Source organism: Heterocephalus glaber, unplaced genomic scaffold (genome assembly GCF_053883595.1).
Source record: "Heterocephalus glaber isolate CG9 unplaced genomic scaffold, H.glaber_assembly_v1.0 deba00001613, whole genome shotgun sequence".
Taxonomy (NCBI): domain Eukaryota; kingdom Metazoa; phylum Chordata; class Mammalia; order Rodentia; family Bathyergidae; genus Heterocephalus; species Heterocephalus glaber.
Genome location: NW_028258384.1, coordinates 24,761,092 through 24,905,270, shown reverse-complemented (window position 1 = coordinate 24,905,270; position 144,179 = coordinate 24,761,092).

The following is a 144,179-nucleotide window of genomic DNA, read 5'->3' as shown; positions in this document are numbered from 1 at the left end:
GTTGAAAGAGCTAGTATGTGTTTATAATGCTGTGGATAATTTCTCCCATATCCCTTGGAACACATCATTCCATTCTGCAATGATGGGAGAAATAAGATTAATAGATTTTTTATGATATCTTTTCATTGTTTAAGACTTTCACCTCAGGCACACAAAAATTGTTTTAAATATTGTCATTTCAAGAAAATGAACCAATATTAGCCCCTAAGTTATCAAATTGGCACTTGAGGGGAAAATTTGGTATGACAAAGCATCCAAAAATATTTTTTAATTTAATTGGATACAAGGATGAGTTTAGTTTTTATCTGGAAATTGAGTGTTAAACACGAAGAAGTATGTTTCTTTGAATTTTCACAGCATTTAGTGTATAACTCCTGCTAACATATAAGTGGTGAAACTGTATTCTGGTATTCTGAAATCTTTGAGCTTTTACAGTCTTAAATCAATTGGTTTCCCATGTGAATAGAATTTCTTTTCTTTTAAGAATTGCATTCTAGAAGATTGGATGCTTTACTCCTCTGTTTTGTTTCTTAGAAGAGCAGGAAAATATTAAATATTTTTCAATCTATTACTATATAGATACATAAGTAGACAAGGCAGACTGATTAAAAACATGTTTTAATGTAATGTTTTGAATAACACTAGAATAATATCTTCTCACTATTTTACCAAGGTTAGTTTAAATATAGGTATTTTCAATAACCAGAAATCATGACCTGAAACAAATTTTTTCTGTAAATTCTAATATATTGGAAAGATTTTCCTCAGCAAACGTTTTAGATTTTACTCTCTGCCCCTGTATTTTATGTTGTAGAAGATAGTTTTTGACTTAAAATACCTAAAAATAGAAATATTGTCTGAATTTAATAACCCAAAATTTAAAAAATTATATACATGCCTATTTCCTAGTTTCATAAACTGCAATCATAGGCACAAACTGGGCATAGGATCTATAGGTACTATCTTTTCAACTTTATGTGAACTTACTTAATGATACTATTAATAGAAATATTACAGAACTAATATGACTTGTGAGAAAAATATCCATCAAGAATATTGTAGGTTTTCAAGATCTTTCATTCTATGGAAAAATATAAAAAATATTTGTCATAAGTGCTTAAGAATGATGTTTATGCTATCTAAAGTTTTTCTCTCTCTCACTTATCTACTTGTCTTACACTTAAATAAAAAAAAAAAACAGAGATACAAATATTGAAATACTGTTGGGTGTATCATTAAAATACATGCAAAGCTCACTAAAATATCAAAATTTAATAATATTAACAATATCAAGTATGTGGACCACCTAGAATACTCATATCTCTCTCGGGTGAAAACAAAATATTTAAATTAATTTGGAAAACATTTCAGGAATTTTGTAGATTCTTTTTTATACAAATGTGGTTTTAATACAAAGTCACAGAATACAATAGAATACATTGTTTCTATAATCTAGTAAGGCTCATATTTAAAATATAACTATGCATCAACTGACTGTATTTACTTGAGTATATTTATGATCTGTGCTCTTTCATTGATCTTTCAATAATAAGATACTTTCTTGATTAATATAGCTTTGTAATGTGAGTTTAACAGTGTCAATCTTAAAGCTCTATTCTTCTTCAATATTGTGATAGTTTTTCTAGGTCTTTTGCCTCTCCACATAAACTTCAGAATTAGTTGCTGTTATAAATAAAAATTATTTATTGTGCTTGTGAATATTAGTGCTTTAAATCTATAGACCAAATTGTCATAAGAACTGAAATCTTGACAATTTTTATCTCACTAGTCATGATCCTGGAATATCTTTCCATTTATTTTTTCTTTATTTTATTAGTTTTATAGCTTTTCTCATATAAAACTTTTAAATATATTTAAATTCATACCTAAGTATTTCCTTTTGGGTGCACTACTATAATTGTATTGTGTCCAAAAATGCTTACAATTTCCAATTTTACTAGAGTCATCTGATCTTTGACAGTTAGTCAAAGAGAAAAGTTTATCTTTCTTTATTTTCCATTTTTTTATTCTCGGCATTGAATCCACACTCTTTGTGTTAAGAAAGTGCTGTGCCACTAAGAACCATACTCAATTCAAAGATTATCTTTTCATTAAATGATACAGTAATAACTAAACTTCCAAGTTTAGGAAGATTAAACTAGACAAAGATCATATAGTCTTCACAGAAGTTAAGTCAAAAAGGATCATCTTGATGTAAAATAAAAATTATGAAAGTTTTTTAAGTAATATAGGAGAAATTGAAGATAGCTTGGATGTTGCAAAGATGTTTTTAGACCTTACAAGAAAGACATAATCCATGAAAGAAGGCATTGATATATTGGACTACTTTAAAATTAAAAATTGCTGTTCTGCAGAAGACATTGTCAAAGTTATGAAAGTAATTGCCATAAATTAGGATAAAATACTTATAAAAGACTAATGCTGCACTGCTACTTGAAATATAGAAAGAATGCTTCAAAAACTGGATAATAAGAAAAAAATTGTATTCAAAATGAACCTAATATCTAAAGAAAAACTTAACCAAAGTAGATTTACTGTTTAGTGATAAGTATATGCAAATTCTCTTCACATGTCCACAGAGCAATATAAATTAAAATAATGATGCTATACCAGTACATACTTATTAGAATGTTCTAGACCCAGAACATCAAAAGCTGGAGAAAGGACCTGAGTTTGATGGGATTGCAGTTTGGAATGTTTGAACACAATTATCATACTCTTACCATATAATCACAAATTAGTATAACCCAAAAGAATTGAAGAATTACATGGACACACAAAAAAAATTGCATACAGATCTTTATAGAGGCTTTATTTACAATCATCCAAACTTGGGAGGAATCAAGGTGTCCTTCAGTATATAAATGATTAAATAAACCACAGTACTATAAAAATTAATTGAAAAATTGCTTTTTAAGTGGTAGCATACAGCAGAAATATTAATCTCCTCTGCAGAAAGGCATGTTAAATAAAGTCTGTAATTATTTAACTGGCAAAATTGCAAAAAGCATGAATTTAACATTAAAAGTCACTAAACATATAACCAATGCATGCTATTGCATATATATGCATGGATAAAGTAACCATTAAACTACTAGGTTGACCACCAAATCTCAAGAAAACAAATTATGAGAAGTTCATTCATATAAGTATTATACTACACTTATATATTATATTATATTATACTATAAGGCTATACTCTGAATAGCCTTGAGCAAATTCTACTTGTGTAGTTTTTCTCTAGTACTATAAAATGCTCACACTCTTAATAGTCTATAAACATTCTCCTTTCAACTTCATACCTGTATAGGCAGATTTTCTTCATATATTTCAATCATCATAATACAATGCAATAAATTTAACATAGATGCAGGCCTTAACCTCCATATATCTTCAATAAGCCAGGCATTAAAGAGATGTTAAAAAGAAAATAATGATGCTTTGTTTTTCCGTTGTTCTTTAAAACAGAATTATAAAATTTTATTTAATTTGCAATATAATGGATTTGTTATTAGTATATTTAAGTAAGGATGGGTTTTATCAAAACCATAATAGAAGCTAGCTATGGTGACACACACCTGTAATCCCAGGACTCAGGAGAGTGAGGCATTAAGATTGCATCCAGTTCAAAACTAGCCTGGGCTACAAAGTGAGTTCAAGACCAGTTTGAACTCCACAGTGAGACCCTGTCCACAAACACACACACACACAAACACACACACGATTAATAAGTGTTGAGATTGTAGAGAAAAATAGTGCCCTTACACAGAGCAAGTAGAAATTTAAGTCAGCACAATCATTATGTAAAAAAGTATGGAAACTCCTCCAAAACTAAAAATAGAACTGAAATAGGATCCAACGATACCACTCTTGGGATATACCTAAAGAAACTAAAAGCCTTATGTTGCAAAGATATCTTCATTAGCATATTTGTTGAAACATTGTTCATAATATCCAAGATACAGAATCAAAGTAACTATCCACTAACAGATGGAAAGATAAGGAAAGTGTAGTGTATATCCACAATGGAATATTGTCCAATATAAAAATAATAATCCTCTCATTTGTGAAAACATGGAATGAGCCAGATGACATTATATTAAAATAAGACAGAAAAGAAAGACAACTACTGTATGATATTCCTCACATGTGATTTCTAAAAAATATAATCTCAGAATTTAAACATAGAATGATTGCCACTGGCTGAGATTATGAGAAAGAGAAGGATGAGGAAAAATTAGTCAATGAGTAATAAGTTAGATTTTAAAATTGAGTCCTATTGTGGAATTACATAGTAGAGTGACTATAGCCAAATATAAAATGTTGTCTACTTCAGGAAAAAAATTGTATACTTCAGGAAAGTTAGAAAAGAATATTTTAAATACTATCACCACCAAAAATACATACTTGAAGTCATGAGTATTCAATTACCCTGAGTTGACTATTAAACAATGTACACATGTATCAAAACATCACTTGTATTCCATATTTTGAACAATTATTATGTCATTGATAGAAATAAACTAAAAATAAAAACCAAAAAGTAAAAAGTAACATGACTAACCTTAATAACGTATTTCTAATACTCTAATAACAAAAGTTACTGCATTATCCACAGTATTTCAGAGTTGTTTGTCAAAAAACTTTTAACTTTATGCCTTATATTATCCTCACTCAAAACATCTATGTCCACTCTATACTTCTATCTCTTTTTCATTCATATCCCCCAATTTACAACTAAATTAATACTTTTTACCCTTGTCCCCACCTCTTTATGCTTAATATTTTCTTAGTGTATCAAATATCTCTTACTCTTTTACCTACAATTTCTCCTTTATTTAAATAAGAACATGTCAGAATATCTACCTCTTAACACTTTTAAGGTTTATAATACAATATTTTTAAACATAGGGAACATATTATACAGCAGATCTCTAGAACTAGTTCACCTTATACAATGAAAGGTTTATTTTTGTTTTATTCTCAAAGATTATTTTCATGTTCAATTCATAGTACTTAACACCACAATCCAAAAAGATTATCTTTATCTGTTGCATCATTAGAATGTTACTTTTTTTGGCAAGAATGGGAGAGATTATTCACATTTTAAGTCTAGTGTGAAGGATATCATGGAAATGTATATTACAAGAAAAATATCTGATGTAATAACAGCACGAAGGAAAAAACAAAGACAAAATCATAAACATGCAACATTTCTGTTTCCAACTTACTTCTGCCTGGTCTTACTCAGGCGATCCAACTTTCTAGAATATACTATTTATATCATATTATTCTTTATATAAAACATCAAGAAAAAAAAGTATTTAAATTTTCTTAAGTTTAAATTCTGCTAGAGCAAATATCAATCATATAACCCAGAAAAACATAAATCCTTTAGGGTCCCCAATAATCTTAAGACTATAAAGATTCTAAAACCCTTGAAATTTACCAAATGAAGCAATAACTACAAGGAAAACTAATTGGATGATAACTAATTAGGAACATATTTCAATACTACTTTTTATTTATTTTAAAAAATTACATATATTAATGATTACATTTAATGAAACCAGAAAATAGACATAAGTAAACATATGTAATCACCATTGCAATCATGATACTTATGTTTTCTTCATCAAAAAAATATTTCTAATGAAATACTGGAACTTCCATTTGCTGAACTTATTTCTTGTTATTTTATACATTATTGCAGGAAGCTATCTTGTTAAGGCTTGATTGATTAAGAAAACATATCATATAATGATTTATTATTATTAGTTTTATATATATATAGGATATGCAATATGTGTTCTAAGTTTTAATAAAGTGATACTGCATTGAGTTTGGCCTCAGATATATCATGGATCAACATTTTTGAATGAAGTAATAGGTTGGAAATATTATTTTATCTTGGTTCTTAAATGACAGGGAAATGTCAAATCCAAATAGAAATTCACTATATGAATTTATTGGTGTCCAAATCTACATGTTGCAATTTTGATTCGGTGTCTGAAACTGCATACATCATACTAAATAAAGCCGGAATGTAACTGTCTTTCCTCCCTTTCCATGTGTTACATAAAATCTTTCATAGATGCAAATGTCCTCTATCAGCCTCCAATAAATTATGTTCAGTGTCAGGAATCTCACATTTTCAAAAAGCCCATTTGATTTAATAAATTCTTCTTGCTGCTCTTTCTTGTATTGATCTAAAAAATCTGTTTCCATAGTTTTCTCACTTTTGGCATCTAGTAAAATTAGAGTAGGTTTATCCCTCAAATATTTAAGTTTTAAATGGTATCTCTTTTAAACATCTCTTATATATGCTAATATGTCCCTATATTAACTATACTCACATAAACTAGTTGTCAGACCCATAGCCCTGTTTTGAGTTTTCTTTGGAAGTGTGCCAGGTTTTAATAAAAATATAAACATCAGGAAGCGCAATAAAGTATAATTTTCTAGGTTTCATCTAACTTATGCAGAATATATCAAATACGGTATCTATTGTGGCATCACCAAGATTTGAAGAAGCACTTGGGAGGTTGAGACAGGAGAATTGCCCTGAGTTCAAGGCCAGCCTTGACTACATAGTGATTTCAAGGACAGCCTAGAATATACAGCAAGACCCTGTCATAAAAAAGACTTGAAGTGTCATGAAAATTAAATAGAAACATACATATATGTATATATATATATATATATGTATATCCTTCAAATTTTAGGTGACATCACAAGAGGAGCGAAATTCTTGGTAGCACAGAAAGAAAGAAATATAACCAAGGAAATTTCTCTTTACAAGAAAAGAGGATAAACAGGAGCAATGATGGCAAACCTTTTAGAGCTTTCATTGTTAACAAACAGCTGAATGTGGCACACCTGCCATAGGTTCACCACAACTGCTCTAGAGTTACACAACCTATTTATTTGATTTCCATTTCCTTGTAGCTCATGTGAATTCATGGTGTGGCAATGAAAAAACAGTTTTGTTGATCTGTCTTAGAAAAAATGGTGAAAGGTTTTGCAGGATATACAAATCTCACAGAATAAGTTGCTATCCCCCAGAACGTCACAGCAAAACTCAAAACTTCAACCTTTAACCAACATGTCCAATGACCCAGATATAAATTGAAACTGTTTATTTATGAAAAATATTATTCTTTGTCCTGAAATTCTACAGTTAGAAGAAATCTGGAAGGGTCAGCTAGATCATAGCCATAAAATAGATGATCTGCTAACTTTGCCAGAACAGAATAATATCGTTTTATTATCTCTTCACACCCCTAAGTACTTTCATCTTCAATTAGGGAAATTGGATGCAGCCTTTTGTAAAACAAATAAACACTCTTTACAAACTGACAAATTCTTGAAAAATGATAATTGTGATAGTGTAGTCTTTGGATGTTCAGGGATTCCATAGACAAACTCCCAAATTATCAGTATGAGAAAACTTACAAAATATTCTTTCAGGAATCTGTCTTAGAAGGTATATGACAGAACAAATTTCAGGCAAACAAAATCACCAGAGTGACAGTAACATATAGACTAACACTGAGAGCAAATATATACCTATATGAAAAAATATGCTAAATAAAGATTGAAAATAAATAATTGTAGTATAACATGGCTATTATCTGACAATAAATACAGTACAAAATTAAATGTAGTACAAAATTAAAATATTATGAGGGGGAGGGCAGTTGAAGGGAGGGGAGGAGACTTGGAGAAAAAGAGGAATCAAGATATATAAAATTCCCTTTGATGAATGTGATTGTTCCGTATATTTCAACTGTACCAATAAAATTAAGTATATAAATAAATGTCATCTGCAAATAAGAATAGTTTAAGATTTTTCTTTACTATATGTACTCCTTTTATTTGTTTCTTTTCCTTGATTCCTTTGACTAAATTTTCATGTACTATATTGAACAAGAGTGGTGAGAGTGGATGCAAGTTAAAGATCAGTTAGGGTAGAAAGATTCTGTCAATACTGTGGAGACCTCTTTAGGGTTTGTGTCCCAGTGTTGTGTCCTTGTGTTTGGTTATGCTTGCGTGTTTGCAACCCTTTTCAACCTACTGAGCCTAACATTTAACGGTTTTCTTAGTGTTCAACCCTCTTCTGGGGACTTGACCCCCAGTACAACTCAGAAAAAAGAAAGGAACTGCACTAATGTTGATGATGCAAAGACAAACCAGATATTGAGCTAAAATAATAATCAGTTATAAGAAATGACTATGCCACCATAGACTTTAGAAAAGTTATGGATTTTTATTGTTGATTTAGTATCATGTTCATTTGCTAAATTTGTTTGAAACACCTAAAAATCTTGTAATGGAGTTGTTGGGGTCTTCTACGTATAAAAGTATATGATCTGCACATGAAGATAACTTGAATTCTTGCTTTCTCATTTGTATCTCTCTCTTCTTTTTTTTCTCTAATTTACTGGCTAAAATTTCAAGTACTATATTAGATATGAATGGTAAAAGTGGAGGTCTTTTTCTCATTCTTATTTTTAGAAGAAAGTATTAGTTTTTCCAGACTTAGTACGACATTGGATATGGATTCTTTTTATATAGTCTTTATTGTGTTCAGTAATCTTTCTATACACAGTGTTTTCAGAGTTTTATAATCAAGGAATTTTGGACTTTGATTGTCTTTTTCAACATCAATTAAAATGATTATGTATTTTTTTATTTATAATTGTATTTATGGGGTGTATTACATTCACTAATTTGTGTATATTGGATCATCTATTTATTCCTGGTAGGAAAACAAATTGGCCATAGTGCATGGTATTTTTATGTGTTTTTGAATTAATTTTTAAAAGTGTTTCTTAAGGATTTTTCAACTATATTCTTCAATACTACTGTCTAATAGTGTTTTTTTTCTGTTGTTGTCATGTTCTTATTTGATTTTGATATCATAGATATATTCACCTTGTGAAATAAAGTTTGGAAGTATTCTTTTTCTTCCCATTTTATGGAATAGTTTGAAGTGCATTTTTGCTATTTTTATAAAGATGTAAAATTTAACAGTAAATCTATTTGGTCATGGGCTCTTATTTTTGGAGAATATGTATTGTTTCTTCAATCTCATTGCTTGTTATTGATATGTTTAGGTTTTGCCTGTATTATTACCCAGGCACCTGTTCTTAGAACTCTTATATTCTTGTTACTCATGCACTCCACTGGAGATCTCATTCAGTCTCAGTGATTCAAATACTATTCATAATCTACTACCCAAGAAATTTATACATCCAATCTCGACTTGTTTGGATATAAGATTCTTGTATCTTTAGACTCCTATATCCTTCCTGAGTGTCTGAAAAATACTTTAAACATAACATGCTTTCCCAAACATCCTCTCCTAAACTTTTCCCAAAACCTAATTCTTCATTGATTTATGTATTTCAATAAATTCCAATTATATCTTTTCACTTGCAAAAAAATTAAATAATCTCCAACTACTTTCTCTTTCTCACATCTCTCATTCACTGAATGAATTCTGTTAACTATACCTTCAAATTATGTCAGAAATCTGTCCACTTTTCATTACTTCCATCACTACAAGTTTTGGTGTAAGTAGCTATAATTTCTTGCTTATATTTTACCAAAAAAGTCTATAACTACACTATTCGGTTTTACCCTTACTTCACAACAGTCTACTCTTAACACTACAAACACAGTAATTCTTTAAAATTGAAGTCAGGAGTTCTGACATTATCTGTTCATAGAAAGCTGGCAAAAGGATCATTTCAAAACTAATAAAATAAAACAGAAAATCTACAGAATTATAACATCTTGAATTGATCAGAAAACTAAAGTAAACCTGAAGAAAGAAGGTTGTTTCCAAAAAGATATAGGAATCATACATTTGTTTACCAGGAACAGAGCATGGGAGGAAGATGAGACTGCTATAGAAAGGGGGAAATATTTAAAATAAATTAATAAATGAATTTCTAAGGGATTCGTGTTTCTTAATATGACAGAATTGAAACTCTTGGAGCAGAAGGTAGGTACAAGGTAGATTGCACCCACTTGCTGTCTATTCTCCATGTTCAGTATTATTTATTTGTGTGAAATATGTAAACCAAATGGAATTATTAAAAGAAACTGCTATCATGACCACAGAGCAAGGGGAAATGGTCAGTATTAGCTGCAGGAAAGGCAAGAAGATTTGCCTTAATTTTTTAATCCACTTTTCTATCAAAAAATAATATAAAATCACTGGGGTAAAGGCAGCAAAATATTTTTTCCCTAGGACACATTTGAAGTTCCCTAACTAGTGAAATCAAAACTAAGGGGAAACATAAAATTTCTTTACTTCTTAAAAAATACAGAAAATTATTCTGGGTAAGGACTATTAGAAATTGACTTCTGTTAATAGAGGGAAAAATACTATAAATTTTATAAGACCCATATAAAGCATGGTTTGGCTGTTACAGGTAGGAGTGTGTGTGTGTTAGAAAATTCTAATAACCAAAGACACAAAACCCACCTAGTAAAAAAGAGAATGCCACAAACAACATGTGCTAAATTGGGCAGTAAGCACTGAGTAACGAGCCAGAACAGATGACCCTGGGAGTTGAACAAGAGTGTAGTTAGAGATTACCAATCTGAAGATCTGCTTCACAGGTAAAGGCAGAAATGGTGGTGGAAATGGAAAAGTGAGAAAAAATGTCAAGCAAAAAATTTTTATACATGAAGAATAAAGTGAAGTTAGCAGAGTTTAAAAAGTGTGTTACACTATAGGTAAACAACAAAGAAACTCATCTTGGAAGTAGATTGATTATATCGCTTGCAATGAAGAAAGCAAAAATAAAAACAATAGAATGGTGCTGTTTTCCAAGGATAATTACTATTTATCTCAGTATCTCACTGTCCTGTACACAGCATCTATCTTTAACAAGATGAATGAGTCACATGATAGATAAAGGAAAATAAAATATAACAAGGCTGAGAATTTAACTTAGAGTCTTAGAGATAGAGAGATAGCCTAACATGTGTAAGACCTGAGATTAAAACTCCAATACCACAAAATAATTATTTCTGAGCAAGAAACATTCAATAAAATGAAACTCAATTATGGATTAGGAGTGGCTAATGAGAGAAACATTTTAACTGATGAATAAGTTAAAGGTTATACATGGAGTACAATGTCAAGATTAATAAAGAAGTTAAGTAATTTAAGCAAAGAAATAAAAAATATTTTTTAAAAATACAAATGGCAATGCTAGAAAAAAACAGTAAAAGAAATGAAGAATTTTTGAATGGGTCATAACTAGACCAGATAGCAGGAGAAACACTTAAACATTAAGATAGGTCAATAAAAACTACTAAAACTGAAACAAAACAGCAGTGGCTATCCCACATATTGAACATTAGGACATCAATTTAAACTCTGTGCAAATGTATCCCAAGAAGGAAGATAAAGAGAGAACTGGGTAGAAATAATATTTGAGACAATATCAGCTAAGAGCTTTCCAAAAGTAAGTAAAAGTATTAAAGGAATGGTTCAAGAACATCTGGAAATACTTAGAATAATAAATTCCTTTCAGTTTCTCTCCCTCTCCCTCCCCACCTCACACCCCTCTCTATTTACACACATGCAGATACACACACACATATATTCCATCATATGCGTGTATTCTTTCTCACACATATATAGATAGATTAATCATAATTAACCTGTTAGCATGAAAAATAAATATAAAATTCCAAAGGTATTGTGAGATGACAGAGATCATGTTAAATACAGAGAAAGAAAGAAAAATTCTAGGCTTCTTGTCATAAGCTATACAAGGAAAATTTCAGTGAAAAAGCATCATTAAAGTACAAGAAGAGACAAAAATAATTGTTAACTGCCAAGTCAGTATTTAATAAGAAAATGTTTTTACAATAAAGAAATGGACTTTTCAAGCAAATCTAAACTAAAACCACTCATTATACAAGGAACAACATTGTAGAAAATATTAAATAAAATTCTTCAGTCAAAAGGGATGTAATACTATTGGGAAGAGACTTTCCTTACAAGCAATTACTAGAGATGGTAAAAAAGAATGTTAAGGCAAATATAAAATTCATTCTATGATTCTTTTGATCAAAGATAACTGCTTATTTATAGAAAACTGATGACAATATAATGAGTGTTTATAGCATTATATAACAGTAAAATATATGAGAAAATATAAAAATATATGAAGGAGGAATTGGAAGTTTGCTTTTGTTAACCTCAGACACTATACCTAAGGTGACATATGATTTGTACATTTACTATGATCAAATAAAGATGTAGCTTTTAAACATTAGATTTACTAAAAAATTTTAATTAGATTTAAACAATATATTAAGATAATGAAAGTGAAGAAAATAGAATTGCAATGACAATAATTTAATCCATATTCTGAAGAAAGTTTCAAGAAAAGATATGAGAAGGAAAATTAAAATGTTAAATGAGCCATATTCATGTTCACAATTTATGTATGCTAAGTATATACAGAGGTTAGTAGGACAAACTGAAAAAGATCAACTGTATACTACTTGTAAAAATCAATTTAAAATAAATGTATAAGTAGAGTAAAATTGAAAAGAGCAAAGTTATGCCATATAAGTTCTAATTTTAAAATAACTGAAAATCAGAAAATATGTTTTAGAAGAAAATATTATCAGGGATGAAAAAGGGCATTAGACAAAAAAAAAGAGGTTCAATTCATCAAAAAGTCAGAAAATCAGAATTATTGATAAACACAAAATAGAGCTTAAAAGTGCACAAAACAAACAAAAAAAATCCTGGTAGAATTGGGATTTTCACCATACCTGACTAGTGCTAATGGGATGCTCAGAAGGTGTGCACCAGAATGAGCAAGAACTCAGAAATAGAGTGTAAACACAGTCTAAGTGAACAATGCCAACTAGAAGGAGAAGCCCACTAGATGAATTCCAGTACCAATGGTATTCAGTGAAAGGAAAAGTCCTGCCCATTTATCCCAGTACTGCTTACACTCAGGTCAGACTCAGGTCAAATTTCTCTGACTCAGGTCAGAGAAGAAGTAACTTCCTGAGAGGAAATCCTGAGTAAAAATTCAGTGGCCATGCTACTGCAATCAGCACTCAGCTTAGCATCCATCTATTTTCCAGTGCCTACCTGTCCTAAATTCCTTCTCACAGGGAAAAGGATTGCAGCAAGCAAGATATTCATAGATGAGGATATCAGAGAACATTAAAGCCACAAAAATCATTTGCAGGGCATTTACTGAGGCAGAACTGGAGGGACCTTGGGAAAGAAAGGAACAAGAGTGTGGTCTTGGTTAGGGACTCCAAAACCAGGCACTCAATGAGTCACAGAGGCAGGAAGTAATTGAAATCAGTGTGATGTAAGGGAGAAGAAAAGACTGGAGTAGTGTCAAAGTAGGCACTCTCCCATCACTTTCCCAGACAACCAGAAAGTTCTGTAACCATGTGATAACCTGCCCACTGAATATCCTTCAGAAATTGCAGGGTTTGGTGCCTGAATCCTCCTGCTACCAATCAAAAGTCACCAAGATCTCTGAGCCTTAGAGAACCACTGAGATTTAGGGCTGGACAGAGTCTCTTTTGGGAGTGGTGACAGAGTTTGACACAGGCAGAAATCTGGAGAGATGTGGTATGGCTTCAAGAAATTGCAATGCATGCTCAGCAACAGTGGTATAGAGAAACCAGACATAAGCAACTGCAGGGATTGACATACAGGGAAAGAGGCAGAGGTCAAGAAAGCACCTTCAGAAATCAGTGTTAGACTGTGTACTTGACCAACTACATTTTGCTCTACCCACCTCTGCCACAATTGAACATTCCTGATCTAAGGCAGAAGAAAAACAAACCAAACCAAAACACCTAGCTGTGATCACTGGAACACAACCAAAAGCAAGAAGAGCACTTCCTGCTAAAGGAATACGAAGCAAGATCAGTGGTTCCTCCCATCCCACACACTCCTTCACTCACTGGTAGTTAAGAGAATAAATTTTCAAGAGAGTATTAGCTCAAGGACCAATTGACACATCCATACATCCATACTCAAAGAATGCTGGAGTTCTTTCTGCCTCTCTTGTCTTATTCAGACTACTTGGGGCAGGTAGCCTTCACACCCTTAATTCTACTTCCCTGGATCCTAGCTCCACCAAGAATCAATCACACACTGTAGATTCAACCACCTCTGGAAAAGCATGAGGCTTTGGGAGGAAATCTAAACACAAGCCATAAAAATGCTGAAACATAACCAAAGCCAAGGTAAAATCACAGGGAAACACACACTAATAGAGGTTTTCCACAGTACCAACAGAATTAATTCACCTTAACTGATGCACAACCCTCAGCACAAAAACTAGAGAAACATGAGAAAATAGTAAACCAGATGCCTGCACAACTCTTAATTCCCAAAAACTGATATGATGGTAGGTCACTAATGTGCAGAAAGTCACAGACAAAAAAGGCAAAAAACAAATGATTAAAAAGTTTGAAGAAAGCAAAGAAACAAATAAATGCATAAGATCTCCAATGAGCTCAAAGAAGATGTATATAAATAAAAATTTTCATTAATAAATATTAAATGACATTGAAGAAGACCAATGAAAACCATGCCAGCCTCTAGAAACCATTGATGCAAGCAAGTAGGCCTGAACTGGCAGTGCAATATGACCAGCCACCAACTCCAATCTAGCTCTGCATTTTACTTCCCCTTGGCATTGGACAGCAGAAGTGTGCATTAACCAAATCCAGGAGGAAGACAATACCTGGGGAGAAAAGAGGGCAACTGGATCATGTGAGTGTCAAAATTAAGTCCAACATTTCATTTGCATAGCATCCCACAGCCTACCAGAGACAAGAGGGATAAAAGTGCTTTCCATCTACCAATATGACAAAGACACACCTTGGCTTAGATGATATCCAAATTTTGGAGTAATCTGAGTTCCTCTTTTACTATATGTATTGTTTTCGCTGTTTATTTCTCCTCCCTGATTGCTCTGGTTAATGTTGCAAATTCTATGTTGAATAGAAATGGTGATACTGGACATTCTTATCTTGTTCCTGATTGTAGAGGTATGCTTTCATTTTTTTCCTTCTTTAAAATGATGTTGGCCAATGATTTGTCATATATAGCTTTTGCTAAATTTAGTTTTTTTCTTTCTATAGTTCTTTTTTTCAGGGTTTATATCATTAAATGGTGTTAGAGGTTAGATTTTGTCAAAAGCCTTTCTTGCAACTATTGGTATTATATTGTTGTTTTATTCTTGCTTGTGTTTATGTGGTGTATTATATTTATTGATTTTTTTTATCTTGAGCCATCCTTGCAATTTTGGGCTGGTACCTACTTGGCCATGACGTTAAGTCTTTTCAATGATATGTTAAATTCTATTGTCTAAGATCTTGTGGAAGATTTTTGCATCTATCTTTAAGGGATTGTCCTATATTTTTATTTTTATTTTAATGTCTGTCTGATTTGAGGATCATCAGAGTGATTCTGACTAGAATAAGTGTCTCTGAAAGTACTCTTTTCCTTGCAATTTCGTTGAAGTGGTTGAGGAGGATTGGTTATATAATGTCCTTAAAACTTTTGTAGAATTCAATAGTGAATTAATTTAGAAGCACTTGCAAATTTAGGTAAAAACTCCTGATCAAGCAAAGGGTCACAGAAGAAATTAAGGGTGAAATTAAACAAATTCTGGAATTTAATGACAATGTGTATACAATGCACAGGAAACTCTAGTACACAATGAAAGAAGTCAGAAAAGGGAAGTTCATTGCAGTCAATGCTCACATTAGGAAAACAGAGCAAGATCCAATATATAACTTAATAAGGAATCTTAAGATAATTGAGAAACAATAACAATCCAAGCCCAAACCAAAATTAAGGAGTGAAATCATAAAAATTTGAGTGGAAGTCAATGAAACTGAGACTAAAATATACAAAGTATCAATAAATTGAGATAGTTCTTTGAAAGAATAGCAGATTTCTTAATACAAAATTTAAAAAGCCAGGACAGTGTGGAGAAAATTATTCCAAGCCCTAAAATAAAACTTTCAAGCCAGATTAATATACTCCACAACATTATCTCTAAAAATTGATGGAGAAAGAAAAGATTTCCATGACAAAGAGTACCTAAAGACATTCATGACCACATTGCAGAAAATATTCAAGGGAATCCTAGACAGAAACAGTGGTATTAACATCAGCAGAATCCGAAGGAAAAAAAAATATCTAAATGGTAAAGCCATTAAATAAAAGGGAGGAATATAAAGGAACAGCAATGAAAAATTAATGCATTGGAATTGTTCACTAAATATTTTTCAATAATAGCTTTCAGTAAATATGGTTTTAACTCTCCAATTAGAAGACACCAACTGGTTGGATGGCTAAAAATATAAAATTAAAACCTCAATGATATATTGCTTAAAAGAGACAAAACCATATCATCAAAAAAACACAAAGACTAAAATAAAAGAATGAAAAAAGATATTTTAGGCAACAGGAGAAGCAAGCAGGCATAGCTCCCTTATTTTCTTTTTTTAATCTTTTTTATTCATTATATTGGTACATTTAAGGTATACAATATAATGACATTCATCATTGGAAATTTGCACCTTTACATAATCTATCTTGTTTCTTATTTTCAACAAATCAAAACAGGTCAGAAGAGACAAAAAAAGATCCCTGCATATTGGCAAAGCTAACAAATCAACAAGGAGGCATAGTAATTGTAAATATATATATATATATATATATATATATATATATATATATATATATGCACCAAATAGCAGTCCACTCTATTTTATAACTGAAATACTACTGGGCATAAAAGGTCAGGCAAAAAATATAATCAAACTCTCACTAACAGGTAAACCAAAAAAAAAAAAAAAATAGCAACGGAGAAATGTCAGAGTTGAACCACACCATTGAAGAAGAGGACTTACCGGATATCTACAAAGTGTTTCATAAAACATCAGCAGAATATGTATTTTTGTTCACAGTGAAAATAACTTTTGTTGAAATAAACTATATCTGAGGCCATAAAGTATGCTGACATAAATACAAAAATATTATAAAACTCTCTTGGATACTACTAGGTCATCTCAGAATCCAACTGCAAATCAAAGCAAAGTAAGCCAAATAAAATAATAAAAAACATGGAGATTAGGAAACATATTCTTCAAAAACCAACTTGTCACAGAAGGAATCAAAAAATTAAAATATCTTAAAATCATATGAGAGTAGTAATATGATATACCAACACTGTGAGTCAAAATGAATGCAGTTCTAACAGGGAAGTTCTCCATGGTGAATGCTCACACTACAAAAATACAATATTGCCATATAAGCAGTCTAATGATCCATCACAAGGTCTTTGAGAAATAAAAGTAAATCCCAATCCAGAACTTATAGAAGGAAAGAAATTAAAAGACCAGAACAAAAATTGAGACTAAATACATGATACAAAAATCAAAGAATCAAACAGTTGGATCCTAGAAGTATATACATGATTAATAAACCCTTCATCAAACTTAAGATCAGAAGGAAAAACAAAGGATGCATACCAGTGAAACTAAAAAGGAAAAAGGAAAAAATCCAAAATGGATGCCTCCAAAACCCAGAGGATTATAAGAAACTTCTTTAAAAATGTATATTCCAATACATTGGACAGTCTAGAAGAAAGAGGTAAATTTCAAGACACACATACATTTCCAAAACTGAATTGAGAAGATAGAAAAACCTTGAATAAAACAACAACATCAAGTGAAAAATGAAAGGGATTAGGGAAAGGAAAGAAGGGAATGGAATTAATAGGAGAAAATGAAAAAATGGAAACAAAGTCTTTGTAAATAGGGAGGGATGGAGGGGCTGAAGGGAAGGTAGGGAAATGAGGAAAAAATAAGAACCAAGACATATTATGTAAAGGTATAAATTTCCAATGATGAATGTCATTATATTGTATAAATAATGTACCAGCCGGGGATTTAGCTCAGTGGTTCCGCCTCCTGCCTTGCAAGCGGAAGGACCCGAGTTCGATCCCGGGTACCAAAAAAGAAAATACATTCATAAATAAATAAATAATGTAGCAATAAAATTAATTTAAAAAGAAAGGAAATATAGGCAGTAAAAACCCTATCAATGAAGAAAAGCCTACTGAATTTTACCAGACCTTCAGGAAATAACCAATGCCAATTCTCCTCAAAATCATCCATAGAATTCAAAGAGAAAGTGTAGTACCAAACTGATAGCATTAGCATGATAATAAAACCAGGCAAAAATCAACAATAAAAAAAAAAACTACAGGCCAATTTCCATAATGAATATAGATCCAAAAATCATCAAGAAGACACTTGTAAATACAATGCAATTTTTTTAAAAAATCATACATTATGACCAAATTAGCTTCTTCCCGTGAAAGCAAGATGATTCATCTTATTTAAACCAATAAACATAGTATAACATATAAACAAGGACAAGAATGACATTGATTACCTTCTCAAAGGTAGAAAACACTTTCAAGAATCCATCACTCATTTATAATAAAAATATTGAATTGGTATAGAAGGACTGTACTTCAAAATAATATTAGTCATTTATGACAAATCCATTGTTATTATCATCCTAAATGGAGAAAATTGAAAGTATTTCCTATAACATCAGAAAAAAGACAATCATTTCCACACTCACCACTCCTGTTTTTTATAATACTCAAAGTTTATCCAGAGCAATCAGAAAGAGAAAAATAGGATACAAATAAGAAAGAAAGAAAGAAAATAATGTTTGTAGATGACATGATACTTCACATGGGTGACACTACCAGAAGACTCTATTAAACCAACTCAACAAAGTGGCAGAATATGAAAACAATACCCAAAATTCCCCTCCTGTGCACCAAAAATGCAGTGACAAAAAATAAATCATGAAAATGACCCCCCTTTTGATAGTTTCAAAAAATTAAATATATAAAAATTAACCTAACCAAAGATGTCTGTAATGAAAACTATACTACTCTGAAAAAAGAGATTGAAAAATTATCTGAAAGTTGAAAGATATCCCTAGTTCTTGGATAAGCAGGAAAAATATCATCAAAATGGTCACAATACCAAAAATCATGTACAGATTTAATGCAATCTCAACGGATATAGCAACCACATTTACTCAGACCTAAGAAAACATTTTTAAAATTTATAAGGAATCAGAAGAGACCCAGAATAGTCATAACAATCCTGAAAATCAAGAGCAAAGCAGGATGTATGATAACTTAAAGTTTTACTACAAAGCTGCAGATAAAAAGCATGTTTTTGCCAAAAAAAAAAAAAACATGTTGATCAGTGCAATAGAATTGACTATGCCGAAACAAACGTGAGGACCTTCAACCAACTGACTTTTGACAAAGGGTCAAATATATAGGGTGGTAAGAAGCCTCTAACAAATGGTGCTCAGAAAGCTGGTTATCTACATACATTAGAATGATTCCAGTCTTGTGTCTCTCACCTTGCACTAAAGTCAAATCAAAACAGATCAAAAGCCGGGGATTTTGCTCAGTGGTACCACCGCCTGCCTTGCAAGGACAATGTCCAGAGTTCGATCTCCAGTATTCCCCCTCCCCCAAAAAATAGATCAGAGATCTACATATTAAAACAGAAACAGTAAATCTTTTGGAAGATAAAATAGATAAAACTATTGAAGACAAAGGGCTAACCTTTCTGAAAAAGACCATAATTGCAAAAGGTATGATTCCAAGAATCAACACATGGTATGATATCAAATTAAAAAAGCTTCTCCACATCAAAGCAAACCACAGACAAAGAGAAGAAACAATCTACAGAATGAGAAAAAAGTTTTCCATATACTCTTCAGACAAAAGATCACAACATATAAAGCACACAACAAATTAAACTGCAAAAGTTGAAGACCCTATAAAAATACGCAATTGATATGAATGCACAGTTTTCAAAAGACATACAAATGGCCAATAAGTACATGAAAAATGTTAAGTATCTGTGGCCTCTAGTGAATTGCAAATCAAAACGATACTGAGATTCCATCTTTCTCCAGAAATATTATGTATCATCAAGATCTCAATAAACTATAAATGTTGGAATGGTTGTACAGAAACAGAGACCCTTCTTCATTGTTGGTGAGAATGTAAATTAGTACAACTATGAATATCACTATGAAGATGCTTCAGAAAACTAAAAGTAGAAATTCTATTTGACCCATCTATACTTATATTGGATATCTTCCTGACATTATATTACAAGTGATATATGCATTCCAATGTTTATAGCAGCAAAATTCATAATAGCTAAATTTTGGAAGCAGCCTTTATGTGCAGCAAGAGATCCAAGGCTAAAGATATGCATCTATATATGCATATACATATATTACATATATATTGTTCGTCATAAATTATGTTTGATTTTTTGTAGAAAAATTGATACTTCTTGAGACAATAATGCTCAGTGAAATAAATCATATCCCATAAGTTAAATATAGCATGGTTTCTCTTATATGAGAAAAAATACAAATAAGAGAAAAAAAAAACAGAGATTATGGGAAACAGGTAGGTAATATATTTGTAAATATAATAAGAAGCTCTGGGATCAGGGGAAAGGAGGAAAGCAAGGAGAAAAGTTAAGTAAAGATCATTAAAGTGTTATGCATATATATATAAATAAAAAATATATATATAGAAAAATACATATACAGTATATATGAATAATATATATGCCAATTCCCCCAAATTATTTTAATTATGTGTTCCAAAAATATACCAATTAATAGAAAGTTCAATAACAATTATAATTTGGCATGCATAAAAACTCAAAATACTTTCCACATATTGTACTATATATCAAAACTAGTTTAAATGAGTTTTACAACTTTGTGTAAAATAAAAAATTATTCAAGTTCAAAAATAAAGTGTAAGAGGATATTTATAATCCTGAATTATGCAACATTTTCTAAGATCAAAATAAAATTTAAAAATGTTAAACATCATAAAATTTAGAATTTTGCTTTCAAAAGTATAATATTATTAATCCCAATTTTCATCAGTAAATGACTGGAGAAATAAATTGTGATATGTTCATATTGTGAAATAAAACTAGTAAAAAGAAACATCTATTGACACAAACAATATGATAAGTGATTCACAAAATAATTATATGAATGAAGATAAAGAGACCATATCAAAAAATATTGCTTGACTCCAATCCCTAATGTTTAAAAAACTAACAATATCGTCAGAAGTACAGTAACAGAAAGTAGCAAGAAGTTATGAAATTGATGGACTACAAATGGTGTGAGGAAATTTTTCAAGTGATGGACATGTTTATTTTAAATGGAGCAATGACGTCCCACATGGATGCATATGTCAAAATTTACCAAGTAATATACTTTAAATTTGTGTTGTTTATGGATTTATATTATACATGGATAAGCAATTAAATCGAAACATTGTTAAGGAAAACAAAGACGCATTACAGAAGAGAGAAAATTTGAAAAACACATATCTGATACCTTGTATCTAGAACACATAAAGCTAAAAATGTAAACTTAAGAAAAAACTAATAAAAATAATTGAAAATTTGAATAGAACTTTCACAGAAAACTTATATAATATATATATTAGATAAAAATGAAGTTATCATGTCATTATTCATTAGCAAAAAGCAAAATAAATCCACAAATGACAACACATGTATATTAATGTGACAACTACAACAAAAATTTTAAGATGACTAGGACTATAAGCAAAAATTCTAATACTTTGGGGTGCAAGATATTATAGTCACTACAGAAAAAAATTTGCCAAATGCTTACAATAAAACTCGGAAATCCCACTTCTAAGTATTTGTCCTTTATAATGAAATATATGTCTAAAAAGGTCTTTTATGTGAGTTCACAGTATTATTCATTGTACACAATAGCAAAAATGTAAAAAAAACTAAAAATTTCCAAAAGTTGAATAGATACATTAATGTAAACATACACTGAAATATTTCTCAGTACTGGAGTTCAGTATTTATACACATGTAACAACAGAAATTAATGTCAAATACTCCCTAGTGAGTTAAATAAGACATACTCAAAAACATATACTATATATGCTTGATTTTACTTATGTAACATAAAATAGGCACAGTTAGGGATCGCAATCTGATCAGTGGTTATCAGGTACTATGACTGAAAAAGTACTCAGGGAATGCCAGGGGAGTATAATCAACACATTCTGTACCTTGAATTTCGTGATTGTTACATGACTTTATGCATTTGTCAGACAGTAATATGCATTAAAAAGCATTTATAGCTAAGTGGATGCACATTGAAGCAATACTCTTAAGTGAAATAAATAGGACACACATGTATAAATACTAAATAGTTTCTCTGATGTGAGAAATTGAAAGTGTAAATAAGGACTAAATGTATAATAGATAATGTGAAATAGGAAGAAAAGGAGCAAAGGGGAAGGAAGTGGGAGGGCTAGGGGAAAGGGTAGAAGGGAATGGGATTCATATGAGAAAATGGAAAAATAGGAACAAAATCTTTGTAAATAGGGAGGACTGGAGGGGTTGAAGGGAGGGCTGGGCAAGGGTGAAAAATAAGAACCAAGAGAGACTATGTAAAGGTGCAAATTTCCAATGATGAATGTCATTATATTGTATACCTAAAATGTACCAATGATTAGAACGAATAATCAATAATGTAAAATAGGAAGAAAAGGTCCAAAGGGGTAAGGGTAGTGGGAGGGGCAGGGGAAAGGAAAGAAGGGAAAGGAAAAAAGATGAGAAATGGAAAAAATGTAAATAACATCTTTGTAAATAGGGAAGGGTGGAGGGGGTGAAGGGAGGGCTAGGAATAGGAAAAAAATAAGAACCAAGATGCATTATGTAAAGGTACAATTCCCAATGAGAAATGTAATTGTGTTGTATACCTACAATGTACCAATAAAAGAATTTAATAAAAAAGCATGAATTTTATTGTATATAAATCCTACCTTAGTTTTTTAAAAGAAAAAATATGAAACCAAAAATTTACAAAGCAAATTCCATCATATTTCTCTGCTTGAAACCCACAGTGGCTCTCCAGTTCACCAGGAATTGAAGCCATGTTCCTATAATGGCCAATGAGTTCCTGTGTAAACTGTCCCTCCTGAATTATTTCAGCTTTTGCTGCCTTTCTCACTTATGCATCTCCAATCACACTGACCCCTTGCCTCAAAACATTTGAACTTGCACTTCTTCGTTATTGGAATGCATGTTGTCTAGACAGATGCAAGCCTTGTTCCTGATGGCTTTCAAATCTTTCCCCAAAGGTTACGTGATCAATGATATTTTATTTATAACTGGAAACCTTCATCACTCATACTCTTCATGCCCCTTCCATGTTTTTTTCTACATAGAATTTATCTTATTTAGCAACTTGCATGTTACAGCTATTTATTTTTGTTTATTTTCCTTATCTGCCCAATTGAATGCAATTTAGTGAGGATAGGGAATTTTTAATATCTGCTTATACTTTTATTATAATATTTTCACTTGGACCAGTGCCCTATAATTACTGGATACTCATTGAATGCATACTGAATAAATGAATAAATGAGTTATTCATAGACACTAAAATTTGAGCTAATAAGTCTTGAGCTTTTAATGATTTCATTATGTCTTAAAGAGAAAGAAATAATAAAGAGCTAAAGTTTTGGAAAACATAAGAAACTATAAGAAGGTCTGTGGAAAATAATTTTAAAACTTAAAAATTAGAATTTTAGAAAAGCCATTTTCACTATCACATGGGAGATTAAATAGGTACAGAAAAAGAGGACTTGAGATCAGTTAGGCATCTATCTCAGTTGTCCACATAATGCAATGTCCAACCTGACTGGGGTCCTGGTAGTAAATTTGAGTAGAAGTTATTGAATTTAAAGGATATTCAAAAGCTTTCTGTGGACTGATTCTCCACCATATTATGAAGAACTCAACTTTCTATCTCTTCCTAATGACAAATATGAATCTACTACCGTTGGTCATGTAGTGGTTAGCATAGCTGCCTTCCAAATATGAATCTACTTTCATTGATTAGATTAGTCTTTAAATGTTTCTCTTAAGTATCTCAAATTACATAATTTGTTCTGCTGAGACAAAGACCATATGTTTTATTTTTTAAGTGCTCTATCCACAGCTCCTGGGACTCTGTTTATCAATGAGCTCACAGTTAAATGATAACACTAAATTTTAATTAGTCAGTGATATAAAAGAAAAGATTTGAGAGCTCCAACAAGATTTAGCTTTGTCATAAATATTCTTAGAAATCTTATCTTCAATTAGTCTTCTTCATGTTACTTTTGTGTCTTTGGAAATCAAATTAAAATAGATATACTTTTCTCTACTCAAGTATGTTTTAATTAGGAGAACAATATTAAGATTTGTAAAGGAAGAGTGCAAAAATTGGAACTATGTAGAAATCCAAACAGTGAGAAAATTACATTGCCCCTTTTCATGCTAAATGACTTTTCAAACAATACCCTTTCTTGCTGCATTGCAGCAATTGTGGAGTAGAAATTTGATATAAACACCAATTCAGAAAGAAAAGTAAAGATCTGGGATATATCATTTTATTTCTAATTGACAGTACATTACAGCCGAGTGCTCTCTGATCCAGTTACATTTGTCATTTTTGGATGCCTTTATTGGCATAAGACTTATAAACACCAGCCGGTCATGATTAGAAGCTTGTGAACTAGATGGCATTCAGTTTGCCTTTAACTCTCAGTCACTGAGATCCAGCCAGTAACAGAATGCATTATGATCCACTAATGTATTTAGTAACTTGATCTTGCACTCTTTAGCACAGAGTTAGAATAACAACTGCTTCTCCAGAAGAGAGTGTTTCATAATTAAGTAAATTCTATGCAAGTTTTTAGCATAGTAAGCCTGAAAAAAAACCAACAACTTTCACTTCATTGTTTCAGAAGGAAGCAGATTGGGAAATCAAATTACCCCAGAAAAAAGCAGTTTCTCCTTTTATCATCTGAGTAGACACTATCAGAAAAGCCAAATGTGACCAAGAATTAGCCCAGAAATTAGCATTTCAAAATTAGATAAACTCCTTAGGCTATCCAGCTAGATACAGCTCCAGCTTTCATGTGTGCAGGGAAGTAGTCACCCAGAAAAGATTTATTGAGCAGCTAACATGTGCCAAAGAATGTGTTTTCACTACTGAGGCAAGGGTATAAGGGAAATCTGGTATGATTTCTACTCAAAACATGACTATGCTGTACTGAGATGAAGCAGTTCATGAAGCAATTAAAGAACAAAACAAAATGTAGTTATGTAAACTTTGTACAGTAGAAATGAGATTTAATGAGAGATAGAGAAGGTTTCCATGTTTACCTGAATTGTCAAGGGTGATTTTATGGCAGAAGTGCACTGGAGATATAAAATTAATATTTTAGCAGCGGCTATCTGAAGGCCTCACTCTGTTTTTCACTTTGCCTAGCAGGAAAATATCCATTTTAAGAACTGGGAGAATTTCTGACTACTCCCTAGTTCCAATTCCAGTGTCTAAGACAGCAGAAATTATCTTCCAAAAAAACAATAGAAACACATATTTAATCTACCAGCATGTTTATTCCTGGATGCTTCCTTCATGTGAACAGCACTTATCATACATTTTTTGAGAGAGAGAATCCACTTTAGAATTTTTTCTAATAAACTTTAACATCACTGTTCAATATTGTATATTTTAACAGCAGGTAAAGAAGTTATTATTCTAGATGTAGGATTATTTGATAAAATCATGAATCAAATGATACATCTCATAAGTTTAGAACATGAGTGATGGTTTTTATCAAAGTTAACTAATATGTTTGGTTATTTACTCTTAATAACTATTTAGGAATTTGAATATTATTTTCAAGTCCTGAGTAACTTCTTAATCTCATGGAGCATATAGTCTCCAGCATAAATGCTAACTGAACCTCTCACAATGTGTTTTAAGAGTGGGAGAAGTAAAGGGAAATATGTTTACACATTTATGCTGCTGAAAGATATGGCAGCAGTGCTGGGCTGTGGGCTGTCACCAGCCCCCGAGACATGAATCTCTTGTGGACATTTTAGTACTTGTGTAACTCAAAAAGTCTGTGGACTTAAATGGGAATTTCAAAATGATTACTTTGTGCTTGCCACTAACGTAATTGCTCCAACTATTATAAGAGGACGAGTGAGAGTTCAAAGTCACCAAATGACTTATTCCATGTACTGTGGAAGACCCAGCAAAGCTTCAGCAGGGCTGCCAACAATATTTAACTTCCTCATTCAAGTTTCCTCCCACCTGAAGGCTCAGACAGAAATACTATTCTGGAGGGAACAGCACATAATGAGCTTGCATGAATATTGCTTGAGAACTTTTAAGTAAGACTTGGTTTTAATTCCATGAGAGAAGAATCAAGGGCATCACACATCATTATCAGACCACAAATAAGTCTAACAATGCCTTTATGAATTTCCTTTTAAGACATAAAGTTATTGCAGATTTATCAGACCAGTGCTGTTACTTAAGAACTGGTCATATCTTGGAGTACACTGAAAGTCTGGAACAGCTGTTAAAGAGGTCACCTGAGTTTGAGATGTTGATATTGATGGAACTAAAGAACTCAAGTAAAAGCATACTTTCACTGCCATACTTAAATGCACCTAGGGTGACAATTTACCCTCCCCATACAGCTAATCCCAAGGATTAATTAATACCCTTGGAGGTCGGATTTACAAGGCACCTTTTGAGGTCAGCTAAATCTAATTATTCATTTATATAAGGAGTCTCAGTCACAGAGAAAAGAATGATTTTCCAAGTCATATAGCCTATTGCTGACAGTCTAAGAGAGAGACTCTTGATAAAGTGTCAAATCAGTGATTTTTATACTTTATTAAGAAGAATGACAGTAAACATTTTAAACTACAGGTGTAATCACAGGCTTATGCATATTGTACTTTATCGGATATATCAATATTTCTTTGAGCAATTGAACTTACAGTCATTTCACAGAAACACCTCAAATTTGTATAGAGTTGCACAGCTTTCATGCACATTGTTTTATTTGATTCTCCCAAAAAGTCTTTAAGGAAAACATGATGGATTATATTTTTAGTTTGACAGAAGAAGAACTATACTCAGAAAGAGTGTACACTTTACATCAAATTGGGTAGCATTCAACCACTCTGTTATCCTGAATCTAAGGTCAATACTCCTGTAGCTAGCATGGAATTATAAATAAACTTATGAAATAGATTATCAAATTTTATAGTTTATGCAATTGCATAATTCTTGCCCATTTATGCAGGTTTCTCTTAATTTTACTCGCTATGTAATGTACAATTAATAATAATGATATTAACAATTACTAAATTCCTAGCTTTGTATCAAACTTATTTGAAATTAATTTTATTGGGACATTTAAGTTATACAGTATAATGACATTCATCATTGGAAACTTGCAGCTTTACATAATCCATCTTTTTTCTTATTTTTCCCCATTCTCTGCCCTCCCTTCAACCCCTCCATCACGCTCTATCCACAAAGACTTCATTTCCATTTTTCCTTTTTCACATATTAATTATATTCCCTTCATTCTTTTCCTTACCCCTCCCACTTCCTCCTCCCCTTTGGACCTTTTCTTCCTATTTCACATTATCCACTATATCATTAGTCCTTATTTACACTTTCAATTTCTCACACTAGAGAAACTATTCGGTATTTGCACGTGTGTCCTATTTATTTCACTTAGAGTATGTCCTCAATGTGCATTCATTTAGCTAAAAATGTCTCTTGTTTCTCATTCTTTGTGGCTGAGTAGTACTCCATTTCATTAAAAAAAAAAAACCCACATTTTCTTTATCCAGTCTCCAGTTGATGGGCAATTGCGTTGCTTCAAAGTTTTAGCTATCATGAATTGGGCTGCTATGAACATGGGTACACATATATCACTGGGGAATGATTTTTTAATTCTTTGGGGAAGATACCCAACAGGTGAATAGCTGGGTCAAATGGGACTTCCAGTCCTAGTTCTTTAAGGGATGTCCATACTGTTTTCCACAGTGGTTGCACCAGTCTGCATTCCCACCAGCAGTGGAGTAGGGTTCCTCTTTCCCCACAGTACCTCCAGCATTTGCTTTTGGTTGATTTCACAATAGCAGCCATTCTTTCTGGGGTGAAGTGGAATCTCAGTGTTGTTTTCATTTGCATCTCTCGAATGACCAGTGATGTTGAGTATTTTTTCATATGTTTATTTGCTATTTCTACTTCCTTGTCTGAGAAATGTCTGTTCATTTCAGATGCCCATTTTTAGAATGGGTCTTTAAATTTGGGAAGTTTGATTTTATTAAGGTCTTTATAGATTCTAGATAGTAGACCTTTGTCTGAGGGACAGCTGGAGAAAATTTTTCCCACATTGTAGGTTCTCTCTTAGTTCTGTTAGTGGTTTCTCTTGCTGTGCAGAAGCTTTTTAATAAGAAGAGATCCCACTTGTTGATTGTTTGTGCCAGTTCATCGTCAACTAAGGTTCTGTTCATAAAATCCTTTCCTACACCACTGTCTTCAAGAGTTCTGCCTAACCTCTCTTCCAGCCAGTTTAGTTTTTCTGTTTTAATGTTTAGATCTTTAATCCATTTTGATATTAGTTTAATGCATGGTTAGAGACACAGGTCTAGTTTTAATCTTTGGCAAGTTGAAATCCAATTTTTTCTGCACCATTTATTAAAGAGGCTATCTTTGCTCCAGTGAGGATGTTTGTCTCCTTAGCCAAAGATGAGGTTGCTGAGTGCTTCTGGAGTTGTTTCTTCATCTTCTAATCTGTTCCACTGGTCCTCAGGTCTGTTTATTTACCAGTACCCTGCTTTTTTTTTTTATCACAGCAGCTTTGTAGTATAGTTTCAAGTTGGGGTTGTGATACCTCCTAAACTGTCTTTATTGCCTAGAATTGCTTTCACTATTCTAGGTCTCTTCTTGTTCCAATTGAATTTTTGGACTGTTTTCTCCAAGTTTGTGAAATATGCCACTGGCATTTCAATTACGATTGCATTGAGTCTTTATAGCAGTTTTGGAAGTATGGCCATTTTCACTATTTCGATTCTTCCTACCCAGGAGCAAGGGATGTCTTTCCATTTTCTGATATCATCTTCAATCTCTTTTTTCAGAGTGCTACAGTCTTCAGAGAAGAGGTCTTTGATTTCTTTTGTTAGGTTGATTCCTAGGTATTTCAATTCTTTGGATGCTATTGTGAAAGGAATTGTTTGCCCCATTTCTCTCTCAGTGAGTCTGTTTTTCTTGTACAGAAAAGCTATTGCTTTTTCTATGTCAACATTGCACCCAGCTACTTGACTGAATTTGGTTATTAAGTCTAGAAGACTTTTGGTGGAGTTCTTCAGGTCTTCTGTATAGAGTATCATGTCATCTGCAAATAATGACAATTTGACTTCATTTCCTGTCTTTATTCCTTTTATTTCTTTCTCTTGTCTAATTCCTGTGGCTAATGTTTCCAAAACTATATTGAACAGGCATGGTGATAGTGGACATCCTTGTCTTGTTCCTGATTCTAATGTTCAGGATTTCAGTTTTTGACCATTTTTTATGATATTGGCTGTTGGTTTTTCATATATCGCTTTTATCACATTGAGATAAAGACCATCTATTCCAATTTTTGAGAGTTTTTATCCTAAATGCATGTTGGATTTTGCCAAATGGTTTTTCTGCATCTACTGACATGATCATATGTTTTTTCCTTGGCTCTATTGATATAGTGTTATACATTTATTGATTTGCGTATGTTGAACCATCCCTGCATCCCTGGGATGAATCCATCTTGGTGAGGGTGTATGATCTTCTTGATGATTTCTGCATTCTATTTCCCAATATCGTACTAAGAAGTTTTGCACCTGTGTTCATTAGTGAGATTGGCCTATAGTTCTCCTTTTTGGATGAGTCTTTCTCTGCTTTGGGGATCAAGGTGATGCTTGCTTCTAGGAATGAATTCGGAAGTATTACTTCCCTTTCAATTTCACTGAAGAGTTTAAACAGTAGTGGCAGTAGTTCCTCTCTAAATATCTTGTAGAATTAAATAGTGAAGACATCAGGTCCTAGGCTTTTCTTACTTGGTAAGTTTTTCAGTAGGTTCTCAGTTTCATAGATGATATTGTGTTCTTTATAATTTTTAGGTCATCTTCATTCAACTTTTGTAATTCACACATATCTTGGAATCTTCCATTTCTTCTGTGTTTTCCATCTTATTGGCATATCAATTCTCAAAGTAAGTATTGATGATCCTCTGGATTTCTCCTGGGTCCGTTGTAATTTCACCCTTTTCATTTCTAATTGCATGGATTTGTGCCTTTTCTTTCCTTTTTCAATAGGGTGGCTAAGAGTTTGTCAGTTTTGTTTATTCTTTCGAAGAGGCAACTCTTGGCTTCATTGTTTTTTTGTATCATTCTCTTCATCTCCCTTGCATTGATTTCTGCTCTGATCTTTATAATTTCCTCCCTTGTGTGAGCTTTGGGTGTGTTCTGCTGTTCTTTTTCTAGATGCTTGAGGTTCAGCATCAGGTTGTATAATTGTCCTCACTCTGTTTTCTGAATATGAGTATTAACAGCTATGAATTTCCCTCTTAAGACTGCTTTCATTGTGTCCCATAGATTCCAATATGTTGTACTGACATTGTCATTCAATTGTAAAAACAGTGTGATTTCTTCTCTATTTTCCTCTGTGGCTCATTGATTATTCAGAAGTGTTTTGTTCAGTTTCTATCTGTTTTTTGAATTCTTGCTGTTTCTTTTGCTATTCATCTCCAGTTTCATAGCACCATGATCTGATAATATACAAGAGATAAGTTCAATTCCTTTGCACTTACTTAAACATGTTCTATGAGCTAATATGTGGTCTATTTTGGAGAATGACCCATGTGCAGCTGAAAAGAATGTTTATTCTGATTTTGTGGGGTGGAACACTTCTGTAAACATCTGTTAAATTCATTTGTTCAAGAGTTTCATTGAGTTCTAGTACTTCATTGGTTATTTTTTTCTAGTTGATCTCTCCATTTGTGAGAGTGTGGTATTGAGGTCCCCCACTACTATTGCATTACTGCTTATTTAACTTTTCATGTCCACTTGTATTTGTTTTATACAGTTGGGCACAGTAGTTTGTGGTGCACATGTATTAAAGATTTTCATCTCTTCTTCTTGGATTGTTCCCTTTACAAGGATATAGTGGCCTTTTTTGTCTTTCATATAATCACTATTGGTTTGAAATCCACTTGGTCAGCAAAGAGGATATCTACTCTGGCTTTTTTTCAGGTTCCTGTCACATGGAGTATTGTTTTCCACCCTTTAACTTTCAGAGTAGGAATTTCTTTTTGAAATAAGCATGTTTCTTGTATGAAGCATATTGTTGGATCTTGCTTCTTGACCCATTCTGCTAGTCCATTTCTTTTGACTGGTGAATTGAGATCATTAACATTGATGGTTATAACTGATATATATTGACTTATTCTTTACTTGACTTTTTCTTTTTTTTGGATTCTCCCCATTTGCATTTAATTTCTTGTCGTGCCCAGTGGATTCATTCTGCAGGCCTCCTGGGGTGGTAATACACCTTGTCTTTTGCTAGGATATTGTTTTAAATTTTTGGGAGTGCTGGTTGGTATTCATGAAGTTGCTAAGTTGCTCTTTGTCATGAAAGTGTCTTATTTCTCCATCAATTTTGAAAGATATTTTCACAGAGTATGTCAATCTGTGTTGGAGGTTGTTTTCTTTTAGGGCTTGAAATGTGTCACTCCACAGTCTTCTTGCCTTGTGGGTTTATGTTGAGAAGTCTCTGTGATTCTTATGGGCTTTCCTTTGTATGTGATTTGTTTCTTTTCTCTCACTGCTTGTAGAATTTTTTCTTCTGTTTGGTTTCTGTAATCTTAACAATTATATGCCTATATGTAGATTTTTTTTGATCAAGACTAGTTGGAGGGCTATATGCCTCACTTATGTCTATGTCAAGTTATTTTCCCCTATTTGGGAAGTTTTCTGACATTACTTCTGTGAACATTTTTTATGTCATCTGTACTGTCTCCTGTTTTTACATTGACTCCAATCAGTCTGATGTTATTCTTCCTTGCATCATCTAGCAGCTGCTGGAATTATTTCTTGTGGACCCTTACTATTTTTAGTAAATTTTTCTTTTCCTGGTCACTAATTGCAATCCCATCTTCTATATCTGAAATTCTATCCTTGTATTGGCTCATTCTGCTATATAAACTTTCAGTGGAGTTTTTAATCTCCTAGAAATCTGTTTGCATCTGTTTTATGGATTCCATTTGTTTCCTATGTTGGGATTCCATCATGTTCCTCAGCTATCTGAGAAGTTATTTCTGACTTCATTTTTTCCAGGTCCTCTTTCATTGCCAGTTCAGGAAGTCCAGGTGGTTGAGTATTAGAATGTTTCATCTCATTTCCTTTTGGGCTTGCCTTAGGTGATCTGAAAGTCTGATTTTGAGACTTATTTAGGTGTCTTTTCATTTCAACAGATGTAGCCTGCTGAGCCTTTGTTGTGATGGTGTTTTGCACACCCAAAGGTCTTCAATTCTTAGCAACTACCAAGCAGCCTTTACTCTGCTGCTCACCAGTACACCAATTCCTGGGTTCAGAGTGGTTGCCTTTTGGATCCCTGAGCTGACCTGTTGTCTGGGTTGACTTCTGGTTGGGGTCTGGTTGGGATGATATCTAGACATGCCTTTCTCTGGAGCCCTTATGTAGCTGTTGTCTGGGAGGGTATTTGGCTGCGGGCTGTGTGCCCCAGTTCCTATTGTCTGTCCAGACAAATGGCTAGGGTCTCCGCAAACTTATCAATGGTATAGGGTCAAGCCTTTAGCTGTTGCTTGTGGACCTGTGTAACTCATTTCCAGGTAGATACTTGGCTGTCATCAGTGGTATGCTGGGCCTGTGACTGAAGGTTGTTCGGGTGTGCAGCTCTTTTCTGGGCTGGACTTTGCCTTGGGTGGGTATTCTTGAGGCTCTGGGGTCAGGGCAGATCCCTGGTGGGGATCCACCTGCAACCTCGGCAGTCTGGTCCACACAGCTACTCCCCAGGGTGTGCATGCACTTACTGATGGAATGGGGCACTGAAGCTTGTGCACGTCACTTTATATCAATATTTATACTAAGATTTCAGATATGTTAACTTATGAAATATTTACAGAATCATTCTGGAATATTAACACAGCTGCTATATCTAGTTTATAGATACAAATTAAGGCAAAATGGTGGTTAAGCATCTTTTCCCAGGTCATTATGCTAATAAATGATAGTTCTAAAATTTGAGCTTAGGCAATCTGAATTCCTAAAGAGCCATTAATTCCTCAATATCTATGTTGTCACTTTAGATAGCCAGACATAGAAATATTGTTAGCTCTTAGTCTTCCCACACAAAATATTACTCTGTAGTTAGTGTTGGTTCAATAATATAAAAAACAAAAAGCAAACACCCTACATTGCTTCATAGTCATCCTCCATAGCATAGATTAGCAAGAGATCAGGCAGTTGAAAAATACTTGCCTTTTATGTAGGAAACATTAAGAATACATGGCTCAAAAAAAAAAAAAGAATACATGGCTCATGATGATTCTAAATAAGCTATTCAAGACTCTTATTGGGCTGGGGATTTAGCTCAGTGGTTCCACCACCTGCCTTGCAAGCACAAGTTCCTGAGTTCAATCCCCAGTACCTAAAAAAAAAGACTTATCAAGAAGTATTCTTTTTTATTGAGTTTATTGGTACATTTAGGAATACCTTATGATCACATTTATCATTGATAGTTTGTACCTGCACATAATATATCTTGATTCTTATTTTTTTTCCATTCCACTTCCCTCCCTTCAACTCCTCCACCCCCCATATGCATAAGTTTTGTTTCCATTTTTTCCTTCGAGATATGCTGAAATGGGAAGAAAATGTTCAAAGGGAAAGGGGAACTAGGGAGGGGGGAGGGGAAAGGAAAGAAGGGAAAGAAGAACTATTCTTAAAATGCCCCTAATAGAATTATAACTAAAGAGAAATTGAGATGGCTTTAATAGAAACATACTGTGTTTGAAAACTTGTGTTCCACAAAATGTTGTGTACATATACCTCATAGACAATAATAGCATCAAAGGAAGAATAAATATTATAAGCTTCAGATAATATGGTCTAAATGTAACAGCTTTAACTAATTGCTCAGGTATCATGATAAACACATTGCTATCAATGCACATAGACATTATTTAGTAAATATCAAATGGTGATTTTCACAAAAAAAATGAAAATAGCAATTTAGCTGATAAAAGGAAAAAGTAAGTAAATGAGCATTATGAGAAGATCAAGAGGTTTTTAAGTTTCTGCCTCCTTGTATTACATAGCATGCTACAATAACCAAAAGAAATAAAGATGGGGAGCACATTTTTTCTGGCTGCCTTCCTAAACTTCATGAAGAGTAACATAGTTGTAGGTGTTACAATCCATGATGTATCCATCTTTAACTTCTGTTTCCCCCTTAGTGCCCTCATCCCACCTGTTCTGTTCTCTTTCACTTCTTATTTCTCATAAATGAACGAAAAAATGTTCACCATTTATGGCCATTGGCAAAATGCAAAGCCAAACAATGCTTACATTCCATTTTCTTTCAGAAAGTGTGGCTATCATCAGAAAAAACAACAAATCATCAAAAAACAACAAATGCTTGTGAGAATTTGAGAGAAAGGGAACCTTTCTTCAGTGTTGACAGGAATCTAAACTACTATAACCAATATGGAAATCAGTATGAAGACTCCTCAAAAAACTGAAAATACGAATTCCATTTGACCTAAATTATCTATTCTGGGTATCCTCCCCAAAGATTAAACACATCAAATTACAATGACACATGCATACCATATTCAATAGCAGCAAAACTCACAATAGCTAAATCTTACTAATGGCCTATATGACCATAAACAGATGAATCAATAAATGAAAAGTGGTATGTACACACAGTGAAACACTAAATTGCCATAAAAAGTGAAAAACTTGAGATTTTGTAAGAAAATGTATGCACTTTGTGATCATAATTCTCTTCAAAATAATCATACAGAACATTAAATATCATAGTTTCTCTTCTAAGAGAAACCAAAAGTATAATTTAAAGAGCTAAATAAAAGAAAAATGATAAGTGAAGTAGACTTTTTGCAGATATAAATAAGATCTAAGGATGGAAGGAGAGTCGAGGTAAAGGAGGAGAGGCAGAAATATGTAGCACTAAGGTGTGATATGTATATTTACCAATTCCTTATGATGAATGCTTTTAATTTGTATCCCAAATATGTACTATTAAAGAAAACTCATGAATAACATGATATAAACTTTAGGATTTGTATACATCTGATAAATTTTTGAATTATGGTTTTATGAATGAGTAGCAATTAACCAAGAAGGTAATCATGCTTCATGACAATGATAAAGACTGCTCTAAATCATTTGGGCAAGAGGGAACATATCACATTGCAAGAAATCAAAAAAAGGTCACTATGACCGGAACATAGAAAGTAAGGGAAAAGTGACTTGAGATAACCTGGGAAACATGAAGGAACTGGGTAACATCAACTTCTATAGATCAACAGTTCTATCTCCTTCCTATCTTCTTTTCCATTGTTCAGATGCCTGCCAAAGTTCCCTAACTCTTCTTTTTACATGTGACCACTATGTACGTCATGTGAAGACTTCTGATGCAAGTTTCCACAAGTCCATGTCTGATCTGCAAGCCAGATGACCATATTCAAACTGTGAAAATATACTGTCTAGGGTCGGATAGCCTGATAGCCAAGTGAGAGATGAGAAATTTCAAACATAAACTTACAGAAGAATTAGTTTGTTAGAAAATATTAATGTTCTCTTTTTAAAAAAGAGTATTTTCTTCATCATAAGACTGATAACATAACTTGCTCAAGCGTGGAAATGCGAAAACACATTTATTCATGTCCTACCCTTACACTCAAATTTTCTCAGAGCAAAAAATGTATTTGAATTCATGAGAAATTTTTTTATAGACCATAGTCTATGTATAGTTCCTGCCCCATGCATAGATCTTCCCTGGGTAGAAATCTATTAGTGTCTCATGTCTAGACGTTGTCACTGATCATTCTGAAGGACATCTAATTTGATTCATCTGATAATGAGAAACATGTATCTTACCTTCCCTGACACTAAATGGATACTTACATCTCTAATTCTTTTTTCTCTAAGGTAAAGCTGTTGCTTGAATTTTCTCTTTGACATCTTTCCTCAGAAAATGGCTCCTCATAGCCCTACCTCATATCCACTTTTCATGTTTTGCTGTTGTTGTTTGTTTGTTTTGAGACAGGGTCTTGTTATGTAGTCCAGGCTGGGCTTGAACTCACTATGTAGCCCAGGGTGGCCTCGAACTTGCACAAATCATCCTGCCTCAGCCTCTTGGGTGTGGGATTACAGTCATGCACCACCATGCCTGTCATGTCTGTTTTTATTTATGCTTTCATCTTGAGTTCATTCCTGCTTCCTTCTTTAGTTCCCAATTCATATTTTTTGAGAATAAATATCAAATTGGCTTACTTTTTTCTTGGATAAGCAATGGTTCTCATTCATAGTCACTTTTTAGTTATTTTGATGCTAGCTTTGGATCAGGATTCCCCTCTTAGCCCAACCAGCTGTTATCAGTGGAGAAGAATCTAATGCAGTGGTACAGAGTGTGCACAACAATTAGCCATATGATGGACTTGGGAAACTGTACCAAAGTACAACATCATTACCCTCCAATACAGAACAGAGGAAAAGTAAATTCTTTGTTACATCAATGTACTGATTTTTTGCCAGCTATCTGGTCCTTTGCCACTAATCACACAAAACCTTTTTAAAGTTATAGTATATGGAACTTTAATGTTTCTGTAGAGATATATCAGGGCATAAAATGCAAGAGAAACTACGAACAGAGCTAAGAGACAACCTACAATGTGGGAAAAAATTTACCAGCTGTTACTCAGACAAAGGTGTACAATCTAGAATATATAAAGAACTGAAAAAAATCAGACCCCTCCCCCAAAATATAAAGACCCGATTCAAAAATGGACAACTGAAATGAACAGACATTTCTCAGACAAAGAAGTAAAAGCAGCAAACCAATATATGAAAACATGTTCAACATCACTGGTCATTCGAGAGATGCAGATGCAAACAACACAGAGATTCCACCTCACTCCAGAAAGAATGGCTGCTATCAAGAAATCAACCTGTAGCAAATATTGGCAGGGCTGTGGGGAGAAAGGGACACTTCTCCATTGTTAGTGGGAGTGCAGACTGGTGTAACCACTGTGAAAATCAATATGGATATACCTCAAACAACTAGGCTTAGAGATCCCATTTGACCCAGCTATCCCTCTGCTGGGTATCTTTCCAAAAGAATTAAAAGAATCATACCACAGTGATAAATGCACACCGATGTTTATAGCAGCACAGTTTGTAATAGCTAAAACTTGGAAACAGTCCAAATTCCCATCAACTGGAGAATAGATAAAGAAGATATGGCTTTTCTATAAAATGGAGTATTACTCAGCCATAAAGAATTAGAAACTAGAGACATTTATAGCTAAATGGATGAACATTGAGGACATACTCTTAAGTGAAATAAAGAGGATATAATGTGTAAATACTGAATAGTTTCTCTGGTGTGAAAAACTAAAAGTGTAATAAGATTCAAATAAGGTGATTGATAATGTGAAATAGGAAGAAAAGGTCTCAAGGAGTTGGGGAAGTGTGAAAGGTAGGGGAAAGGAAAGAAGGGAAAAGAAAAAAATATGAGAAAAGGAAAAAAAGAAACAAAGTCTCTGTAAATATGGAAGGGTGGAGGGGGTAAAGGGAGGGCAGAGATATGGGAAAAAATAAGAACTAAGATACATCATGTAAAGTTACAAGATTCAAGGATGAATGTAACAGTATTTTATACCTAAAATGTACCAATAAACATTATTTTTAAAAAGGAAATATAGGGGTATAAGACACCCACTCACCTCCTACTTCAACAAAATTTTATTTACATTAATCAACTTAGATTTACTTTTAAATTTTTTGAGAAATATTTTCACTACATTAGAAATCTCCATGTGGGCTCAAGGCTGGGTCAGCCATGTGCACTCTGTGGTTTCCCTGGGTATAGCAAGGCAAGGCAGCAGTTATTCTTGGCCTGGGTGGGCAATGTAGTGAGATAAATATTCTGTTAGGTGGGGTGAACAACTCTTCCATCCTCAATTCAGGTGCTGGTACAAGAAATTTGAATTCAGCTGCCAGGACAAGAAATTTCAAGAATTTTGGAAGTCATACATCTGCTATGAGTTTATATGACAATTTGTGGGAAGATGAGATGCCTGGTTGCCCTGCACTAAAGCCTTCTATATAGCAAATAAGTTTAACAGTTGACAAATTGAGAAGTCACAAATATCAGGCCCAAATGAGTAGGCTTGCCCCACATCAGGCAACAAGGCCATTAAGTGCCTTTTAGGCTTTGTATTCACTGTAGGAGGAAAAATTTCATTGCACAGGTATTTATTGAGTATGAAAGAATATTCCTTGGGATTGACTCCATGCTGAATTTGTCTTGCTTGCATTTGCTGCTTTGACTGCCTCCAGAATGAACTGGATAATTTTGACAATTCGGCATATGAGCTAAATAGTCTTCTATTTGCACGTAAAATATAATTTCACTATATAGTAATGAGAGGTAAAATTCTAGTTAATTTAAAACTTTAACTTTTCATAAATTAAAATACTTTAAATAGCAAATAGAAGTTGCATGGTGAGATATTAATAGACAAGAGAAAAACATTTTAATACCATTAATGACATCTTTTTCTGCTTTTCAACTAATGGCCCCCACATTTCGTTTTCCACTGAACTATGAAATTTATTTGAGTGATCTTGACTAGTATGTGTTTTTATTATCCAAATATATTTTTGGCCTTTTTCCTGGGATGCAGTTAAAAGGGTTGCTTGGAAAAAGTTTGATCCCTTCGGGTATACTTTTAAGATTTCTGGTGGAATTGGAGCAGTGCTCAGTGTAATTATTCCCCACTGTTGCAACAAAATCATAGTATACACTATGTAATTTTTATGAATCATGAGATTTTCTCCTCTGATTGGTGGGAACAGGTCCTATTCCTAGCCTTTTATGCCTATAGGCATTCTTACCTCTAATCATTTCAAGAGGCTTCAAGTAGTTTTTTCACTCACATGCATAAGTCAATATTCTGCTCAATACTTGACAGGTCTCTCCATAGTTCTCAGGAAGTTATCTTTATAAAACTCCTTTCCTGTACTTTGTCCTGTGAACTCTAGGTACCTTAATTTCTGTGGGCATTAAGTTTTTTCTTCTCAATTAAATGATACCATAAGACTATCTAGATTCTTCTTTCTCCTTCTGCAGCCTAGGAATTCATCAAGGTAATAAACTTAGAAAATCATAACACTCAACTTATTTCCTGCCCCTTCAAGATTACTCATCTTTGTTTCATGGTATTCAATGACTTGAAAAAAATTTTAATACAGCCATATATTGGTTTTGGTTGTTTTAAATCAGAAGGTAACTATGGTTCCTATTATTCCAACTTGGGCAGAATTCGAAGTCACGTGGCCTCTTTAGTAGTCAAGTCCTGTCATCATGAAAAAATTTCTGCTAATGAACAATGAAATCCTGTTAACTTGAGGAAGGTACTTGAGAGTCTTGGTAGTAGAAACAAATGGATTATTACAATAGATATCTAATGACATGCATTCCTGAGTTTGCAGAACAAAGCATGAAGTTAAACCTGGAATGACAGAGAGCAGGCATAGTGGTACATATTCATAATCCCAGAACTTTGGCAGGATGACTCAGTAGTATTGCAAGTTCAAGCCCAGTCTGGGCAATTTAGCAACTAAAGTCCTCTCTGAAAAATAAAATAAAATTGAGCTGGGTATAGCTTAGTCATAAGGCCCTGTGTTAAATTTCCTATACACTCCCTCCCAAAAAATCTAGAAAAAATAATATTGTTGATTCTCTTGATTAAGTCCAAATAAATCAGTACTAAATATAATGAAATATGTTAAAAAAAACAAAGAAATGACATTATTCATTTTCTTGATTAAATCCAAATAAATGGGTGCTAAATATATGAAATATATTAAATATAATCTTTCAGTCTATGCCCACCCTCAAACTTCTCTGTCTTCATTTATATCTGTGACTCTTTCTCTTGCTCTTATATCCTGTCTTTCCCAGGGTACCTAAGGAAAATCAGGCTTATTGGGATTAAATTACCCATTTGAAAAGACCTTTAGAGCATACCCTACCTGCATTTTTAAAATAAATTAGCAACTGAAAAAAATTATTTAATATTATCTGAATGTAACTCTGCACATAATTGTTTTAATTTGCATAAGAATAAGGTGAAAGCCAAAACAATATCAGAATATAAAGCCAAGAATTTCTAAAAAATGTCCTTTAGTTGTGTTGCTCTTATAGTTTAGCTAAAGAATGTTTAAACTATGAAGCTATATAAATCAAAAGTACCACATCAAATCCACTTGGAAATCATGAATGGTCAAGAGGTAGAAAGGATCATTTATTCATACTCTCTCATTTGCTCTAAATTTTTATTCTTATGTATACATGACTGTAGATGTTAGTGAGTGAATGAATCTTTTCCTATAAAAATGGAATGCAAGAGCTGAGCCTTAGAAATTGCCATCAAAGTACTATATATTTGAATTCCTAAATGAACACTAATTGGGTATATCCTGCTGTCTTTAGTTGTATGCTGGTCACCTACGAAAATTTAGACTTAGAGATCAAGGACAGAAGGATAATTTTAATGATTGCTTCTGGAGTAAATCTTTATCTTATTAGCTGTGCCATTCTTTTCAGGTACAATGCATCAATTCTAAGAATGAGACAGAAAAAAAATTGGTTTGGCTATTTCAGTGGAAGCTTAGCTATAACATGTTTATTAGTGACAGTTTCTCTTTACTGAGAAAGAGAAGATCAACCTATGCTTCTGTCTAGGATCTATTTTTACTTCATCCTAGATACATCAAATGCTGGTATATATCTTAACAAATGCAGAGTAGCTTATTTAACAACACAAATATTTATCATCATTTGAATTTGAAGCAAACCTTAATTAAATTTCCATATTTACTGCTATCACTAGCATCACCACAACCACCTCCCCCTCTAATCATCATCATCATCATCATCATCATCATCGTCATCATCATCATCATCATCATCATCATCAGTCATAGATGCAGCAGCACCCTGACACTTTTTGGATGTACAAAAGAGACTTGAGCTATCATGTAGATCATCATCCTAACTTGGCCCAGGAAAATAAAGTTATTTGGAGCCTATGGAGTGGGACTGTTTAGTAATACGTAACTCTGTTTGAATTACTATTACTGAGATCCATATAAAGTAGTTAACTTGCTAACTTGTGACCTCCATTTTGGCCCAGTCTGGCTTATACAGGATTATTAAGTAACCATGCACTTTAAATGTCATATGTTTAACTCATTGTTCTTCAAGAAAATGGTACAGTGCTATTACTGGTACATTTATTTTTTATTTTTTTAAATTTGATTTTATTGTTAAATTTTGAGTATCCAATATAACAACATTCTTCACTGGAAATGTGCACCTTTACATAATCTCTCTTGGTTCTTATTTTTTTCCACTTCCCCCGCCCTTCCTTCAACTCCTCCATCCCTCCATATTTACAAAGACTTTGTTTCAATTTTTTCATTTTCTCACATTAATTCCATTCCCTTCTTTCCTTTCCCCTACCACTCCCACTTTCCCTTCCCTTTGCCCCTTTTCTTCCTATTTCATATTATCTATTATACCTTTTAGTCCTTATTTACACTTTCAGTTTCTCACACTAGAGAAACTATTTAGTATTTTACACGTGTGTCCTATTTATTTCATTTAAGAGTATCACCTCAATGTGCATCCATTTAGCTATAAATGTCTTTATTTTCTCATTTTTTATGGCTGAGTAGTACTCCATTTTATTAAAAAAACAGCATTTTCTTTATCCAGTCTCCAGTTGATGTGCATTTGGGCTGCTTCCAAGTTTTAGCAACTACAAATGGTGCTGCTATGAATGTGGGAATGTGGGTGCACATATACCACTGTGGTATGATTCTTTTAATTCTTTGGGGAAGATCCCCAGCAGGGAAATAGCCAAGTCAAATGGGACTTCCAGTCCTAGTTCTTTGAGGTATCTCCATACCGATTTCCACAGTGCTTGTACCAGTGAACACACCTACCAGCAGTGGAGCAGTGTTCCTCTTTTGCCACAGCCCCGCCAGCACTTGTTATTGGTTGATTTCATGATAGCAGCCATTCTTTCTGGGGTGAGGTGGAATCTCAGCATTGTTTTCATTTGCATCTCTCCAGTGACCAGTGGGGTTGAACATTTTTCCATATGTTTATTTCTATTCCTAATTCTTTGTCTGAGAAATGTCGGTACATTTCAGATGCCCTTTTTTGATCGGGTCTTTAAATTTGGGATATCTGATTTTTTTTAAAATTCTTTATAGATTCTAGATAGTAGACCTTTGTCTGAGGAACAGCAGGTGAAAATTTTTTCCCATCTTGTGGGTTGTCTCCTCACTCTGCTGGTGGTTTCTTCTTACTGTGCAGAAGCTTTTTAGTAAGAAGAGATCCCACTTGATTGTGCTAGTTCACCAACAACTGAGGTTTTGTTCATAGAATTTTCTCCTAAACCAATGCTTTCAAGAGTTCTACCTAACCACTGTTCCTGCCTGTTCAGCATTTCTGTTTTAATGTTTAAATCTTTAATTCATTTTGATTTTAGTTTAGTTCATGGTGAGAGATATAGGTCTAGTTTTAATCTTTGGCAAGTTGAAACCCAATTTTTCCAGCACCATTTACTAAAGATGTTATCATTCCTCCAGTGAGGGTATTGGCTCCTTTATCAAAGATGAGATGGCTGCGTGTGTCTGGAGTTGTTTTGGCATCTTCTAATCTGTTCCACTGGTCCTCAGGTCTGTTTCTTTGCCAGTACCATGCTGTTTTTATCACAGTAGCTTTGTAGTATAGTTTCAAGATGGGGGATGTAATACACCCTGACATGTCCCTGTTACCTAGGATTGCTTTTGCTATTCTGGGTCTGTTCTTGTTCTAAATGAATTTTGGATTGTTTTCTCAAGGTTCCTGAAGTATACTGCTGGAATTTCAGTTGGTATTGCATTGAATTTATAAAGCAGTTTTGGCAGTATGCCATTTTCACTATGTGAATCCTTCCTACCCAGGAGCAGGGAATGTCTTTCCATTTTTTGATATCATCTTTAATCTCTCTTTTCAGAGTGCTATAGTTTTCAGAGAAGAGGTCTTTGATTTCTTTCATTAGGTTGATTCCTAGGTATTTCAGTTTTTTGGATGCTATTGTAAAAGGAATTATTTACCCTATTTCTGTCTCAGTGAGACTGTTGTTTGTGTAGAGGAAAGCTATTGATTTTTGTGTGTTGTCCTTGTGTCCAGCTTATTTACTGCATTTGGCTATTAAGTCTAGAAGACTTTGCTGGATTTCTTGGGGTGTTCTGTGTAGAATATCACGTCATCTGCAAAAAATGACAATTTGAATTCCTCATTTTGTATCTTTATACTTTTATCTCTTTCTCTTGTCTAATTGTATGGTTAATGTTTCCAAAACTGTATTGAACAGGAGTGGTGATAGTGGACATCCTTGTCTTGTTTCTGATTGTATTGTGAAGAATTTCAGTTTTTGAACATATAGTATGATACAACTGGCTGTTGGGTTTTCATAGATGGCTTTTGTCAGATTGAGGTAGAGACTGTCTATTCCAATTTTTTGTAAGGTATTTATCATAAGTGCATGTTGGATTTTGTCAAATGCTTTATCTGTGTCTATGGAGATAATCATATGGTTTTTGTGCTTGGCTCTATTGATATAGTGTATTACATTGATTGATTTGCATATATTGAACCATCCCTGCAATCCTGGGATGAATCCCACTTGATCAGGGTGTATGATCTTCTTGATGATCTTCTGCATTCTGTTTGCCAGTATCTTGTTAAGGACTTTTGCATCTATGTTCATTACTGAGATGGGACTATAGTTCTCCTTTTCAGTTGGGTCTTTCTCTGCTTTGGGGATCAAGGTGATGCTTGCTTCCAGGAATGAATTTGGGAGTATTGCTTCCCTTTCAATTTCATTGAAGAGTTTAAACAGTAGTGTCAGTAGTTCCTCTCTAAATGTCTTGTAGAACTCAATGGTGAAGCCATGTGGACCCGGGCTTCCCTTACTTGGTAAGATTTTATTACATTTTCAATTTCATTGATTGATACTGGGTTGTTTACAATTTTTAATTCTTCTTCATTCAGATTTACTAATTCATACATATCTAAGAATCTGCCTATTTCTTCTGTGTTTTCCATTTTACTGGCCTATATTTTCTTGAAGTAGGTATTGATGATCCTCTGGATTTCTGCTGGGTCTGTTGTAATTTCACCCTTTTCATTCCTAATTGCAAGGATTTGGGCCTCTTCTTTCCTTTTCCTGATAAGTTTGGCTAAGGGTTTGTCAATTTTGTTTGTTCTTTCAAAGAAGCAACTCTTGGTTTCCTTGATTTTTTGTATTGTTCTCTTCATCTCCATTGCAATAATTTCTGCTCTGATCTTTACAATTTCCTCCCTTATATGATCTTTGGGTTTATTCTGGTGTTCTTCTTCTAGAAGCTTGAGGTTGGGCATCATGTTTTTTTTAATTGAGACCCTCTGTTTTCCTAATATGAGTATTCACTGCTATGAATTTCCCTCATAAAACTGATCTCATTGTGTCCAATAGAGTCCAATATGATGTGTTGTCATTGTCATTTAATTGTATGAAATGTCTGATTTCTTCTTATTTCTTCTGTGACCCATTGGTTATTCAGAAATGTGTTGTTCCATTTCCATGTGTTTATGAAATTCTTGCAGTTTCTTTTGCTATTGATCTCAAATTTCATTGCAGTATAGTCTGATAATGTACAGGGGATAATTTCAATTGCTTTGCACTTACTTAAATATGTTCTATGAGTGAGTATGTGGTGTATTTTGCATAACGACACAGGTGCAGCTGAAAAATATGTGTATTCTGATTTTGTGGGGTGGAACACTGTGTAAACATCTGTTAAGTTCATTGAGTTTGATTGATTTCTAGTATTTCCTTGCTTATTTTTTTTTCTGGTTGATCTATCTATTTGTAACAGTGTTGTACTGAGGTTCCCCAATACTAATGTATTAGTGCTTATTTGATTTTTCATGTCCGTTAGAATTTGTTTTATATAATTGGGTGCACTATTGTTTGGTGCATATGTATTAATGATTGTCATCTCTTCCTCTTGGATTGTTCCCTTTACAAGGATGTAGTGGCCTTCTTTGTCTCTCTTAATCAGTGTTGGTTTGAAGTCCACTTGCTCTGCAAAGAGGATAGCTACTCCTGCTTTTTTACAGGTTCCTGTTCCATGGAGTATTGTTTTCCACCCTTTAACTTTCAGTGTATGAGTTTCTTTTTGAATTAAGTGTGTTTCTTGTATGCAGCATATTGTTGGATCTTGCTTCTTGACCCATTCTGCCAGTCTATTTCTTTTGATTGGTGAACTGAGACCATTAACAATGATGGTTACAACTGATATGTATTGACTTACCACTGTCATGACTTTTTCTTTTTGTTGGATTCTCCCCTTTGCTTTTAATTTCTTGTCCTGCCCAATGGATTCATTCTGTTGGGCTTCCTGAGTTTGTGATCCTTGTTGTCTTTTCCTGGGATATTGTCTAAAATATTTTGGAGTCCAAGTTTGGTATTCATGAAGTTCCTAAGGTGCTCTGTCATGAAAGTATCTTATTTCTCCATCAATTTTGAAAGATAGTTTTGCAGAGTACATCAATCTGGGTTGGAGGCTGTTTTCCTTTAGTGCTTGAAATATGTCACTCCAAGCTTTTCTTGCCTTGAGGTTTTGTGTTGAGAAGTCTGGTGTGATTCTGATGGGCTTTCCTTTGTATGTGATTTGTTTCTTTCCTCAAACTGCTTGAAGAATTTTGTTTTTCTGTTGGGTTTCTGGAATCATAACAATTGTATGCCTATGTGTAGATTTTGTTTTTTTGATCAAGGCTAGTTGGAGTCCTATATACCTCACTTATCAGTATGTCAAGGCCTTTTCCCCTGCTTGGGAAGTTTTCTGCCATCACTTCTGTGAACAGTTTTTATTTTATGTTGTCTGCAACCTCACCTGTTTCTTTGTTGACTCTGATCCATCATATGTTATTGGTCTGTGCATCATCCAGCAGCTGCTGGATTGATTTCTCGTGGTCCCTTACAATTTTAAAGAAATTTTTCTTTTCCTGGTCACTATTTGCAATCCTATCTTCTATGTCTGAAATTCTGTCCTCACATTGGCTCATTCTGCTGTGTAGACTTTTGATGGTGTTTTTAATCTCCTGGAAATCGGTTTGCATCTGTTTTTTGGATGTCATTTGCTTTCTCTGTTGGAATTCCATCATGTTCCTCACTCAGTTCCTCTATTTTTTTTTTAATCTGTGTCCTCTCTCGATTTATTAATCATGTCTTGCACTATGGGCACAATCTCTGCTATTATCTGAGAAATTATTTCTGATTTCATTTTTTCTAGACCCTCTTTTGTTGCCAGTTCAGAGCATCCAGGTGGTTGACTATCAGAGTGTTCCATCTCATTTCCCTTTGGGTTTGCTGTAGGTGATCTAGAAGTCTCTTTCTGAGGCTTCTTTATGTGTCTTCTCATTTCAATGGGGGGGTGGGGGTGGGAGCAGTGAGGGGGCACCGGTGGCACCCTTGAGGCTCACCTCCTCCCAGCTGCGAGTGGTGCTATGGCATCTCCAAAGCCTACTTTCTGCAATGTGAGTGGTGGTATGGCCTACATTTATTTTTTTTAAATAGATACAAAACCTTGAAGTCCCACATGGTAGCATCTAATAAATGAGCTAAAAGTCTTATGTGTTTTTTAATTTGTATATATATATATATATATTTATTGGTTCATTTTAGGTATAAAATACATTTACATTTGTCATTGAGTGTTAGTACCAGAACATGATGTATCTTAGTTTTTATTTTTTCTCCCATTACCTGTGCACCCTTCACCCCCCCACCCTTCCCTATTTACACAGAGTTTGATTCCATTTTATTTTCTCATAATTTTTCCTTCCCCTTCTTCCCTTTCCCCTTCCCTTCCCACCATCCCCAAACCCTTGGACCTTTTCTTATTTCAAATTATCAATTATTCATTTTAATCATTTTCCTCCAGTCACTTGTATTTTAAATATCAATTTTTTCTGGAATTGTTTAAGTAACTGCAAAACTGAATATAAGCAAATTATATGCATTTTCATATATTTTATAATTTAGAAATTGATTATTTTATGCATAAATTTTCATTTCTTGTTTTATGTTCTTTTCTGGCACTGGCATAATATTTTTATTATTAAATTTGTCTTTTAATAGATGCATAAAAACTTTAAATTGTACATATTAATGTGGTAACATGTTTTGAAATATTTATATATTGTGTAATGTTTATATAAGATTAAATATATTTATCTCCTCACATTACTTCTTTATGCTGAAAACTTTCAAAATCGTTTCTTTTTGCTTTTTGAAGTGTAGAGTTCATTATTGTTAGCACATCAGAACTTCTTAATTCTATCCAGCTGTAACTTAGCACCCATTGATCCCTCTGGACATACTACTCATATTTGACTGTGTTGCCAGTTTCTGGTTAAGCACAATCCAGTGATATTAATGAATCAATATTTGATTTTGTTTAAGCCATAAAAGTAGGTAGAAATACTAGAATGACTGACTTTATTACACTTTCTTCTTATGGACATAGCTTAATAATTACTAGAATATATTTGTGTATGTATCTACATGGTGCTACTGAATTGAATAAATATCATTTGGAATTTAAGGATAATTCTAGCCTACCCACTATTATAACAAATTATCTGCTGGAATGAATATTTGTCGGCAGAACTGATGAGTCAGTTAATAATTTGAGGTCAGATTGGCATTAGCCATAGTAGGGCACCTAAACAGTTCTTTTTTTTTTTTTTATGACCTAAACAGTTCTTGGAATGGGTAGGCACTTTTAGAAGCCAAGAAGTCTATTTCCTTGAAAATTACATGATATCACAAAAAAAATTACATGATATACACTAAATATGTGCCTGAATTACTCATAGTCTGTTTCAAAAACTGAATAGATGAAAAATTTTAAGAGATTTTCATAGAAATACTGATTGAAATATTTGAGACAAATTATGATTTACTAAACATTGGCTATCTTAACCAATGCTGTCTCATGTCCCATATAAAGCTGAGACAATATACTCCTTGATTCTCCAAAAGATTTAGTGAACATTTATTTATGTTGTTAACCATGGTGTTAGATACTCTCAGCATAAATTATCACATTTTGAGCTGCTCATGTTTTGAACAAAATTGGCAAGATGAAAAGACAACCAAAAAAGCTGAGCTTAATAAATTGCATCTTCACTGAAACTCTGGCTATTAGGACAAAATATATTTTATTTATTTGGTCCAATTAAATTAACCATTGAAATGAACTGGTGATTGGAAAAGACACTCACAGAGATGGAGTAAGAAAATTTAATCTTCTCTAATGATATGTCCATGGAGTACAATATAGTTTTGTTGTACAAATCTTGTTAATTTAGTGGATACACTTATCTAATGAGATGATAAAGGATATTTGTCTTAAGTTAAAAGAATTTCACCTTCCCTTCTTTAATGACTAACATTCAATTCTATTTTATTTCCCCTTTTTAAAGAATCAGGTCATATAGAATAAAATATCAACAAATCTATAGTTGTCTACAGTTGCCCAAACATGGCATAGTTATTTTAATAATATCACTCTATTACCTCATCACATAAGGAATTTCAAATTGCTTTATCAGATTTTGATTATAAATCTATTCAAGTTACTTTTGCCTCTCCCTACCTTACCCCGGGTATCTCTTCACTAAAAATTTTTGTAAAAACTCTAATAGGGCTGGGGATTTAGCTCAGTTGCACCATGCCTGCCTCGCAAGTACAAGGTCCTGAGTTTTATCCCTATTACAAAAAACCCTGAAATTTCTGTCTTCTACAGAAATCTGACAATGTTAAAAAAATTTTTCCTTTCTTAAGATATAAAAAACCTGCAAGTAACATGTAATATTGTGCATTAAAATAGTTTGTATAAAAAGAAAAGGTAAAGGACAGGGGGAAAGGTAAGTTTGGGAACTCTTGGATTCAAGAATTTAATTCATAAGGGGCTGGGGATTTAGCTCAGTGGTTCTGGCGCCTGGCTTGCAAGCACAAGGTCCTGAGTTTGATCCCCGGTACCCCCCCAAAAAAAGAATTTAATTCATCAAATAACATGTAATAATCTTATTATCATTAATTTAAGTACATCACCTCACTTTGATGTGACAATGTGAAAGCTTTCTGAGACTGATTCTCTAGGATAATGACTTTTAGTCTTTTTTGTCTCCTTCCTTTTATTTCCCTTCCTCTCTTTGCTTGCTTCTTTTCTTGTTTTCTTCTTTCTTTCCTTTCTTTCTCTCTTTCCATTTCTTCCTTTCTTTTCCTTCTGTCTCCCTCTCTCCTTTCTTCCTTCTCCTTCATCAATTCAGACCATTAAATATTATGATTTGCTCTACTATTTAATATGGCTATCAGATTTTATCTTATTTTTGATATACTCTAATATATAAAATTGAAATCATTTTAAACACCAGCTTCCTTTATTTTTGTGATACTGTAATGAGTTTATAGAAGGATTAAATTAAATATAATAGGGAATAAGGAATTACTCAGACCTATATGTATTTATCTTCTTGGCAGCCAACTTTATTTTTATTTATTTATTTTTATTTTTTATTAAGTTTATTGCTACTGTTTAGAAATACATAATGATCACATTCATCATATGGAATTTGTATCTATATATGGTATATCTTGATTCCTCTTTTTTCCATTTCCTTCCCCTCCCTCTGCCTTTCTTCCTCTCCTTATCTACAAACCTTTGTTTCCATTTTATCCTTCTTTTCTCATATTTTTCTTTTCCCTTCCTTCCTTTTTCCCTCTTCTATCCCTAGTTCCTCATTCCTTTGGAACAGTTTCTTCCTATTTCTCAATATTTATTATACAATTTGGTCCTTACTTACACTTTCAGTTTCTCATGTCAGAGATTCAATGCAATATTTATACATCTGTGTCTAATTTATTTCACTTAAGAGTATGGTCTCAATATTTATTCATTTACTTAGAAATGTCTCAAATGTATCATTCTTTATGACTGAGTAGTACTCCGTTGTATAAAAGAACTACATGTTTTTTATCCATTAATCAACTGATGGGCATTTAGTCTGTTTCTAAGATTTAACTATTGCAAACTGTGCTTCTCTAAACATGGGTGCACACATATAACTGTAGTATGATGCTTTCAACTCTCTCAGGAAGAGACCCAGAATAGGAATAGTTGGGTCAAATGGGACCCCAATTCTTGTTTTTTGAGGTATCTCCACACTGATTTCCACAGTGTTGCACCAGTCTACACTCCCACCAACAGTGGAGAATAGTTCCTTTTTCCCCATAGCCACTGCAGCATTTGTTATTGATTGATTACTTTATTTTCTTTTTTTTTGCTTAAATTCTTTTATTGGCACATTTTAGGTATACAATACGTTTACATTTATCATTGGATGCTTGTACCTGTACATGATGTATCTTGGTTCTTATTTTTTCCCCATTCCCTGTTCTCCCTTCACCCACTCCACCCATCCCTATTTACAAATACTTTGTTTCCATTTTTTCCTTTTCTCATAATTTTTTCTTTCCCTTCTTTCCTTTCCCCTACCCCTCCCACTTCCCCTCCCTTTTGAACCTTTTCTTCCTATTTCAACTTATCAATTATTCATTTTAATCATTTTAATCCTTATTACTCAGCCATAAAGAATGAGAAACTGGAGACATAGCTAAATGGATGCATATGGAGGCTATACTCTTAAGTGAAATAAATGGTGCACACATGTTTAAATACCGAATAGTTTCTCTAGTGTGAGAAAGTGAAAGTGTAAATAAGGATTAAGATGATTAAAATGAATAATTGATTTCTTGATTATAGCCATTCTTTCTGTAGAGAGATGGAATCTCAGCATTGTTTTAATTTGCTTCTCTTGAATGAGTACTGATGTTGAACATTTTATATATATATATATATTTATTTGCCATTTGTACTTCTTCATCTGGGCAGCAAACACTAAAAAGAAGAGAGAACTTGTATAGAAAACATTAGAACTTAATATTCAACTATGTCACCATTATGACTTAAAACAAAAAATTTATTGAAGTATAAAAAATCAAATATACTATACCAAACTTTTAATTAAAATTTTAATAGTGCCTAAAGGGTGTGCAAAGATGAGTACATTTCATAAACTCAAAAAGAAATATAAAAACCAATATAATTAATGATTAAAATTACAGTTGATCAACTCATGTTAATCTACTATGTTTTTATCTCTTCTAGCTGATTAAAGCAGAGGGTTAGAAACTGCCTCTCTGGAAGTCACATGATTTCCCCTAACAAGATATAAAAACTTTTGTCTTCATGACATCCTTCCATATATTATTCACCTGAGAAAATGTAAAAATGTGTAAAAAGAGTCATAGTTCATAGTGTGACACTGTTGAGACCAGCTTGGCACCTAGCTGCTGAACAGAGAACAGTCAGAACTCTATAGCATGCAGGACATAAGTGAGACCCTAGCTAAGAGGACTCAAAAATATCAGGACAAGAAGTGAAAGTTTTTCTATGGCTAAGTAAGCCCCAATGCTATAAAGGAAGAAATATGTAATGCTACCTTAGTAGCAGGGTGGAAAATTATAAAATCTAAGTGTCCTCATAAGTTTGGATACAGCCTTTTAGCTATAGTGAGCAGTTTTTATGACAACACTCTCATTATCTCTCCCTTACTGGACTATTTCAAGGATTCATCATCTGTGTGGCTAAAAGCATAGTTCAGGCACAATTAGTGGAGGAGGGAATGAGGAGGATTAAAAAGGTCTTGCTGCTTAAGGGAGTAAAAAGCAGGTTGTCCTGAGCTCATCATCTAGTCCTGTACATTTATTAAGGGAAAAACCATTTATCTTTCTACACATAAATGGAACAGATACAGTATCTCTCCCTTGGGCACTGTGAGCCACTGGGGAAAGCAAGATTAGGCCTAGAGAACTGATGCAACCCAGTGTGTTGTGTTACTTCATGGAGCAATAAGTTAGCAACACAGTTTGATTCCAAATATTTTTAATATGGTTTGTCATACATGCACAGAGGAAAACTAGATTGCAAAACAAATTTCCACTACCATTTATTTATTGTTTGAACTATAAGCATTGTGTCAGGATTTTCACGAATGGGTAATTGAAACAATAAAGAACATGGCTGAAAACGTGCTTCTCAGAAGGTACTTGTGAAAAAAACAATGAACCAATAAACCACAGGGATAAAGAAAAACATTTATTATAAAGAAATCTATTAGTTTTATTCAAGTACCAATTAGGCTGTAGCTTTCTGCTACTTTGGCGGTCACTATCATTTTGTGTCTGAAGGATAGCTGTGCCCTGAGATGCATGTCCAGAATATATTGCTCAACTTAGCCTGTAGTGAATGGAACATACTAATTTGTCCTTCTATGCTTTTACTTTAAGGCTTAATATGCTGATTTTTCAACTGACTGTTAGATTAACTCATATACATGATATTAACAATAAGTATTGTGGATTTATTAATACATTGTTAAAAATAATGAAACTTTCAGATGTTTTCTAATGAATTCTGATGAAGTGAAATGCTTAAAAATGTTCATTTTACACACACTTTCCTCTTTTAACAAAGTAAAACTCAGCTCAAGGAGCCAAAATCTCCAACAAAAATCTGGAAATCTTCTGTAAACTAATACTCTTATCCCCATATATTGAGTCACTATGCAAAAAATATGAATTGTAGATTTTTACTTTTGTTTGGAGTTTAGAATAGTAAGGACAGTTTTTCTGTTAATTTAAAAAATCCTTCATCTTCTACTTTCCTGCTATTTTTCTCTTTGGTGACATGTATATATTTAGATTATATTTTTTAATGTAACTTGCTAATGTTGAGAACACACAGTTGCTGTGTTTTAGCATTGGTATGATACTACACATGTGACATGTTGTTCATAAAAATCATGCTCACAATTGTTGCACTTAAATTAATAAGAAGAAAAGAAAAATACAGGGAAAAGTTCATTGTTGTTCTTTAAAATATTGATTATATTTTGTTAGGTCGCCATATTAACCACATTCGTGTATTTAAATTCCATTTGATTGTGATTGTATAAATGTGCTTGTAAGCATTTTTTTTAAATGAAAAGGATTTTATGATGGATATATTGATGTGCTTATATGTTACACTTCATCATTCCTCTGTAAGTGAAGATACTCTGGGCATTCCCATCTCTTCATAATATTTTATTATGTACATTCTCATCATTATTTCAGACTTTTCATAAACATAGTATTGTCTGCAGCTTATTTATCATTGAATTGATGGAAAAATGAACCATGAAAGGCCCCTTGGCATACTGCTAACAAAAACAAAGAGAACTCAAAGTTTAGTAATGGTCAGGCAAGGTAGTAACTTTTATTTTTCACTTCAGAACAAATTTTCCTTTTTGGTTGCTGAGACAATTTAGCTAGCTTTGAAATCAGCTTTGTCTAGGGTAAATGCAGACTTACTAGCTGTATAAACATGTAGTACTCTCTCATTTTCTCACTGTAAGTGAAATAACAATACTTACTTCAGAGGGTTATTATGTAGGATGGGAAAATATGATTGCCTGGCACAAGTGGATATTGCTTCTCAGTCTACTCTTTATTTTTTGGCAGCACTTTACATTTCAAACATTTGCATTTTTCAAACATTTTTATTAATATTGCTTAGTTGAACTTTTCAACAATCCAACCAATTATGTAAGCCAAAATTTTACTGTTACAGATTTGGAAACTAAGGCTGATATTCCCAGTAACCAGACAAACTGTCAGGAATTCTGATGACCTTCTCCAAGACTAGTACATACTATCAGTATTCTATTAGGTTTTGTGGGAGAAATCTGTCTAGTGTATTTTTTCAAATATATAGGGAAATGCATTTATACCTACAGATGAACACCAGTGTATATTATTTAGACACCTGTTTTACACAGCAATTTCTTAAGCTGAAAATAATATTACATGTAAATTCCTTGTACAATGCTCCAATTACTTTATCTTACTGGAAATATTATATATAAAACATCTCTATTATAAAAGTAATTTTCTATTGGGAAATACAAACCAAAGTAAATCAAAATTTTGAAGAAATGCTCCTTCTGAGAAAACTCAAAGTGGTGGAACATCAATATATAAAGGTAATGGTTAAATACACAAAACACCCGAACTTAACTGTTTCCCTTAGTGTAGCATGAAAAAAATCTGTGAATACTAAAAACAATCTTAACTCCCTGGAACTCTTAAAATCCAGACCAATTCTTGAGGCTGCCAATGCAGAATAAGTTGCTAACAGCCTTAATATCCTCAATGCCAGCTATTGCTGGTCCCTGGATAATCGCTCGGATTTGATGACACCTGTCTCCCCCAAGTGTCCTTGAGGTTATCACTAGCTTTCTACATTACAGATTGTCCCTTTCAGGTAATGGTGTCTATGGGGACAGGTAAGAATATACTACAATGAAAACTCACTGCATGGAATTTCTCTACCACCAAGAAGAGGCTGCAATAGAGATAACTGTTAAGAATGAGGCAGCATGTTTTGGTGCATGTAAGGAAATATGGTAGAGAAAACTGCATTGTACTAAAACCAGTGGCGTAGTGCATAACTCAATGAAAATATTTGTCTTTACATACAATTTTATTCAAATGTAAAGCAGTAATTTAAAAATGGCTGATGTAGTCTTAACTTTACTTAACTCCTCATAGCAATTCTGCTGTTTCTGATCCAGAAGAAAGCTTAGCTTCTCAATCTCCTCTGACTTCAGTAACTAAACGCTCAAATGAATGAAGACATACACACACTGGATTATGATTTATTTGTACCCATGTGATAATGTTTATTCCAATCTGCCTTGAATCAGTCATGATGCAGATATCAGCTCCTCTTGCTAGGTGATGAGCTCCTACAAGTACCAGAAAAATGATTTTTTCCTTCTGAGTCTAGCAGAGTGTTTATGTGCATCACAGATAATGAAATCTATAGACCTAAACAATGTGATCACGAGAAAATGGAAAATCAAGGATGGAGTTGCCATGTTATAATCATTTATTTTCTTTTGACAGCCATTGATTTGTGTTATCTCATTTTCAAGAAGAAAAGTTGTGATGTAATTTAAATTTGTCCTAAGGTTTTCTAGGCCTATAAAGGTAGAAGAAAGGACTCAGTAGCAAACTGTAAATTTATTTAGAAACTTGTGGGTTTGGCAAAAGGGACAATGCATTATTCATTTTCACTTGTATGCTTTGAATTCCCATAGTAGTCCAGAAATTTAACTGTTAAAATTCTCATTTTAAAACAAGAAACAAGAAGGTCAAAAATATTAGACATTTGACCCATGTCATTGTAAGTAAACTGTGCTGTCACCAGTCAAATTCATGTGTCTAATCACAAAGCCAGTTATTGTTTCAGTATAAGACAAATGCTTATTCCTCCTTCTTTGTAACCATTATTTTAAAGGAACAAATTCTAGAAAAAATCATTATATACAAGCAATAGCAGAAGTGTCAAAAATAATATATTCATTTACTTCAGAAATAAAATTGGAAGCATTACCTTAAAGACTAGAAACATTGAAGAAGTAGAAACTGGATGCAAAATAGATGTGTTAATACATACCTAGATTTCTATATGTTAGATAACCTAAGCATAGAGAAAGGCTAGAGCTTAGAAATTCATACTGTAATATCACAGATAGTTAATTCAGGTACAAATATTACAGGCAGTCAGATAGGGCTGGGCCCTAGACAGAGCCAGTGCAAAAGATGAAAACACATTACAACCATGGGGTGAGATGCATTTGTTGGAGACCAGGCTGCAAGATAAGGAAAAAATGACAAGGCCTGCATACTTTCCCAGAGGACAACACAGCGGTAACACCTGGCCTAATGAAGTCTAGACATACATCAGTCACCCTTGTGGATGACCCAGACATCTGGATCCATCATTTCCTAGAAAACGTCTTTGTTCTATCCATCCACACTCGTTTCACAACTTATTCCTACATTAGATCAGTATTACCTAAATGATTATACTTGTAACCTTATTGGTTGTTCATAGTTTTAAACCACATTGTATCCACGTGATTTTTTTCTCTATAAAACTTCCCCTGAAAAGCGGGGTCCTTGGCTACCCATTTGGGACAATTCCTGCCTCTGAGAAGCTATCCTTTCAATAAACATTTCCTATTCTTAACCTCTGTTGTCCCTAGAATCCATTCTTTGATTTTAGACAACACAAACAGCATGTCAAACATCTAATGGGTTGGGAATTATAATACTTCCCTTACATCACTTGGAGGTCCTATCTCATCTCCTATATTATCCTTGTATCCATATCAGTAGAAACTAGGAAATTAGCCTTCTGTATGAAACTCAGCAGCTATTCCCCAAGAAAGAATTCATAAGGTGTGGGCCTAGGGAATCAGGAACAGCCTCAGGCTAAATGAACACTAGCAGTAAATCTAGTGCACACAAAGCAATTGTCATGAATTTTAACATGTTTATCTTGTAAATTATTTTTAAATTTGGTATTAGTTTTTATGTTTAAGGTTATTTAATATACTTTGCACATATGCTTTAAATGATTTGCTAATTCTGAAGGAAAATTTTGCTATGCAAGAGTGCCTGTTCTGAAGGAACACATCTACCATTTCATACGTCAATATTTTTTAAAGTGATCTTATGTTTCATAGTCAACAAGGAAGGAAGATATAACATCGGCATTCTTAAGAAACTTACAATTTCTGTCATATGTGAGAATTTCTTATATACTACCAGTGATGTGGGAAATTTTTGTTATACTCATCACAGAGCAGGAAGGAGTGACCCACAACTGATTTAGAAACTCATTTATGCAATGAAGAAGTAGAAGCATCATAAATTTACTGAAGTTTCCAAAATAAATGTCCACAGAGTTAACCATGTTTGATATGATATTATTCCATGTAACAACATTAGGAGAAGTGCTCTCTTCTAATTCCAAATCTTTTCAGAATTTTGTGAAATCCTAAATGTGTTAATATTTTGTTCTTTTAATTATTTTCTCATTCATGATGCCAGTCTTAGAAAAAGCTAATGAGTAGAAAAATATCATCAGAAGAGAAACAGTCTAATTACCAAGCTGGCTAGGCAAGCACTTTATCTATACATATATTACCAATACCTACTAGAAAAAACAGCACATATAGTTAACTGTAGGACAAATTCAAATGCTGCTTTATTTAGAGTGAAGTCTCATTTACCTCAGCTAGTATGCTTATTTACTTGTTAGCTGTTTTAATTATCAGTAAAAGACTCAGTTTTAAGAACAAAGAGAAGAATCTTGCTCATAGTTAGTTGCCTCTTCTAGCTCCATTATCGTGAAGAGTCCAAAAAATACTACAATGATGACTTTTTTGATACCGGGGATAGAACTTGGGACCTTGTGCTTATGAGGCAGGAGGCAGCACCACTGAGCTAAATCCCTGGCCCTACAATGATGATTTTAGGGACATGATAGGAATGATACCAAGAAACAACAAAGAGAATTATATCAAAATATTAAGCTGCATAGTAACAAAACACTGACAGTGTAAAGAGACAACCTGCAGAATGAAAATAAATTATCAACTACACCTTGGTACTAATATCTAGAATATATTAGGAACGCAAAGAAATTACACCCTCCAAAATGAAAGATCCAATTAAAAAATGGCCAACTGAAATGAACAGACACTCCTCAGAAGAAAATCATGACTGTCTTCCTCCTCTTTGTGTCTACCATTTCCTCTTAAAATTACTGCATAACAGGTCATCATGGGGGGAAGTATCTGTGCCTAATGTATTGATTGCCCTCTAGTGGATGGAGTGTAAAGATTCTTGTTAATATATAATGAACATAAGAACTAATTTTGAAACAATCAAAATAGTCTTCATATTTTTCTTGAAGATATGTGGCAGTTTTGTCTTTGTGCTTTTAGAACATATCTTTAAAACAAACTCCTCTCACACCAAACTTCCAGCATTGATTTATTTTTCTATATTACGAAAATACAAGTCATTTTTTAAAGTCTACTCTACACAATGTATGGTGACAAAACCCATGAGGGATAAAAAGAAATGTAATGCATAGTCTCTATCTTTACAGTATTCACATTTATCTCAAATGTTATATGTGCACGTGAGGGGGAAAAAACAGTAGAGACTATCTTTAACTGCCATTGAGTGCTAACTATAGTATTTCTTTCAGATGAGGATAGCTATTGAGTTTCAGAAGGAAAAGATAATCTATTTCTTCACTGTCAGATCTTAACAGAAATCTCTTGATAGATGTGAGTAGAGCATAAATGAGGTCATGGTTTGAGGAAGCCACAAAACTTAAGTCTTTCAGAGCTCTGAACAAAATTGCTCTTTCAACTTTAAAAACTTCTTTTAATATAAGAAGATTATTGATTTACTTCCTCTTGGGGTAATCGTAACTCTGAGGGATACCATAGGTACATTGTAATTCAGAATATTTAATATAAAAAGTATTTGAGTAAGAATTTTTAATATATTTAATACTGGCTAAATAAGTTTTGACATGAGTCAAGATAGATGTGGAAGAGGGATTACATGCATCTCTGGAAAATGAAATAAGATTGGATATGAATGAAATAAGAATGTGGATAAAGTTATTAAATATTTTCCTGCAGAAAACTTTCAAATGTTTTTAATTAATATGTGTTTGGAATACAAAAATTTATATTCTTTTTCAGAAATTGATGCGTATATACATATGATATCTTGATGACTTACTCCTCTTTCTCCCTTTCTGCCCTTACCTCTTCCTGCTCTCCCAGACACCTTTCCTGTCTCAGTAGAGTCTATCTCCTTGTTTTATAGCATCTCTCTTTTATTTGACCTTTGAAGTTATTTTTATTTTTTGTTTCACATTAGAGAAAACATGGGATATATAATATTCTGCGTCTAATTTATTTCACTTAGTTTTATGGTCTCAAGATCCATTTGTTTTTCAAGGAATGATGCAAATATATACTTCTTTATGTCTTAGTAGCACTCTATTGTGTATATTTACCATATTTTCTTTATCCATCCCTCTATTGATGGGAATATAGATATAGCTATTGTGAATTATGGTGCTATAAACATGGGTATGCATGTATCACTGTAATATCATGACTTTATATCTTTTGGGAAGATACTCAGAAGAGGTATAGCTGAGTCAAATAAAATTTTTAGTTTTAGCTTGAAAAAAATATCCATACTCATTTCCATAGTAATTGAACAAGTTTGTATTTCTACCAACAATTGACATTTGTACCCAAAAATGGTTCATTTTTTCCTAGAGTCTTGTAAATATTCATGTTTCTTAACCCCTTAATAATAGCCATTTTTACTAGAGTAAAATGAAATTCCATTGGTGGTTTTATTTTCCTTTCCTTAATGGTGAAAGACACTGACCATTTTTCCATGTACTTATTCGCCATTTCTACTTCTTTCCAAGAAGTAGCTGATAATAATTTATTCCCATTCTGTAGGTTGTCTCTTCATCCTGTTGGTTATTTCCTTTGCTGTGAAGAAACTTATTGATTTGATATAGTAATATTTGTTGATTCCTTTATTATGCATTGTGCAATTGGAGTTATGTTCAGAAAGGCTTTGCCTATGCCTTTTTTCTTTAAGAGTTTTACTTATTTTTTGTTTGCTCATAGAAGTTTAGTTTTTTTATTAATTTTTGGTACAATTTAAATATACATAATGATCACATTCATCATAGGGGTTTTGTACCTATAGATAATATATCTTTTTTCTTCTTTTTTCTCCAATCCCCCCTCCCTTCTAGCACTCTTTTCCTCCTTATTTACAAAAGGTTTTTTATTTTTCCTTCTATTATTTTTGTTTCCTTCCTTCCTTTCCCCTTCCCCTATCCCTTGTTCCCCTTCATGTTTGAACAAATTCTTCTTATTTTCCAGTATCTATTATATATGTTGATCCTTAATTACCCTTTCAGTTTCTCACACCAGAGAAACAATGTTATATTTAAACACGTGTGTCTAATTTATTTCACTTACAAATATGGTCTCAAGCTTCATCCATTTTGATAGAAATGTCTCCAATGCATCCTTCTTTGTGGCAGAATAGTATTCCATAAAAAGAAAAACACATAGGAAAAAATGGTAGAGCAGTGAGTGCCAGTGGCACAGCTTCTCCAAGATAAAGTGCCATAAGTCTGGCAATCAATAGCCCAGAGACCAAAGGAAGTATGTAGAGGGCACATGAGAACAACAAGAAAACTGACAGAGGAGAAGAAAATAGGAACCATTGCTACAGAATAAATAGCTCACTGCCACAGACTGGAGAAAACACAGAGCACCAGAACAGCTATGTACACAACCTGGTGGGGAAGTAGCAAAAATAACTTTGCTGCTTACTAAGAAACAGAGACCAGAGTAGGATTGAGAGAGTCTTGTACAGTCAGAGGCAGCTGTGAGAGCAACAAACAATGTTCCTTGAGTGGCTCCCCAATGATAACAGTTGGTGAGTGAAGTTGAATGCCTCATGGGGATCAGTGGGTGGGCAGGATTGCTATTTTGTTTAGAGAATCTTGGTGCTTGAACTCCAACAGCAAAACAGCACTGGGGTCGCTTCACTGCCCAGAGAGAAAGGAGACATAGGCCATCCAGTCACAATACACTGCCAGCAGTTGGACAGCAGACTGGTAGAAGTTCTGTTGAGAAGTAGGGTATAGGATCACCCAAACTTCACTCCCAGGACCACCCAGGGCCACTAAGACTGGCCCTGGCTACAAAGGAATGTATATGTTCCCCTATTCTGTGACTGGAGACACAGGCAGGCAAGTGGCCTTGGCTAGCTGTGGGAAGGGGACACTCCCCTCCACTGCCCAGTGACTGTGGACATAAACAAGAAAATGACCCTAGCCAGTGATTGGACAAGGGCACCCACCCACCTTTCTCCACAATCTATAGCCACAATATGGAATAATCAGCAGAAACAGCTCCTGCGGTAGATCTTACTGCAGACTTGGTGGGCTTGCACAGAGCATTTATTGGCTCTTTCTCAGACACTAAAACATAATTGTACGTACCAGAGGAACTTTATTATTTTTATTATTTTTCTTCTTCCTTGTTTCCTTGATTCATTATCCTTTTTAAATCAGGGTTGTTGTTGTTGTTGTTGTTTAGGTGTTATACCTTTATTCTTGATCTATTTGTCTTCTTTGTTTCTTTCCTCAGCTATCTCTTTTGATTTTATGACATTTTCATGTGCGTGAACAATGTCTCTTGTCTTTTTGGTTCACTTCAATATTCTTTTACTTCCTTCTTTATTCCTTCTCTCCTGCTCACTTCTCCAACTTCCCAAAGATTGGATGTTCATCCTTTATACTACAGCCTTGTATCTACTATATTTCTCTTCATTTATCTGACTGTTTTGTCTCTTATCCTTCTTAAATTTCTCTCCCACAGAGTAATACCACTGTACTAAAGGGAAACTCAGTGCATACAAGTTCCTGGTTTATGTTGGAATTTGTTATACAACAGTAGAGATTGCTCATGTAGTTAAAAATACCAAATGAATAGGGACCAGTTTGTCACTTGCTAGACTGTGTTAGATGCTGTTGATAATATTAATTATACTACTTTAGTCAGGATATTATACCTGTTGGATTCAGTTGTTCTCTCTTGTATGACAACACTGTGATTGTCTAGTATCACAAACATCACCATAGTCCAATAACAAAAGACTCGGTGCTGAGTTAAATAGATACCAACCTCTCATCCTCAATAGATTGGGAAGGTAGGATCTTGGGATAGACACAAATACCAAAAGTCACTTGTACCTAGAAGACATTTCTGAGGATAAGGCGTTTCCTAGAGAAGCCTTGATATTGGTGATAAAGCTATATACCATAAGAAATCTACAAGCCAAAACTCAGAAAACAAAATAAAATGAAAAAATAGAAAATGACAAGACACGTAGAAGCAAACTTCAACCCCAGATGTCCAGCCCACCCAGGACAAGTATCGGGGACAATGAGATACAGGAAATTGGAAGCCATTTACCAGAACTATCTGAAATAATTGCAGCAAAAATAAATAAATAGATAGAAAAGGCTATAGAGAAATATTCTTTCAGTTGAAAAAAGAAATGATAATCAAAATGAAGGACATGCTCAATGAATCTTGAGTAGACACAGATAAAAAATATAGAGGATCCTAGGAAAATGATGCAAACCATTTGTAGCAACATAGGAAAAAATGGAATGCATGAAACTGATTCAAACATATCCAGGAGATTAAAAACTCCATTGAAAGTATACATAATTGTTTGAACCAAGGTGAGGCCAGAATTTCAGATCTAGAAGATAGGATTGCTGGTACTGACCATGAAAAGAAAGGTATCTTAAAAATACCAAGGAAACATGAAAAATTCAATCCAACATTTGCAAGAAGATGCAAGAAGAACAATAAGAGATTTATTCAAGTCAATAAAAAAGTAAAGATGGAGCAAATGCCATAAAAAATCTGTTAGAGATATAATGGTAGAAAACTTCCCAAACATGAAAAAAAGAATGTGACATACAAATGAGTGAGGCATACAGAACTCCAAATATCCATGACCAAAATAAATACACCAAACCATGTAATAATTAAGATTCCAGAAATTCAGCACAACAGAATATACAAAGCTGTTAAAGAAACAAGTCGTCTATAAAGGAAACCCCTTGGAATCACAACAGACTTCTCAATAGAAACCTTTAAGATAAGGAGAGCTTAGAGTGAAATATTTCAATCCCTAAAAGAAAACGAACTCCAACCTAGATTGATGTACTTCACAAGACTATCTTTCAAAGTCAATGGAGAAATGAGATACTTCCATGGAAAAAAACAACTGAAGAAATTCACAAGCAGCAAACCAGCTCTACAAAGTCTTATAAAATGCATTTTAGAAAGAAATAATGAAAACCAAGACTCTAGGAACAACAATAGAAAGAAACCAACAGGCAAAGCAAGCAATTAAACAGAGGGGGAAGACAGAGAACCAACAATTTGAAAATAATATGACAATGATAAGCCAGTACATAGTTATCAGTTATAACCATCAATGTAAATGGTCTCAATTCACCAATCAAAAGACACAGATTGCCAGAATGGAGCAAGAAAGAAGATTCAACAACATGGTGCATACAGGAAACACATTTAACTCAAGAAGAAATTCATAGTCTGAATGGCAAAGGAAGGAAAACAACATTCCATGCAACAAGAACCCAGAAAAAAAAAGGATAACTACTCTATTTTCAGACAATGTGAACTTCAAGCCAAGACTGATGAAAAGAGACAAAGAAGGTCACTATATACTTGTTAAGTGAAAACTACAAGAAAAAAAGATGACAATTACGAAGACATATGCACCAAATATCAGGGCACCCAACTGTATAAAACAAATATCAACAGACATGGGAAATCTAATAAATACTAACAGAATTGTAATGCGGGACCTTAATACTCCACTGCTCAAAATAGACAGATCCAACTAGACAAAAAATCAACATAGAAATAGCAGAACTGAATCAAACTTTGAACAAATGGACTTAGTAGATGTCTACAGAGTGTTCCATCCCAAAACATCAGAAAAGATATTCTTCTCAGCTGCACATGAGATGTTCTCCAAAATAGACCACACACTAGCCCATAGAACTTGCTTAGGTAAATGCAAAGGAATTAAAATTACCCCATATATATTATCTGACCGTAGTGCAATGAAAATGGAAATCAGTCACAAAAGGAACAAAAAAATCCATAACCACATGGAAATAGAATAATACCCTCCTGAATAACCAATGGGTCATAGATGAAATTAAGGAAGAAATTAAAGAGTATCTACAATTAAATGTTAATGTTGTCACAACATAGTGCAACTCATGGGACACAATGAAAACAGCCGTAGGAGAGAAATAGCAGTGAATTCTCACATCAGGAAAACATAACGAGCAAAAATAAACAACCTAATGTTGAACCTCAAGCTTCTAGAAAAGAACATGTCAAACCCAAAGCTAATGTGTGGGAGGAAATGATAAGATCAGAGCAGAAATTAATGCAGTTGAGACTAAGAAAACAAAATGAAGAATCAATGAATCAAAGAGTTGGTTCTTTGAAAGGGTGAATAAATTGATAGCCAACTTTATCAAAACAGGAAAGAAAAGACAAATTCATGCAATTAGGAATGAAATGGGTGAAATCACAATGGATCCTGGGGAAATCCAGAAGACCTCAATACCTACTTTGAGAACCTGTACTCTCAAAAGATGAAAAACACAGAAGAAATTGACAGATTCATATATAATATATATATGAATATATATATTCCAAAGCTAAATCAAGAAGATCTAAAAATTCTAAATAACCCAATATCAGTCAATGTAATTCAAGATATAATTAAAATCTTACCAACAAAGAAAGGCCCAAATCCTAATGGATTCAGTGCTGAATTCTACAAGAAATTTAGAAAAGATATACTCCTCAATGTCTTTAATGAAATTTTTCCTTTTTTGGTACCAGAGATTGAACTCAGGACCTCACACTTGCCAGCCAAGCACCGTGCCACTGAGTTACATCTCCATCCCTCTTTAATGAAATTGAAAAAGAAGTAATAATCCTAAAGTGATTTCTGGAAGCAAGTATTACCCTGATACCAAAACCAGATAAGTGTGCAACCAGTAAAGAGAACTACAGACCAAGCTCTCTAATGAATGTAAATGCAAAAATCCTCAGTAAGATACTGGAAAACAGAATGCAGCAAATCAAGAAGATTATACAACATGATCAAATAAGATTCATCCAAGGGAGGTAGAGATGTTTCAATATACGCAAATCAATAAATGTAACGCACTATATTGATAGAGACAAAGACAAAAATCATATGATCTCTCAATAGATGCAGAAAAAACATTTTACAATATCCTACACCCATTTGGGGTAAAAAAAAATCCTATAGAAAATTGAAATGAGTGGTTTTTATCTCAATCTGATAAAAAACATCTATGACCAACCAACAGCGAACATAAATTATACTGATGGTCAAAAAACTGAAAACTTTTACTCTAAAATCAGGAACAAGACAAGGATGTCCACCATCACTACTCCATTTCAACATAGTTCTGAAAATATTACCAAAGTAATTAGACAAGAGAAAGAAATAAATGGAATAAAGACAGGAAAGTAAGAAGTTAAATTATCATTATTTACAGATGACATGATTTACTACATAAAAGAGACCAAAAACCCCACCAAAAGACTCCTAGATTTAATAACCATTTTCAGTAAAGTAAATGAATATGAAGTCAACACTCAAAATTCAATAGCATTCATGTACACAAACAACAAACTAACTGAGAAAGAAATTAGATAAACAGCACCTTTCACAGTAGCATTGAATAAATGAAACTGAATGGAGAAAATCAAGAAAGTTATACAACATGACCAAGTAGGATTCATTCCAAGAATGAAGGCATAGTTCAACATATGCAAGCCAATAAATGTAATATACCATATCCACAGAGCTAAATTTAAAAAATCATATGATCATCTCAACAGACGCAGAAAAAACATTTGACAAAGTCGAAAATAGAATCATAGTAAAACTGTACAGAAAATTGTAACAAATGGAATTTATCTCAATCTGATGAAAGTCATCTATGACAACCAAGAGCCAACACTGTACTAACTTGACAAAAACTGAAAGCTTTCAATCCAAAATCATTAACAAGACAAGGATGTCGACTATCACCATTCTTTTTCAATATAGTACTGGAAATATTAGCCAGAGCAATTATACAAGAGAGGTAAATGAAAGGAATAAAGATAGGAATGGAAGAAGTTAAATTATCTTTATTTGCAGATGACCTAATACTCTACATAGAAGACCAAAAAAATTCTACCAAAATACTTCTAGATTTAATAACCAAAATTAGTGCAATAGCTGGATACAAAGTGAACACTCAAAAATCAATAGCATTCCTGTACATGTTTAATTTAGGGAGAAATTAAGGAAACAACACCATTCACAATAGCATTGAAAAAATAACAAAATACTTAGGATTAATCTCACAAATGAAGTAAAAGATCTTTACACTGAAAATTAGAGTACTGTGAAAAAGTTGATCAAAAAGGATATCAGAAAATTGAAAGATATTCCTTGCTCATGAGGATGAAGAATCAACATAGTGAAAATGGCCATATTCCCAAAATTATTACACAGATTAAATGCAATCCCAATCAAAATACCATTAGCATACTTCACTGAACCAGCAAAAACACTCCTAAAATTCATTTGGAACCAACAGAGACTTAGAATAGCAAAAGCAATTCTGGGCAACAAAGGCAAGGCAGGGGGGATTACAATCCCTAACTTGAAATTATACTACAGAGCTACTGTGATGTTGAACATTATTTCATACATTTATTTGCCATTTGTCCTTAATCTGTGAAGTATCTTTTCATCTCAGATGCTCATTTTTTGATTTGGTCCTTAAATTGGCAAGTATGACTTTTTTCAGTTCTTTGTATGTTCTAGATATTAGTCTTTTGTCTAAGAAGCAACTGACTAAAAATTTTTCCCATTATGTGGGTTTTATCTTCACTCTGTTGGTAATATCTTTTGCTGTACAAAAGCTTTTTAATAAGATGTGATCACAGTTTTTGATTGTTTGTATTATTTCCCTTGAAGTCTGGGTTTTGTTCATGAAGTCTTTGCCTACTTCTACATTCTCAAGAGTTCTACCTATTCTCTTTTCCATCAGATTTCATGTTTCTGTTTTAACATTTAGACCTTTGATCCATTTTGATTTTAGTTTTGTGCATGGTGAGAGACGTGGGTCTAGTTTTAGTCTTCAGGATGTAGAAATCCAGTTTCCAACACCACTTATTAAGGAGGCTCTTTCTTCCAGTGTTTGAGCCTTTGTCAAAGATAAGATGGCTGAGTGTGTTTGAGGTTGTTGCTGCATCTTCTCGTCTATTCCATTGATTCTCAGGTCAGTTTTTTTGCCGGTACCAATGAAGGAATCAGTGGGAAGATACCAAGAATTGTAATAGCTGGGTCAAGTGGAAGCTCGAGTTTTAGTTGCTTGAGGAATCTCCATAGTGATTTCCACAATGGTTGTACCAATCTACACTCCGAACGGTAGTGGAGAAGGGTTCCTTTTATCTCACAGCCCCACCAGTATTTGTTAATTGTCAATTTCTTGATGATACCCATGCTTTCTGGAGTAAGATGGAATCTCCACATTGTTTTAATTTGCATCTCTAGAATGACGAGTGACGTTGACTATTTTTTAATATATTTATAAGCTCTTTGTGCTTCTTCATCTGAAAAGTGTCAGAGGCTCATTTTTGTATTGGGTCTTTAATTTTGGGGGTTTAAGTTTTTTGAGTTATTTTATATATTCTATATATTAGTTCTTATCTTCCCAGAGATTTAGTGTTTCTCTTTTTATATCTTAATCTTTGATTCATTTAGATATATTCCTAGTAGAGGCTGATAGATACAGATGTAGATTCAGTCTTCTGTGCACATATAATCAGATTCCCTATATCATTTGGTAAAGAGGCTATGTTTTCTTCAACATATATTATTGGTCGAAAATCACATGTTTGAATATTCCTGGAGTTGCTTCTACATACTCTATTATATGCCACTGGTTAACAGGTTAGGTTTTATGTCAATATCCTGCTGTTTTCATTACTGTAGCTATTAAATATAACTTGCCAGGATTATAATGCTTCCCACTTTATTTTTGTTGCTCAGGATTTCTCTGACTATTGTGGCTCTCTTCTGGTTCAATAAATATTTTAAACTATGTTTTTAGATCAGATAAAAAATTTTGATTGCAGTTGTACTAAAACTACATATCATTTTTTGGGAACATGGCTACTTTGATAGTATTTGTTCTGTATATACAAGAACAAGATATTTTCCATTTTCTAATGTCCTATTCAATCTCTTCTTTCAGAGTATTACAATTTTCATTACAGATGTCTTTTCCTTCATTGGTTAAGTTGTAGGTATTAAGGTCTTTGTAATTTTTTTTTTTTTGGGGGTACCAGGGACTGAACTTAGGTCCTTGAACTTGCGCAGCAGGCGGCGAAACCACTGAGCTAAATCCCCGGCCCTCTTTGTAATTATTTTGAATGAAAATTTTTTTCTGTTTTCCTTCTCTGTGGGTTTATTTTTCACATATAGAAACACTAATGATTTTTGTGTGTTCATTGTGTATTCTCTGGCTTTGCTGAATTTATTAATTTTAAGAGTCTTCTGAAGATTTTTTTTTCTTTGAAAATTATTATGTGTAAGTATAGTCTTCTTGTTTTCTGACTTAAATTCATTCATTTCTTTCTGTTGCCTGAAGTTCTAACTAATTTTTTTAGTACTACATTGTGCATGAATCATAAGAGTGGACACCATTTTCTTGTTCCTGATTTTATAGGAATGATTTCATTTTTTTCATTCAGTTTGATATTGTCAGTGGTTTTACCATAAATGACTTTTATTAGTTTAAATAAGGGTCACTTTTAATTATTGGTATCAGTATATTTATTATGAATGGATGTTGGATTTTGTTATAAACTTTCTCTGCATCTGTTAAGAAGATGATATTATGGGTACTCCTAGGCCTTTATGTGATGTATAAAGTTTGTTGATTTACATATGTTTAAGCATACTTCATCCTTGAGATGAACTAAACAAAGTCACAATGCATGGTCTTGTAAATATTATTTTGTATTCTGTTTACAAATATCTTCTGGAGGATTTTAGCATATAAATTCATTAAGAAAAACTGGCCTGTACATTCTTTTTGTGGTCCTTTTTTGTTTTAGTAGCACTGTAATGCTAGCTTCAAGATATGAATTTGGCTGTGTTTTCTTTTAGAGCACGAAAACCTTCACTCCAATCTCTCCTGACCTTAAAGATTTGTATTGAGAAATCTATTGTTATCTGCTGATGGACTTTGCTTTAGAAATTATTTGATTTTCTCTAACAGCTGTTAACATCTTTCTTTTGTACTGATCTCTAGGATTTTTTTCAATGATATGCCTTGGAAAAGTTTCTTTCTTTTTTGTATTTTTGTAGTAGTACATATTTGCAATACATGAAGTTTATATTAACCTCGGGGAATGGGTGTATGTATGTAATACAGTTTGTTTCTTTTTATTTGATTCTCTTCACCCACTCATGCACCTCTCACCTTCTGCCTCTCAATCCCCTTTCCCCATTTTCATTTATGTCGTTATTGCCATTATTAGCCCTTGTTCATGCCATGTAATGATTACATATTAAGATCACTAGGTTTTGGTATATGACACACTTTATTTCTGTGCATTTCCTCTTACTCTCATCCTCACCCTTCATGCTTGATCTCCTAAAACCCTTAGTATTTGCAAGAGGTGTATCCCCTTGTTTCCTTTATTCATACATTATTATACTCTTTTTTGCCTTTTACCTTATTCAAATAAGAAAGTACCATATGATATTTTAGCCTGTGTATCTGATTTATTTCACTCAGTATTATGTATTCCAGATGCAACCATTTTCCTACAAATGTCTCAAGTTTATCCTTCTTTATAGCTGAGTAGTGTTGTGTTGTGTAGAGCTGCAACATTTTCTTTATCTGTTTATCTGTTGATAGGTATAGTGGTTGCTTCCAGGGTTTAGTTATTATGAATTATGTAGCCTTAAACATTGGTAAGCATGTATTGCTCTAGTATAATGTGTTTAGCTCTTTGGGAAAGATAGTCAGAAGGTGAGTGGATGAGTAATATGGAATTTCTAATTTTAATTCTTTCAGAAATCTTCTGAATCATTTCCATAATGGTTGTATTGGTTTACATTACTACCAACAATTTAGAAGTGTTCCTTTTTCATTGCAGCCATTCTAGAATTTTTATTCTTTGAGTTCTTGATGATTGCTATTCTTCCTGGAGTACAATAATATCATAATATTGTTTTTATTTGCATTTCTATAATGACAGTAGGTGTTGAACATGTTTTTATATTTTCATATTTGTTGACCATTTGCCCTTCTGATAAATGTCTGTTTATTTCACTTAGCCATTTCTTGTTTGATATTTTATTTTAGGTGGTCTAAGATTTGAATACTTTATACATTCTACTTATTAGTCCTTTGAGAAATAGCTGGCAAAAATTTTCCTCATTATATAGGTTGTCTCTTAACTCTACTAATTCCCTTGAAAAGTAGCTTTTAATTGGATGCAATCCTATTTGTTGATTCTTGCTGTTATTTTTTGTGCAATTGGTGTTCTGTTTAAAAATCCATTAATTATCTATGACTTCAAATATTTTACCTATTGTCTTCCAGTAATTTCACTGTTACTGTTTTAATTCTTAAATATTTTATCTACTTTGATTTTTTTTAGTACATGTTGAGAGATGTAGGTCCTGGTTCAATCTTCTGCAAACAGATACCCAGTTTTCCCAGCACCATGTGTTGAATAGGCTATCTTTCCTCCAAAGTATGTTTTTCCTCCTTTTTCAAATAGTAAATAGGTGAATATGTCTGAGTATCATTCTGCTTCATTGATCCAGGAGACTGTTTTTTTCAAGTATTATGCCATATTATAACTGTTATTTTGTAGTACAGCTTGAAGTTAGGTATTCTGATGCCTCCTAGTTTGCTCTTGTTGTCCAAGATTGCTTTTGTTATTCTGGGTTTCTTCTGCTTCTATGTGAATTTTAGGGTCATTTCTCTAGTTCTGTGAAGTATGCCGCTGGTCATTTAATTTGAATTCCAGTGAATTTTTGTAACAGTTTTGGGATTATTTGGCATTTTGACAATTTTTGTTCATCCCATTCAGAAGCAGGGGACATTTTCCCATTTTCTTATATCCTTTTTGGTCTTCTTTTTCAGAATACTGCAATTTTTTACAGAAGTCTTTCACTTCCTTGGTTAGTTTAATTACTATGTATTTATTTTCTCTCACTAATATTGTGAATTGTATTGTTTTCATAATTTCTTTTTCATTGAGCTCATTACAAGTGTAAAGATATGCTATGGAGTTTGTTGATTTTGTGTCCTGCTACATTGCTGAAGGTGGTCATTACTGTAATTCTAAGAGTTTCTGGTGGAGTTCTTTGGATTTTCCATGAAAATTATCAAGTATCTGTGAGTAATAATAATTTGAGTTCTTCCTTTCCAATATGTATCTTTCTTATTTCTTTTGGTTGCCTTATTACTCTGGGTAAAATTTCGAGTCCAAAGTTGAATAAAATTGTTGATAGTGGGCATCCTTGTCTTGTTCCTTATTTTGGAGTGAATGCTTTCAGTTTTTCCAATTTTACACTATGTTAGAATTTTTTCTGTCATAAATAGGTTTTATCAAAGTCAGAAATGGTCCTTTCATAAGTGTTTTCTTCACAAATCTTATCATGAAGGTGTGTAGGATTTTGTCAAAAGCTTTTTTGCAAAAGCTTTTCCTATCAATATTATCAATATTATCATGTGATTGTTTCTGTTTATATGGTGAATTATGTTTATTTATTTGCATATGTTGAGTCATCCTTGCAACTCTGAGATAAAAATTACTTGGTATTGATGTATGATGTATTATGATGTATGATGTATGTATGATGTATTAAGGATTGGTTGCATTCTATTGGCTAGTATATTATTAAGTATTCTTGTACCTATGTTAATTAAAGAGATTCACCTGTTTATTTATATCTCTTTTTGGATTTGAGATCAGAGTAATTCTGGCTTCCATCAATGAGTTTGTTAACCATTTCATTCTTTTCAATATCGTTTAAAAGTTTAATGAGTATTTGTAATGTAACATTCTTAAAGGTTTTATAGAATTCAGCAGTGCATTCATCAAACCCTGGGCTTCTTTTAGTTGGTAGGTGTTTTAAAATTTTTGTCTTCATTTCATTGCTTATTATTAGGTTTTGCAGCATTTTTGTGTCCTTTTGGGTTAGCGTTGGTAATTTGTATGAGCCCTGGAATCTGATTATATCTTTAAGACTTTCCAGTTTATTAGAATACAATTTTTCATGGCTTTTACTAATTATCTCATGGATTTCTATGGCTTCTCTTGTAATGTCACTTTTTTATTTCTAAATGCACTGACGTGAATTTTTTCTCTTTCTCCTGGGGAGTTTGGCTGTATATCTAATTTGTTTATTCTTTCAAAGAACAATTTCATTGATTCATTAATCTTTGTAGTTTTTTTAGCCTAAATTTCAATGATTTCTGCTCTAATCTTTGTGATTTCCCTTCATAGTTTTGGTTTGAGAGCGGATTATTGCTGTTTTTCAAATATCTTAAGGTTTCTGACTGAGTGCACAGTTTCACGCCACTTGTATCGTACTGCCAATTCCACCATTACACCCAGGGAGCAGGACAGCAAGAATTCCTAACCCAAGAACTTGTTGTGTATCTGACTCTGCAAAAATCCCTGCAACTCATTGGAAAGAAGTCCTGAGTGTGAGTTAGCTTCAATATTGCTGTGGAAGATTAAGAAGAGTTTTTGGGGTGTGAGCACTCAGGCTCTCTGGCAAAGAAGCTACAGGTGAATTACATATACACTGCCTCTTTGGAATATTTAAACCATGCTACTATTGAAAATATTATAGGTTTGAGTTTTTATTTCCTGATTTATTTAATAGTGTGGGATTTTGTTGTTATTTATGGATTTTTCATTTATTATGTTTTTATATTTGCCTATTTTTTCCTCCTTTGGCCCTGACTTTAGTAGGCATCTAGGTTCTCTAACTCATTTCAGCTCCCAATCTAGCTTCTTCACCTCAAGCCCCCAAAGCAATACTATTACTATAATTCCTTATTTTTTTCCAAGTACATATACCCCTCATCCAAGATTTTAATTTTCCACACTTATCTCTCCCATAGTCACTCCTTTTTCCTCTAGTGTAAACTCTTGATCCTCTGCATCCTAAACCTTTGACTTTCCCATATCTTCCCTACCCTATTGTGCTCTCTCTCTATCAGCAGGTTCTGTCAACCACATAACCTCTCTCAGTCAAAAAGTAAACCTTCTTCCTCCTGTATCTTACACTTGCCCCCAGAAACATCCTCTGAAAACTATCCATTCTAACCCTTCAACTCAACTCAAAGTACTCCAATAAAATCAGACTCTACATCAAACTTTTCTTCTCATCTGTCATTATCCCCATCTACAGACCATCCCCTTAGTGTCTTATATTCCTGATTCAATAGCCTTCTACTTTTCTCCCTCCATTTCATCTACCTCATTGCAGAATAATCATAAATAATATGGTATCATAGTGTACATATAAAGTAGATAAAGGGGGGGAAGTGTAACTGCAAGGATTATCATATAGAAATGTTGCATAATTAAATCTGTTGATTCTGTTATAACCAGAAGTAATTCTTACAGCAAAACATAGAGACAGAGTCCAAAATACTTAAAGTAAATAATGAAAGGAGTAAATATTTGTACTAGACATATAAAGCTGAAGATTAATCACAGAGAGGCAGCATCCTATTAAAAATTTCTGTGTAAACCACATATTCTTTTCATTTTACTAGTTCTCAACCTGCAGTACCTCCCAAAATGAGGCGGAAAAACAGGAATATATATATATATATAAAGTTCACCCAACTCTCCCAAGGAAAAGGAAGGTGTCACAAAGGAAGAAGAAAAGAAGTACTGGATAGTAGAACTCTATGAAGTTTGTAGAAGGCATAAAGATAATAGATGAATTCAAAGAGAAAATGAACAAAAAGCTCACAGCAACTCCACTCAATAAGTCCACAGTGAATTTTTGGGAAATATATAAAGAACTGTATAGCTAACCAAGATATTTCAAAATTTGAATGACAGATTCAACAAGAATGTGGAATCCTCAAAAGGATTTTAAATAGAAAAACATGAAATAAAATAACAGTATAGAATTCATACATAGCAGAAATAACCAATGTGAAGACAAACTGTTTGATATTGAGGACAAAATATTGAAATATTATGAAGAGCTCAAAGAAGCCAAAAAGAAAATAAGATAAGAGAAGACTCTCTAGAAGCTACTAGTTGACAACAAAAAGACAAATCTAAAGGCAATTGGAATTAGAGAAAAACTACAGGATAGCACAGATGAATTCACTAACATGATTAAAGAAATCATGGAAGGGAATGGAATTAATATGAGAAAATTTAAAAAATGGAGAAGAAGTCTTTGTAAATAGGGAGGGGTTGAGGGGTTGAAGGGGAGGGGAAGGTAATGGGGAAAGAAGTAAGAAGCAAGATAGATTATGTAACGGTACAAATTTCCAATGATGAATGTCATTATATTGTATGCCTAAAATGTACCAATAAAATTAATTAAAAAAAAAATCATAGTAAATTTTCAAAATATGAGATAGTTTAAAATAAAAGTAAGTGACAATTATAAAACACCAAGCAATTATGATGAAAGGAGAAGCTCACTAAAGCATATCCTTATTAAATTTCCAGACATGCAGCAAATAAACCCAGAATTTTAAGACACCCAGCGAAAAACTAAAAAGTCATATATAAATGTAAACCCATAAAAATTGCAGCAGACTTCTCAGGATAAATACTGAAGGCCAGAAGAACTTGGAATGAATTATTTCAGCCCTAAGAGAAAATATCTTACAAACCATATCAACTTAGCCAACAAAACTATCCTTGATGGAGAAATAAGATTTTTTTTTCCCATGAAACACACCAATTCAAAAGATATACGAGCATTAAACCAGCTTTGGAGAAAATATTTAAGGATATTCTTGACAGAAATCATAAAGCAGACACAGCTAAAAACACGGAGGAAACTAGCGAGGTCAATGGATAAACAACAAAATCATCAGAAAAAAAACCAAAGGAGTCAATGACAGATAAAGAAGATAATGATACTAAATAACCAACACATCTCAATAATATGAATGGTTTTACCTCTATAATTAAAAGACACAGATTGCCAGACTGGATCAAAAAACAAAAGGAATCAAACAGTCTTTTGCATTCAAGAAATTCAGCTAATTGAAAAAGTTATTCATAGATTACAAATTAATGAATGGAAAATATATCATACACCTGGACCCTGAAAACAAGTAGAGCTAACAATTCTAATAGGAGAAATGGTAACTTTCAAGCTAAAACTGATTTTAAAAAGGCAAAGAAATTCACTACATGCTAATTGAGAGAACAAGCCAACAAGAAGATATAATATTGATAAGCATATATGCACCAAACACTGGAGAACCTACTTCATAAAGTAAAAATTACTAAAATCAAAAGATCAAATAAACACTTCCACAATCAAAGTAGGAGATTTTTTTTTTAAACCAAAGGAGATTTTTCCAAAGCGTTTTTTTTTTTGGTACTGAGGATCGAACTTGGGTCCTTGCGCTTGCTCAGCAGGCGACTAAACCACTGAGCTAAATCCCCAGCCCAAAGTAGGAGATTTTTAACACCTAGATTCCACAAAGAGATAGATCAACTAAACAAAAAAATCATTGAAGAAATATCAGAGCTGAACCACATGCACCCTTGAAATATGTACTTAACAAATATAGAGTGTTCAACCCCTATACAACAGAGTATACATACTTTTCAGGAGCACGAGGCACTTTTTAAAAAATAGATCACATATTAATCCACAAAAGAGGCTTAAATAACTATAAAATAATTTTTTGCTTAAATTCTTTTATTGGTACATTTTAAGTATGCAACATGTTTACATTTATCATTGGGTGCTTGTACCTGTACAGGATGTATATTGATTCTTATTTTTTCCCCATTACCTGTGCACCCTTCACCCCCACCACTCTTCCCTATTTACATAGATTTTGTTTCCATTCTTTTCTCTTTTCATAATTTTTCCTTTCCCTTCTTTCCATTCCCCTACCCTCCCACTTCCCCTCCCTTTGGAACCTTTTCTTCCTATTTCAAATTATCAATTACTCATTTTAATCATTTTAATCCTGATTTACACTTTCAGTTTCTCACACTAGAGAAACTATTTGGTATTTACACATGTGTGTCCTATTTATTTCACTTAAGAGGATGGCCTCAATATGCATCCATTCATCTATAAATATCTCTAGTTTCTCATTCTTTATGGGTGAGTAGTACTCCATTTTATAAAAAAAAACACATTTTCTTTATCCAGTTTCCAGTTGATGGGCATTTGGGCTGTTTCCAAGCTTTAGCTACTACAAACTGTGCCACTATAAACATGGGTGCACATGTATCGCTGTGGCTTTAATTCTTTTGGGAAGATACCCAGGGGAATACCTGGGTCAAATGGAACCTCTAGCCCTAGTTCTTTGAGATATCTCCATACTGATTTTCACAGTGGTTGTACCAGTCTGCACTTGCATCAACCATGGAGAAGGGTTCCTTTCTCCCCACATCCCGGACAGTGTTTGTTATTGGTTGATTTCTTGATAGCAGCCCTTCTTTCTGGGGTGAGGTGGAATCTCAGTGTTGTTTTCATTTGCATCTCTCCAATGACCAGTGCTGTTGAACATTTTTTCATATGCTTATTTGCTACTTTTACTTCTTTGTCTGAGAAATGTCTGTTCATTTCAGTTGCCCATTCTTGAATTGGGTCTTTGAATTTGGGGGGTCTGATTTTTTTCAGTTCTTTATATATTCTAGATATAGTAGTCCTTTGTCTGAGGTACAGCTGCTAAAATTTTTTTCCCACATTGTAGGTTGTCTGTTAGCTCTGTTGGTGGTTTCTCTTGCAGTGCAGAAGCTTTTTAATATGATGAGATCCCAGTTGTTGATTCTTTGTGCTAGTTCCCGTGCTACTGATGTTTTGTTCATAAAGTCTTTTTCGATGCCAATGTCTTCAAGAATTCTACGTAACTTATCTTCCAGCAAGTTTAGTGTTTCTGTCTTAATATTTATGTCTTTAATCCACTTCAATCTTAGTTTAGTCTGTGGTGATAGGTATGGGTCTAGTTTTAATCTTTGGCAGGTTGGAATCCAGTTTTTCTTTCCTCCAGTGAGGGTGGTTGGCTCCTTTGTCAAAGATGAGGTGGCTGAGTATGTCTGGAGTTGTTTCTGCATCTTCTAATCTATTCCACTGATCCTTGGGTCTGTTTCTTTGCCAGTACCATGCTGGGTTTTTTTCACAGTAGCTTTGTAGTATAGTTTCAAGTTGGGGATTGTGATAGCCCCAGCCGTGTCTCTGTTGCCTAGAATTGCTTTTGCTATTCTACATCTCTTCTGGTTCCAAATGAATTTTTGGATTGTCATTAAGGCTATCTACGAAAAACCAAGAGCCAACATCATACTACATGGTCAAAAATTGAAAACTTTCACACTAAAATCAGGAACAAGACAAGGATGCCCACTATCACCACTCCTGTTCAATATAGTTCTGGAAACATTAGCCACAGCAATTAGAAAAGAGAAAGAAATAAAAGGAATAATGATAGGAAAGGAAGAAGTTAAACTGTCATTATTTGCTGATGATATGATTCTGTACATAGAAGACCTGAAAAACTCCACCAAAAAACTTCTAGACTTAATTTACAGATTCAGTAGAGTAGCTGGATACAAGGTCAACTCTCAAAAAACAATAGCCTTCTTGTACACAAATAACAGACTCACTGAGAGAGAAATTAGGGAAACAATTCCTTTCACAAGGGCAACCAAAAAAATGAAATATCTGGGAATCAATCTTAAAAAAGGAAGCAAAAGACCTCTACAGTGAAAACTACAGCACTCTGAAAAAAGAGATTGAAGAGAATATAAGAAAATGGAAAGACATTCCTTGTTCCTGGGCCAGAAGAACCAATATAGTGAAAACGGCCATACTTCCAAAACTGCTATATAGGTTTAATGCAATGCCGATTGAAATTCCAACAATATATTTCACAGAACTAGAAAAAACAACATAAAATAATTGAAATTTGTCCATGTATAATATCAGAACACTGTGTAATGAAAATAGAAATCAATTACACAAGAAATTTTTGAAAATGCAAAAGCTTTTGATAAATTAAAGCAACATACTTCTAAACAACCAATGGGTCAGAGAGGAAAACAAAGAAGAAATTTATAAATTTCTGAAAGGTAATGAAAATAACTGTACAAGTCAACAGAACCTTTGCGTCACTATCAAAGCAGCTGTAAGAGGAAAATGTATTCCAATCAATGCTCACATTAGGAAAACAGAACAAGCCCAAATACATAACCTTATGAGAAATCTTAAGATACTTGAGAAACAACAACAAACCAACCCCAAAACCAAAATTAAGGAAGAAAGTTGTAAAGATGAGAGCAAAAATTAATGAAATTGAGACAAAATGAACTAAAAGAAATCAATTAATTGAAGAGCTGGTTCACTGAAAAAATAAATAAAATAGATGAGCCCTTATCCAGACTCACCAAGAGAGAGAAAAGACTCACATCAGTGCAATTAGAAAGGAGAAAAATGAAATAATAACAAACACTGTAGAAATCCAGAAAACAGTAACTACTTCAAAAATTATTTTCCAACAAATTAGAAAATTTTGAAGAAATGGACTGATTCCTAGAATCGTACAAATTACACAAAACTCACCTCAAGAGACACAAATATGGTTAACAACCCAATCACAAGCAATGAAATTGACACAATAATAAAGAATCTACCAAATTAAAAAGCCCAGGACCTGCTGAATTCTATAAAACCTTGAAGAAGTTTATATCATTAATACTGCTCAAGCTCTTCAAAGAAATTGAAAGCCATGAAGAGCTCCCAAACTTATTTATCAAAGCCAGTATCACTCTGATCCCCTAAGCAGATAAAGACCCAACTGAAAAAGAGTAATATAGGCCAATCTCCTTAATAAATAGAGATCCAAAAATACTCAACATGTTTTCCTTCTTTTCTCATTTTTTTTTATTTTCCCTTCCTTCTTTTCTCCCTCTATCCTCCTTAATTCCCCCTTCACATTTGAACATTTTCTTCCTATTTCATGGTATCTAGTATAAATTTTAGTCTTCATTTACACTTTTCGTTTCTCACACCAGAGAAACAATGTGATATTTACACACATGTATTTAATTTATTTTACTTAATACATCCATTTGCCTAGAAATGTCTCAAGCCTATCCTCTTTTATGGCTGAGTAGTGCTCCATTGTATAAAAAAAAAATCTTCTTTACCCATTCATTGGTTGATGTTTATTTGGACTGCTTCCAAGATTTAGCTTTTACAAATTTTGCTGCTATAAACATGGGTGTGCATATATCACTGTGGTATGATGTTTTTAATTCTTTTGGAAGATACCAAGAAGGAGAATAGCTGAGTCAAATGGAACATTTTTAATTTTTTGAGGAATCGTCACACTGATTTACACAGTGGTTGCACCAGTGTACACTTCCCACCAACAGTAGAGAAGGGTTCCTTTTTTCCCTATAGCCCCACCAGAATTTGTTATTGTTGCAATTCTTAATAATTGCTATTCTTTCTGGAGTGAGATACAAAGCTTTTGTAAATAAGGATAGGAAGAGGGGTTGAAAGGAAGGTAGGGGCAGGGAGATGGGAAGAAAAAGAGGAATTAAGATAGATCATGTACAGGTACAAATTCCATATGATGAATATGATCATTATGTATATCTAAAAATGTACCATTAAACTTAATAAAACATCATCAACATGATATTAGCAAATAGAATGCAGCACATTATCAAAAAGTTTGTCCATCATGATCAAGTAGGTTTCATCCCAGAGATTTAAGTGTGGTTCAACATATGTAAGTCAATAAATGTAATACATCATATGAACAGGAGTAAGGACAAACAACATGATCATATAAATAGATGCATAAAAGGCTTTCAACAAAATCCAGCACCCCTTCACGATAAAAAACTCTGAAGTAAACAGGTATAGAACTGAATATGTTAAAGATTATTTATGCCCAAACTATAGCCAGGAGCATACTAAATGGAAAAAAATAAACCATTCCCCTTAAATCAGGAACAAGACTAGAATGTCCATTATTATCTCTTCTATTCAACACAGTACTTGAAATATTAGCCAGGATTAATATTTAATTGTTCTTTTATGAGCAGCAGTTTTTATTTCATGAAGAGAGGTGCTCCAGTATTCACTGTATAAATATTTATAATCACTTTCTCTTTTTGTTGGATTGTTTCCTTCACTGGCATGCAGTGACCTTCTTTGTCTTCTGAAGTTTACACTACATGAGATTAAAATTGCTGCTCTTGATTGTTTTCAGTGTCCTGGTGTTTTCCATACTTTGAATTTTTTGTCTATGAATATCTTTTTGGACTAGATGAGTTTCTTCAATGCATCAAACTGGTGGATTCTGTCTTTTGATCCAATCTGCCAATTTGCATCTTTTAATTGGAGAATTGTGGCCATTGATATTGAGAAATATTAATGAGATCTATTTATTAATTACCATCATTGCACTCATTCTGTATTTCTGACTCCATTTTTTTTCCTATTATTTTTGTTGTGTTTATCTATTGTTCTTCATGGAGTTTTCATTCCATCAGGGTTTGTCTTAGTTAATTTTCCCTCGTTGCTGAGACAAAATACCTGATAACCAGTTAAGGAGGTAAAGGTTTATTTAGCTCTCAGTTTTTTAGAAGGTTCAGTCCATAATTAGCTGGCTCCAAGGCAAGGTACCACATAGCCGAGGGGCAAGAGTTCATGGCAGCGGAAGATAGCAAAAAGCAGCAAGGGAATGTTAAGTGTCTTTCTGCCCCTTTTATCTTATCCAAGCTATTGGGATTGGGGCAGTCTCAAATCAATCAGTCGATTGATTTAGTAATTACACACCGTAAATCCCAGTGTCACACTCTCTAGATTCAGTCACCTCTGAAAAAGCCTTATGACTGCATGAGGCTTTGGGGGAACATCTTTACATAAATCATAACATTCCACCCCTGGCTTCCCAAAGACTCATGCACATCCCTTTATGCAAAAGGCACTTAGTCCATCTCTAAAGTTACATAAGTCCTAACAGTTTCGGCATTTCTGAAAATTCCAAGTCCAGAGTTTCCTCTGAGATTTATGGCAAATTCTTAGTGGTAAGCCTTTGTACAAATGAAAAGAAAGTTAAACACTTTCAAAATTCAATGACAAGACAGACACATTCACTCCAAAAGTTACAAATAGGGGGATACAAAGGAATAGGACCAAAGCAAGACCAAAATCCTGCAGGGCAAATATTGAATCCCACAGTTCTAATTCCAGCATCCCTGGCAATCTGTGGCAAGTTGTGAACTCCAAATGTCTTAGGTGGCTCTACTCCTATGGAACTGCAGATGGTTGTAGCTCCCATGATTTCTTTCTTTGGACAGCTTAGCCCACTCCTTACAGATTTCCTTGCAAGGTGTTTCTTGCATAGATTATCCATGTTCCTGGCCTCTTCAGTCTCCGGATTCTCCACTGCACCTTTGGTTTCACACTCATGGCTTCACCATTTCTCTCTCAGCAGCACTGAGCCTGGCCTCCCAGGCCTTCTTCTGAAATTTAGGTGAAAGCCTTCCTGACCCCACAACTCTTGAATTCTGCATGTTCTTAATACCAGTGCACATGGATGATGCCAAGGTCTGCTGCCATCTGGAGCAGTAACCAGCCTTCTTTTTCTCTTGCTGTAAGAGTTGAGTGTCTATGAAGTAAATACCAAGGAACAACTTCCCTAGGCCACCACCATTCTGGAATATGGTGCTCAGGGTCTCTCTTCTCAAAGCAGTCTTTCACTTTTGCAATTTTGAGGATGCAAAGGGTAGTGTCCTGCGGCTTTTTGTGATGCATTTAGGCCATCTTTTCTATTCTCCTGTTCCTTCTCAGCAATCAAGATCTTCTGTGGTCTACATTTTAGGCCACAGCTTTACTGAAGCTTCATTTCTGGCCAAACTCGAAATGTTTGAAATCATTCTGCTGGGCTCTTTTTCTTGATTCTCAACATGAATCTGGCTGAACACCCCCAACAGTAGCCATGCCACCACTTCAACATTAGATTGCCTTGTAATTTCTTCTGCCAGATTAAATAATCCACCACTCTTAATCTCAGGCTCAGGCAAAGTCTCTGGACAGGAGCAAACTGCAGGCAAACTTTAGGCCAAGGCATAACACACACCATCTGGAGTCCAGCAGCCAATGCAGTCCTTCTCCCCAACAGAAACCTCTTAAGCCTGGTCTTTTCTGGCTTTCTGTTCTTCTGAGCCCTGACCAAAATCTCCCATATAGCATAGCCTACTCTTTCAGCTGACATCTCTGAATCTTTCCCAACTCTTCCCCTTCCCACAAACCAGTTCCAAAGACTTGAGCCACATGGCCAGGTAATGTCACAACAATGATCTCATTTCTCTGATATCAAATTCTGTTATTTACTTTTCCCTCATTGCTGAGACAAAATACTTGACACCAAGAGTTAAAGGGAAAAGAGTTTATTTCACTCACTGTTTGTAGAGGTTTCAGTCCATTACTGGCTCGCTCTAAGGAAAAGTGGCACATGGAAAAGGGGCATCACAAAGAAGAAACATTTTACAGTATAGTACATTGCCAGCCAGATGATAGCAAAAGCAATAAGTGAACATTAACAGCATCTTTCTGCCCCTTTTATTTCATCCAGACTACCGGGATTATGGTAATGACAAACCAATCATTGAACTGATTTATTAATCACACAGAGTTTACCCCAGTATCGCACACTCAAGATTCAGCCATGACTGCAAAAGTCCTATGCCTGTATTAGGCTTTGGGTGGACATCTAGACACAAACCATAACAAGGTTTTTAATTGTATCGGTTTTGTTGTTTCTATACATAATCTTTTTGAATATTTTCTATAGTGCTGGTTTAATATTCATCTATCTCTTGAGTTGTTCTTTTCCAAGTAATGTTCTTATTTCTCCACAAATTTTGAACCAAAGTTTTGCTGGGTATGTTGATATAGGTTATAAATTGTTTGCATTTAGGGCTTGATATACCTCACTCCAAGTTATTCTGGACTTGAGGTTTTATGTTGAGAAGTCTGCTCTAATTCTAGTAGGTTTGCCTTTATATGTGAGTATTTATATTTCTCTAGCTGCTTTTAAAATTCTGGGTTTTTTTTTCCTTTTTTGTTGTTCAACATCTGAGAATTTAATATGTCTTATTGAGTTTTTTTTTCATCATGGTTTTTTGGTATTCTGGAAGCCTCACTTTATATTGAACGCTTTCCCACATTTTGGAAATTTTCTATTATGATTTCTAGCAGCATATTAATAATTCTATCTTTGTTATTTCCTAACATTTCTGTAATTCCAATTAGGGTTATGTTGATTTTTGTGTCATCTAGTAGCTGCTGGATAATTTTCTTCTTTTTTCTTATTTTTTGGGGGACACACTGAGTACTTCATCATAGTTTTAAATTTTGTCCTTAATTTCAGACACTGTCTTCACACTCATCTTTTCTGGAATTTATGATTTCTATAGTTTTTTACTTTAGCTATTGATGTCAGATAAGTATTAATAGAATCTATATCTTTGTTGAATTTGTTACTCATATTTTGAATCCCTTTGGTCAACTCTTTCACTTTTTTATTGATTTACTCAAAATCCATGTTTGGCATTTTGAGTAATAATTCCATAAACTTTTGGTCATTTCCTCTTTGAACTTGCCAGGTTTCTTCATCTCTTCAATAAATGTTTCATAGGACACTGCTACTTGTTTATTTGCTTTCCTACATATTTGTGTCCCTTGATCTGCCTTAAGAGAGTTGGGAGACCATGAAGGTCTTATGTTACCTTACTTTCCCATGATATATATATATATATATATATATATATATATATATATATATATATCTTCCTTTTTTTTCCTTTTCTTTGACCCTGTGAGTTGAGTATGGGAAGGATGGGGAGAACTTGTAGTTTATATGAAAATATTTAGTAGGATACTCCCCTTTCAGCTTTATATGTCCAGAGATAGTATTTACCCCTTCAGTTATTTAATTGAAGTGATTTGGATTCTGACCCCGTATTTTAAAGAAAGAATTACTTCTGGTTATAACAGCATCAACAAATCCAAGAATCCATCACTTATATAAAACAGTTCTTACATTCACACTTTCACTTTTTATAAATTCTGTGTGCAGACTATGTTCATTTACTGTCAGAGTTGTTCTGCAATGTGGTAGAAGTGCAGAGAAGAGATTGAAGGGTGGTGAAAGAGGAGTGCAAGTCAAGAAGAGGGGAGATTGGTAGGGGAAATAGTGATTGCTAAAAAAAATAGATTTTGATATGGACTCAGATTCTATTAGAGTACATTCAATTGGGTTGAAGGGTTAGTGTTGATGATTTTGCAAATATATTTGTAGGGGTAAGGATGAGATGTAGGGGAAGGGAGCTGTAATTTGTGAGGAGAGCTGTGTGACTCCTAGAATCTGTTTAGTTTGTGCCCCTATAATGTGGAAAAGTGGTATGGGAGGATTTGGTGTTAGGTAATATAAGGAAGATTCTAAGAAATATGATGGGAAGTAGAGAGAGTTAATATAGGAAAACATAGGAGTGACAGAGAGAGTAGAATTCAACAAATTAAAAACTTGAAAGGAGGAGTTTATATATTGGGGAAAAGAATTAAGAAATAAGATAACAGTATTGCTGTGGGAGCTTGAGGTGAAGAAATTAGATAGTGAGATGAGAAGGGTGAGAGAACCCAGACCACAAATTAATCAAATAGAAGGAAAAATAAACACAAACAGAACCCATGTAAACACAAAAAAATAAAAAAATAAAACCAATCATAGCAAAAATAACCAAGAAAATATCCAATGGAATATGATTATGATTATTAGTATGATTATGTTCAGCCATACCCATATGACCTCTGACCTTTCCACTGTAGAACTGAAGCTAAGACAGTCTCAGGACTTAATTCTACCAGCTTACAGGCAAAGTCTGATGCTGCCCCAATTCTCAGGTTAGAAACCCTTCCTAACCCTTTCCTGGGCATTATGGCTTCTCACTCTCAGAAGTCCTCTCTAAATATTGAAAGAAGTTTTTCACCATTGAAAGCAACTTCTTTTCATACAAGGAGAGTGGATAGAATATTATAAATGTATTTTGTGTAGTTTTATCCTCGCTTTACCTTTTTATTTCACTTTTTTCTGTTTTGTCATGAAAAGCATGTTTTGGGAACTCAACAAGTGTCAAGCATACCTTTAATTTGTCTAGAACATTAATGTCATGTTTTATTGATTTAACTAATTGCTCTTTTTTATATTTTAAGTCCAATCTTCTCTCCTGTATTATTTGTTTTATATTTCTATGCATTTAGATTATAGAAATACCTAATTAAAGACTCTTTTCTTGTGCATGCCTGCAGTACTGATTTATATAAATGTGTTATAACAATAAAAAGGCTCTCACGGGGCCGGGCATTTAGCTCAGTGGTTCCGCAGCCTGCCTCGAAAGCACAAGGACCCTAGTTCGATCCCTGGCACCAAAAAAAAAAGGCTCTCACATCTTTGTAGTCACAAATGTGAAGACTTCGATGACATTACATTCTCTTACAGTCAAATCTATTATTTTTATATTTTAAGCAAAAGTCTTCCTTTTCAAATTATTGAACAGTTTAGGCTCTACAATATAGGAGTAAGAAGGTTTTTTTCAGGTCGCGAATGGATCTGTAAGACTGTTAGTCCCTATTTATATTGTAGTCAGAATTCAATGAGTGTCCTCTCCCAAATGTTCACAAATGAAGAAACTTTAACTTGTAGCAGATGTGGGGGCTGAGGTCCTGTGCACTGAGTCTAGAAGTATTGATGTGTCTATTGGCTCTTGAGATTCCCCCTCATTATTTGTTCCTTTGTCTACCTGTGAGCCAAGTGGCTTGAGTTTCTGGAGAGACTACTGAGGCTTCTTCTCATCCCCTGCAGGCAATTCTTTGCTTGGTTTCATTTTTACTTCTCTGGGCATGAGCTAGTGCAGGTTTTTGCCACTAATGTATAATTGGTATCTTCAATTGCATCAAAGTAGTGGAGGGTACATTGCTATTGGTCAAGTTTACAATCTTCCCTTGATTCCCAAAGGGGCCTTCTTGATCTATTTTCCTTTCCTCCATCATAATCCCTGCAGCTATTTACATCTGCTCTTTCTATACTGCTCTGGGTGAGTGTACCACGCCATTCCTTCTGAGAATGCTGTTCTTCTCTGGTTCTCTTGCTACACCAATCTCTCTGCCCACACTCCACAAAGAATTTCTGTCCAGCCTGCAAGCCTGGCAGTACTAGGGCTTGCAAAGTTAAGTAGTTTTCAGCTGGAGGTGGAAAGACTCCCATATGGGAGTCATGCTTCATAGCATCTGTAGGGTGAGGGGCAAGCAGGATATCCTGAAGTTAGAAAGTTTACTGATATTTGGAAGATTGTTGGGAGAGTTCCTACACTGTCATTGCTCCAGTGTCTTTTTTCCTTCTAGGTATCACACTGGTTGCTCCATCTTCCCATTGAGCCAAAGATCTCTAAATATCTAGTTCTGGGTCAGTAGCCAGGATCTTGCCCTTATTTCTTTCTTTCCCAAGGTCCCACTGATTCTAACTCCATCACTGTCCTTGGAATGATTCTCTGGTTTTCAGTTTTTCTAGTACTCTGATCTTGAAATATCTTGGTTACTGGGCTCCCTGTCCCAGTATGAAGGGAATTAGAACAGGTGGGCACTTTATCATGGTGGCAAGCTGAATACTGATTACAGCAACCAAATGCTGCTCTTGTATTCTACTTCTTCCCTCAGCAGGTTAGATATATTACCAAAAAAAGGTGTTCATCATGCCAAGGATTGAGGGAGTGCTGGGATCAAGGATTTCTGTGTTCCTTTTAATATATACCTCTGATATTGGAAATTACCTGATTGCCTTCTCCTTTAAATTGCCTTCAAATATTTCTATCTTTCCCGCCCCCTCTCATTTCTGAGTACTTGGGTTTCCTGGTGTATATCTTCTGAGTGTCCCTTTAGCACTACTGCCTCTAGTCAGTCATAATGGACCCCCCCCCCCAACTACTTCTGACCAATCCATTCATGACCTGAAAATCCTTCTTACTTCTATATTGGAGAGCCTAAACTGTTGAATCATTATTACTTTCTTTAATATTTAAATTTGCTGCACTATACTAGAGTGTGACCTCTTTCTTTTTCTTGCATTTCCTCCAAAATTTACAACAAGTATACACCTCAGATTAGGCCCCAGATTTAAGAAAATTTCAGTGAATAATTGAATGTATAAATGAAAAGTACTTTAAACTTCAGGCACTTGTGGAGGTAAGTGCACATAAAAATAGGTCTCAAATTACAGTATGTACAATACTGCTTCTTCATAATTTTTTTCATTTATTGTTACAGCTGTCAGTTAATGCAAGCATATTTTATGAAACCTAAAAAATTGCTCCCTTTATTCTAGCAATTGAGAGAAGAGCATGTTCTCACCATTTTTCAAAGTACATCAGATAGGAACAAAGCCAAATTAAGTGATGCAAAAAATTATCTAATGATTGAGCTGAAGAATATAATGAACTTTAAATGGAAATTTTAATGTCAGAATTCCTTCAGAAAACTGACATATTGTTATTATGAGGAGCAAAGGTAATCTATATATAATTAAGATACTTACTATAATAAAGGTTATTTTGAAAAGGAATATTTTTGGTTAAAATATAAAAATAATAGATGTGACTATAAGAGAATGTCATTGAAGTTTTTATATTTGTGACTACAAAGATATGAGAGCCTTTTATTGTTATAACACGTTTATATAAATCAGTACTGCAGGTATGCACAAGAGAAGAGTCTTTAGGTATTTTTATGATCTAAATGCATAGAAATATAAAAGAAATGATACAAGAAAGAAGATTGGACTTAAAATATTAAAAAGAACAATTAGTTAAATCAATAAAACATGACATTAATACTCTAGACAAATTAAAGATATGCTTGATACTTGCTGAATTCCCAAAACACGCTTTACATGAAAAAAAAAAAAAGAAAATGTGAAATAAAAGGTAAAGAGAGGATAAAACTACACAAAATACATTTATAATATTCTATCCACTCACCTTGCATGAAAAGAAGTTGCTTTCAATGGAGAAAAACTTTTTTAAACATTTGTCCTATGTATTACTCTCATTTGAAGCAGTATATGTGGCACAAGCAGAACAAAGCGATTATCCTGGTTACATTAAATGAGGTATATTTCTTCAGTTTCTCCTCTTCTGTATATATTCATTAGGAGGAAAATCAGTACATATTGTTTTAATTTAAGTGTCAGAATGTTCAGAGCCCTTGCTGATAGTCGCAATATTCAGAAAAATAGCCAACATTAAAAATCTTGAAATTATTGTCTACTGGCCTAGAGTTACTAGAGATAACCAGGGTTTTGCTTAAATTAGTTCAATAATAGAAGCATAAATAAATACACCTATTGTAAGCTGACAATTTGGTCTCATATTCTGACTACATTAAGATTAAATATAACATATGGTGGCAAGCTTCAGCAAAAATAGAACATTTCTATGTTTTTGGTAAGAATGTAAACTAGTACAACCACCATGGAAATCAGTATGGAAATTTCTATAAAAACTAAAAATAGAAATTTCAATTGACCCAGCTCTTCCCTTCTATGTATTTTCCTAAGAGTTAAGGACATCATATCATATTGACATATGCACACCCATGTTTATAGCAGCACAAATCAAAATAACTAAATCCCAGAGCCTATATGTCCATCAACGGATGACTGCATAAAGAAAATGTAGAACTTCTACATAATGGACTACTACTCTGCCCTAAATAAGAAAAATTTGTGTCATTTATAAAAAAATTAGTCCATTTTGAAACCATAATATTAAGTAAAATAAATCAGACACACAAGCCTAAATATCAAATTCTTTCTCTTATATGAGAAAACCAAATTATAAATAATTTGAAATGCCAAATAAAAGATGAAAAATAGGAATCAGAAAAATAGAAATTTTACAAATGAGAAGGGGATCTAGAGATGGAGGGGGGAAGGGAGGAGATGGGTAAGGAAAGTAAAAAGAATTAAGATGCATTATATACAAATATGAACTCACCATTATGAATGTATACCAAAAGCATACTAATAAAAAATGCAGTGGTTAGAGTTTGTTGCAATAGTACAGGGTATACTAAAAAGTCTAAGAGGGTCAATGACAGAAGACATCTGATAAACAAAGGTAGTTGAATAGTAAAATTATTCTGAACTCTGCTTTTTTGTGCATTAGAATATCAAAGAACAATTTTACTTATAGTTCATTTAAGTAGTAAGGATAAATATTTCAGTAAATGCATTTTTATATTAATTCAGTTTATACTCTAGAGGATAAAGTATTTTATTTCCATCTAGATACACTTAATTGGATCCTTCATTCTGCTTATTATGTGATTTGGAGGAAAGTAGTTAAACTTTCAAGAAGCCTCCATTTTCTCATTTATAAAACAAAGTAACAGGAGCTATTTCTAGGCTTAAAAGGGTTAAATGAGGTGACCCATGTTACGTATTGGATGCAATTTTATAAATATCAGCTTCCACTTCTTTAAGTTTATTAAATAATAGATCTGGAAGAAATGTTAATGTTCTGAGGATGCATTGTGTATTGCTGGAAAGAACACTTAAAACCATGTTCAAAAACTTTTTACCCTTTTGCCCTTTTGTCTGTAATTTTTGTAAAAGTATTTCAGTTTTGTGAGCCTTTGTTTTCTTATCAACAAAATGGAATAAGTACTTCTCTCTTACTTTCTCACAAGATTGTTGGTGAGTATCAAATGAGAATTATATTTATAAACTGTATCCTAATTTTTGGAGCATTTTGTTCTTTTGTGTAACAGCAGAATGTGTAACATACCTCCATTAATAAAAAATTTGGCCAAATTACTCTTTGTTTCTCCCTTAATTGATTTTATTGGTATATTTTTGACATACATAATGATCACATTCATCATAAGGAAGTTGTACCTATATATTATATATCTTGATTATTCATTTTTACCCCATTCCCCTATCCTCCTGACACATTTATTTTCTTCAAACTTTAATATTGGATTAGAAACATTTGACTTTCTCATCTCCCAAATAATGTTTTAAATTTCAGAAAGGAATGGCATGTTTATTTTCATCCTGTTCTCTTCCAGAGATTAGAGAATATTTTGGCACATAGTTGTTACACAATAAATATTGATTGATTTAAGTGAACACAGCAATTCCAGTGGCCTCCAATTCTACATTTTGTTTATTGAACCTTCTTTATATCTTGGTTGGTGTACTCTAAAAACAACATGAAAAATTAGGAATGCATTGTTTTCTTATGGGGTCATTTTACACTTCATTCTCATGGGACAGAAAGAAAAAGAGGAAAATTCAGAGAAATTCGATAGTAAGAGCCAAAAGAATAATAGCCTCATTTAAGTTCTACAAAGAATACTTTTATTCTACTCATTAGAAGCCACATTCCCTGGTTGTGTGGTTAATTTTATCTTGAATAGGGAAGAAAACACAAAACAAGAGAAAGGAGAAAGCATTGGATTTTACAGAAATTAAAGTACATAGCCACCTCATATAACCCAGACCACATTGAATAAGCTGATTTCTTTAGTAGTTACAAACACTATTAAGTCTATCAGATACCTGGTAAATCTCCTTCTATTGAAAGTCTAATCAAATGCATTGATCATTTTCTATATTTCATGTAATGATCTTTCTTCTTCACAGTGTGAAAAACATGCCCCCCAAAAATCAATGTTAGAAAAAAAATGTGTATATTTTCTGAGAGGTGTATTCAGGGGACAATACCAGAGTATAGTTACAGACCAATGAAAATGTTCAATATTGACTCCATGAATTCTCTTGTTTTTATTTACTACTTTATAATTGTAAGATCTTTCCTTTGTTACAGAAAATCCTGGGTTAAAAATAAGATGATGCTTTCAGGTAAACACATGCTGGGAAAATAGGTAGATTTTCTTATCTAATAGAAGCCCTTATAAATTTCTCACTGTGTTTGCGAAAGTGATTTGAAACAGAACAGCACAAAATGGTATATGGACTTCTTAGTGTGAATTCATTTAAATCTCAAAATGAATTTTTTGTGGAACCCTAACTTTGCCTCAGTTGAATAAACTCTATGGGTCACATCTAAAGCCCACAATAGTTTAGGGGGTTTTTTAAAAATCAAAATGACTGGCTGGGGATTTAGCTCAGTGGTTCTGCCGCCTGCCTTGAAAGCACAAGGTCCCAACTTCAATCCCTGGTACAAAAAAAAAAAAAAAAAAAAATCAAAATTACTAACTGTTAAAGTAATGTTCAACTTAAAACAATGTACACATCAAGGAGTTTGAAAAAGGTTTCTACTTATATAAATGACAGTTTGGTGAAAAATAAACACATACTTTAATTCTGTAAACTCAGGACAGTGTCTTTACTTATTGTCTAGACTTGATATTTGATCTCCAACATAGTGATACCTGTGGTGAAAAACTATGAAGGGAAGAAAGAAAATGTGTAGAGGTGGGAGAAAAAAAACAGTTGTGCAAACAGATTTTCAGGAAATTTCACTAATGAATAACTGTGAGGGGCATGCCCAATAGGTAAAGACAGCAATTTTCTATAGCGCATTGGTATGTCTATAAAAATTAGTGTTATGGTTTAGAATCATAATGTCCTCCAGAACTCTCATGCACACAGAGATATGACTTTTGGAAGTTGATTGGATAGTGACAGCATTATAATCATTTTTGGATTCATCCACTAAAGAGGTCAACCTGTGAGTATACTGCTAAGAGGCAGGGCCTGGTTAGAGGCAGGTCACTTAGCAGTGACCTGGAACAATATATATATATATATCAGTCCTTGACTCCTCTCTTCCCTTTCTGTATCTTGCCACCATGACATGAGCAGTTTTGTCAACACATAAGCCCTTGCAGCACACTGGTTCTGTCTTGAACCAAACCAACCCTAGACTGTAATCACTACTCCTTTAAGCTGTGGGTGTTGTGTATCTGTTCCATGGGTGAACAAAGTGTCTAAGACAAGTAGATGTTTGTCTTTGTCCAAAAATTCCTAATGAAGATAGTTATGTGTTGGTGACCATAAGAACAGCAACAATAAAACAGAAATAACAACTACTAACTAATGCATTCTTGCCAGGCACTGTGCTATGAGATTGCAATAAATAACCTTATTAGCAGTCTTTGATTGCATGAGATGAGTTTTAAAATATATTTGTTTCCTAAATCTCATTATTTTTTTCATTTTTAATTTTATTGGTACAATATAGATTTACATAATGAACACACTCATCCTAGGAATTTGTAACTTTACATGGTGCATCTGATTCCTTTTCATGATTTATTTTTTAACTTATTTTTCAGTTAATTTTTCTTAGTACATAGTAATTACATTCCTTGTGTTGAGTTGATACATGTACAAAACATATCTCAATTCTTTTTTCCTTCTTTTCCACTCTCCTTCTTCTCTCTTTCTTCAATCTATTGATCACTTTCTCATTTGAAAAAAATCTATCTTTTTAGTTCCTATTACCCATTTTTTATTTTTCTACTTATTTATATTTTGGGTTTCTCATATACAAGAAAATTTGAGGCATTCATAGGTAAATGGATGCAACTTGAGAACATGATTTTATGTGAAATAAGTTTGGCACACAAGCTCAAATATTTCATAGTTTCTCATATAAAAACCACAATAAAGAACAAAAGAGAAGAGAGTTAAATAGGAAATAAAAAGTTCAAATACTTCCCCAAACTACAAATCCCACTGTTTAAAAAATATCTTAGTGCATTTCACGCTCCTAAGGTAGAGAAGGTGAGCCACACAGGTGCCAGAAGCACCCCTACCCGTAGAAATGAGAAGACACATAAACAAACCACAAAAACAGACTTCCAGATCACCTACAACAACCTCAAAGGGAAACGAGATGGAACAATCTGATACTCAACCACCTGGACTCTCTGAACTGGCAACAAAAGAGGAAATGGGAAAATGAAATCAGAAATAATTTCTCAGATAAAAGCAAAGAATGTGCTCATAGTCCAAGATATGATTAATAAATCTAGAAAGGACACAGATAAAAAAAATAGAGGACCTGAGGAACATGATGGAATCCCAACATAGGAAACAAATGGAACCCATAAAACATAAGAAAACAGATTTCCAGGAGGTTAAAAACTCCATCAAAAGTCAACGTAGCAGAATGAACCAATGTGAGGATAGAATTTCACATATAGAAGATAAGATTGCAATTAGTGACCAGGAAAAGAAAAATTGCTTTAAAATTGTAAGCAAACATGAGAAATCAATCCAGCAGCTGCTACACGATGCAAAGAAGAATAACATAAGACTGATTAGAGTCAGTGAAGAAAGAGGAGAGAATGAAGAAAGAGGAGAGAGTGAAGAAGACATAAAAAAACTGTTCACAGAAGTTATGGCAGAAAACTTCCCAAGCAGGGGAAAAGAACTTGACATATGGATAAGTGAGGCATATAGGACTCCAGCTAGCCTTGATCAAAAAAAAAAAAATCTACACATAGGCATATAATAGTTAGGATTCCAGAAACCCAACAGAAGAGCAAAATTCTACAAGCACTGAGAGAAAAGAAACAAATCACATACAAAGGAAAGCCCATCAGAATCACAGCAGACTTCTCAATGCAAATCCTCAAGGCAAGAAGAGCTTGGAGTGATGTATTTCAAGCCCTAAAGGAAAACAACCTCCACCCCAGATTAATGTACCCTGCAAAATTATCTTTCAAAATTGATGGAGAAATAAGATACTTTCATGATAAAGAGCACCTCAGGAACTTCCTGAATACTAAACCAGCACTCCAAAAAATTTTAGACAATACCCTAGGAACAGACAATGAGGATCACAACCCCAGGAAGCCCAGCAGAATGAATCCCTTGGGGGTGCCAAATTAAACGCAAAGGGGGAGAATCCAACAAAAAGAAAAAGTCATGACAAGGCTTTTAAAACTTTTAACTTCATCTCCCTAATGAGTGTATAATTCAATCTTGTTATTGTGCTGATTAGTATTTTTCTGATTCTAGTGTTGTCCACCTTTCCCTGTGCTCTACTGGCTATTTATCATCTTCTTGTGTCTACTTTTTAATTGGATTGTCTATTAATGAGCTGTAAGAGTTCTGTATATAATCTGGTCATAGTTTATATGCATTGTAAATATGGTCTGCTTAAGGTATACTTTTCATTTTAATGATGTCATTTAAAGTTCCAAATTTTGATGGAATCTCATTTATCAATTTTTTCTTTTATACATCATGTCTTTTGTATCCTAGGTAGTTCTTGCCCACCCTAAATTCATAGACATTTTCCCTTATAATTTCTTGTTAAAGTTTTATACTTTAGGCTTTCATATTTAGGTTCATACATCCCTTCAAGTATTTTTATGTATGGAAATAAAGGGTTGAGGTTAATTTTTTATATATGGATACCAGGTGTTCTAGTGCCATTTGTTGAAAACACTATCTTTTCCTCGGCTCTTGAATTGAGTTTATATTCTATAAAATGCTAATGTTAAATAATCTTTCAAAACTCATTGGACCATATATGTGTGGTTCTATTTCTAGATTCTCTGTTTTATTCCAATGATCTATATGTCTTTCCTTACACCAACACTGCCTTGATTACTTACTGTAGCTTTAAAAGAAGTCTTAAAATTAGGTACTAAACATCTTCCAACACTGTATCATTTTTTTCTTTTTACTTCTCTAGGTCTTTTGTACTCCTACATAACTTTTAAATTTAAATATCCAATTCTTCACTTATAGCAAGTATACATAGACCTGAATTTTTATATATACCTTGTGTTTTCAAATCCTGCTAAATTCAAATACAAGTTTTAGGGGCTCCTAGAGATTTCTTAGTATTTTTTTTGTAGGTGATCATTTCATCTACATATAAAGATTTTGCTTTTACCTTGCTAATCCTATCCTAATTGTGTCATTTTATTGCCAGACTATTTTGGTTTGAGCCTAGGTTTCAAAGTTTAATGGACAGATGAAGAGTAAACATATCTGCCCTTGTTCCCCACCTTAAGGAGAAAGCATTGTATCTTCTCCATTCATACAAGGCGTTCTCCCTGGAAGTATGGAGTACATGTCTTTAATCTGTTGAGAAGGTTCTGTTCTACTTCTAGGCTCCTGATAGCTTTTACCATGAACAGCTGTGGAATTTAGTCCAATACTTTTTCTCCAACTAGTGACAGGATCATGTGGCTTTTTCCTTTCCTTTGTTAAAATGATGACTTTTGGGGGTGGATCTTCCAATGCTGAACCAACACTGCCATCCCTAAAATAAAACTACTTTCTAAAAACTGCCAGATCTGACTTCTAATGGTTTGTTTTGTTAAACAAATTTCTATCTATGTTCATAGTTTTTTCTTCTATTATCTTTATCCAGTTTTAGGATTAGCACAATGTTGAGTTCCTAAAATGAAGGGAGAAGTGTTCCTTTTTTGCTCTGCTTTAAATGTTTGATATAATTTGTCAGTTAAAATGTATATGAGCCTGTTGTCATATAGGTAGGCTTTCAAGCTAGGAATATACTTTCTTTAATAGGTGCTATTCAAACTTTATATTTCCTCCAGAGTTAGTTTCATTAATTTTTCTTCCAAGGTACTTCTTAGAAATTGTCAAATTTATTTCAAAACAGATTTTTGAAATATGGTTTCTATATCCTTTTAAGTTCTGTAAATTCTGTGGTAATATCTCCTAGGTCTTGATATTTTAATTTTAAAAATGTATAATTGATATTGTGTAATAGGAAGTAAAGGTCTAAAGGAGCAGGGGAAGTGGGAGGGGTAGAGGAAAGGAAAGAAGGGAAAAGAAAAAATATGAGAAAAGGAAAAAAATGGAAACAAAATTGCAAATTGGGAAGGGTGGAAGGGGTGAAGGGAGGGCAGGAGAAGGGGAAAAAAATAAGAACCAAGATACTCATGTAATGGTGCAAGATCCCAATGATGTATGCAAATGCATTTTATACCTAAAATGTACCAATAAAGTTATTGGGGAAAAATATCTTAGTATATAAGCTAATTGGTTTAATTTAAATGACTGGGTTATCTTAGATTGCTGCAAACAAAGATTTGTGTTATTTTCAGTTTGTTTCTTTTTTATAAGAATGTTTTTGATTTATATCTTATACTCTGAATAATTACTTTGAAGATAATTAGGTGCAGTGTAATAACTTGTTCTCTTATTTAAAAAGAAAGCATGATATTTAAGTCTATGTGTCTCATTTATTTTACTTAACCTTACACTCTCAAGGTGCATCCATTTTTGTACATATGACTCAAATTTATCCTTCTTAATGGCAAAGCAATACTTCATTGTGTATAGATACGTTTTCTTTGTCCATTTATCTGGTGATGGACACATAGGCTGCTTCCAAGATTTAGCTAGTATGAATAGTGCTGCTATAAATGTGTATGCAAGTATCACTGTAATGTTGACCCTTAAACATAGGCATAGAATTGATGTTTAGAAACTCAGTAATACATACAGAAATTAGACAAAATTTGCTAGAACAGGAAGTATGAAAAAAACTTCTTACATTTTTTACATCAATTTAATGGCTAGTGCTTATCCATATCACCTAACTCAGACTAATGACTTCAACAGAGATGAGAAGCTGATGAGTAGAGCAGATATTTGCATGTCACAATAAAATTGGGGAGGAGATGGAGAAAGTGATAGTATGAAGAAAGCCAAAGGAAGAAGAGGAGGTTAAAGCTCATTGTGGATTGAATAAGAAACATACTCTACAGGTCCTAAATTTTACCAGTTTTATTATTAAATTAAAGGTTTACTTTTACATTTTCTTTCTTAGACACTGTCAGTAAACACCATAACATACCATATCTGTTTCTCACAGAAACAGATTCATTTGAAAACCAATCAATTATTCTGCCTGTGCTTCCAAACATTGAAAGCATTTTCTTGCACTAGGCAATTACTTGACTTTTTCACTAGACACTTCTTTTTAGACAAGGGAAAACATTTGATAGCCCTGTCTTTCATAATTGTAGAAATTAATTCTAAAATTAAACCATCCCAGAACTTCTCTTCCTCTTTGTTCAATGACAAGGATTCATGGTAGAAATTGGTTTGTGGCTTCGTTTCATGAATTGTCGTGGATGTTCAAATAGTATTCTGATCCATGTTATGAAAAATCATAATTTCTCTCATATGTATTATTTTCCAGAAAGATCACTTCTTTCTCTTTTACCTTTAAAAAAACTTACAAGACCATAGCACTGTGCTCCAATTGAATTTAAATTCAGCAGAGAAATCAGATCTGCAATGTAACGGTGCTTTGCTGATGTTTCATTTATGGCACCAAACAGTAAATGTAAGACTCCATTAAGCCTTTGATCTACACTTTAAAAACACAGTGTATCTATATTGATCCCAACTTTAATAGCCACAGAAATCAAACCAAACCAAGCCAAAACACCATCTAGAGTTTACTTGATATGTTACTTGCTAGAGCATATTTGATATAACCATCTCTTCCTATTTAGCCACAAAATTTTATCCCTTCTGATTCTTTTGTGCCCTTTCAGTACTGTGTCTTTCTGTTTTATAAATCTGGACAGAAAAATCAGCACTTATGCAAATTAAGTACTGCAAAAATGAAAGAAACATCTTTCTTTCTTGATATTTTGCTCATTGAAAATTCAGCCACTTATTAGGCTCCCCAAGCATTGTGCTATGCATAAGAGAAAAGTTTCACAGTACTATTCTATATATATTTCAGTGCTCTGAAATTTTTCCTTAAAGCAGAAGAGAGGCCTAAAATTTTGAAATATAACAGTATAGATAGCTCCCTCACCTGTATAAGAAAGACAGAACTTGGGCAATGCCCAAAGTGGTTTAACTGTGCATTCTTTGTCCTAAAAATTGCAAAATTTTCCTCCCCTTAAAACAAGTAATTGAGTATTTAATATTAAATTATTTTAAGAAAGAACATGAAAGAAATTATACACTATCAGTGGAAGTGGTGCATAAATGTTAGGTGCAAAATTGTCCTGGAAAAAATTTCAGCTCTGTGGCAAAGGAAGGAGAAAAATTATTTTTGTGTTTTTGTAGCTGTGTTCAATAGTATCAAGCACAACTGTTTTCATGTTAAAACATTGTCTAATACCCCAAGAGTCCATGCTTTTAAGCTTGTAAAACCTGGTAAACATCCAGGTCTAGAAGGATTCAGGTGTTCTTATTCACACAGTTGATTTACAGTGCCTGGCTATAATGGAGAAACTACCGTCTTGTAAGCCTTAGGATGTTTCAAAGTGAGGGAAAACCAAGAGGGAGTCATTTTTGGTTTACTTACTCATACAGGAAAGATAGGACTAAGTTAATAAAGGAATGCAAGGACCTTACACAGAAAGAAAAACAAACAAACAAACAAACAAACAAACAAACATGAAACATAGTGCCCAACTTCTCTGTTTTCTGACTACGGGTTTTATTATTCAGGAAAAAGATAGATTTTTTTTTTACCTCCAAACTTGTGAATATTTATAGTCTTTTTTCCATGGTTAAGAAAACTAGCTTTATTGTGGAAAATGAAGCGCCTGTAAAAATTAAAAACAACAAAAAATGTAATCTAAATCCCTTATGGCTAATCTTATTTTCAATGTAAACTGTTTTCAAAGTAAAACTGTTTCAGTAAACTGTTTTACTTAGGCAAGAATATATTAAAAACATAATTATTTAGAATGTTAGTAAATAAATATTTCAACAGTGAGCCCTAGGTGCCTGAGCATGAGATTTTAGAAAAAAACATTGATAGTGGATATTGGAGGATAGAAGACATTCAGTTTAGCGTATATGAGATGACATAGTCAATAGAGGAATCACCTCTGCAAAACACGAAGCCCATGTCAGATAGAATGAGCCCCTGTAGAATATCAGAATATTAAATAATGTAAGGCAAATGAAAGGCCTTTATACCGATCTCATAATCTGAGTATTTTTATCCTGTACTATAAATCTCACAAATGTTATTTGAAGATGGCACATTACTTTTGCCCCATTTGGGTTGCTATATCTTTTCTCACTGTTGTGACAACAAAAATCCTTTATGTATCTTAGCTGTAGATGTCTTCTTGCTTTTGTATCTCAAAAGGAACTGGTAAATCCTGCCAATGCTTGCCCTGCAGGTTTGTTCTCTTATCATCCATTTTAGCTAATGTATTTGTACATTTTATGTTTCTGTACCATAGTTTGTTTCAACCAGAAAGGATTTTGAGGGAATACATGTTGTGTCAAGGGAGCCAAGCACAAATTTGGAAAAATGAGACTAATTTTATCATGCAAGGGATGGTGGTGGGTACAGCAAAGAAAGCAGATATCATAGAACAGTAAGTTATAAAATATCAAACCTCTCCTTTTGGAGACTGTTTGTATTGAGAATCCAGTAATATTGCCCTCTGCCCTTTAATAGCAGTGTTGTGACTTCCTGATATATATTTTTTTGCACCAGATGAATCAGGCCTCATAGAATAGGAATGTTCTATACTTAAATAGCAACTTTCATCTGACAGACTAAATCACCTTTATAACCTCTGGCTCATTAACTCTCATAGTAGGTTCTTGGGGTGACATGAATAAACCCCATGGTTTGTAGATGGGGTAACATAGAAGCCACAATGCTTATCTGACTGACTCAGAAGTTTACAATACATGCTTTTCCACAATGATGATTGTAGAGCTCTGGGCTCCATGGATGAAGACATGACAATTCCCTTAGAAATTTCATGTGAACCTGAAATGCCACTGAATTGACACTTATGCAATTACAGGGATAAAAAGTCATGCTGCTTTGTACCAATAACATTATACAAATGTAAACTTTGGCCACATGAATAACATTGATGTTTTTGTGTTTTGAAAATTCTTTTTTAATCAGGGACTTACATGAATACAAAAAGTTATATCCAGCATTCTCAGTCTAATGAACAGAAATGGGCAAAAGAAGAGGATAAAATCACGCCAGTTTATGGTATGGATATGGGGTTGGCATTTGAGGCTGTGGAGACAGAAAAGATGAGATTTAAGTCCACTGGTAGTATGCTAGAGGAGAAATTACAGAAATAGATTTTGAAGATAACATCTGGTAGAGTGCACAAAAATGTGGCACTTTTTATCGTGGTATAATTCATGTCACTTTATATGTATGAGCTTTGTATTCCCACCTTTATATGGACTCCTCATATAATGATGATTCTATGAATATTTAAAGATAAAACCAGACTTTGGGCCCAAGGTTTTGTCTGGTATGGGGATAACTATAAAATGATTTCACCAAATTCCTAAATTTAGTTTTGCATTTAAAATATGGAACTTCTTCAAAAAGATTGAATTTGGTGCGCTTTGAAAACTGAAGCAGTTTATGTTGCTGTCTTTTTATTATATTGTTCAGTTTGCATTCACCAAAGAGTTACTGGAACATGATTTAGAAAAGTTAGGTCTCCAGTGTCAGAGTTTCGCCTCTACTGGCATTTGATATCTTAGTAACATTCTTGAATAGACACAAACTCAACTTTGCAAGACACCACAGTCCATATATATTGAGTTCTTATTAGACAAATCAAAATCTTTCAACCAGTCTTAAAAGTAACATGTGTGTTTACTTCATGCCATTTTGAGTAATGTTTCCCTAGTGATCTATGTGTTTGCTTGGGGGATAAAGTAAATATTTTCTCATCCTCAAATTTCAATTGGAGAGGAATAAATTAGGTTTATTAAAACATTTTAACAGTTATTGTTAGTGAAACACGAATGTTTACTGCATTTATTTAATCACTTTACCTCCTACTTTTCTATTAAAGCTTCGATAATTAAAATGGTAGCAGAGCTGAGTAGCAACAAAAAGAAAGCACTGGCAGATATTTCTGATTCACCCTCACCTACTAAGTCCAGTATTGACAGGTATCCTGTGATCCTCATATTTAGGCTGCAGTTTTCAATAGTTTTACTACAAGATAATCTGTCAACAGTACAGTATCTTTTGAATTTGTGAACAATTTCATCCTGAGTTGTCATAGACTTTAGAATTGGGTTGCAGGGACATAAAATATTTGAAATAAAACATTGCTAATTGTTTACTGATGCAAATTCAAAAGCAGAGTTAACAAGACCCCAAAGTTTAACAGAAATCAATCTCCTTTTTCTGTACTGTAATCTCCTATTCCTCCTCTATGTCATTCCTACCATTAGTTTTTGTCTAATGTCTTTTCTGAGTAGTTGGACCCAATAGATTGGTACTGTCATTTATTTACCAGTGGAAATTGATACTTAGTTGCATTTTTTTCCAGCTGATTCTAAATGATCCATTTTCACATAATCAGTTGCTAACAGCCTAAGAGCAGAGCCTAAAATATCCTGACTGGCCCTATACTCTCTCACTGCTGAACACTAGATGCATTTTATTAAGGAGCTGAGATACTTCCATGTGCATAATGGGACTGCAGAGTCTACAGAACAAAGAAACTCACAGGAGCATGTCAACCTGTTATTACTGAAGAATTTGTAAAAAGCAGATCCCTCTGAGGCCTAATTCCTTGGTATCCACGCCAAAATCAACATAAGCACTGAGATGACACTGCTGGTGAGTTGCAATTCTCTGTAAGTTGTCTATAGTGTGCAGAAGCCTGAAGGATCTGCAATGTTGCTTTTTTATAAATAACTAGAGCTCCTCCATTCTAAGGAGAATAGAAATTCAGAGTTCACTTCAAATAATCAAAATCTACAAAATTGATGGGACACATATTTAGAACTCTAGACTTTATTTCAAAGTATTAGAATCACTTTTTTAACTCTATCTAGTTTACTTTTTAATGAAGTGTTTTAGTAAGTTACTTGGTGTAAACCAGAGAATATTGCTTTAAAAAACTCTCTTCTGGCATAAGATGATGCATGAATTAGTTCTCTATTCCATTTCATTGACATTACTTCAGCAGATTCCCTAGGTATTAAAAGTATTGCACCTTAAAGAGTCTGCCAAGAAATAAATACAACATTGTCTTCAGTAATACACTGTGTATGTAAGTCTATGGATGGCTGCATATGCCTCAGCTGTGGCTAGTATGTGGTTGATTCAAATAAATGGTCTGGGAAAACTGAAGAATAAAATACTGAAACTGAGATATTCATACCTAATGCAGAAATATTTGTCCATCCCACTATCAAGTAGAAAATAAAGTAACAAGATTTCTGTCTTTTGCTTTTGTGTATCTGAGTACGTTTACTTGCACATGTGTGTGAATAGTCTTCTCACAAAAACCACAAGTGTCAAAAAATCACGTGTCAAAAATATATTCAAGAAAAATAACTAGATGTAATAATCACAAAGGATGGCACTTTATTTTAGGGAGGAAGATATTTACTTTACTTTAAAAATGAAATTCTCAAAATGTCCATTTTTTCATGTATTAAATTCATTTTTTATGTTCTTTCTCACCATATATTGTATATAAAAAGAATATATATCTATATATATAATATATACATACATTACACATACATATGTGTGAATATGACAGACTCTGAGGTACATGCCAAAGCTGTGGTTCTGATAAAACTCCTACATGCTCCATCTTCATAAAATTTCATTCTACTTGAAGAAACAAATAATAAACAAGTAAACAAATAAATACATTAATTATAGATTATGCTCTGAAGAGCGAAAGAATATGCCTTAGGAGCAGGAGTCATATATAAGCTGAAATGTGAATAGTGAGAAAAAAATAGCTATACAAAAAGTAAAGAGAAGAACACACCAAACAGAGGTGACTGCCTTGAGGCACAAGAAGCTTTGTGTTTTCAGTGAAAATAAAGAGTCTATGTATAAAATGAATTGGATCATGGTCTTCTTATTAAGTTGCATCTCAGTCAGATATACCAAAAGATGGAATACAGAAAGATGGGCATACTGTCCACAATTTTACACAAAATCAAGATCATTTTCATCAGAAAATCAATTTGAATCGCCTTGAATCAATTTATGTCAGTCAATACTAATATTTTTGACTTATAATGCATTGATGGTTAGCTACTTGGAGTATAATGTATCCTTTTTATTCAGTCCAAGTTGACTTTGTTGAATCTTCAAAATGTTTCCATTAAATCTGATATTCAGAGACACAGAAATAAATCTGCTCTCATCTTTTCCAAACAAAGTAAACTTTTACTTGAGAAAAAATTACTTTTGATGTTCATTCCATCTAAACTGAAGAGTTTGGATCTTGAAGATTTTTTTCTTATTGATTATGCCTTCTCTCTCATTAATTATTCTAGGCTTGTGGGGTTAACATCCTCAGAGGAAAAATTGGTACAGTATGCTTGGTGGCCAAAGAGGGATCTAAAAGTCTCCTGTATCCCCAAAACACTTTTCCCTAATAGACTAATAGTTTGAGCACTGTATTTGTGTCATGAGTTATTGGTGTTAGTCACTGAAGATCCTTACTTTCTAAGTCAAGAATTGTTATATATTAAATCACCAGCGACAATTAATTCCTTTTTTATAAAATCTCTGAAGGAATAGAACACTGGAAAAGACATGGCAGAGGGATAAAACACTTGAAGATTGGAAATGAGAGTTAAATACCTGAGTCAGTCTCTTACTTATTTTGCAAGGCAAGACAATTTCTACAGCAATGTATAACCAACTGGATGAGAAGAGGATGCTGGGTTTATACACAGTTCATTAGGATTCTAGCTACAACACTGAGTATCTGGGCAAAAACATCTAATTTATATGACCTTCATTTATCTCATCTGTGAAATGAAGTCTCCATGCTTCACTTATAAGGCTATAAGGCAATCAAATGAAATAATGTAGATAATATGCTTGGTCCAAAGCATGTCCACAGATTCAATGTTATTGTGTTAACTTTTCTGAACCATTTTTTCCTATCTATAAAATTGGAACCAAATTCCCTCATATCACAAGACTGGTGGGGTCACTGGGATTTACTTCAGTGTTGCCGCCCCCTGCCTCGCAAGCACAAAGTCCGGTTTTTGATCTCCAGTACCAAAAACAAACAAACAAACAAACAAAAAACAAGACTGGTGGGAAGATTTATAATGTGAAGTTAATAGTATAGTTTAGAGATGGACACATATAGATGTAAGAATGCAAATAAAGGTAGGAAATAATCACTGTAATAGTGCAACTCTCTACTATCCAGATGCCTTTTACAATTGAATAGCTAATTTTTCCATCTTCTCAGAAGGCTGTGAATGGATATCTAACATCTTTTAGTCCTCTTCACTATTAGCTTGATTGTGGCTTATCTATGCCCTCCCTTCCCCAGAACAGTCTATCACAGAGTAGAAAGAAATATAAAAGCTCATCCTCTTTGTCTATTGTTGCACAAAACTGAAGGGCTATCTCAAATTCTAAAAATCTAATGGAGTTAGCAGACAATTTTCTTGAGATACCACATCCCAACTTCTCCTTCCCCAAATTTCTTCTTCTACTTTCTCTGGTGAACATGCAAAGAGCACTCTCCAATGAAACTTTTGTATTCTAAATTTTGTCTTATTTTTCTTTTAAAATTTTTATTAGTACATAGTTGTAGTTCATAATTATTGCATTTATTATGGAAAGTTTGCACATGTACATATACCATCTTAATTTTATTTTTTTCATCTCCTACCTCTCCTGTCCTTCCATACTCTTTCCAGCTCTTGGTCTCCTTTCAATTTGCAAAAGATCTATTTCCATTTTTTCTTCAATTCGTTTTACTTCATTCTGTTACCATCTTCTTCTTCTCCCTCCCTCTTCTCTGCAACTCTTCTAATCCTTCCCATTTGAAAAATATTTCCCTACTTATATTATCTTTTATTTTGCTCTTTGTTTATATTTTGAGTTTCTCACATAAGAAAAACGATACAGTATAAAGCTTGTGTGTCTGATTTATTTCACTTAACTTTATGGTCTCAAGTTGCATCTGTTTATCTACCAATGACTTAAATTTTCATGGGGAAAACTGAATCATGTGCCCTGTCCCTTCAAAATCTTTTCTTTCCACAATAGAGTTTGTTACTTCACTTTTGACTTGAGAAGGTGTGCTATGTCAAATATATTTCCAAAAATATTGATTTGGCCATATTTTGAGATTGTATTCACATACAATGCAGACAGTTTGAGGTAACCTTTGCACTGTAAAATAAAACACAGATAGAAAACCTACACACATGTAGCATTGTGAAATACTGGGCAAAGATATTTAAAACCATTACATAAAAGTATTTCAGCCTCTCAGAAGTTCCCCATAGGCTTCATCCTAATCACAAAGTCCCTTCCCCTTAAAGTAAACCCAAAAGTAAAATCACTTTTCACATTTCTGTGTAGCTTTATCATCTTAGAATACCATGAGTTAGTTATTCTCATTTTTTTCACTTGATATGTTCTTTAACTCTGATTCTATGAAGTTTTCCTTCATTTGAAACATTTAACTTTTAGAATTTACCTATTGCACATTTTAGGGTCATTTGATTTATAGTTTTTCACAGTCTGGGTTTTGCTGATTGCATTTTCATGATGCCATTTAATACATAACTCTCTTATTGGTATTTCCTAAAAATTGGCAACTACATCAAAAACCCTAGTAAAATTCAAGTTTCACACTTTTGGCAAGATACTACATATTGTATTTTTCCTTGGGACACTAAGTTCTGACTCTCTTTTATTTTTAGGAGATCTTTTTGTACAATGCCTGCATGTATTAATTCATTACATTTTTAATAAAATACAATTCTAAAACTACTCTTTCCATTTTAATTATTAGTTGCTATTTCATAAAACAGATACTTCTATACATATACTTATTGGTTACCTATGGTAAAATTTATATAAGAAAGACAAGATAGAACCATAGCCCCATGAAATGCATGGAAGGTGGACGCACAACCCACATGATGGTCCCTGACCAACTACACACTTACGGATTTCACCCCTTGTGTACAGCTATCACCGCCTTAGAGCTGATTCTGTGTTTTGTTTCAACTCAGCATGGGGTTACAGAATTGCCACTCAACCAATGAGACTGATCTAAGTTGAGACAAAAGTCTGGAATAAAAGACTCTAATTGGATTCCAATTAATTTCCCTGGAGACATTGGAGACACTTCATTGTTGCAAATAGTCTAAAAAGCACAGACTCACGCAGGTGACTACCAAACAACCAACCTGATTGAGGAAGAGGCCAATGCCCTGGAGAAGAAGTAAACCAAGAAGAGTTGGCTACTTCAGGGAGAAATAACAACGGGCCAGGAGTGATAGCAACAAGAAAAGCACACATTGGTGTAAACGGAAAAACAAAACATTTCATAAAATACAGTGAGTGCTTTTATCCAGAGGTTAACTTATTCACAGTGCAATACAGTTGGAGGAAAAAATCTAGTGCAGAGCCCACCACATTGCAAAATAATTTAATCAGGAGCGATTTTGGGGAAAGTGATTGATTGTGTGGGATGAAGTCATGGAACAACTATATAAGTTTCACTCCAGGATTGAAACATTACCCTACAACAATGACTGTGAGAGACTGCCATGAGAGACAGACTGGGAGAGGGTGAAGTCTAGACAGAACACCTGAGAAGTTCAAGCTCAGTCCAGGAAAGGACATGGGTGGTGCATTATGTAGTGGGAGGACAGGACTGGGGGTTCTGACTTACAGAGGTATCTAGATCTGAAGGGGAAGGCATTAATTCCAGGGGTGTGTTTGGTCTGCTCCCCACAGATAACATCCAGAGGATACAAGTGGTCTGATTGCTTCCCCATGGACTAACATGAGTGGGGGCATGTCTCAGTTTGGGCAGTTGACAACGACTAGAGTTTACAGTTAGGGGATGTCATGAACAAATGTTCACAGAAACCCACAGGCTATAAAGAGGGGCAGAGAAGAGTATGACTTGGTAGATTCCAAAGACTGAAGGTTCTGAAAGAGAATTATACTCATTTAGAAATACGTAGGATTTTCTTTTCTTCTTTTGATGCAATTTTTTTCTCCTCTGGTTATTTTTTTCCTGGATTTGGGGGTTTTATAAACAATTTTATTTTTGTCCCTTTTAAAATATGAGGGTTTTTTTTTTGCTTCATTAGGTGCACCTTTTTTATCTCTTTTCTTTTCTCACTATCCCTCTTTCAATTTGTTCCCTAATGATTTTTTCTGTTTTTTCCTAGTTAACTCTTTTTTCTTATTGATCCCTTTCCTTCTTGTTTGTTATTACTTTTATCTAATATGATTAACTTTCATGTATTCTTTAATAGGATCATTTATTGTAATTTTATTACCTTCTTCTAATCTTCCATTGCATAATTTTTCAAATACTGTTGTCACTATTTTCATGCTCCCATTGTACCACAACTTCTATCCTTTCTAGTATAACCATTAACTTTTGTGGATCTGTAGGTAGATAACTATATGTTATTATGGTTGAATATCATTATTATGTCAATGAAAGTAAAGTATTTCTATTGATTAACTATATACTTTATATCAATATCTTGTTTGTAAGAGCTTATAATATAACTATTTGTCTCTTTTCTATCATTAGGGATGGTACACTATTAGTTCTTAGTAATTATCAATATTTAGCTTGTATTTGATGCTATTGTTGTTGTTGATTTTACTACTTTAGCCAAGGTGACATAGTTGTTGCTATCTGATTGTTTTCTCAGAATTTCAAAATCTAGATTGCCTGGGGGTCACAAACAATACTGTAGCCCATTCCTAAAGAAGAGGACACAGGGCCAATAGGCTACAATCTCCTCTCCCAAATAAACAAGGGCGTTTGGATCCTGCAACAGAGGCAAAAGCCAATAACAAGCTGTGCCCAGAGAATACCTCTGAAAAGTATACATTAAATAAAGTTTTCTCCATACTAGCAATAAAGCTACCCATTATAATCAATCCACAAGCCCCAGAACCAAAAATAAAGAAACAAAAAAAAAATGAGAAAACAATGCAAAAAAAAAAAAAAGAGTCCCTTCACAAACTCTGAATTCTCCCAAAACCAATCCATGGAGCATTGAGCAGGAAGAAATCAAAAGCCATACATCTAAAATATCTTAAACAGTAGGGTGGGGGTAAGAAAATAGATTGATAAGGCATTTGGTAAATTTAAAGCATATATAATCAAAGATATAATGATCCTAATACAACAAATAAGCAGTGAAATTAGAAACTAATAAAAGACTAGAGGAGCTGAAGAAGGAGATGAAAAACATAAATTCCCAGCATAGAAAAGAATAGGAATCCATTTTTTTAAATTTCAAACAGAAATCCAGGAAATTAAAAATTCTGTTGGAAGACTGGGCAGCAGAATTGACCAATGTGAGGATAGTGTGTCAGATCTAGGAGACAGGGCTGTGGTTGGTGATCAACTAACAAAAGAAACCTCAAAAATAACAAGGGAAAGGAATAAATATGAGAAAAGGAAAGAAAATGGAAACAAAGTTTTTGAAGTAGGGAGGGTTGAAGCGGTTGAAGGGAGGACAGGGGAATGGAGAAAAATAAGAATCAAGACATATTATGTAAAGGTACAAATCTTCAATGATGAATGTCATTATATTGTATACCTAAAATGTACAAATAAAATTAATTTTTAAATAATAACAAGGGAATAGAAAAAAATCAATCCAGCAGCTGTTTGATGATATAAAGAACAGTAATCTAAGACAAATTGGAATTAATGAAAAATAAGAAGCACAAATTACATAAAAACCCTACTAATAAAAGTAACACCAGAAAAATTTCAAAACTTGGAAAAATAATTTAATATACAGATACATGAGGCATGTAGAACCCGAAATCCAACACAAAATCAGAATTAATTACTGTTAGAGAAAAGAAACAAATCATTTATAAATGAAAACCCATAAAAATCACTACAGACATCTTAACTCAAACTTTAAAGTCAAGGAGAGTTTGGAGTGAAGTGTTTTAAGCCTTAAAAGAAAACAACTGCCTACAGAGACTGATATATACTGCAAAACTAAATTTCAAAATTGATAAAAAATAAGATGTTTCCATGGTAAAGAGCATTTTAAAAATATGTGACCACAAACCAGTACTTCAAAAATTCTCGAGTATATCTTAGACAGAGACAATGATGCTAACATTGCTAAAAAGTCCAAAAGAATCAATTCATAAAGGAGGGCAAACAGTTAAGTATGAGAGGAGAAAAGGAATCAGAAGGAGGAAAACAATATAATGACAAGAATAAGTCAAGGATAGTTATCAATTATAACCATCAATGTGAAAAACCCAACAATGTCCTGGATGCCACATTTCTTCAAATAACCACATTTATTCAAAAATTAAATTCAGAGATGAAAGTCAAAGGATGGAAAATAATACTTGATGCAAGAGGGACCTGAACAAAAGCAGGAATATCTATCCTAATTATAGCCAAAGCAGATTTTAAGTCAAGCCTGATCAGAGGTGACAAAGGTCACTACATATTGGTCAAGGGAATAACTCAATAGGAAGTATTAACAATTATCAACATATATGCACCAAATACTGGAACATACAGCTTCAAAAAACAAACCATAATGCACATGATAAATCACTTAGGCACCAATAAAATTGTATTTGGGGACCTCAAACTCCACTGTAACAAATACACAGATCAACTAGATGAAAAGTCAATGAAGAAGTATCAGAGTTGAACTAAAACTTTTAACAAATAAACTTGATAGTTATATCCATCATCAATAAAAAACACATTATTCTCAGGAGCACATGAGACTTTCTATAAAATAGATCACATACTAGCCCATAAAGCATGCTTGAGAAAGTGACAAAGAATAAAAATTATTCCATGCAGGAGATAGTGCAATGAAACAGAAATCAATAGCAAAAGACACCACAGAAACTATGCAAACACATGTGAATTAAATAATAATTCATCAAGGTGAGGTAACATGAAGGTAAAGAAGAAATTAGGCACTTCCTTCAATCAAATGAAAATGCCAGTATGACTAACCAAAAACTATGAGGCACAATGATAATAGTGCTAAGATAGATGTTTATATCAGTAAATTTCCACATCAAAAACAGAGAGAGCTCAAATAAAAAACCTTTTGGTTCATCTTAAAATCTTAGACAAACAAGAACAATCCAAATCTAAATCTTGTATGAGTGAGGAAGTGATAAATAACAGAGCAGAAATTCATTAAATTCAGACTAAAATTTTAAAATAAAAAATGAATAAAGAGTTGGTTCTTTGAAAGATTAAACAAGATAAACCCTTAGTGAACCTTAAAAAAACAAGGAAAGAAGACACAAATCAAGGCAATTAGAAATGAAAAAGTCAAAATCACAACAGATTCTGCTAAAATCCAGATCATTGATAACTACCTTGAGAATCTCTATTCAAAAACTGGAAAATCCAGAATAAATGGATAAATTCCTAGATACATATGAACTACTTGATTTGAACAAAGAAGACATAAAAATCATGAAGAATCCAATACCAGAATATGATACTAAAGAAGAAACAACAAAAACAACAAATACCAAGAAAATCCGAGGTCCCAATACACTGACTGCTGAATTCTACAAGAATTTCAGAGGAGATCTAATATCAATACTCATCAAAATCTTTAATGAAATTGAAAGGAAACAATGCTGCCAAAGTCATTCCTGGAAGCAAGCGTTACCCTGATTTCGAAACCAGAAAAGGAAAAACCAACAAACACAACTACTGACCAATCTCTTTAATGAACATAGATGGAAAAAGCATTAATAAGATACTGGCAAAGAGAATGCAGTAAATTAGCAAAAAGATCATAAGCCATGACCAAGTGGGATTCACTCCACGGATGCAGGGATGATTCTACATATGCAAAACAATGAGTGTAATACACCACATAAACAGAAGCAAGACTAAAACTCAAATGAGCATCTCAATAGAAGTAGACCAAGCATTTGACAAAATCAAACATCTATTTATGATAAAAAATAACCCTGAAGTAAATAGTAATAGAAGTCTTTATCTCAATTTGATGAAGGCCATCTATGACAAACCAATGGCCAATATCATACTAATTGAAGAGAAGATGAAATATTTCCTTCTAAAATCTGGAACAATGCAATGATGTCTGCTATCACCACTCCTGTTCAATATAGTTCTTAAAACACTAGCAGGAACAATTAGACAAGAGAAATAAATAAAAAGAATATGGATAGGAAAGGAAGAAGTTATCATTATTTTTTTGATGACATGATCATTTACATAGAAGACTCCAGAAACTCCACCAAAAGACTCCTAGAAGCAATAACCAAATTCAGTGGTATAGCAGGATACAAAGTCAACACAAAAAAATCAATAGCATTCATGTACATCTATGAAAAATCACAAAGAGAGAAATTAAGGAAACAACACCTTTCACAATAGCATCAAGAAAAATGAAATATTTAGAAATTAACTTAATGAAGTAAGAGAAAGATCTCTAAAATGAAAACCAGTATTCTGAAAGGGATTTTAAAGATGATATCAGAAAATGGAAAGCTATTCCCTTTTCCTGGATAGGTACAACAAATACAGTCAAAATGGCTGTACATCCAAAACTGTTATACAGATTTATCAGAATCCCAATTAAAATACCAATAGTATTCCACATAGAACTAGAGAAACCAATCTTAATATTCATGTGCAAACAGAAGAAACCTAGAATACCAAAAAGCAATGAAGGTCATCAAGTGTAAGGCAGGGTGCATCACAAGACCAGACTGCAAGTTATGCTACAAATCTACAGTGATAAAAACAACATGTTTTTGGAATAAAACAGATTTGTACATCAATAGGATACAACTGAAGATGCAGAAACAACTCCAGGCACTCTCGGCTAAGAGGCCAAATCATTTCAATGTAGGAAATACTGCCACTTTAACACATGGTTCTGGGAAACCTGGCTATCCACATGTCAAAGACTGAATTTAGGCTCATATTTTTCACCATGAACTAAACAAAAGTCAAGATGAAAGATCTAAAGATTTAAACAGAAACACGTCCTCTGGTGGAAGACCAAATAGATAGAACTCTTAAAGACTGTCAGCAAACTCTTAAAGATTGTAAGCAAAGACTTTCTGAGCAGAATGATATTTGCACAAGAAATAATACCAAGAATGAACAAATGGAGCCACATCAAATTAAAAAGATACTGCACAACAAAAGAAATCACAAACAGTGTGAAGAGACAAAGTATAGAATGGGAAAAAATTTACCAGCTACTCTGCCAGCAAAGGACAAATATCTAGAATATACAAAGAATTAGAAAAATTAAACCCCTCAAATTAAAAGACTCTAAGAAAAAAATGGGCATCTGAAATGAAAGGAAACTTTTCAGATGAAAAAGTACAAGTAGCCAATAAATACATGAAAAAATGTTCAACATTGTTGACCTTTGAGAAATGCAAATTAAAACAACACAGACTCCATCTCACTCCAGAAAGAATCATTAGAAAATCAACCAATAATTAATGCTGGAGAGGCTGCAGGGAAAAATGAACCATTCTTCATCATCGGTGGGAGTTTAAACTGGTACCATCACTATGGAAATTAGTATGGACATTCTTCAAAAGACATAAAATTACAAATTGCATTTGACCCAGCTATTCCTCTGCCAGGCATCTCTCCCTCAAAATAAAGTATTTAAAGTTCAGTGATACATGCAAGCTCATATCTATTGAAGCTTGTTTTATAACAACTAAATTTTGGAAACAACCTATATGACCATAAACAGATGAATGGATAAAGAAAATATGGTATTTATACACAATGGAATACTACTATGCAATAAAGAAGGATGAACTTCAGACATTTGTAGGTAAAGAGATGCACCTTGAGACTACAATATTAGGTGAAATAAATCAGACACATGAGTCTAAATATCAAATGGTTTTTCAAAAGATAAATGAGAAATACAGTGATCTTTTTCAAATGAAAACAGAAACAACAGATGGAGGGAGGATTGAGGGAAGGAAGGGAAAATAAAATTTTTTAAAGAGATTTGAAGAAAATAGTGGAAAAAAACTTTTGCAAATGGGAAAAGGTAGAACATTTCATGAAGCAGAAAGGGATAGGAGGAAAAGGGGATAAAAAATAGAATTAAGATTTGTTATGTAAATGTAGTAACTCCCCATGATAAATGTAGTCATTATGTATGACAAATTTGTACTAATAAAAAAATCAAGAAAAAAATGAAAGGCAAGGCAAATCTCATTGGCTTTTTGTAGTTGTTTCTTTTTAAATTTTTTATTAGTAAATACTTATAGTACATAATGATTACATTCCTCCTTGAGAATCGGTATGTGTACATAACACATTGTAATTCTCTTTTTATCCCATTTTCCTCAAATCTCTAAACCTTTCCTCTACCTCCTTATCCCTTTCCTTGTGCAAAAGATGTCTTTCTATATTTTATCTAACTTTTATTTTGTCTTTTTTATATTTTGAATTTCTCATATAAAAGAGATCATGTGATATGTAAGATTGTGTGTCTTTTTTACTTCACTTAGCATTATGGTCTAAAGGTGTACCTATTTTCCTACAAATAACTCAAGTCTGTGCTTCTTTATGACAAAGTGGTACTTCAGTGCATATAAACATCATATGTTCTGTATCCTTTCATCTGTTCATGGACACATAGTCTGTTTCTAAGGTGTAACTATTATGAATGCTGCTGCTATAAAGATGGGTATGGATATATCACTGTAAGATGATGTTGTTTCCCCTTATTTTCCATGAAATTAATTAGTTAATTCTCATCTTATTTAGGCTATTAATTATTATATATCAGTGCAATTATAAATCATTTAAATATTTTTTAATGTTTCATGGCATTTTAATTACTATTTGTATCAAAGCTTACATTGCCACATTTCTTTCCAGTAGAAAGATTTTTATGTTTGTTTCTGAGTCCATTTTGACAGTACTAAATTAAGTTAGCATAGCTTAACAGCTATTGACATAATGTGTTATCAGCTTGACATATACCTTTCATATCCTAAAAATTCTCTCTGTAGAGAATTAAAATTAGTAATTTTTCTGAAAAGCTCTACTTTATTTTAGTGAAAAATAGTATTTCAAGACCATAGCAATAGTATTGGTCATTATTTCTCATCTTTTTCAAAAGAAAGATATGAAATCATATAATATATCATAAGAAAAATTATAATTATATATGTTTCATAAAATATGTAAAAGTTATAATATATGTTCAGAAATACATTTACATATATCCTGCTTCTAAATTCCTATCTGTATATAATTATTGGAGTTCATATCAATATTTTGAATTCTAATGCACTACAAGGAGGGTTAAGTTTTCACTTGCTACATTACACCTATACTTCTGTTCTACATGAAAATTCCTGCTTCTCATGAACCTGGCCAAAGATGGAATTCCACTCTCAAACAATTGTTCACTTTCTCTACTTAATACCAGACATAAAAGAAACAGTGAATCATACTAACACTCTCACAGAATTAGTTATGGTAATCATTGAAATTTTGAATGTATTCTTTCTATATTCTCTCTTCAGTTTTTTGTAATTGTGGAAATGATAAAATATATAGCCATTTACATGTATTTCTTTTTTCTCTTTAACCTTCATTTAGTCTCATTTTCCCAGCTTATTATACATGTAGTAATCACCAATCACATTTATGTTGCTATTCTATTAATTTTGGTAGTGGAAATCTTATTATATTGATTTCTTAAAAAGTGATCATGAGAAAAATATTCTTTGAGTTTTTGTATGTTGTTGGCTGTTTATTTTTTGTCACATCTTTCTTAAGTCATGTCTGGATTCAAAATCTTGGCTCATTTTATTTTCTTAATTACCTTAAATATGTAAACTCATTTACTTGTGGCAAAAAACATTGTTGTAAAAAATTGATGATATGGGAGATCCAACATAGTTGAATAGAGGAGTCACAACTGAGATACTCACAGATCAACTAAAAACACAGGAAATTGGAAGCATGGGAAGAACAAAAACTTTGATACACTAAATCAATTTGGAAAGAAGATGTTTCTAGATCAAACAAAAAGTGTGCATAGCAGTTAAAAAGAGGGAAACAATCTGATAGGTCTAATCCACTGGGCCTCCACCCTCAAACATCAGGGGAACAGTCATTCTGTGAACTTCCTAAATGGCTGGAGAGATTCAAAAAGCACAGTAAAGTCTCAGCTTACAGGGTAGACTTGAGGTGTATGGGCCTCCTTCATCTCATTCTCCCCTCTCAAAACACTGAGGAGGCTGCAGCTGGCAGCATATACACCGGCACACATCAAGGGAAGAGATGAGGGACTGGAGAGTCTTTTTGCCCATTCATCTAGTCTTAGATTCTGGGAGGATAAACAAGTGACCACTGCTTGTGTTGGAAGTCTTCAATATTGAACCTAGGGCAGATGTGAATTACCACTAAGATCTTGTAGTTTATCTCAAGCCAACTAGATATTCACCTGGCACACAGAGCTATCATTGGTCTGGTTTGAGTCTATAATCAGCACCCTTGGGCTCATTTGAGTCTACACCGAACTCTCACTACCTGGCTCCAATCCTGACCTGCCAGAGACTGTATCTGACACCTAGCACCAGTCCCTGAGCAGCCTTGGTTTCCACAGGGTGTTCTAATACCAAGTAATCTCTGCCTGTTACACGGAGACTGTGGCAGCATCTGTTCAGCATGAGGTACTCTGCCTCCACTCTAGACACATCAGAGACTCCACCCTGCATTTTGATAGAGTCTCAGGCATAATCATTGCCTGACACAAGATGTCTGTCCTCTGCCTGGTTAGCAGCATGTGTTAAGAATTTCTTTGTTTTCCCCAGTGGCCCATATACCCTTGAGACACAACCCAGCACCCTGAACAATCACTGGACATGATAGAATCTCCCCACATCAGTCCCAGGAGCACCTGGGTCTTCCCTGGCTACCACAGGGCAACAGGAGCCTCCATGTGGTATTTGGAGCTAGTCTCCTGGACATAAGGATATTCATCACGTGCCCAGCATTGGCCCCAAACCATCACAATACATGCCAGAACTCTCAAAATCCAATGCTCCACATATTTTCTGGGCCAGCTTGAATAATTACCACAAACAGGGTTTAACAAACAGCGGACTCACTGATCTGAGATATATCCACACAATGCAACAGACTATAAAGAGAGGCAAAGAGGCATGTGAATTACAAGATTATATATTGCAGGATCTGGAAGAAAACACACTTCAGGAAATACTTAGGATTTCTTTTCTCTTTTCCCCCCTCTATTCTCCCTTCATCGAAAACAATTATATTTTTTCTCATCTATTGGTATTTTTCATTGTTATTATTATTTTCTTACTATTGGTGGAACATGGAATTATGTCACCCATTTTCTTCCTCTTTCTTAAAACATAACTTTGTTTCATTTGTTTGAATAGGTCCCCCTTTATTCTCTCTCTTCTTTCCCCCCCCATCTCCTTGTCTCTCTTTTAACCTGTTTTCCTGAGTATTTCTTATTTTCTTTCCCTGTAGTTTAAAATCCATCCCCTTTATTTATCCTTGTCCTAGTTGGTTTTTTCAGTTCCTGTTATCTAATACTACTAATTTTCTTTTGCTTCTTAGTGTGATCATTTATATCAGTCTTACCACTTTCCTTCCATATTTGTTTGATTTTTCATAATCTATTATTTCCCTGTTATCTTCATGCTTCCACATTCACACCATTTACCCCTATGAACCTGTAGGTAGCTAAATACAACTTATTACAGCTGAGTGCTGTTCTATTTTTTAAAAAGGTAGAATCTCTCTATTGAATAGATATTTCCTATACAAAATACCTGGTTTGTCTTAGAATTTGTTCTATAACTATAGGTTCTCTTCTGCAGCACATATACTAAAGAAACACAGATCTCATCCCCATGGATAAAGGTGGTACAGTGTTAGTTATTAGAGTTTGTCATTATTCACTTTGTCCTTGATGCTCTTGTTATTGTTGATTGTAATGCATTGACCAAAGGACATAGTTATTGTGATCAATTGGTGTTCTGTGTATACCAATGTCCAGATTATCTTGGAGTCATAAACACTTCATTACCAAAGAATTGGATAGTAGGCCAGTCTGCAACCTTTTCTGCCTCACAAGCAAAGGGTGTAGGATCCTGGGATCTAAAACCAAATAACTAGCTAAACCTAGAGGATATCTCTGAAAAATTGATGTTATTATAAGCAGAAGTAATTCTCTCTTCAACTATAGGGACAGAGACCAAATCACATTTAGTAAATTACAGAAGGGATAGATAATATCATGGGACATACAAATCTGTAAAGACTTCATGGGGAGACAAAAATCTTACTAAAACTCTTCAGGTGTACCACAAGTTCTCCTCTACTAGACTTCAACCCACAGTATCTTCCCAAAAATGAGGAAAAGAAGAAGAAGAAAAAAAAAATATATATATATATGACAAAAGTTGGCCTGTGAACTCTCCCAACTCTGCTAAAGCAGAGCAAGGGTCACAAAGAGAGAGGAAAAGCAAACATTAGGTAGCAAAACTCTATGAAAAGTTTATACAAGGGATGAAGAAACTCACTGAGCTCAAAGAGTAAATGAACCAACAGTTCAAAGCAATATCACTCAATATGCCCATGGTGAATGTGGAGGAAATATGTAAAAACCTGGACAAGCTAACCAAAAGAGTTCAAAACTTGAATGTCAGATTCAAGGATATAGAATTCTTGAAAAGATGTCAGACAGAAACTCCTGAAATAAAATAACTGTACAGAGTTCATAAATGGCAGAAATGATCAATGTAAAAAGAAGGTATCTGAAATTGAGAATGAAATAAATTGATATCAAGTACTCAAAAAAGCCAGAAAGAAATAAGAGAATGATAGATTTTCCAGCAGCTACAGATGATACTAAGAAGGCCAGTCTAAGGCTAAGTGAAGTAAGAGAAAAACTAGGAGATGGTTCAGATGGATTTACTAACATGTTTACAGAAATCATAGAAGAAAATTTCCCAAATATAAGAAAAGAATTTAAAATAAAATTAAGCAACACATACAGAACATCAAACAAATATGATGAAAAAAAGATGCTCACCAAGGCATGTCCTTATTAAATTACCAAATATCCAGCAAAAAAAAAAAATCCCAGAATTTAAAAAGTAGTCAGAGAAAAACAAAAAAAATTGAATATAAAGGCAAACCTACTGGAATTACAGCAGAGTTCCCAAAACAAATCTTATAGGGCAGAAAAGCCTGGAATTAATTGTTTCAAGCCTTAAGAAAAAATAACTTCCAACTCACATTAACTTTTTCAAAAAAGTTATCTTTCAAAATAGATGGAGGAATAAGGTATTTCTATAAAAAATTCCATCTCAAAAGATATATGAGTGTTAAACCAGCACTCCAGAAAATACTTTAGAATATTCTTGACAGAAGATAACAACCAGAGGAAATGAAAACTCTGAGTAAGGTCAATGGATAAACAAGAACAAAAAAAAATTCAGAAAGTCATTAGCAAAGAAAGAAGGCAATGATAGTAAATAACCAACACATCTCAGTAATGTCTCTCAACATTAAAGGCTTCAACTCTCCAATTAAGTGACATAGACTGGCAAATTGGATCAAAAAACCAGAATTGGACATTCTGTTGCATTCAAGAAACTCATGTAATTCAAAAAGACATTCATAGACTAAAATTAAAGATGGAAACAACAGTTTTTTACACCAGCACCCACAACACAAGCAAGGGTAACAATTTTAATCTCAGACATGGTAAACTTCAAGCTAAAACTGGTTAGAAGAGACAAAGAAAGTCACTACATAAGGGAACATTTGAACAAGAAAACACAAAATTGATAAATATTTATGCAACAAACAGTGGAGCACCTATCTTCATAAAACAAAAACTGCTAAAAATAAAAGATCAAATAAGCACTAATGAATTCATAGTAGGGGATATTAACACCCCACTTTCACAAAGAGAGATCAGTTTAAAAAATCAATCATTAATATTAGAGCTGCACACCCTTGAACAAAAAGACTTAATAGATATCCACAGAGTATTTCAACCTATATACCATATTATACAGTCTTTTCTAAGCCGCATAGTACTTTTTCCAAAACAGGTCACACACTAGTCCACAAAGCCTGCTTAAATAAATACAAAATAAGCAAAATAATCTCATCCATATTATCAGATCACTGTGCAATGAAAATAGAAATCTACAATGATGAAAAGATATAAGTGCCTGGAAAATTAACATTCTTAAAAAATAGGTCACAGACGAAATCAAATAACAAATTTAAATTTTTCTGTAAGTTAATGACAATGAGTTTACAACTAACTGAAACCTCTGGGAGACTATGAAAGCAGTTCTAAGAGGAAAGTTCATCACAATGAATGCTCACATTCAGAAAACAGAGCAATTAAAAACAAATAATCTTATGAAGAATCTTAAGATATTTGAGAAACAGTTCTAGGCCCAAACTGAAATTAAGGAGGGAAATTGTAAAAATGAGAGCAGAAATCTATGAAATTTAGACAAAAAATCAATGAATTGAAGCTGTTTCTTTGAAAGAATAAATAAAATAGATAAGATCTTAGCCAGATCTACCAAGAGAAAGAGTGAGAAGCCTCACATCAATGCACTTAGAAATGAAAGTGAAATCACAACTAACATTGTTGAAATCCATGTGATAGTAACTACTCAAAAAATTGTATTCCAACAAATCAGCAAATTTTGAAGAAATAGGTTTGTAGAATCATACAAATTATCAAAATTAACCCAAGAAGATATAAATATGCTTAACCACCCTATAAACAAGCAGTGGAATTGACATAGTAATAAATAATCTACCAACTAAAAAGAAGCCTAGGACCTGATGCATATACCACTAAATTCTATAAAACCTTTAAGGATAGCATACCACCAATACTTCTCAAACCCTTCAAAGAAATTGAAAATGGAGTGTTCTCAAATTAGTTTATGGAACCCAGTGTCACACTGATCCCAAAACCAGACAAAGATCTAATAAAAAGGAAAACTATAGACCATTCTCCTTATTGAACATAGATGCAAAAATCCCCAACAAATATTAACAAATAGAATGCAGCGCATGATCAAAGAGATCATAAATCATGTGAAGTAGGTTTCATCTCAGAGATGTGTAAGTCAATATATGTAATATATCACATAAACAGGAGCAAGGTCAAAAACCACATGATCGTATTAATGAATGCAGAAAAGGCTTTTGACAAAATCCAACATGCTTCATGATAAATAACCCGAAGAAAACAGATATAAATGTACATACCTGAATCTTATATGTTAGTTATGACAAACCAACAGTCAACATCATGTTAAATAAGGAAAGACTAAAATCATGTCCTCTAAAATCAGAAGCAAGACAAAGATGCCCACTATCACCAATTCTTTTCAACACAATACTTGAAACATTAGCCAGGGAAATCAGGCATGAGAAAAAAATAATAAAAGGAATACATGTAGGAAAGGAAGAATCCAAATTATCATTATTTGCAGAAAACATAATACTATACATAGAAGACCTATATAGCTCCAGCAAAAAAACCTCTTAGAATTAATAAACAACTGTGGCAGCCTAGCAGAATACAAGATCAACATACAAAAATCATTAGCATTTGTGTACACCAGTAATGAACTCGTTGAGCATAAAATTAGGAAAACAATACATTCACAGTAGCTTCAAGAAAAATTAAATATGATGAAATTAACAAAGAAAGAGAAAGTCCTCTACAAAGTACTATAGTACTCTGAAGAAGGAGATTGAAGAGGACATCAGAAAATTGAAAGATGTCTCCTCCTCCTGGATAGGCAGAACTAAGATTGTCAAAATGGCCATATTCCCAAAACTTTTATACACAATGAATGCAGTCTTAGTCAAAATACCACAGCATACTTTAGAGAATTAGAGCAAACTATTCTAAAATATTTGTGGAATCAGAAGAGACTCAGAATAATAAATGCAACAAAAGCAAACCTGGAGGTCTTGTAATACCTGACTTCCATCTTACTCCGTAAAAAACAACAATCATTAAGAAATAAAAAAATAACAAATACTAATATGGCTGTGATGAAAAAGGAACACTCCTACATTGTTAGTGGAAAGGTAAATTAGTACAACATTATGTAAATTACCATGGAGATTTCTCGAAGAACTAACATTCCATATGACCCAGCAATACCCCTTCCCAAAGGACTTAAGACATCATACTGTATAGACACATGAATACCAATATTTACAGCAAAACAATTTATAAAACAAAATTCTGGGAAGAGCCTATATTCCTCTCAACAGAGAATTAGATAAAGAAAATGTTGTATCTATATATAATGGGATGCTAGTCAGGAGGTATAAAGAACTACAAATTTGAGCCTTTCTGGAAATTGGGTGCACTTGGTAAATATAATGTTGAGTGAAACAAATGAGGCACACGAACTTTAATACAGTATTGCATCTCTCATCTGAGTAAAACAAAGTATAAACTAAAACTAAACAAAAATAAAGGAAGGATAGAATGATATAAGGGGATCGATCTCTTCCACATAAGAAGGGGTCCAGGGCATAAAAGGATAGGTGTGAGGGGGAGGGGATGTGGAAACAGGTAACATGAAGATATGTCATGTATAAAGTCCTAATATCCTCAATGAATGTGAACATTATATGCCATAAATATGAATTAAGATTAATAATATCAACAAGAATGAAAAGAGATTGGGGAACTAGAGAAAGTGCAGATAGAGTGGAGGTAAGTAGATTTTTAAAAGAAACAAGCTTACTATGTACATGTACCAATTACCCCCCAAAATTGTAAAATGCATATACTGCAAATTTACTGATAAATGAAAATAATTAAAAATTCATGATAATCTAATTTTCATTGCAAGTCACATGTTTTGTGTATATGCTGATGATTGTTATTTTGCTTAACACCCAGGTACTTTAATAGAATGTGAGAACTGGATCTATGATGTGCCCTTTTTCTACTGCCAAACTTCAAGTAAAATACAAATCTAAAAAAAAGCTTTCAATTTGCAAGAAAATTTGAAATAAGAAAAAAAATTATCCATCTTTATATAAAATAATCCTAAAAACTGTCCAAATATTCATGATTTACTCTGATTTACCTATGAGCTTTGAAATTTTGAACATGAACATTCATTTCTTACCCTGTATCTGGGTATTTTTACCCAGATAACTAAATGCAAGTTGAGTCCTAGGGACAACAGACATCCTATTCATTAATTTAATTAGAACCTTTTCCACTTATGTTTTCAATTATAATCATTGTTTATTTGAACTATAGTCACGTATCTTCATTAGAAGCATCAGTAGCTATCTGGAAATGAAAGTGTGCTTGACATTCATAATTAACTGTAAAATTAATAGGTTTGATTTCTGATAAAATAAGCAATGTTTTTACAAGATGAAAATGAAAATTAAGGACAGGGTTCGAATAAAATTCAGCCTTTATGATAAAGTTAAAAATAAGGCACAAATTAATGTGGATGCTATTTTCTGACAATACTCCCTTAACTTTGCTTCCAAAGTTCATTGGTTAGCTCTTTTTTTTTTTTTGCAAAACAAAACATTTCCAACAAATAAACAAAGGCCCTGGAAGCAGGTTTCATAGAATATCATTTCCTTCTGATAACTGCATTATCTCCCTGATCCAATGTAAACATCACGTTGGAAAAAAAAAAAGGAATCAGTGAGTGAACAGCTTTTTCATTAAAAGAAGCACCAAAAATTGGAAAAGGGTGGTGAGTTGGGAGCCAGAAAATTGGGGATTTGAACTATGGTTCCATTACTTACCAACTTGATGAGCTTAAACAAGTTATTAATTTTCTATATCTCTATATCATCATCTGAAAAGTATATACTAATGACATTTTTATAAATCTCAAATTAAATAATAAATGATGAAAATGGTATAAACTATACAATGATAGGTAAATTTTTTGTATTATGTATTATTTTCAGAGGAAACATGGTAGCTTGGTAATAAATGTGGAAATTGTAGGACATGTTAAGGTGTTTTATATGTAAACATATCAAACAAATATTTCAAACTATTTTACATATTCAACAGAAATAAAAGAGGAGAAAAGCTCAGCATTCATATGCTCATTCCCTCACTAAATGACAATGTCAGTTTAGCTTCATTTTTAATAATATTCTTTCTTATGAATTGCCTTGAGAATTACCTCTTTAAAATGATCTTCCCATTTTTTACCTTAGTAATTACAACTTACTTAAGAAGACTGGATACTTTCATTGATGGATTGGAATAGTTTTATTGCCTTAGTCTTATACTTGTTAAGACAGCTCTTGCTGATATACACAAGGTCTGGCTGCAAAACTTGGAGGAAGACAAATTTTTCTCTGGCTGTTTTCTACAACCCAGGTCAACATCAACATGGCCCAGTCATGGGGCTTTTAAAAGATATTTTCTCCTTTCTATCCATTTGTCTATTAACTAGACAGTTTCTGTTATCACCTGGATGTCAATTCAGTGTATGTCTAATAATTAGGCTCTGAGAAAATAACCAGCTTAAAGCACATCTTCTCTCAGTGTTTTGCTTTTCAAAAGGCATTTATGGGAAAGAATAAAAGGCCTAAAGGTGTAAAATATGATGATGAAATTACATTCAATAAGTTTCATTGTATAGTCAATTATATACTTAACTCATAGGGTTTACTTTGAAGGTATTAAAACATGCAGAAACTCAAATTTCATCTGTTGAAGAAGAGAGGGCAATTTAAAAAAATAAAATTTATAAAATACTCAGCTAGTGACTTACTTTCTTGTAAATTGCATATTTTCTAAAAACATAGATCTTAGTAAAACCTGAATTAAATGCTGGCACTGATTCTTTAAGGTCTTATTAATTTTAATTTTACTCTACATGGCAATGCAGAATACATTAATAATGATCAAAGTCTACTGAAAAAGAGTTAGTAGATACTGTTGTGTACCAAAATGTATAACAAGAGAGGGTACATAAGCATCCCCAAAAAAAGGAAATGAAAGAAATCTGGCAATAGCAAATAAATAATTACCTGAATACAATTTAGTACTTTTTCAGAGCTAAATTTACCAAAGACTATATTTAGTTATTTGAGCTCATAACTGAGGACACAAAAGAAGATTGTATCTCTAAGTAGACATTCTTAGATACTGTCTTATATATTGATCCCTTGCTCTTGGCCTTATAAGAATCTACCATTATGTAGATGACAATCCTGGATCAAATTTTACTGACCCTTAAGAGTAAACATATTATTTCTCACTGGAGAAAGAAAGGGCAAAGAGGTACTTCACTGATGATGCTGTCTTTTAATGATAAGTTTATTTGAGAAAGTGCATGAATATAAAGGAGTAGATTTGGTGTTCTAAATTCAACTTGTTCCACAGTCCCCAACAAGACCCATCTTCAACTAGTAAATTTGAGGAAAAAATGTGTTTCATAACTTTTCCTGAATTATCCATTTTATAGTTGCTTGTCTGTCTGAATTATTCTTTCTTATTACTCTTATGTATCTTTATTTAAAACCACTGTTTGCTTCATTGAATAACAATGTCCTGCAACTATTATACTTTGATGTAATTCTGGTATGAATACATTTGCTTATATGCAAAGATGATGTGGAAATATACACCTTCACCTTTATTTTTGCAAAGTATAGGAGTTTTTAAGTACTTAAATTGCACAACAGTAGAATTTAATGAACCACTGCAAGTATAAGATGAAAATTAGAATACTGGAAAGAAATAGAAAATTATAACATAAATATAATAGTACAAACAGTTAAATGGAGAAAACTATCTTAATTCCTTGATGTACATTTCATTCACTCACAGACGACCCCAATAGTTTCTAGCTTTCTTCCCATAGTTCAAGGTCTAGTCTTTATATTCTCTTTAAGAGAACCATCTTAGTTAAAAGTTCACACCAGTTTTTAACTACCTTTTACAATACTAAGGATTTTTAATCTTTATTATAGAGTTGGTCTTTCTCTGGGATCATTGCTTCCCACCTCCACCACAAAGTTCAAGGACACAATGTCATGGAGCAGCACAGTTTCAAAAGTCTGAGTTATGAATGAAACATGATGAACAAAGGGTGGAGTAAATGCAGTCTTTCAGTGAGAAGAATGCCCTTTTCAACTGAACAGTTAAAAATGGGATTTTCTGATGAAGTTATTTAATTCCCTTAGAGAGAGATAAACATATTGTTTCATCTAATCATGTCTTATGATTATCAAAAATTTAACTAGTATATCTGTATCTCTCTCTCTCTCTCTCTCTCTGGTGAACACAAGCAAAAGTTGTAATTCACAAAGACAGTTGTACAGTCAAGCTTCATGTTAAGAAGAATTACCATAGATGTACTCTGATATACAAAATAGTATGAAAAAAATTTGATGTATTATGATTTTATATTTACAATTAAAAGCATTGATATATGTACATATATATCAACTTAATAATAATTAAAATATCAAAATAGTCTCACACCCCATCCTCATTTTTTTCAATTTTAATTTTTTTATTAGTATACATTTTTGATAAATTTAATAAACACATTCCTCGTGGGGAGTTGGTACATGTATATAGCACAACCTTATTTTTTTTAGTTCCCTTTCCCTCCCTGTCCTCTCCTCTCCCACTACCTTTTGGTATCTTTTGTTTTTGCAAAGATCTATCTCCCTATTTCCCACTATCTAGTTTTTATTTTGCTCTTTATTTATATTGTGGGTTTCTTGTTTAAGAGATACCTTGAAATATTTAAGCTTGTGTGTCTGATTTATTTTACTTAACTTTATTTTCTGAAAGTGAATCAATTTCCCTAAAAATGGCTCAAGTTTATTCCTGAATAGTACTTCATTGTGTATAAATACCACATTTTCTTAATTCATTCATCCATGGGTAGAAATATAAGCTGCTTCCAAGACTTAGCTACTGTGAGTTGTACTGCTATAAAGATAGATATGCAAGTATTACAGTAATATGATGTTTTTAAATCCTTTGGAAAGATACCTGGAAAAGAAATACCTGCATCAAGTGAAATTTCTATTTTCAGTCTTTTAAGGACTCTTATTGATGATAGCCATTCTTTCCACATAAATGGAATCAGTGTTTTAATTTTTGTTCATATAGTGACCAAAACAGTGAAGATTTTTTTTAATGTGCTCATTGACCCATTTGTGTTTTTTCTTCTGAAAAGTGTCAGTTCATTTCAATTGCCCATTTTTTGGACTGGGTCTTTTATTTTACATCAACTAATTTTTTGAGTTCTTCATATTTTCTAGATATTATTCATCTGCGTGAGAAATAGTTGAAAATAATTTCCACATTTTTTGTATTTTCTGTGCTTTGTTAATGATTTCTCTTGCTGTGTAGAAGTTTTTTATTTTGTTGATTCTTGGTATTATTCCTTGTGCAATTGAAGGTCTGTTCAGAAAGTCCTTCCAGATACTTATGTCTCCAAATTTTTAGCTATTTTATCTTCCAGATATTTATGTGTTTTGTTTTAACATTTAGACCTTTGGTCCATTTTTAGTTTAGCACATGGTGAGAGATATAGGCCTAACTTCATTCTTCTGCATATGGATAACCAGTTTTCCCAGAATCATTTGTTAAACAGGCTGTCTTTTTTCCAGTGTAAGTTTTTGGGCCCTTTGTCAAAGATTGAGTATCTTAATGTGCCTGGAGTTGTTTCTGCATCCTCTGTTCTGTTCCCTTTATCCACCTGATTTTTTCCCAATACCATCATGTTTTTTTCAGAAGAGCTTTGTAGTATAATTTGAGGTCTGGGATTGTAAATCTCCTGCTTTGTTCTTGTTTCTCAAGAATTGGTTTTGCTATTCTAGGACTCACCTGGTTCTACATGAATTCTAGGATCTTTTCTCTAATTTTATGAGGAATGTTATTGGTGTTTTGATTCAGATTGGATCAAGTCTATATCAGTTTTAGAAGTATAGCAATTTTGATAATATTTATTCACCTATCCAGGAAGATATCTTTCCACTTTCTATTATCTTCTTTAATCTTCTCTTGCAGAGCATTCTACTTTTGTTGTAGAGGACTTTCACTACTTTTCTTAAGTTAATTCCTAAGTATTTAATTTTTTATGCTATTGAGATTGGTACTGTTTCCCTAATTTCTTTTTCATTGTGTTTATTATTGGTGTCATGGAACACTATAATTTGTGGGGGGGGGTGTTGACTTTGTGTTCTGCTATGTTCCTGAATTTGATTATTAATTCTAGGAGGTTTTTGGTGAAACACTTTGGGTCTTCTAAGTAGATTTTATTATCTACAAATAATAGAAAATTGACTCTTTTCCCTACACATATCCCATTTTTTTCTTTCTGTTATGTGATTGTCCTGGCTACAGTCTTGAGATCTATATCGAATAGTTTTGATGATGGCATCCATCCTTCTCCTGCTTCTAAATTTACAGGAAAAAATTTTCAGCTTCTCCCATTTAATATGATGTTGGCAATTGGTTTTTCATGAACAGCTTTTATTAGACTAATATAAGGTCCTTCTGTATCTCTTTCCTTCAGGAATTCTATCATAAATGTATATGGGATTTTGGAAAAATTTTCTTTTTCTCCGTCACCTGAAATGATCATGTGATTTTAATCTTTGCTTCTGTTTATGTGATATATTTCTTGATTTGCATATTTTGAACCATCCCTGCATCTTGATGAATCCTAATTCATCTTGACACATGATCTTTTTGGTGATATGTTGCATTCTCTATCCCATTGTATCATTGAGGATTTTTGCCTCTGTGCTTATTAAAGATCTCTTTAATAAGAGATATCTTTTTTACTTGGTTCCTTTTCTGGTTTTGAAATTAGAGAAATGCTAGCTTTCACAAAAGATTTCAGGAGTACTCCTTCCCTTTCAATTTCTTAAAAGAACTTAAGTATTGATGTTAGATCTTCCCAGATTTTTTTTGTAGAATTGAGTCATAAATCCATCTATCCCTGGAAATTTCTTAGTTTATAGGCTTTATTTTTTATTATTATTTTAATTTCTTCAGAGGTTATTGGGTTATTCATGGTTTTTAAATCTTCTTGGTTCAGTTTTAGTAAATATTATGCATCTAGAAATTTTTCAATTTCTTCTGAATTCTCCATTTTATCAAAATACAAGTTCTCAAAGTAGTTACAAATATTCTTCTGGATTTCAGCAATGTCCTTTGTGACTTTGACTTTTTTATTTCTAATTACAATGCCTTGTGTGTTTTCTTTCTTATTTTTGGTAAGATTGCCTATTTTATTTATTCTTTCTGAGGACCAGCTTGATTCATTGATTAACTGCATTATTCAGTCTCTAATTAATTTCTGCTCTGATCTTTATAATTTCCTCCTTGTACTAGTTTTAGATTTGGATTACTCTTGTTTTTCTAGGACCTAGAAGTGCATCAATAAGGTATTTATTTGGACATGTTCTGTTTTTTGATCTGGGTATTCATAAGTATAAACTTAGGCCTTGTTTCATCATCTCTCATGGGTTCTGCTATGTTGAACTGTTGCTATTGTTTGATTCCACAAACTGTTTCAATTTTTTCCTTGATTTCTTTTGTGACCCATTGATTTTTCAAAAGTTTTGTTTAATTTACATGTGTTTGCACAATACTTTCTTTTTCCATTGATTTCTAGTCTCATTGCACTATGATCTGATGATATTTATGAGATAATTTTGATTATTTTACATTTAATTATGTGTGCTTTATGTGCTAGCATGTGATCTATTTTGATGAAAGTCTCATGTGCTACTGATAAAAATGTGTATTTTGTTGTTCAGTGGAATACTCTGTAGATATTTATTAAGTCAATTTTTCTTTCTACTCTAATATTTATTTTTTAGTTATTTTTGTCTAGTATATCTATTTGTCACTCTAAGATACTGGCTTATTTTATGTCCAGGAAATTAGTTACTTTATGAAGTTGGTTGTTTTGATGTTTGTTGCATATATGTAATTGTTACATATTCTTGTTGAATTGTTTCCTTAACCAATATGTACTAGACTTCTTTGCCCCAGGGTGCCCCTTGGGGCCTATGGTGTGGGATAAGTCCACTGCCTCTCACTAGACCTTCCAGCCCAAGGCACTGAGCTTGCATTTGTGGGAGGCAGCCTCCATTTCCTAATAAGCATCTGACGTCTTTGTTCTTTTCCGTGCATTTTTGTCCATTTCTCCAACTTCTCTGTAAATTCTGATTTTCATGTCTTTTTTTATCTAATTCCAAATCCTCTGCTTTATTTCTCTTTATCAACACATTGTTATATAGGTGTCTGGATCCCAGATTTCAGAGCGGCAGAATTTTGCTGCTTATCATTACTCCCCCATTTTCCCCCTGACCATTATATATACACATATATATATATATATATACATATATATATATATAAATATATATACACATATACATATATCCATTATATGACCATTATATATATATATATATATATATATATATATATATATATATATATATAGTCAGAATTTGAAGAATAGGAAATGGCGTTTGCTGAAATACCCATTGAAAACAACAGAACTATCTATTCGTCATCTACTTTCTGGTTTTTCAAAGAGCCATAACATTTTCAAATTATCACTTTTATCTGGCTTATTAGAAAACGAATTTTAGGAAGAGTAAAGATGGGAAGAAGGAGCTAAGACCTAAATTAAGTTAACTAATTTCCAGAAGTAGAAGAATTTATTAATTATTAGCCCATAACAGTTCCCTAAGTTCAGTGTGTTTTTTTTCCATTAAATTTATTGGTACATTTTAGGTATAAAATACAGTTACATTCATCATTGGGATCTTCTACCTTTACATGACATATCTTTGTTCTTATTTTTTCCCCATTCCACTGACCACCCTTCACCCCCTCCTCCCTTCCCTATTTACAAAGACTTTGTTTCCATTTTTTTCCTATTCTCTTATTTTTTCCCTTCTTTCCTTTCCCCTATCCCTCCCACTTCCCCTACTTATTTAAACCTTTTCTTCCTATTACACAATATCAATTATATATTTTGATCCTTATTTACACGTTTAGATTTTCACACCAGAGAATCTATTCTGTATTTACACATGTACAATGGAAGAAATTGTAATAACTGAGTTCAGTCTTTAAGGGATCATTATTCTACCTGTTATGTTTGCATATATGTTGTGTGTGTGTGTTTGTGAGAGAAAGAGAGAGAGAAAGAGAGAGAATAAGTAAAATTCTTTGAGGTGATTACTGAGTGAAGTTACCCAAGTCATTATACATTTACTGCCACAGATCCTAGTTTACTCTAGCAGGGTAAACAGTTTGCTGTTAATATTTAATTATTAAACAAATATTTCTCCATACATTTTAGTTTGAGAAAAAAATTACTTTGTAAATTGTTTTTGAGAACACAAAAAATAATAAAATGTAGGAAAATGATAATATCTGTTCCTACTATGTTTCAATAAAAATAATTTCCCCTTATGTTGGAGAGGAACAATTTAATAGTTAAGGGAAAATTGATTTATTTCAAAACCCAGAGAACGCTATGAAAAAGTTGTACTTTTGAACATTCTCTCTGTGCACACAAATGCACACAAACACATACACAGACACACACAGCTAAATGGGAAAGGATTATGCTGAATAATTAAACCAGGCCAGCTCTTAATTTTAAAAAAACTCTTAACAATCATAATATATGATATATTCAGCTCCTGAATAATTGACCATGCCAGATAACGTAAATAAAAAGTGATACAGAAGAATAGATAAAAGTAGATCTGTTCTGGTTAAAAAAAAAATATATATATATATATATATATATATATATATATATATGTATGTGATCTTCTCAATCAGAAATATATATTTTAAAAAGAGACTAAGGTAATATTATATATATATATGATATGTATCGTTTAATATAATACATATTTATATTAATTAATATAGTGTACCATTGTTTTTATTATTTAAATTTTATTAGTACATGTTTGCAGTACATAATGATTACATTTATTATGGGGGATTGGTACATGTACATAACACGTCTCAATTTTTTCCCCTTCTCCTCTACCTCCTCTTTTGCCAGCATCAGATTCATTTACTTACGTTATAATGTCTTATAAAGTTATCCTACATATAGAGATTAACCACCAGAATAATTGGCAAAAAACATATAAAACATGTGAGACATTTATACTAAATTGAAGTACACTTTCATTGTGCATGCTGGATTACAGTAATATTTTTTAGTCTCTCTTTTTACTATTATGTGTCATTAATATTGCACTTTATTTACGTATTGAGTTTCTCATAAAAGAGAAACCAAGCAATATTCAAGTTTGTGTGTCCACTTAACTTTATTTAAATCTATAGTCTCAAGATGCATCCATTTTCCTACAAATGTTTCAAGGTTATTCTTATTTATGGCACAATAGTTCTTTGTGTTTAATTACCAGAATTTCTTTATCCATTCATCTGTTGATGGGTGTACAGGCTGGTTCCAGGATTTAGCTATTATGTATTATCTTATTATTTCTTGCGCAACTGAATTTTTGTTCAGAAAATCTTTTCCTAAATCTACATCTTCAAGACATTTACCTGTTATTCCTTTTAGCGGATAAAGTGTATCTCTTCTAATGTTTAGATCTTTGATCTATTTTTATTTTATTTTAGTGAATGTTTACAGATAGGTCTAAGTCTAGATTTCGTCTTCTACATGTGGAAAGCAAGTTTTCCCAACATCATTTGTTGAAAAGGGCTATCTTTCCTACAGTGAAAGGATTCGGCCCCTTTGTCAAATATAACATAGCTGTGTACCTGGAATTATTTCTGCTTCTTTTATTCTACTCCATTGATCCATGAGTCATTTTATTTGACAATATTATGTTGGTTTTTATCACTGGGCCTTTGTGGTATAACTGGAAGTCAGGGCTTGTGATGTCCCCTACCATGTCATTGTTGGCCAGTATTGCTTTTGATATTCTAGGTCTCTTCTGGTTCCATATCTATTTTAGAATTAGTTTCTCTATTTCTGTGAGGAATGCTATTGATATTTTTGTTGGAATTTTGTTAAATCTGTATATCAGTTTTGGAAGTATGGCCATTTTGACCATATTAGTTCTGACTATTAAGGAACAGGAGATATCTTTCCTCATTTTTGATATCCTCTTTGATCTCTCTATTCAGAGTACTTTTAATTTTTTCAGAGATTTTTAATTTTGTTGGTTAGGTTAAATTCAAATTATTTTATTTTTTGATGCTATTAAGAAAAGTGTTTTCCCTAATTTATCTCCTTATATGTTTGTTATTGGTGTACAAGAACACTACTATTCTTGAGTGTTGACTCTGTGTCCTGCTAAAATACTGAAAAATTTTTCTTTGAGAAATTCGTGACCACCAAACCTGTGTTACAAAAAGTTTTCAAGTATATCCTAGAAAAACAAATGAAGCCAACAATGCCAATAAGATAAAAATCATGACTACAGCTAGCTAAGCAACAGTGGAAAAATAAGAAAATTGGTAGCAGGTAAACAATGCAATGACAGGAATAAGTCAGTACCTTTCAGTAGTAACTATCAATGTGAATGCTCTCCTAATTTCAGACAAATTGGATTTCAAGCCAAGACCTAGCAGAAGAGACAAAGAAGGCTGGAGATTTAGCTCAGTGGTGCTGACACCTGCCTTGCAAGTGCAAGGTCCTAGGTTCGATCCCCAGTACCAAAAAGAGAGAGAGAGAGAGAGAGAGAGAGAGAGAGAGAGAGAGAGAGAGAGAGAGAGAGAGAGAGAAACTAAGAAGATTGCTACATACCAATTAAAAAATATTTCCTTTGTTCTTATTGTGGATATTTGCTTGATTTTGATGACTTACTGTGCATTTATTCTTCTAAGACCACACTGATTTCATTTTGATCAATTACATCTTCCTCATTTGATACAGTCTCGTGGGAAAGCCATTAGCATTCACCTGCATCATGACACCAAGCCAAAGGATGATCACATAAAATGCAATTAGACAATCTCTCCTTCAAATTTGATTCAAGGTGAAGATCAAAATTGCTGAAACTAGTTTTCTTTAATCCATTTCAGCATTGACTTTCTGACAAAAATATTACTAAAGAATGATATTGCTTTTTAAATCATAAATTCCCATTTCTCTTAATGTTACTATTGATTATACAAACTCTACTGATTATACCCAGTAATAAAGTCTACATTTCTCAATCCTTCTTACATCCCTGAAAGCCCACCTGACCATGTTTTGATTAAAACCATATGATAAGGGATAAGTTGTGCAATTTCTAACATGTATCTTTAAAATTAGTAGATGCTCCTCTTCTTTTTTATCTTATACTTGAAAAAGCAAGAAAGATGAGCTTTCTCAAATCGTCATCTCAGAGATGACATAGAAACAACATAAAATGTTTATGGACTATTAGGGACTTTGGACAGAAATAATAAAACTTAGCATGCAATTTTGTGATATTTCCATTAGAAACTGATGACACAAATAGATAAAAAGTGACAGAAAGTATAATAATGAAAACTTTTTCAGTCAAACAATACAGAAAATACATACATTTTGTACACAAGTAAGGTTTACAATTTTGACTATGCATCAGGTAAGAAAAGTCTTAAAAATTTTAGTAATATGTAACACACATATCACAGTCACTGACCAGGAGGTAAATATATTAGGAGATAATATTAAAGACCTTTAAAGCCTCAAACTCACTGATAAATTACTCATAGAGTAAATAAAAATTATGATGGAAAGTATAAAGTAGTTACAGTTGAATATCAGTGAAAATTCAATGTAGCAAAAACCCTTTTTCCATAAGGTTTAATATACAGAAATAGAGAATAATATAACAAATTATTTTACATTTAAAACTTTCAACATTTTCCCATTTTGTCTTTTTTCACCTTAAATGAAGATCATGGAAATCATAATGGAGTTGTCCACTTCTCCTTACCAATTTCATACCCATCCTTACCTTACTGGAAGCATCCTCTTTTATGATTATGGCATACATACAGCATACATGTTAATTTATTAGTCAAGATTTTTCAGGTAAACAGAATAAGCAAAAATTTACATATATATATATATATATAAATATGGAGGGAGCGAGAGAGCGAGAGAGAGAGTCGTGTATCAATTTTTTGCCTCATCACTGGCACAAAATACTCAACACCTGCAACTAAAAGAGCAATAGTTTAATTTGGCTTATGTTTAAGTCCATAGTCAGTCTGCTCCAAAGCACAGTGGCATGGCAAAGGGGCCTGGAAGAAGAAGAGAACTGCTCAAATCATGCTGGACAGAAAGAGAAGAAAATTGAAGACGCCAGCTGAGAAAGATTAAACCCTTCCAGGCTACAGTTTCAGTTACTTACCTCTTCTGACTAGGTCCCAACTCATAATAACAGGGGGAGTACAAGCCCCTATAATCAAATCACCTGCAAAAGCCCTGTTTATAAGCACAAAAGCCTCTTGGGCACATCTAGATATATGCCACAATGTTATCTCACTGGCCCTCAAAAGACTGATGTGCATCCCTTTATGAAAAATGTGTTTAGTCCTTCTGTAAGAGTTGCCAAAGTCTAAACAGTTTCAGTAGTGCAGAAACATCCAAAGCTGAAGTTGCCTCTAAGAGTTCAGGCAAACTCTTGGCTGTAAAATCTTGTGAAATTCAAATAAATTTACACAGTTCCAATGTACAGTATAATGTCATGGGATAAACATTCCCATTCCAAACTGAGGACTAACAGGACAGAAAGAAATTTGACCAAAGACCAAACCCAGCATGAGAAACACTAAATCCTGCAGGTATTATTCCAGCACCCAGGACAAACTATGGCTAGATTTTAAGTCCACATAGCATAGGCAATGCACTCCCACGGCATTGCTGATGGTTGTAGCTCTCATGGCTTCTGTCAAACTGGATTTGTTCACACATTGTTGTTGTACTTAGATATTCAATTTTTTCTGACTTCTCCAACTTTCTGGAATATTCACTCCACAGATTCATTAATTCCACTTTCAAAAGCACACTCCCTGACCTTCCAGGTCTTCTTAAATCTGGGTGGAATCCTTTCTTAGAGCATAACACTTGGATTCTGTGTGCCTGTATAACCAGCACAAAGTGGATAATGCAAAGGCCTGCCAAGCAGTAACTGTGCTCCCTTTTATCATGGCTGCAGAGTTCTCTAAGTTTCTGGATGGCTAAGTGCTATGAACCAAATCACAAGAAACAAATTCCCTAGACCATCTTTCTGAAGTATGGTGCCCTGTAGCTCTGTTTTCAAAGCAAAGTCTTTCACTTTTGCAATTTTAAGCATGTGAAGAATTGGTCATTGCTGGCTCCTTACATGCCCTCAAGACAATTTTCTATCATCCTAATAAAAATACTTGGCTTCTTTGTCGTATTAATCTTTTCATCAGTGAAGATCTTTTCTAGTCTACATTCATGGGCCTTTTGTGGTAAAACTGAGAAAATTAGAAATAGGCTTTTTGCTCCTGATTTTCAATATAAATCTCACTAAAAGCTCCAACAGTATGCATGACACAACTCCAATATTAAAGTGTCTTGAAATTTCCTCTGCTAGATTAATTAATCCATTGTCTTTAATCTCAGCCTTTGCCAAAGTCTCAAGACATGAGCAAAATATAGACACAATTTCTGCTAGAGCATAAAACATATAGTACAGCATCTAAATGTCGACGGAGTCTTTCTTCCCCACTAAAACATCCTGAGCTTGGTTACTACTTTCTGCCTTTTTATCAGCATTCTGGTCTTTTGAGTTCCAACAAGAATTTCCTATCAAGCTCATCTTACAGCATTCTATTCTTGCCTATCCAGCTGTTTTCTCCCAAGCTCCTTACAGTCACATCAACGGCCCACTCTTGGTACCAAAATTGGTAGCCGTTAATTTCTTCATTGATGAGACAAAATATCAGATACCTGCAGCTAAAGGAGAAGAGGTTTGTTTGGGATCATGTTTCATTGGCAGGTTGGCATGGCACAGAGGGATGGTAAAGGAGAGCTGGTCACAACATAGCAGACAGGAAGCAAAGTATAAAAGCAGGAGCTTGGAAGGGATACAAACTCTTCCAATGACCTTCCTCTCCCAACAAAAACCCACCTTCTAATTACAAGTCAGGTTGAAGCCCACATAATCCAAATACCTTCCAAAAGCATGGCCTAAGATGCAGCTCTTCAGAATATCTAGATATATACCATAACCCATTACAATGAGTTTCCAAGGTAGAGAACCAGGAGAGCTAAGTGTGTACTTCCATTCCGGAATCCAAATCTCTGGGAAACTAGTTTCAGTTTGAAGATGAGAAATAACTAGTATCCTACTTAAAAGACCCTGAGGCACAAAGGATTATCACTTACTTGGAGGATAGTCAGACTTTTTATATCTGTTTAGGCCTTACTATTGTTTGAACAAGGCCCACCCATATTAGGGAGGACAATACATTTTACTTTTGAAGTGAAATGTTAACCACTTTCATAAAAATCCAGAGTAATAGTTGAAAAACTAAGTTGACACATAAAATTTTTATGTGACATATACACCATTAAGAAATAAAATGTTGCTTTGTACATTTTAAAAACTATACAAATGTTTCTCTACATATTATTTTGCAACTTCCATTTTACTCAGAAATTACATTTTGATTACTATCTTCATTGAGAAATTTGGATTAAATTCATTTCAATGAATCACTAATTTTAATACTATTGAAATAAATCATAATTTATCTCTTTCCAAATTTTTCAGTTTTAAAATTTGTATCTTTTTATCAGTTTCTCTGTACATAAAAGAGCTCATCTAGGATTATATGTATAAATAGTATCTGGCTTGTAGAATATGACTATTTCAAATATATTTAACAACACTAAATCCCCATTCTTGGTAATGAATCAACATAAATTGCCACCAAAGTCTCTTCTAGTCTATGAACGCTAAGGTTGCTAATTATCAATTTTATCAATCACTGTATTGCATTTTAATGTAATAACTGTTTCAAGCTTTTTGTAAACTTAAAATTTTATATTTTGTGGAAGAAATTATTCAAAAATGATAAAACAATTCTAATTGACATAACTATGATTGTCATCAGAATGAATGGTAAAGTAATTATATTTGAAAATATTCTCCTTCATAAATGCTGAGAATAGCAATAAAACTCTTGACAAAACCAACATTCTTCAAAACCCTAAAATTTAACAATAGTTTTGTAACAATTGAAAAAGCATTTATGAAAAAATCTAATTGAAGTTTAGTATAAATTTCAAACTCACTAGTGGTTAAGTTATCTTGATGTCATCCCTTTCTGCTCAGCTCTTTGAAAACCAGTTTTAAAGTCATGGTGGCAACTAAGTACAGATCCCTATAAAATGGAACCAAAAAGACTTGAAAATTCCTAAAACCTTTACTGAGAGAATTACCTTATTTGAGCTTACTGACAATTTACTGTAAACTCCTACTCATAAGACTTTATTTGACTTAGTTTGACTTACATTTCTCTCAGTGTAAGAAATTTTTTTCCGGGGAATTTGTTGAAAATAATCACTGGCAATTGATAATATTACAGTGGGCTAGATTGTTAATAAGAACTAGAGAAAGTTCGAAGATGATAAAAAAAGAAAAGAAAAATGTGGAGAATAATATGTCAATACAGAGCTTTGATTGTGATGTTTTTTTGGGTATCTATGTGACCCAGAAATATATACAGAACTACATGTATATATCAAATTTAGTATATTTCAAGGTAATATCTGAGAAAGCCCTACACTTTCAATTCTGACTTCCCTTGCTTCTCTATACAAGCAAGAAACATAGGCTATGTCTATTCCCCAAAATATACACACTCAGGTTTCCTACAAAGACTAGAGGGTGGATAAGTACAAGATGTTTAGGAAAATCTTTGTTAACCATTAACAGGCCAAAAAATCTAAACAAATTGAGTCTTCAGAGCTCACATATCATAAGGATACAAATTTTACAAAATTAGTTTAGAAATCTCATTGCACACACATCTAGAACTAAAACAATAAAAAAGAAAGTCAAAAGAACTTGGAGCTGAGTAGAAGAGACTGATTCTCAGAATTACTACATTGTACTACTAAAATTTTGAAGTTTCATCAAAACAATGGAAGGGACAAGAGAAGAAATGTAAAACAGAAGGAAAAAAATGGAAACAAAGCTTTTGTACACAGGGAGGGGAGGGGCAAAAGGGGAGGAGTGAGTGGAAAAAAATAAAATTTATTAAATAAAAAAATGCTGAGACATGCAAAAAAACCTACATTCTATATCTCATACATAAGACTAAAATCTATGAAAACAAACTGTTCCTGAAAAACTCACACTGCTAAAAAATGACTTAAAGTTAGTTATCTTAAATATATTTAAAGAAATAAAGAAATGTAGTTCTAGTCTAAGGATTTAGAATTTAAGAGAAAACGATTTTTAAAAAGTGAGTACCAATAAGAGATATAAATTATTTTAAAAAACAACTAAAATTTTGAAGCTAAGAAGTGCAATACCCAAGTTAAAAAAAAAAGTTTTAAGTGGTGGTCAAGAGTAGATATGAGGTAGGTAAAGAATGAGCTAACCTAACTCAAACATAAAGGAATTTGTATCATTCAGAATGAAGAATACACAATTGTAGAAAATTGTAGAAAAACTGAACTGGGCAACAGAAATCTATGGGACAAAATCTTTGAAAATTATTACATAACTGCATAGAGTCTAAGGAGGGAAGAGAGAGAGATAAAGAAATTATAAATGATAAGTAGTATCCAAAATTTTATAAAAAACTTAATCTCTGCATCCAATGATATCAAGGCATTCTTCATAAAAAAAAACTTGGAGATATTTATACATAGGCTCACTTTAATCAAACTGTTAAAGGATAAATGCAAAGAAAGAATTTTGAAACCAATAATAAACTGCATTCATCAAATCCTCTAATAATCATAAAAATCTGAGGCAGTGCAAGGATATATTTGAAATACCGACAAACAGATTGTTCAAAAAATTCTATATTCGAGGAAATTGTCAATCAAAATTGAAAAAAATTGACATTTCCTTATAAAATATTAGAAAGACAGACCATCAATAGTTCTGTAAGAAACACAAAAGAAAGTACTTCCAGCATAAATAAAAGAATACAATAAATCAAACAGAAGAAATAAAGATTATAAGTAATCGCAAACACTTTTGTAATATAAAAGAACAAAACAGCATTTTTATATTTCTTTCCCCCCATTTTATTGACAAGAAGACTACATAAGTAAAAATTATAAATTTGTATGGATGGATACGTCATGTAGTAGACACAATTTACACAAAAATTATACAGAAGAGAAAGTGGAATTCAAATTGGTAGTAATTCTAAAATGAATTGTGATATCATTCCAGCATGGCCACTAAGAAAATTTCTAAAAGTGATAGTAAAATATATGATTTAAAATAGTGTACTCAAATCTATTTATTAAACAAAAAGGGAAACAATAATGAAAAAATAGAGAAACAATAATTATGTGACATATGGAAAACAAATTACAAAATAGTAGATATAAATCCTAGTATTTAAGTAATTACATGAGACACGAATATATTAAATAATGCAATGAAAATTGGTGATTAAAGGATTAGTAAATATCTCAGCAGGCATACTTTTACAATGGATATATTTTAAAGATTCATGTAAGTTGAAGGAAAAACGTAAATTTTACCATTCAAGGAGTTACCCCTCCCCCAAAGTGGAGACACTGTAATAATATTAGACCAAGTAGAGAGAAACAAAAAAATCATAGCAAAATACAAAAAGGAAATTTTATAATGAAAACCATCAATCCACCAAGGCGACATCACAAGTATATGCATTTACACTCCTAACAATAGATTCACAATATAACTGAATATAAAAGCTTGAGTGTATTGAAAGGGAAAAAAGTTGACCTAATCAAAATACTTAGAGTTTTCATTACTCGACTTTTAATGATATAAATAACAAGAATGAAGGTCAGCAAGGAAATAAGTTTGAACATTATAAACCAACTAGATCTAACAAACATCTATAAAACACAGCAAAAATAACAGTAAAATACATATTTTTCTCAGTTGTACGTGGAACATTTTCCAGAAAAAAATTACATGTTAGGGCATAAATCAAGTTTCAATAAATTTTAAAACACTGACTTAATATTCCTTTTTTTCTTTTTTTAAAATGTTCAGTCTTTTATTTAAAAACTATAAACAGTCACCAAAGTAAATAGAGCCATTCTATAACATAAACTGTTAGATCTATAGTTTTTACTGCACATCCTAAGAACACAGCAAAAATGGTGGTTGGGAGGCCTTCCACATTTTTGGATGCTAATATAATAGAACAGGCAATAAGCAGTTATAAATGGGTACATTTCAAGCTTGGAGGGAAAAGACAATTTGAGAAAGTGAGCAGTTTCTGAGCAGGAATGTGGTTCAGTATTAAGAATGGAAGAATAATACAATAAAATTCCACTGTATATTAAGATAGAAAAAATAGTGAAGAAAGTATCATACCTGCACATAATGCATATATAACACAGGAGAAAACCTGTATAAAATCCCATGTATTTAAACCAATTTACAAATACAAAAAATTCTTTCCAAGCTCAGAGCTTGCACATGACAAACATGTCATGGATACATGTGGATACATGTTAGGGAAAACCAAAAAATACCTTCAAATAGTTTTTCTTCTGCAAAAATGACATGAGATATATTATTCCATACTCTTTCAGCCAGCAAAATGAGTTCTACAAGGTGTATAATACAAGAAAAAAGGGGGAAAATAATCACAGTTCCACAAAACTGTTCTGACTTTATAGCACTGGTACCTTTGCAGAAGTATTTACACACATTTAAAGAACACTCCTCCACTGCATGGAATATGTCACAATTACTTGATGGAAAGTCTAAAAAACTTTAGAGCCTACCAATAATCCTAGGACACCACAGAATGTATTTCCAATGGCTGCAGTGGCATGAAAGTGTTCCTTCTGTTCACAAATATTTACAAGATGTATTAAGACTGGTAAATTTTTATGATAATAAATAAGTGAAAATATATTGGCTCAAGTAAGAAAACCAAGCTACTGATTTCTAAACAAAACACACAATCCATAGCTAGATATTGGTGGCCCCCTCTGAGACGGGGGTATAGGTGTGCTGAAACTTATTTTAGTTTTTCAAACCAGCTTAAACGGTTTTGTAAATATAAAACAGTGCTCCTTTTTGGATATAAATAAAAATATTTAATGCTTCTATTTCATCTGCTCATGTAGGTTTTACAATATTCCATGTATATTCCAATGTGGATGGTACTGAATTCTGATCATAACAGTTTTCATCAGGATTTATCAGATCTGAGAGACATCCTGCACATAAGTTGGGTGACAATACCACAGCAGTTCCTTTTTTTTTTCTTTTTAAGATTTTTTAAAATATAGAACAAAGGGATTCATTCAGAGATCAAAATATGAAGCTTCTTCTCAGCAACACTGGAGGAAATAAAATAATTCATTCCACTGTCTCTGTTCCATTAGACTTGGTGCTTTCTTCAGTAACAGTATGTGAAATATATCTGACATTAACTTTGAGTCCCCACTGCGTAAGTGGAATTATTTTTCACTGCAGCATTTCTGAGTCTTGTTCTTTACTCTGAACTGTAAAATTAAGTTCATAAAGGCATTTGGCAAGGGTGGAGGAAGCTTCCATGTAACACTGACTTAATATTTGTTTGATAACAATGAAATTAAATTAAATATAAGTATTAGAAAAAATCTTGGAATATTTTTAAATATTTGGGAAGTTAAACAACACTCACCTAAAAAACTAATGGGTCAAAGCAAAACTCAAATTATGAATGTTAATATATTTTAGTTAATAATGGGGAAAACAACATATTACATTACAAAGGATCAAAATAATGCAATGATTAAAGGGAATTGTGTTATTATAATTATGTACATTAAAACATTTTAAAAGTTTAAAACTCAATGATCATATTGTCCATCAAAAGAAAGATGCAGTAAATTCTAAGCAAATAAAGAAAATAATAAAGAAGATAGAATAAATAAATAGAATACAAAGTAAAAAAGAAGCAGTAGAGAAAAGTCGATGAAAATAAAAGTTGGTACTTTGTAAAATTCAACAAAATTGAGGCCTGTTTAACCAGTATGGCCAAATTAAAAAGAATGGAGATTCATTAGTAACCATATGGACAAAGGAGAGAACGTAAACAATGATACTACATAAATAAAAAGGATTATAATGGAAGAATATAAATAAATGTATGTGTAAACAATTATAGTACTCACATGAAACTGTTACATTTTTAGGAAGGTACAAACTACTTACACTGACTCAGGAAGCACAAATGTGAACAGGCTTAATAAAAGTAAACAGGTAAAATTAATAACCAAAAATTACCAACAAATAATAGCATAAGAAAATAGATTCAATGCTGAATTGTAGCTTAAATTTAAAGAAGGAACAGTAATACAAACTTCTCCAAAAATAGATGAAATAAGACAATTTCTTAATTTACTTGATGAGGCTAGCCTTATTTTGACATAATAACTATATAAAAGCATTACAAGAAGATAAGTACAAACCAATATCCATTGTTAAAGTAAATACCAAAATTCTCTGCTAAATACTAGTCGACAGATTACACTAGTATATAAAAAATTATTCTCATTGATCAAATAAAAATTATCAAAGAAATGAAACTTTTAATACTCAGAAATAAACCAATGTAACCCATTATATTAATATGAGGACATAAATATGTTTGTCTCAATAGACACACACTAAATTGACAAATTATCACAGAATTTGGAGATTAAAAAAGAAGAAACTATAGATACAAGAATTCTTGACTTGATTAAGGTTTTCTACAAAAAATCCACAGAGAACTTTACACTTAATGGTGAAAACCAGGGTATTTTCCTTAAGATCAGGAATAAGGCACAGATATCTGCACTCACAATATTTATCAAAAATCCTTCTGTAGTTTCTAAACAATGTGATTTGTTCAAAAAATATATGAAAGCCATTTCAATTGGAATGGAAGAACATCATTTTATTTTATTTTATTCTGAAAGAAGAAATAATAAATCCTAGAAGCAGTCTATATGCCCATTAACAGATGAATTATTAAAGAAAACATTATATTTATATACCATAAGGTAATACTCCATTATGAGGAAGAATAAATATGAATCATTTGTGGAAAAATGAATGTACTTTGAGACCATAATCCTAGGTGAAATAAATCAGACATACAAGCTTAAACATCGTATGGTTTCTCTTATATGAAAAACCCAAATATAAATAAATTAAGGACCAATATAAAAGATAGATGTTATGAAACAAGGAGACAGATCTTTTGCAAATGGGAAGGGGACCAAGACATAGAGGGATAAGAGAGGGAGGAAGGGAGAAAGAATG